This window comes from Haliotis asinina, chromosome 8, assembly GCF_037392515.1.
Source record: "Haliotis asinina isolate JCU_RB_2024 chromosome 8, JCU_Hal_asi_v2, whole genome shotgun sequence".
Lineage (NCBI taxonomy): Eukaryota > Metazoa > Mollusca > Gastropoda > Lepetellida > Haliotidae > Haliotis > Haliotis asinina.
Genome location: NC_090287.1, coordinates 14,267,472 through 14,389,367, shown reverse-complemented (window position 1 = coordinate 14,389,367; position 121,896 = coordinate 14,267,472). Strand labels below are relative to the sequence as shown.

Sequence of the window (121,896 nt, the reverse complement as noted above, 5' to 3'; positions counted from 1 at the left end):
TCATTTTGTCATAAACCATGCGATTCCGAGTTATCTCCCTTTATATCTCTCCAGGAAACATTATTTTCAAAACAGTTTGCGTCTCACTCTGCCGAACATGGAATGTTGTTGTTTGAAGATTGAGATTTGAGATTTTCAGGGTAATATATTGTATTCACCTCGCACTTTGGAGGAGTAATCAGATCCATGGTTGTTTTCTCAACCCTCCAATGTCAATCAGGCAAAGAAAAACACAGAATATGTTTAAAGATGATGTTTATGGAGAGTGGCACCCCATACATTACAATACACTGACATACACATGAATACACTGACATATCACAGGTAAAGGCCCTCAGGGGTCCCCTCATTCTTCCTGTATAAAACATTCTCCTTGGCTTTCTTAAAGTCCTCTGCAGTCACCTTCATTCTTCTCTCTCTCAGAGCCAGCAAGCCACCCTCAGTGCAGATAGCCTGAAAGAAGAAATGGTAAGTTAACTATCAACTGCAGGAAAATGATTACTGTTTAATATGGGGACAACAGAAATGGGCTTGACACGCTGTGCGAATGTTTGGGATCGCACAAATGTGTAAGTGCTCAGAAAGTGACTGGATCAATGTGTTTTAGGTTGCAGGAACCTACATTCCAACTACATCACTGTATACAGTAAATACTGAGAGGATGGGCCCCTGGACCATGACTTAAAGGCAACAATTATGCTATTGTTGGATGATGACACATTATCAGCCTGAAAAGCTAGACTCTAATATCCATGATGTCAGTTTGGCTCCTCAAATGCACCTGAAGTATTCTTAATTCTAAATGGGGTAAAAACAAGAATGAAATGACTGTTGCTCTGTGACTACAGGTTCAGCACTTGGCATGTACTTACACATTAATTTGTTAACTTATATTGGCAATGTTTATGTTTATGCTAAATGAGCTGTTATAATTACCTTGATATCAGCCCCAGACAGGTCATCTTTAGCCATGACATAGTCATCTATGTTGACATCACCAGCCAGAGTCATGCGGCTGGTGTGGATAGTGAAAATCCTCCTCTTTGTCTTCTCATCGGGAAGTGGGAACTCAATCTTGCGATCAATACGACCAGGACGAATCAGAGCTGGATCCAGAGTCTCGATACGATTTGTAGCCATGACTACCTGTTAATACAGTCAGAGAAACATGGAGATTCAGCTAATATATGCTATTATTTTAGTGTTCCCCTAGGCACATTTAGGAGTGAGCAGCGTCCTGCCCTTTTCGCCTCAATCAAAGTCCTCGAAAAGGGCAGGGCACTGCGCACTCCTAAATGTGCACACTCCTCATATTGATACCTTAAAATACAAATTGAGAAGAGTGAAAAATCAACTTTAGAACTGAAATTATAAGACGATTTGACTTCATATACATTTTGCTATTTTTTCATTGATCCTCACCACCATGCCCTTTTAGATTAAGAAGTGCCCTTTTCCATGAATTTACCCTTCTGAACCCTATGAGGGAACACTAAGCATACTTGGTTAAACATTCAGAAGAAACTGGTTTATTGGGTTACTGGATATTTTCATATTATACTGTATCATCAATTTCATCAAGTTAATAGCTGTCCGAAAGAGTTTTTACCATCTTGTTTTGGATTATGAGAGAATCTACACAAGGCATCGTGTTTAACGTAATAATAAACACCTTGGGATCCAAATCAGCAAATATGCATGGAAACTAAGCAGCCCTCAAAGATCTGTATAATTTAAAGTAAACTTGTTCCTCATGTCAATGACCAAATGTCAACCAATATTTAACAATTAGTTTTCACGTACCTTCACATCTCCCCTTGAGTCAAAACCATCAAGTTGATTTAGCAGCTCCAGCATGGTTCTCTGGATTTCCCTCTCACCACCAGAGTTGGAGTCATACCTGGAACAGTTCCACCACAAGATACAAGTTGAAGTAATTCTCAGACTTGCATTACCACCTTCACCTGGGTAATCAAGTCAGCAAGTTGTATTGAAATTAATCCAATGCCTTATACACACAATCTAAAATGCTTGGTTTTCCAATGTAATTGCAAAAGGTGAAAGATAAAAACAGGCATAAAAACAAATAATGTCAAACATACCTTTTCGTTCCAATAGCGTCAATCTCATCAATAAATACTATAGATGGGGCATGTTCTTCTGCCACCCTGAAGAGTTCTCGAACAAGTTTTGGTCCATCTCCCTGGAACAATGACCGTGAACAAACATTAGTGTTGTACTAGATGCTTCTCCTGGCTGCTGATTGGACAGAGTGACAACCTAAGCATGACATTTTCTTAATACAAACTGACGCCACAAGGCTATCAATCTCACAGTATTTAGCTGACGGGCAACTTCACTTACCAAGTATTTCTGTATAAGTTCAGATCCAACAACTCGCAGGAAAGTAGCAGAAGTCTGATTGGCGACAGCTTTGGCTAGCAAAGTTTTACCTGAATAAATGTACAAACACACCAAATTGAAACCTCCATTATGAGTTTCACTTTTGCTTCTTGTCCAACATCACTCTACACATAAGTCTTACATGGAGACTGTGCTTCACAGCCTTTGCTCATGTTTAAATAAGCTCAAGACTGATCAATATTATCAGCTGTAAGTGGCAGAATGATCATACATGTTTTGAATGATTTCAATTTGTTTTGCTGGGATTGCTAAACGACCAAACCTAGAAACCCTTGAAAAAGGAGATGTCAAAAACAATTATACATGTCGATTAACAATCACCTCCTCAATTTGAAAAATGTAAATGTGTCAGCTCAATGTTAAAGAAGTATCAGTAGTTTAAAACATGTCACTTTCACATCTGGACAATTATCCTGTTGACAATTTTGTAACTTAGGTAACTAAGTTAGACGTAAACGCATACATTAATTTAAAAGACCGACCTGTCCCTGGTGGGCCATACAAAATGACTCCCTTTGGAGGTTTGATTCCCATCTCTTCATAATATTCAGGATGGGTTAAGGGCAGTTCAACTGACTCCTGAAATACAAGAGAAACATATTTATCAAGATCACTTGAAATAAAAAGGCTCTTGCCATTGATATATTTATAGAATAATCATATTCTTCTTTGGAAATTGAATAATGAGGTAAAGAATACCTTGATTTCTTGTATCTGGTTATCAAGCCCACCAATATCAGCATATGTTTCTTGAGGCGCTTTCTCCAGCTTCATGACAGTCACCATGGGGTCTGTGTCATCTGACAACACACCGACCACAGCATGCACCTGGCAAGACACATAAATGGTATTAATTGTAACCTCACTACTTTCCACATTCAACACAAGGCTGCTTAGGTTAATGTCAGTGTAACATGTATTGCACAAGAATCTCATAACATCATCACTAGGAGATGAACTTGCTTATTGCTTAACTTCACACATATATTCATAAGAATATGGTTAACATTTTCTCAAAAGAGAAACTTCAACATATTCAAACTAAAACATTGTATGAGTAAGAGAGTGAGTTTAGTTTTACACAGCAATCAGCAATATTCCAGTTATATGGTGGCAGTCTGTAAATGATTAAGCCTGGACCAGAAAATCCAGTGATTAACAGCATGAGCATTGATCTATACAACTGGGATTGGATGGCATGTGCTGGCGAGCCCGAAAACCCGATCCTGTTAGTCGCCCCTTAGGACAAGCATGGGTTACTGAAGATGAATTCTAACTTCATGTGCCAATTATACTATGACAGTACATGACATCAAGAGGAATGTTAACTACATATGTTCTCAGACAATAGCACACAGTATTAGACAAACACAATAATTTCAATCATTGTCAATATTCACATACAATGACAAAGTAGTCCTGTCATCTAGAATCTCCAGTGAAAATTGACCTTGGCATTTCTTATCACCTGATCTTATTGTGCAATATTCTTATCAAGCATTTGGACTGAATCATATATAACTTGAGATAAACAATTAGTAGAGGGCTTTAAGTTGACTGTTACTATTTCTGGATCTCAAATGAAGAAAATGGATTCCTGTTAAGACTAGTGTTTACCTTATGATTGAGTAAGACTGAACAGCCTGGTTCTAGCTGATCTTTGTCAACAAAAGAGAGGATGCTGACGTAATGCTCACTGCCAACCGATGTGGATACAATGGCATGGTTGTCATCAATGATCTCTTCCAGGTTGCCAACGGACATAGGAGAACCACGCAACTCATCAACCTTTGTTCTCTCCTCCTGCATCCATGATTGGTGGAAACAAATATTAGCACGGCACTTTTCATAACTGTGCTTCCTACTAATTCTGACAACACAGAAAAAATTACACTGCCTGTTACCTATATCCCTAGTTCAAACCAGTACCTAGTATAAAATTCCATCAAAACTATTAAATTTTAGCAAAAGAAAACACTCTCCCAAAAATACAGCTGTAAGAAGTATTGAAAAAGATGGATAAGTGAGTGAGTTTAAGTTTTAAGCTGCACCCACAATATTCTAGCTATATGGCAATGATATGTAAACAATCAAGTCTGGACCAAACAAGCCAATGATCAAGAACACAAGCATTGTTCTGTGCAAGTCAGAAAGCCTAACCACCTGACCCCGTTAATTGTCCCTTACAACAAGTATGGGTTACTAAAGACCACTTCTAATCCCGGATGTTCAGGGTCATAAGCATAAGTTTTATTATGCTTCTAGACCCAAACAGTTTTAGGCAAAGATAGTTAATGCAAAACTACTGAGTGAGTAAGAATGATTTTATGCAGCTTTTAGCAATATTTCAACAACAACATGGCAGTGGACACCAGAAATGGACTTCAGATACTGTGGCCAAAATACTGTATAAACTAAAGTAATACCTTTGGGGAAATACTGAACCGCTATTGTTGCATAAGTTACCTCATGTTTCTCCTCTTGTGGTTTCAGTCTCTCCTGGTTCTTGATGAATTCTTCTTCCATCAGTAAGTAGTCTTTGATTCGTTCTAGTTTCAGTAACTTTAGTCGGCATCTTGTGTGTGGGGTTACTAAAATATACATTGATGGACTGTGAGTTAGCTATTGTAAATATCATGAATAATCTGATAGAAATGTTAAAAAATGGAGCAAGCGAAGACTCTTAAAGAAACTTTACAGGTGTTTACAAGAAGAAAGTGTAAAACCAGTGTTGTTGGAGCAAATCTATTATTACTAACACGACTGCAGAAACTCTCCAAATCAACATAACATGCACAAACATTCGTCTTACAAAACAGTCATCTGTATCCAAACTTTATCAAATGAGTCTGGACCAGACAAACCAGTGCTTGAACCTACGAACAATTCATCATACTGACAAGCTACAATGCAATCAACTAATCCCATTTGATTTTAGGTGCGTCTTACAGCCCAGTAATAGCTAATATAGAAGAAAATTCCCCAATGAAAATGTGAACGTGGATTACACACAAACCTTGTGGAAGTTTGGTTGCGGCATCTGGTCCCTTCGCTTTCCTCTTCTTCTTGCCTACACGAGTTGGGACAGGAGGTTCATACTTCCTTTTCTTATCCTGAAAAACACAAATACATGTACTCCACAAATCCAACCAACCAAAAAATTTCTGTTTCTTTATTAAGGTACTCATTTCCAACAGAAGTTCAATAACATACCCAAGAGATGGTAATAAGAGTCACCAATGACATTTGCAACAACTACAAGTCTTTCATCCTACTTGAATATATAATCTTATTCTTAATGTACTTGTTCTTCCTTTTGCATTACAAATGCTTCAAGATAAAACAGATAATTAATATTTGCATTTTTTCCTTGATCATCATCAGCATGTTAATGATAGCTTCTTTTGCTAGTGATGGATCTGACCAATATTTGCCTTTTACATGATATTTTCCACGGTTGTGTGTGCAAAAATCAATAGTTAAGGCAGCATACCTTATCGTCAGATTTATCACCACCTTGTCCACCACTTCCACCAGACTGTTTCTGACCCTGCAATACAATACATCACACATACAGACATTGCATAAAAAACATGAACGAGTGAACATCATGTGCAAATGAAGGGACTGGTATAAATTATGACTGCAGTGTTCACGAATGGTGTTTCAAAGTAACAGGACATTGGGTCCTGTAAATTTTAGATGTCTGTCTGACACACTGAAAATTCACAGCACCCACAGAATAAAATTAAACACACATTTCCAGTTTAATATTTATCATAATTGGCATTGGAATTAGTAACGTTATATAATGACAAACATTGTAAACATAAATTTATAAACATTGAACAAGTGTCACATGCCACAATTAACAACTTCAGACAAAGTTATTGTGATATATTCAGTCAGACGCTGGGGCCTGCAGGTTGGGGACTTCTGTCTGACCGTTGGCAAATCTGCCGGATTTGTCAGAGGGTCAGACACTATTCGTGAACACTGGACTGTATGAACTAGTGTAAATTATGAATGAATGAACTTGATAAGATTAGGAATATATTACCTTGTGTAAATTACCATTATTATTTTTATTGGGAGTACTGCACTTTCCTTGGCACATTACATGAAAACCTGGCTACATGCTTCGCTATGCCATTACCACGTTATTAATGCTATGATGACATTATGTATCAATTCTGTATGTGTCAATAAATAACATAAAAACTTTCCAAAATTTTGTTTTTTGTTTCTGATCTGCCCATATGACTAGGAACAAGGCCGTTTTGGCTTTTTGTCATGTCCCATTTGACTTTCATATCGGCCCTTTTGTCTTTCGGCCCATTTGACTAGTTTCCAGACAAACAAATCGTGTGAGTATTTTACTACTTTATCTGTGCTAATGTTCACAGTACTGCATTAATTACAATAACAGGGCGATTTGTTAATGCTAAGATCATACGCGAGTTAACATGGTTAACTTAAAAATTCAGTCTGTATGATATCTCAAAATGAATACGATCTAAACGGTAACCTAGGGTAATATCCACAATCACCATGTTACTAATTTGTGGGTTTTGCAAATAATTCACACGTGGCAAAAGGGCCGTGAATAGGGTGCGAGCTCTAGTACTGGTCATTTTGAAATCCCTTGACTTTCGGTTGTTAAAACTGGCCACGAAAATAGGAAACGAATTTCATTGTGATTCAGCAAATAATGCATACAAGGATCTGGTAATCGTATGTAAAGGAACATAGAATAAATATCCCTGGTGTGTATGCAGTCAATTTAGGTAAGCTATTTCATACGTCATTCGTGCGAATAAATCTTCACATTCAAAAGCTACTGAAAATCAAAACAAATTTTGTCAAAGATGCCTCTCCATGTCTCACCATTTTCACAGGATACGAGTGAATGCGCAGACGCTAGCGAGCGCCACCTAACGAAATGAACCAAGCTGGGACAACTCCTACATGTTAAGCGACAGTCACTTGGAAGTTTTTTTGGTTGGCAATACGTTAAACGAACTGCAGCTGTAAATCATACAGCATTTATACGGCTGCGAGTTGCATAAAACCCGAAATCCGCAAGGTCTCACACTATTGGGTTTTTTCTTGTTTTTGTTTTTTTTTTGTTTGAAGACCTTAAGTTCCGAAGTATAATTACCAAAATGTATGGTTCAATCTTAGACCCACCGTAATAATTCTGGGTATTGATGAAAGTGGCGTGAAATCTTAATCACTCAATGTTTGGCCGGTCAAATGGAAAAATCGTGTATCTAATTCAGAGGCTTGTGATTCATTAAGGAAATCACATCAGCAAGTATTTTAAGATATACTATTCGTTATGCCATGTGAAAGTAAATCATTACAGTTTGTCAAAGTGTGCATGTTTCACAATTTATTATTATTCATTGTCCATTAACTTCAAAATACAACGGTTGTATTTTGTAATATGCCTGGACGCAGTGACTTCGTTATTTTCAGATGATGAAGAAAAATATGTTTTGCGATGTGAATAAAATGCTGAAAAACCGATTAAGCGGGAATAAATATATTACCACCCGCACCTAACTTACTCAAAAGCTGAATCAGTCAGTCATGTAACCCATCCTGTTTGTCGCCTCTAAAAAAAACACAGGCATAGGTTGCTCTAGACCAATTCTACCCTGGGTCTTCTTTGGTGATCTTCTGTCGGGCCTGCGTATAGAAGAATATTATCAGAAACTAAAATCGTCCGTAAGATCGTACTGTACGCCAATCACTTAAAAACACTGAGTACCAAGGAAACTTTTTTGTTGAACGTAGTGCAGCTACATGATGAGCCAATGAAACTGGTTCGTGTTCATTTAAAATTGTCCTTAGTCTGTTGCAGGAACAAAACATGTGAAAATCCTAATGCATGTTTTCTTTATTTATTGAAAAATATTTTTATACGATTTTGAAAGTGTTTTGGATTGTTTTAAAAACCCATTCTTCACATTGTGTGAATAATTTTACGTAAAATGGATAAGCGTCCTGTGATATGACATGGGCCTTGGGGTAGCCTAGTGGTGAAAGAGTTCGCTCGTCTCGCCGAAGTCTCTGCATGGTTCGATTCCCCAGATGGGTACAATGTTTGAAGTTAATTTCTTGTGTCTCCAGCCGTAATATCGATAAAGCGGCGTAAAACGAAACTCGAAAATTTAAAGAACAGGTTGCCTATATGGTTTACTAACCATGTGGAGATAATGTTAATTAAGCGAGTGTATGGACCACATACTGATACTGCTGAAGTGTATTAATTATGTACGTATGTGCTCATTAAACATGTATTCAGATCATATAATGGCTCTGCAGAAGACTCTTCAACCGAAATTGAAGGCTCAAGTAACTGTCAGAATCTGGGAATAATCCAGCAGTACTTCGCAGACTTATGGAGAATGACTTGCCATATTCTCTGCTAATCTGCTGGCCAATCACGGATGTTATCTGGCGAATTTTCGGTATACGGCGTACACGTCGTTCCCTTTGAACATCAAGTATGCTGTTGAAGAAAAGCCGTAGCAACACCTGCGGTGTGAGGAAGGGCATAATGTGTGCCACTCCTGGGCCATGGCACAGAAGAAACGGAGCTGCCACGAGGTCGAGGATCGAATCTCTGTGGGCAACGCCTGTTTTCATGGGGCTCTCTGACATGCGCTCATCCCACTCAAAAACATAACTGAACCACCCTGAAACTTGGCAAAGCATATGCTCTCCATGACCGGTTTGGGCGAAATGCCCCCACAAGACCTCTCTGGATATCCCGACGTCTGCCCATATGGAAAATTGTATCTGGACAAATCTGGCTAAATCTATTGATAAACGCCCCAGTCCTCCACCATTACAGAAGGTAACGAACATTCGACACTACCCTTGACGATTTTCTTGGTGACGTTGTGTAAGTATAGGTCGTATGGAAGGACGACGTGGCTTATTCAGCAATGACAGTTAGCGTTTCCTGACAGTGTTTCAGCAATGACAGTTAGCATTTCCTGACAGTGATTGAGACGACACGCTAAGTCCAGAAATGGCCCCAGTGAAGTTCGCTGCAGTTTGGAACTTGTGCCGGAGATGGGTTTTAACTGTATCCATCTGCATGTAGTGACTTAGCTTCGTTCTTGTTGGCGATCACCAACTTCATTACTGTTCTGATTAGGTCTCATCAGTGCTGAAGTAGTAGCCCAATGGCAACCAACCTGATGATGAGATATTCACCCATGATTTCCTGTTTCCATTTGTTGATAGTACACTTTTTTAAATGCATAATGACTTTGGTAAAAGCCAAAGAGGTTTGACTGTATTATAGCCAAGTCTGTTGGTTTAACTGAAGCAGGAAGTGTCTATGGCATCTTTCACATCCAGCTAAATCCTGGATATATTGTACACAGTGTGTGGTGTTAAACCAGCTCACTCATTCCACAAACATCCATATTGTGAAAAGTTGTATTGAATTTGATGCACCACAAAATGCAGACAAGACAAACATACTGCATCAGTCATTTTATTTCATTCTGCCAGCTGCGGAATTGAAGCCTATCACCAATGAAACAACAAAATCTGAGTTTACAATGTTTATCACCCGGGCTTAATAACATGAGACCTGCGCAAAATTACAGTGGTGCGACAGTATGCAATATGTCATCAAAATACATGTCATAAGTGGATCAGATGAGAATTACTCAAAAGGAAATGCTGTAAAAAACATAACAAAGGAATAAGAAAGTAATATTCTTTATGGATAACAACTTCTTTATTACACATGATGTGACATTTTGGTATGGATCCTTATCCTTATACCATCCTTATACCATTGTCAAGCAAAAGGATAAGGCTCCATCCCGAAATGACACATCATACAGTATGGAGTAAAGAAGTTGTTATCCATAAAGAATCTTACTTTCTTATTACTCATCAACTTTTAATAACGCCAATCAAACAAATAACTAAGGAATGTTGTAATTGAAAACATGGGTCAACAAATGGCAACGTGTGAAATATACACTTCTTCCAGTGGTCCCTTGCATGTAAAAATTCATTGCACAAGGCAATCTCAGGGCTATAACTATCTTAAGCCTATGAATGGGAGAATGGGAGTTAGAATTAGAGTTAGTAGCGCTATCATCGCTTTGTGAAAGTGAGCCCTGGACCACGAAATAAGTTGCTGACACACTAATGACTTATTTAGAGCTGTGACGATATATCATAGTATTGATAACCTTGATACTTTATCAGATGATATCGATACTTACTTTCGTATCGCGATACATATCGCTGGCCGTAATTTTGTTCATTTTCACTTGAAACTGATGGTTATGTCACAATTTACACTGTTACTGTTACTTGATATATAAATATACATCCTTAAAGAAAATAACTAAAGACAGCACATTGTGATGTACACGAAAGATATCGCAATACATATCATCACACCTCTGGTATCATATGGTTCTGTACATCGAATAAAGCTGCAATATTAGTGATTGATTGATGCCTGTTGCTGCAATGGTGAATGAAGGCAGCATCCCACAAAATACACAATCTGTGGGGTATTTGCAGCTCTTACTGAATCTGTCATTAATATATACTATTCAAAAGAACTGAAAGAACACCAGATTCTTTCATGTAACTATGACAGACATGACAGATTAACAGTGTTTGCCCTGACACAGAAAACCTGCATACTTGACTGACAAATTATCTCAAATACCCAGAGAACTTAAAAGCCTGCGTCATTGTTGATGCATTGTTGACTCCCAGGGAGTCATGATGACTCCTAAATTTTCGTGTCTAGGAGAAACATTGGATCAACCACAGTAGTATGAAAGAACTGTGTATACGAACATCAATTTGAGTAGTATAGTACTTTAAACTGATGAAATGATCCATGTGATGATCCGTGATATGATGGAGTAATGATCCACAAAACAAGAAGCATGGCACTCGATTGAATGGCTCCCTGGGTAGACTGCTAACTGTTGTCAGCATCAGCCTCACTGTCTTTACTTGATGTTTTCGAGTCATTTGAATATTTACTAAACATGCCTTTGTAAGCAGCTTTCAGTTCCTTGTCTTGGTTTTGAAGTTCTTTTTTGCACAGTGTTGTGTACTTCTTTACAGAAGGTTCTGAAAACACATAAACAGGGTTGTAGGTTTGGTTATTAACAAGAATTAGGCTGGTTATATTTAAATTTAAAAGATTTCACATTATTACATCTCAAGTTTATATTTTCAGCATTAATAACATGAACATATGGATGCATGCATTGTTTGGGTTAAACCTGAAGGTGAATGTATAGGATTACAAAGGATGTGTATCTTCTTGCAACAGGAATTTATCTCACATTTTCAGTAACATGTATATATTTAACAACATACATGGTAATATTAAAAAAGCTTAAATGATGACTTTTCTCTTCATAAGTATTATCATAAGTGAACAACAACTCCCATTTTGTTGAAACCTGAAAGCATTTTGCTGACAAAGCTAGAAAACACAAATGGGTAAAGCAGGATTCGAACTTACAGTCATAGTTTCCTATCATGTCCAATGGACCCATCCCTGCACAGCATGTTGCAGATTCTCAAAATGAGACATCCATTTGTTCTTATAAAGCCAAGATAAATGTAGATATGTTTATAATACTAATGTCACTAGATGCTGTTCATTAACACATACCACAGAATATAGTGAGGATACCCCAAAAAGTGAGGTCAAACAAGCATGTATAACATTGTCATCCAATAACTTAAACCATCACATGTACCTTCACTGGCTTGGCTGAAGACATCTAATGCTTTCTCGTATCTTTTCAAGTGGTACAATGCTTGTCCTTTTCTGTACACAGCCTTGACATTGCCTGTTTGGATAGCAAGTACGCTATCACAGTACTCAATAACTTTCTGATAGTTGGGTTCCCCCTGCTGCAGGAGACAGGCTGCAAATAGATCAATTTCAGTAATGTCTGTTTTCCAAATAGCAAATTGTAAAATGATTTGTCAATGTTCTTTATTCAAGGGTTAGAAACTGTTGAACAAATTATGTGAAAACATCCATGACTGGCCTGAAACATATGTAAACCGATAAAGGCTTCACTTACAGAAAATCTCGAAAGAAACTGGTTGGAAGTTGCATGAACATGAATACATGACACATTTTATGGACAACAACATATTTTTATTCTTTACATGAAGTTTCGGAGTTAATTCTCGCTCCCTCATCAAATAAGAGCTGAGCCAGTGCAGAGTTGATAATAATAATAATTCATTTATATAGCACCTAGCATCAATCTGAGTAGTTGCTCACTGGACACTGTTATCAGGATAATAATTATTACCCCAGATAACCCAAGCTGGCATATGACTTATCCCACCAGGTACCCACTTTCTGCTGGATGAACAAAGGCAATATTGAACAAACTCACTTGCCTCAGTGAGACCACACACATCACATCCTTTTGGGGCAGCACTGAAGTCCTAGAAACTCTTGGGAGTCAAACTGCCCATGGACTCTCAGAGCTCAATATTGCTTAAATGAAACTGATTTGGGACCTGTGCTCTACGCACAGGACCACACACCACCGTAATATGTCAACATGTTCTGTCCACATATATTAACTGTGTGCACCGACTCAGCATTCAGTAACACTTTTAATATAACCATCAAGATGGTGTTTGTGTTCAGTCTGGCATTTCATGAGTCCATTTCAGGGATTTGATACCAATGCTGATCAACTGAAAACCTGCCGGTTAGCATCACTAAAGTCGCGACGTGCAAAAATGACACCAATATTCATTTTAATCAATGTGAAGGAGCAGAATTGGGTTTCACTTGCCTCTGTGGTGTCAGCACTAAGACATTACTTGTCTTGTAGTCCCCTTCATTTCGTCAATTACAGATAGTTTGCATGCATTTGAAAGCAAGATAAGGAACGTGTTCTACTTCTTAAAAACCTTCAATGTGAAAATACCTGCTAAGTTGTTATAGCAATCTGACTGTAGATTTCCAACTTCAAAAATCATCTCTTGAGGTATTGGGTGAGTTTCATCTTCATCCTGACCCGTGAACATCGCTGCTAATGATTCTTTACCTTGACCGATTCCCTTCAGATGCAACAAAGCTCTGTGGTATTTTCCAATGGCCAGTCTGTAGTTTTTATCTTTATAAGCGTCATTTCCCTCGGATTTATAAAGTCTTGCTTTAGATAGTTTAACAGTGTCTGGAATTTTGTCACCGTCATCCTCCATTACGACTCTTAGATATCAGATACACAAAGTGGATCGAATGTTTACATCGAATCCTTCAGCTTCTTGAAGCATGGATACTAAAGACTATTTTCCAATCAGTGGTATTATTTACTACGGATGCATTATAAATGGAGGGATCTTTATAGCTCTAGATTCCCATTTAGACTGTTTAAAAGTAAACATAAAACAAGCAGATATTTCTTTTGATTGCATTAAGTATTAGTTTACGGGATGTTTTATGATTTTTGATGGGGCACAAACGTTATATGTTATCAGTATTGTTAAACGTATATAGGACTATTTCGTTTTTGGTTGCTGTTATAAATTATAACTAAATACAATGTAATAAACCTATCATGTATTTTTCACGTTTCATCTGTGGTATTAGGGTTATGGCATTTTAGAGGGCATATATGAATCTTATTTCAAATCCTATTTTCACGACATCTGTCAACTATTGGTCTTGTTCTTCACATGGTCCAAGATGGCCGAGGCAATGAGAGCGACTGTTGGTTCCTTGTTGAAAGGAATTGACAGGTATTTGTTGCCCTTAACGTTTATGTACAAGTAATTTTCACATACTGTGACCACAAAATATGTTTATCGGCTTTGGTTATTGGTCTCAGTACTGAAGCTGTATAATTGATGTTTGCCGGCACCACCACCAGATGTTAAAACCGACTCGACATAACCATAAGGTCTTGATGATCACGACATTCATGAGTCCCATAGTACTACTTATACTTTTTTCATTTGCAGATCAAAAAGCGGTGACAGCGATATCATGTATAATATCTACACCACCTATTTCCTTTTCAGGTATAACCCTGAAAATCTTGCAACACTAGAGAGATATGTGGATATGCAGGCAAGAGAAAACACATATGACGTGGAGGCCAATCTGGCTGTGCTAAAACTGTAAGTTTGATAAATGCCATGTTTTTGCCAGAACACATTTCCTGCCTGTGTAATACCATGGTTATATGATGGCAAAATGGATATTTTGCCTTTTTCATAAGTATCCTAATGGGATGACACTAGTCCAGCATATAACTAGACGACTTCGCACTATAAAAAGGTGTGCTCGACGTCTAGCCGGCGAGTGAATTTTCTTTGACACACTGTGCGCTGTACAGATATGTACAGCGGTTTAAGGCAAAAATCCAGCCTATCGACTAGAACAGGTGCACGGATTGCTAAAACAAACACTCATTTTCAAAACGGCATACTTACCTCCACTATCATCCATTCACTTTATTTTATATCAGCCCTGATACATAACCACCCCTATTTTACACCACTTTACAGACATTTTGATTGGTTAACCAAAAAGTGGAATCGCACTAAAACGGTTAGCAATAAATTGACTATGGTTGCGGGGAAACGAACTTAAGGCAATTTTTCATTGTTTTGTAGACATTTCTGGATCCCATATATCATCGCACCATTCACTGAACTCTTAAAATTACATTGATTACTCTAAAACGAAATGAATCACTGTAAGTAATTATAATTCTACACCATTATTATGCAGTGTGCATGTAGTATACATAATGGGTTTTATGAGATGACAGTTTTCACTTTCATGCACTTTGTAAAGTTGACATATTTCCAAATTAGGATTTCTTCACTGATTCATTCAAATGTTTCATTTCCTCTACATTCTACATGTCTACACCATACAATATCCTATCCTTCAGTAATAAAGTGGCGCCATTACGCAAGTTACATGACGCCGAAAGAAGGCATATTCAACAAATCGGTGAATGTATTTCCAAGATAAGAAAAACTGTATGACACACGCTCTTGGGATTGTATTTCGTCAAGAATAATTTGATAGTGTTTCATATGCGGTCACATTCACTTCAAATCCCTCTCCCAGAAGTTAACAGGGGAGGCCCAACAATTGACTTAACTAAACTAACACAACATAAAACGTTTATAATTACGCTTCAGTAAATACAAGTCGGAGGTGGTTAAGCGGGGACATGGTACATGGAAGATGTCTCCTAAAGACCACACCTACAGTTTCACGAAACGACGTAAACATCATACGTTCACATCCACACATATAGCTCTATAAACATAACATCAAGTACCGAGAATTATTTGAGTACTAATTACGCATAACATTCTTAGATTCATATCCATACATATAACTATATAAACATAATAACTAATTATACGCATCACTGTTTGATGGAGGAAGGGTCATATATTTACACTTAACTTGGGCCTAGCTTATCGCCAGAGGGGAGGGACATTATAGACGTTAGGGCAATACGTCCACCAAATAAAGTCGACTGAAATAATACGGCTCTTCCCCATACAACAGACAGAAGTCTTCCTAAAATGTCGCATATTAGAAAGCTTGGCAGTTGTCGAATAACTTTCCGAAAATATGTGTCAAACGTGTAAATGGCACACATTGTAATACGTTACCAATAACACGCGTGTGTACAGTCACCAATAACACGCATGTGTACCTTACGTATTAGAAATGGGTGAATGAGTGATAGAGTTCAGTTTTACTCCACGGTGTTCAGCGATATTCCAGGACTATCGAGACGGGCGACACCAGAAATGGACTTCACAAATTGGGATTCGAACCCCGATTTTCACCACCGACTTAATCCCTTGGCTTCAAACATTATAGGAACTTCAGTCTTTATCAAGGTAGTAGCATGAGACATGTGACGCCATGGCAATGTCGTGTCTGAAAAAAATACCTTTCCCATTTGGATAATAAGAACACTATGCACACCTATCCAACACCAAAAACATCTAGAAATGACATTGTAGGTCTCATGACATCTCGGAACCTGAAATGTACCGTCCACAAACAATGATACACACCACTAGCGGTTCGTTTCCCCTCCCGCCTACTGCAGAGCGTCATAGTCCGTTTTCATGGATTCCGTTTTTTAAGCAACCTCTCATTTACATATCCACAATGGCCGGCAGTCAAGGGGGTTATATATGTTTCAAGACTTGTCAGAAATAAAATGAGTGTATTTTGTTGGAGGTAAGTATCCCGCTTTTACGACAAATGTTTGTTTTAGCAAAACCTGCAAAAGATCAGTTGATAGGTTGAGTTTTCAGTTTTGATTTAGCCTTAAACCGTTCCGCTCAAATTTCTTGCGGAAATGTGCGTCAAAGAAAATGCACTCGCCGTATAAACTCGATGTAGGCCTTGGCTGGAATACGAGTTTATTCATATGAACTAGGGATGACACATGTGACAATAGTCACCTGCAGCCCCTAGATGTTGAATTATCCAGTCATTCAAGGGTTATTTACATTAGACAACTGGTCAACCACCTTGTTACTTCCATAGGGCCTCTAATTGTTTCTCATGGTTATAATGCCACCCTGGATATAATGTCATACTTTCTCTGGGGCAAACGGTAGTGTGTAGCCTATGTATATTTTTGTTTTTGTGCAAACAAGTCGTAGTGAATTGGAAATTGTGGTTTTGTGGCAAAATTACAGACTTTGTTACTGGACACTATCTGTCATCATATGAAAGTTTAAGTTTGGTTAGGGTAAGGGTTAGGATACGATTTAGGGTTTGCTTTTAGAGTTAGGGTGATTTGACACAAGGTATCTGGTATTCTGTAATTGTGCCATTTTTGTTAGCATACCTCACCCCAAAATGCATCTTTATCTTGTTTTCTGGATTGCTGTCCTTGTTTGCAGGTACCAGTTTAACCCAGGCTACTACCAGACTGAGATGACAGCTTTGATCCTCCTGAAAGCTCTCACCAACCTCCCCCACACAGACTTCATGTTGTGCAAGTGTCTCATTGATACAGCCAGAGTATCCTTTGCTTCCAACAAACTCCCTTGAAGATACGGGTTAGAACTGATCTTGAGTAACCCATGCTTGTTGTAAGAGATGATGAACAGGATTGGGTGGGCAGAGTCACTGACTTAGTTGACACATGTTATTGTATCCCAGTTGTGTAGATTGATGCTCATCCTGTAGATCACTGGATTGTCTGGTGCAGATTCAATTGTTTACATGTTGCCACCTATGTAAGCTGGAATATTGTTTGAAAAATCAATAGAACATTCTTGAATGTCTAAGAGATAGCTAAGATTTTTTGGCAGTACTTCTAATAGGCTATGCAAAGTTTCCTCCATTAGAAATATATGTTCATTTCAGTGAACAGCGATCAGTTGTAAATTAAACACTTTAGTTAAAGGTTGTTCTGATGTTTTATGGTGCCTGATAGTAGTGATCACAAAGATCTAAATTTTATGAGATAGTAAAATACATCAGTTGTCAAAATGTCCAACAACATTGAATTAGTTACAGTTACTATGGTCATGGCTTTGGGGAACAGTGAATATGACAATATGTAATACTGGTCACCTTCGATGTGGCGTATGAACTTTTGTGATATATGAAATTTTCACCAATGATTAAGTCCTATTATATCTATCTGATCCTATAACTGGTCCACAGCTATCAGCAGCAGACAGCACGATCATACACACACTTTTCAGCGATGCTGGCAGTGATGCACTATTATGGTTAATATTTCCTTAGCACTGTCAGCTCGAAGAAGAACCAATCAGCAGAATTGTTCAGCTTGCATTCTTGTTGGAGACTTGTCAATTCAGAGATTTCTGGGTAAGAGTAAAGGATCAAGATTTTGTTGTATTCCTGCCATGAAATACGGTTACTGAAATTAAGAAATCAAGGCTAGAAATTTGTCTTTATGAACATGTGATCGGCTAATACACCTTAATTCAGAGAGATTACGTTTAGTAAAATGATATATGTGGAATCAGATTTCTCCATGCTGTATACAGTTCAGGTAGATTTTCGTGCTCATATGTACCATCAACGAATTGTTTCACAATGTGATTAACCATGTCTGTCTTTCACATGGAAATGAAGATGGTACTGGTATAAGTGATTGTGACTAAATTCTTGTCATGGCCTAGATAAACAATATTTTCTTTTTCTGATTGTAGGAGAATCTGAGAACAGATCCAGATATCATTGCTGGTATTGTGGGGTTTGGAGACTGTATTAGAAAATGTAAGTGAATCATTGTCATACGTAAGTTTTTGTCACACAAAATATAGGTCTCTCCATCTGTTCTCTTGGTATGCTGCATCAATCATAACACAGGCAATCTTGCACATGTAATGAAACATTCTTTCTGAATGAACTGAACTTTCAGGACAAAAGGGTAGGTGTAAACCCCTCCTCTGGATCTGCCTCTGTATGAGAGGTAATGTATAGTGCAAGCAGTGGTATTTTTAATTTTTTTCAGAAGGTGTATCTGGTGTCTTTTGCTGTAGTATTGCTACGATATTGGTAAATGTAGCATGTGACCATACATGCTCAGTTTTCCAGGTGATGAGATCCTGTACTGTTCCCTTGAGTGTGATGGTTGTCCTCAACCCTTGTTGATGAATCAGTGTATATTTCAGATGTGTGCCATGTGTTGAGTGCCACGTACCAGACCATCCCCCACTCACTGCTTCAGGAGCTGCTAGGAGGAATCTCAGGTCAGTATCATAAGCTCATAACATGTGTCAAACCGGGTATCTAATATGACAATGTTGTCTGTAAATCACCCACAGTCATGTGACATTGGGTCTCTTTCTTATAATTTGTGTATCTTATATCTACCTCTCCCAGTGGCAGAAGGTGATTGTGCAGCCTAATGGTTAAAGTGTCCACTTGGGTAGCCAAATAGTTAAAGCATCTGCCCACCACACCAAAGACCTGGGTTTCATTCCTCTCCTGGATATAATGTGTTAAGCCTATTTCTGGTGTTCCCCTGCTGTGATATCCCTGGAATATTGTTATAAATGCCATAAAACCGTGCTCACTCGAGGTGGCAGCTGGTGACCATGTTTTCATTGGTGCCACAATGTGCGGTCAAAGATGTCTTTGATAGATAGGTTTGATGATCATGGATCCATTTAGGAGATAAACATCATGTGTTGGCCAATTTCCGGGTGTTATTGAGTATTTGAAGCACGGGAATATTTCATTTGAAATATAATGAAATATTCCCGTGCTTCAAATACTCAATAACACCCGGAAATTGGCCAACACATGATGTTTATCGACATTGTAAACACAAAAGTAAACCAAAGGCTTTTAGTGTCTGCACTCGTTTACATCGAATACGGATACAGCAGTGAAGTGTCATCAGCTGGCCGTTTCAGCTGGTTCCCATGGTAGCATCTGGAGTTGCTCATTTGTGACGTCATTCTAACTTTACGTCACAATATGATTTGAATGACGTCACCACTGTTGATGACACAACAAAACAATTGTTTACGTGTCAATACGCGGTGAATAGTCTTTCAGTTTCCGGGAATCTAATACCATTTAATCATGTTTTTCAACCAATCAGATTACAGAACACAGTAACTTTTGGTTTACAATAGTATTTACTCTCTGATGGTTTGTCAACACCAAGACTTGTGCTTGTTTTTGTGTGCTTGTTTTTGTGGGTTTAACCACATTAGTAACTGAAATGTTTCACCTTGTTTCTTCAAATATCGATCCGTGAAGGTCCCGGGTAGAATAGGCCTTCAGCAACCCATGCTTACCATAAAAGGCGACTATGCTTGTCGTAAGAGGTGACTAACGGGATCGGGTGGTCAGGCTCGCTGACTTGGTTGACACGTCATCGGTTCCCAATTACGCAGATCGATGCTTATGTTGTTGATCACTGGATTGTCTGGTCCAGACCCGATTATTTACAGACCGCCGCCATATAGCTGGAATATTGCTGAGTGTGGCGTAAAACTAAGGCTCACTCACTTCAAATATCATGCTAATATGCAGTCTTAGATGGAGTAGTTAACCCAATTCTTTTTACCTATTTTCTTAAGTCCCCTTATTTCTCTTGAAGTCAGAATATTTCTACAAGTTAACAAGGTGACTAATTATGGCAGATGTTGCTTATAAGGGAAGTCATGTTTTACATAACATCAAAAGAGACGTTTCTGACAAGACATGTACTACTCAAAATAAGTTTCTTTCATTTTATTACTGATAATCAATGACATGACATGCTAACATAATAAATGTGAAAGAATCAGTTCTCTAAAATCTTTTGAGCAGCATACTTGGTGATCTATGTAATTGGCAGTTAATTTGGTCTGCAACAAATCAACCTGGGGCCTGCATTTTAATGAATAATGGCCTACACATCTGAGATTTTTTAATGTTCTTATATTTGTGACAAATTCACGGTATTTTTTCATTTCATTTTTCATTCCAGAATTTGAAGTGAATCAGTGGATCACCAAGTACGGCTGGGTGCCACAGGATGGGAATGTTATATTTATCATGAATCAAGATGACAGCATCAAGACCAAGAACATCACAGAGAAAATCACCTTTGACAGTAAGCATGTATAGGAGATACTTTGATTTTGGAACACTTAATAAATATTGTCCTTAGAAGACCATGTTTGAAATGATCTTCTGGGACCCATGCTTGTCGTTAGAGGCGACTAAGGGGATTGGGTGGTCAAACTCGTCAAACTCGCTGACATATATCGCTGTACCCCAGTTGTGTTGATTGATGCTGATACTGTTGATCATTAGATTGCCTGGTCCAAACTGGATTATTAACAGACAGCCCCAATAGAGTTGGAATGATGCTGAGTGCGGTATGAAACTAAACTCGTTTGCTTGTCTGGTCCAGACTGCATTTGGTTGAATTGACCAAAACATGATTAGCTCCTTTTACTTCTTGTTGCAGGTGTTGCTGCCATCATGGCCAGTGCTTTATGATGCATCTTCAGCTGATTCTGCCATCTCATTTATACCTGTACACATTCTGTATTTACCAAACATAATAAAATACTTGAAGGTAGTTTAAAAATTTCATTTATCCATTGAATGAATTCACAGTTTGAAGCTGCCATTTCATCACCTCATTTGAAGGTTTCAGGTGTTTAACTATTAAGCTTATTTGCATCCTGTGTGTGTAGTTATACAATACCCACATTTGTTCAAGATGTTTGATATTCATCTCTGTATTGTCCTCCATAGCTCTTAGAGCATAGACATAACCATGAGTTTTAAGGAGAGCAGTTATATTGGAAAGACTTCTCAGGAGAGCATATATATCGGAAAGACCCTGAGCAAACAGCACTTTCCTCTCTTTTCTTGAGGCCAGCAAACCTGTGACTGAAGCATCTATAATTCAAGCAGCACTGACATGTTTGTCACAACAAATCACAAACACCCATTTCAACAAAGTCTTCATTAATGCTTTGAGCAAACAGATAACATGTAAGTAAAGATCTTTTAACATCACATATAAAACACAGCAGATCTGATTCTCTTGTCAATGGTCACAATACACACTATACACTGGGGACCTGTCATGGCATTTTTCCCAAAAGGAAGAGTTCTGCTGAACTTGAATCAATGGAAAAACATTAGAAGACAAAACAATCTAATAAAAATCTTGTTTATCACCCACCATCTGTAGCAATTATAGCTGCCTTCTGCATTTATTATTCCTGCACATGTTACTTCTGCATACACTTTTTACTTGCAGCAAGTAATATAATGTATGAAACATTTGTCAGTCAAATCTTGCTGTTTATAGTTCCTGAGTTACACGTCCATCAACCTAAGTTAAATCCTGACATCACTGTATACTGCATGGTTCCTCAGTAGCAAGTTGCTACTTTGCAGTTGAAGTAACAATTTATCCATTCTGCAGGAGAATGAGATCAGCTTTCAATCCCTTCTGGAGTGACTGCTGCCTTTAGTGGTGAACATCCTCCATCTGACTCTTGATAGCATCAGGAATCATCCAGTGTTTTCAACATATCAAAAAGTTTCTTCTGATTTACTTCATCTAAGCCTTTCATTACCTCCATGCTAAACGTATTATCTGAAATGGTATCAATGAAATGAAATCAATCCACAATACTATTAAAGGTAAAGTCATTCAAAATGTAATCCTCTACAGTGAGAGAAACGTCTATCAATAGATAAAGAGAAAAAAACACATTGCTAATCAAGAAGGCCAACTTGTGCTTTAAAGAACAAAAATCTCCACATTTCACAAGTCCTAACAGCTACATCAACAAATTAAACATTTATTTTCGCAGCAGGCTGAAAATGCCAAAGCATATTCAGGGCCCTTATTCTTGAAATGTTCGTAGCACCATGAATTCATAACTTCGATTGTACCCATTGTTGCGAATAGGCCTAAGAAGTTCATAGGGCTAGGAACGTTCGAGAATAGCAAACCTGAAAATCAAAGCATGATAAACAATGAGTTTGAACGAAGGCTGCTTTGGAACAGTGCATTTTTTAAATTAAGTCCTGTCAGCTAAATACAGAGAGCAAGGTTGCAGGTCTTGAAAGCTTACTATGTTCGTGAAACCTGTGAGAACAAGTACTGTGCTGACAAGCTACAACTCATAATCAGAGATTAAGACCTAACCAAGTAAGAGATGAATCTCTGCAGCAGCACTTCATACTGACTTACATGTTATTAGTTTATCTGCATGCTATGACAATATGTCAACTTAGACATACTTGTACATGGACTGCTGACTGACATACTGGTCAACAATGAAAACATGTAAAATAACATGTTTACCTTTCCCCATTAAGAATTCAGCACAGACAGCTTTCTCACAAAACACCGCTGTTTGTGCCTGGTCTGAGTTCCAACCACTCTTCAGAATGAAATGGTAGGCAGGCCACCATGACTTGCGCTCCTGCCAGCAGTCTTGCACCACAGAGATGTTTAATGCTAGCTTGCTGGAAGACATGAAATTCAGTGAAAGAGTGAGTTTAGTTCTACACCACTTTTAGCAACATTCCAGGAATATCACGATGGTGGACACATGAAATGGGCTTCACACATTGTACCTATGTGGGGAATCAAACCTGGCTCTTCGGTGTGAAGAGCGAACACTTTAACCACTTAGGTCATCCACCAACCATATGAAGATCCATAAGTTGCTTACCAAACATGGGCTGCAATAATCTCTAATTTTTTAACACAGATTGACCTGAACTAACCTATCACATATCTGTTCATTGGTAAGCATTAGAACTTATAAGAATGACTTTTGTCTAATTTTCAACAATCAATCAGAACAAATCTCACACTCCAACTAATAATCATGTTCTAAAATGATAAAGGGATGCAACTCTTATTGGGGACTTTGTTTTCTTATAACAAAGGAAATGCTTCCAGCAATCATTTACATATGCTGAGAGCACCTGGGCATATGGGAGATAAATATCAAAAGTAACCAGGTACATGTTTTATATTTACACACAAACTACAGTATTTGTCTCACTTAAACACAGGAATACATAGTAACACACAAATTAATAATGTACCGCATGAACTGTAAACTAAAATGCATGATACAGCAGCACATATTACAACAAACTATTTTAAATTTAAAAAGTTGTTACCTTGAATATATATGTTGCAAGTATTTCCTAAATTTCTTCCATGACGTCAAATTGTGTTGCCAGTTACAGTAGTCCAGCAGGTTGAACAGCAGCAACCCAACTGAGTGACAATCTGAGGGATTGCATGTACATTTATTGATCTTTGTTTCGTTTGAAACTATGAGTGACAGTCGTCCTGGAAAAGATTGGTCTAAACCCTAACACAAACAATTTTCTCACTAGCATTCAGCTCAACATTGATGAAGCTACTCAGATACTCACATAAATGGAATATATTGTAGTATGTCGTTACTAAAACAACTGAGGTGCATTGTCTCATTAAACAATGGAGTAATACAGGTGGAAAAAGGAATAAACTCCAAGGATCAATTTAAAGAAACCCTCAGAAAGTTTGCTCACTGACAACAAAAGGCAGGATGACATTTTACTATAACATTAGTATCAACAGGAACCATTTTCCAGGTGTTTTCATCATGCAATCACAATCACTTTATTAGTTTTCTTTCACTATATTTACTAGTTTTACATATTCTGCATACAAATATGTAAGACATACCATTTAAAAGGTAACACAACTTCAAGATGAGAGGATTTGATGGGTCCCTCTTAGCAAGCCCCTGAAACAAAAAAGATTGAACAATGAAGTGTCAATGGAACAATGATAGGTGCAATCTTCAATGAGAGATAAGCAACTCTCACATAACTCTATAAGGATTTTTATATTTATACACTACACCATCACATTTTGAGAAACTCTATATACTGAATTAACTTCACATTTTAATGATTATGAATAAACATAAATTGGGATGAAAATAATTGTATATGGAACAAAAGGAATCATAGCTTTAGCCTTACACTCAAGACTCTGTCACCTTACTTGATATATGTGCAATTGGACATAATATTATTTCTAAAATTATTACTCTTATATTGTGACATGTGTGTATACATGCTTGCATGTGTTTGAGTACATCCAACTACATCCTTCTACCATACTGACACTGAGCTGATCATTACTCCATCCTCGGAATGCTGAGTGCCAGGCAGAGTACAAATATCATCTTGTGATGTTAATTTGGCACAACATGAGCAGAGGATCAAACTGTTCCTCTCACCTGGCAGATGCTCAATCCACAACACTGGTTCTCCCATTACCTTAAGGCACTTTATCTCAGTCCACAACACTGGTTCTCCCCTTACCATAAGGCACTTTATCTCAATCCACAACACTGGTTCTACCCTTACCTTAAGGCACTTTATCTCAATCCACAACACTGGTTCTCCCCTTACCTTAAGGCACTTTATCTCAATCCACAACACTGGTTCTCCCCTTACCTTAAGGCACTTTATCTCAATCCACAACACTGGTTCTCCCCTTACCTTAAGGCACTTTATCTTGTCTTCATCTGGAGCACCATGTTGGACATAGAAGTCATAGATGTATCGGTGAGAGTTGGGGTTGTCTGGTTTCTGGTCCCGATATCTGGTCAGTACCTTCAGGGCTGCATCTTTCCCCTCAACCTCCTCCTTCATCTGTAAGGTACAGCAACACAAACACTAGTCATATACTGGTATGTACTTGAGTTTATTCTAACAATATAATGGCAGGGGACATTAGGAATAGGCTTCACATGTTGTGCCCATATGGGGAATCAGGGTGCCATTGTACAAAACATCCTTTGTGCTAAGACTACCTTAAGCCTACTTAAGGATTGGGAGTTACAGTCACCTCAGCGCTAAGATCGCTTTATACCCCAACACCTGGTTCCTCTGTGTGATGGGCAATTACTTTAAAAACTGGGTTACCCCAACCCCAAGGCCAGCTGAAACATTTGGAGGTGGCTGCTTTAAATAAGAAGGCTTTGAAATGTCTTGCATTTCAATGATTCATTCCATTAAATATTTCAGTGCCAAGGAACCTGATACCTTCATTTTATAAAATCTGCTTACATTCCATTTAAGACATGTTCTGCTGATACCTGTACAAGTTTGACGATGAACGTATCCCAAACACCTGGCTGGTCACACAAATCATCCATCAGCTTGATGGCCTTGTTGGCATGGTGGACTATCCTCATCTCATCATAGTTAGCTTGGGATGATGACTGCCACGTAACTGCACATTAAGTTAAGAGTTACTTGATGCTGTTTAAAAAAGCTGTGTGCATGTCTACAAGAATGATAGGGCTATATGATATGCTGGTATTAGTCTATCAATGTACATCTAGTGCTTGCCCACAAGGATAATATGCTGCAATTTAACATGTACAACCTACTTGGATATACCCGTTGATAAGACAGTTTTGGAGATTAGAGTATACACTTTCTGTCATCCAAGTACATCTTTCCAAACTCGAGGTATCTAATTTTTGCTGCCATGAAAATAGATAAAAATGTCCTTAGCAGTACTAATACTTTGTATCCACTTGGCCATATCTTGATGCTCCAAGTTTGTTCCTGCTAAGTTCATGGCACATGGCAGGGGAAGGCACACCCATACACATGACAACGTCTGGAGCAGTTGCTTGAAGCAGAGACCATATATTATATGGTCTCTGCTTGAAGCTAGTTGTTACAAAAAGTTGCTTTAATAGTCTCTCACATTGTGATGTGTCTGTAATTGACCCGGCAGCTGGAAAATCTGAGGGAGACAACTGCTTACTTTGAGATGCACTAGATCTCTCATGAAACATGGGCCATGATCATATTTTCAATTTAAAACTTGTATCTTCAACATAATATCTATAATAAAGTTTTATGACTTTTTAAAACTTTCTTGAAAATGTGTGTACAATTTCATGTTTCAAGAATGTAATTTTCTTTATATTTCATACTTACCCTGACTCATGTTGCTTATCTCCTCTTCCCCGGCGAAGGCAGTGGAACACCTGAAATCCCTTGAAGTTACCTTCTAAAAGAAGCGGACGTAAAATACACTCACCCACGTATAGCCTCCCCTTGCCCACACTACTGGTCATGTGACCTGCCATGCTCTTTACTCTCTCGTTGTACATTGCCCGACACGAGAATAAAGTAATTCAGCGTGCCTGTGCGGCGCGACTGGGAGGACTATTGTCACGAGTCAGGATAAGTATAAAATATCAATTTTATTCAGAAAATTACATATTTTACCTTATCCTGACTCATGCTTATTGCTTACAGAATCCAATGGAAACGGCGGTGGGTCTGCTCAAGCTGGATTCTGCTGGCTGTCAAAATTACTTATATTCAACCAAAGGCTTCGTTGACTGGAATGTGGTGATATCGAAAGTAACTAGCATCCTGCTAGTTTCTGATGCAACTAAATGTCAAGATATTGTAATCAAGACTAGTTATGACCCCTCTTCATGTACAAGTATCTTCATTATGAGTACAGGATCCTAATCACTCATGCTAGTCTGTTTAAGACGTGCGCATGGGCTTTCCACAATTATACTCCGCAGAGTGTCTGGCTTTCATAAGTCACTTGATAAACCGGGTGAGTGAACTCAGTGCCTTCGAGGAACTGTTAGTTGCTGAGCAACGACAAGAGACCCAAACTGATGAATGCCAGAGACATCCTCTGTGGCTATGTCTCGTAGATAATGGTTGCCAAACACCATGTTTGACTTCCAAAAGCAGCCCTCCATTATAGTTGATAGCGAGCAATTCCCATGTAGTGCTAGTGTAGAGGCAAAGGCTCTGACATAATGTGGGTTGGAGGCTCACGGAGGATCCAATCATGCTGCTTTATTGGCTCTCAATATAACAGCTATGATCTACACTGAGATAGTGTCGCGGGATTCTTTCGCGGTATGTGGAATTGTCTATCCAGTTGACCTGGCAGTTGATTTTCCGCAATAAAATCCCTTCGTAGACCCCGATGAGCTGTCTGCAGATGATTTGCATCAAAGATCATTCGGTTGGAGTCTAGAGCATGAATTTGTGACATGCGTGCAGCTGTTGCTAAGGTAAGCTAAAAACAGCGTCTTCTGAATTAGCAGTTCCAATGAGATCCGATTAAGCGATTCTTACGCATCACTTGTGAGATGTTGAAGTACAATGTTTAGATCCCATGCTGTTGATCTTCAAACTTGAAGGACTGTAGGAAGGCAAATAGCTCAGGTACTTCAGTCAGCTTGTTTCCGTTTCCATGGTGACAACTGAACTGAGTGCTGTTAAGTGTAGATAATGTAGAGCCTTTCAGACCTCTGGAAAGTCGTAAGTGACATAAATATTCTGCTATCTGCAGATACATTACCTTCAGCTGTCTCAGTAGTCATGAGGTCCAAGTATTGAAGACAAGGCTGGTATGTGGAACTATGTGTCCGGTTGACCTGACAGCTGTCTGATTTTCTCAATGACTCTTTGTGGAAGCGCTGGAGGGGGAAATGCGAATGCGTTTTGTCCTACCCACGAGATGCCGAGAGAGTCTAATGCCCAAGTTAACGGATCTGGAACTGGTGACAAAAAGGTTGCTGACTGTTAATTGAACCTTGTTGCAAATAAGTCCATTTGCAGTGATCTGGACCTCCAGCTGATTAGTTAAAACGTGTCTTGATTCAGCATATACTCTGTTGGTGATCGACAAAGAGGGCGAGATAAGGCGTCTGCCATATGCAGGATGTTGCAGGCTCCTGGTATGCGAGCTACTTTTATTTGGAAATTCAGACTGTCGGCCACGTCAAAGAGATGTGTCTGCCTAAAGAGGGTTGTAGAATGCAGGCTCTAATATGTAAATTCCTGCGCAAACATTGACTGCCGAGTTTACTATAGCAGGTATGATCTCAAGATGTCCAGCATCGTAAACAGCGTCAGTCAGGACATGAAACCATGACTCAGGAACCGCTGTCATAGACGTAGTAGTAGGCATCTTCGTCTGGTCCTATCCTGAGGTGACGTGAGCAGACCGAGTAGACATTATCACTGACATTGTGATAACACTGACAGTAGAACTTGTTCTAATCACTGGCTTGAACTTCAACCCACCGATCCTGGGACAGCGATGTATCTTAACGTAGTGATGAATCAAATTCCGAGGAGTTAGATTTTCAAGACATTCGAGCTGAGTTAGCAGCCTGATAGTGAAGTTCAACTGTAGACTGAGTTGACTGCTCCCATGATGAGCTTGTACACCATGAAGATGCGTCATTCTTCATCTTCAGATCATCAATGAAGAACAAGTTGACATGTCAAGGAAGTCTATTTATAGCTGGCTGGCTGTCCAATCTGAAACTGCCATTCATTGCTGCAAGCCTCCTGATAGGCAATGTTGAGTCTGCTGTAGAAGATCTCTATGCCGTCTGAACAATCAAATGATGCTGTAGACTGCTAATCTATTGTGTAAACGACATCTTTCCATCATTAAATGACTGTAGGTCAAATGTAGATGACTTCCTAACACTGGAAAAATAACATCACATTCTGCGCAGGGCGTTGTCTCTCGAGGACCAATCAGATTGTAGATGTAATGTCACTGGCTTTCTTTACAATCAGATTGTAGATGTAATGTCACTGGCTTTCTTTACAAGGCGTTGTCTCTCGGGGACCAATCAGATTGTAGAGTGATGTCACCGGTGTAGCAGATAACTGATCATCATGAAATCTTGTTCAAATGGTGATACCCTTGCTAGCATTAAGGCTTGTCCGCAACCATGCTGTTTGGTGAGCACGAGTCTAGATGAGTAAAGTGCGTGAAAAAACTTCCGCCGCTTGAAGCTGATGTCTGCCAGGTAGATGTGTCCATCATCTCTTGTGATCGGAGGTGTAGTTTGCCGTGGTATGTTGCAGTCATCTCGAATAATCTTCGTGACATATTCGTCATTGAGAATTCCCACTTCTTCCAGTCGAATTGAAGACATTCACCCACTGGAGACGGTTGTACGGGAACGGCTGAGGGTGGAAAACTCCAGTCGTTTCGACCCTGATCTTCAATGTTTACCTCCTGGACTCTCCAGTATTAAACTTCTTATTTCTCATTCTGTGGACTCTGGAGAACTTGGTCTTGTTAGTGAACGCTGACTTGTCTGCTTGAGCACCGTTGTCAAGGTGTCGATGGACATGATCATCATAACTTCTCTAAAGTCTTGGGCAATCATCCTTGCTACCTCTTCAATCTTGTCGAGGTAGTACATTCAGCCCCGCAGTAGTTGAGATGAGGTGTTCGGAAGTAACTGCTGATCCTTCTTTTGAGTGAGAAAAGTTGACAGGAACATTCCCTCTTCCTTGTTGACAGGATTGCTGAACTTGAGATGAGAGTCTAAATCGAGCCCGACCGAATGTCATCTATCTTGTAAGATCGTTGCAGGGACTGCTGACGATCTTGTATGCCCTGTCTACATCTGGTGCTCTGATGGAGGGCTCCACATGGTGAAGAGGGAAGTGACGAGTGTTGAAAGGTAGATATCGTAGAAATTGTAGATATTGGAACTATCGCCGGAAACGTTAACGCATGTCTTCCTTCTTCATTCTATAAGTGTTGGGTTAGTTGGATGGTGAGACTATGTCCCGACCATTCATGATCCACGATATGACTTCTGAGTCCGAAAAGAGGGTTTCTTCCAGAGATGATGATCGGTAGTATCTGTCTTCATCCTTCCATGAGTGCAACACATTCGATGGATGCCGATGATCCTTCTTATGTGAGTCCAGGTCTGAAGGGGACGATGACTGCTGATGGCGCCTTCGACGAGCTGGAGAGACTGATGAAGATCTTCTTCACTGATGAGTAGACCTGTGAGCACACTCACCCATGTGACCGTGTGGGCTGCGACGGAATGATAAGGACGATGGTGACGATCCTCCTGAGCATGTGCATGCATACACCTCCTCTTCATCCTCTGGAGTGAGTGAAGATCTAATTGAGTGCTTACACGGCGCAGCAGTTGATGCAGTTGAAGATTGTAGTCTTTGTTCTTCTTCAACATGACTTCCACACTCATGTTGCATGAAGGCGTCTGCGTTGAATGACTGCGTTGAGTGCAGTCACGGCTGACTCGTAGAGGTGTCTGCTGTGACGACTGAGGCTGCTGCTGAAGTCTGCATTGTCGGACGACTCGGACAATGCAGTCATAGTCGATCTAGGAGCAGCAGTCGACGTAGTTGAAGATTGTAGTCTTCGTTCTTCTTCAACTTGACCTTCCAAGCTCATGTTGCATCAATGGTGGCTCATCATAGATATGTTGTTCCTGTAGAGAGAAGATCTCGTCACCACAGGACTTCTTCGTTGAAGAATGTTGATTCTGTGCAGATGACTTCGTCTCCGACAACAATGGTGATCTGGACTTCTTAGGCTGTGATGGGCCTGTTCCAGGTGAAGTACTCTTCTGTGGTCTAGGGGACGACTCGCTGGATGCAAGGTATAACCCTGGGGACAAGCCTGACTGATAACTGGAACAAAATTCAGCAGTTAATGAAAAAAAAACGGTTACCAAAAGCTAAATCACCCAATTAGACATGACTAATGGAAGTCGACATTGCCTGTCCCTCGCATGCCTGTGAAAAGAACAAATTTATGCAACAGATTCTGAAACAGATACATTTCTGTAAAATTCACAGCAAATAGTGGAAGAACATAAGTTCTTACACGCTGGAGAAACTAAAAGCGGGTCAACCGCTGACAGTGGTAATTTACACTGTAAACACGATTTCATCAACTGAGACAAAGTCAACACACAATAATTACGAATAAACAAATTGTGATACATATACATAAACCAAAAACTGCATATGACATAAATATAGTTAAAGGACCGAAATAATTGAAAAACTTATCGCCGTAGTGGAGACTCCAGGTAACTCAAGCTGCCCTGGTCGGGCGATAAGGAGAGAGTGAAGAGCATGACAGGTCTCATGACCGGTTGCGCCGGAAAGGGGAGGCTATATGTGGGTAAGTGTAATTTACGTCTGCTTCTTTTAGAAGGGAGCTCCATGGGATTTCAGGTGTTCCACTGCCATCGCCAGGGAAGAGGAGAAAAGCAATAAGCATGAGTCAAGATAAGGAAAAATTATATGTTACTTATCTTTGATATCTAGAAATATCTCGACATAGATGATAATTGTAACCACCTTCTGTATCTTTCCCTTGAATGTCATGTTTGAGTTTCAGCCACTCAATGTAATATACCAGCCCCTTGTAGGCCTTGTAGACAAAGGGAGGGTGAGATGAAAGGTTCACTGTTTTTTCAAAGCCACGTCTTTTAACCTAAACAAAGACATGTAGGATACATACCATAGGTAGAATCAATGGTAGGAGTATGATAAGTACATGTAGTAGATTCCATTTCTGGATCATCTTTTGTAGAACTTACCTTGCATGCCCACAAATGTACCAAACCATTTAGTACTACATTTTGTACAAATAGATGCATTACTGCCTAAAAATGAATTAGTTCAAAAACCATAAAAAGAAACCATCTGCAGTGAGCCCAAAACTGAGATGGATTAATGATCCTTGCACATTTTGCTACAGTTTGAAAATCCATGGAACTCTTTAATCTAGACCAAAAGGAACACCTGACTTCTTAATTTCAGAGTGTTTCATATTCCCTGTGTGTTTCTTGACAGAAAAATCCGATGATTGACATCATGAGTCAAGATCCGCAATGTCACCTCTTGACTTTTAATCACAGGATTCCAAGTTAGTTATCACTTTTGGCAAGCAATAGGGTTATGGCGACAAGTTAATGCTTGCCCTGATTTGTTAATTTCAGAATCCAGTAAGGATAATAAAGAGTTTCCTGTGGGAGCACAAGATTAATGACATGATAACTTAATCATGTTAAATCACAGGCCATCATGATAAGAATGTAGACTAGAAACCTTGAGTCTGGAGGTAGTTGAAGCATCTGATATTCTCCCTTGCTGTAACAGGTACATCACATACTCAAGTATCAAATCCTCGGCATGCAAGTCCTTAAAATGTTTCAACTGCCTGAAACAAATATTGTACATCTATTATCAAGGATGTCATTGAAATTGTTAGTAGGGATAAACATATCAACTTTTACTGAATACAGCACTATAAATATGTATAAATATTTATTATGCATATTCTGTAAAATCTGCATAGCCTATGCAATGGTATGCTTAAAATATTAATGAAAGGTGGAACACATACACAATTTATGGGATATTCATTTACATATCCGGTGCCTGAATTGAAGTGACAATATTTTAACTGCCTTAGTAACATTTAAAAATAAGATGTTTTTTTCTCATTGGTCCCTATCTCAAAATCCACCATGAGAAGAAATTTGAAATATGGTCAGCTCTATTCGAACCTGAACAACTGTGCTATGAAAACATCATTTTCTTTAGAGTTGCTGTACATAACTTCCATTCCTGCCTGGAACAAAAGAAAATCTCTCTGACTGAATGTGTTGAGAAAGGCTTGTGTGAGATTGCTCTCAGGAGCATCACGTACAGCTATAGCTGTATGATTGTAGCATGTAAATGATTAAGTATTAACCAGATAATCCTCTGACCTGTATAAGCAAAGATCCACATTATCTGGTGAGTAAGTGAGTATGGTTTTACACTGCCTCTAGCAATATTCCAGCAATATTCCAGCCATATCATTTTTAGATACCAGAAATGGGCTTCACACATTGTACCCATGTGGGGAAATGAACCTGGGTTTTCAGCTTGATGAGAGGACACTTTAACCATTAGGCTACCCCACTAACCCCCATTCTTTAGTTACAAATAAACTTTGAAATAACATCAACAAAGTCAACAAGCCTGAGAACCATGACTTTGACTCTGCCACCTTATGACAGTGTATGAAAAAAGCCAAAAACCCAGGCAGGCATCAGGGCTGTTAGCTTCAAAATGTTACCAACCCAAAGTGTATTTAACCAGACCAGACAATCCAAAGAATATTTCTGGAATATGTTTTCTAAAATTTTGACCAGACCACTGGGCTGGCTGTCTTTAAATTGAGACTGTATGTCAGAAGTCTAGCCTGTGTCAGGTGGTTGGACAGACCCATTTCATACACTGCTTATGACCTGCATAGGCTCTGAGGAACAGGTTCTAATCCAGAAGAATCCCCATCAGTCTTTTACATATTTACCTGTTGCTGAACATTACGGTACAAATGACACCTATGAGGATCATAACGAAGGGAAATGAAAGTGAGAGATATTATACAGTTGAACAAATTCTCGGTTGAGACAAATTCTTAGTTGTGTTGAACTCACCTCTCTGTCCCTTCTAATTTTCATATATTTATTGTTATTTCTATGGTGACAGATGTGTCAAACACTCAGATAAGCAGATTTTTTCATTTCCTTGGTGTCAAAGGGTTCACCACAAGAAGATTTGACTGTATGTATGTGTATGTAAAGTGCCAACAACACTGAAAGAAATCTGGTACAACACAAAGTCAAACACAATATTACCACTGGCATGGATCCCACAAACAAGGGTATAATTTAGTAATGTTTGTACTCAACGCTCGTGTCAAACTGTTGTTATCATGTAATGTATCTGTATAATGTGCGGTGGGGGTGAATATGTGAATAAAAACATCACATACAGCAAAGGTGAGTGTGGAACTTTGTGAAATACACAGCTACAGCTCATACACTTGGATTCTAACAATTCTTCCTCCTCTCTCCTTGATATGAAGAAAGTTCCAAGAAGCAGAACCCATAAACTCATTGGGATGAAAGTTATGTACACATTTATCCTAAAACATATTCAAATTTTTAAAAGGTTGTAGAAGACACCTGGGACAAGCATGCACCTTCCAAATGGTCTGGGAAGTTCCTTTAGGTTCATAAGCCAGGGCTTGCAGTATTTTCACAGCTCCAAGCCAGTTATGGGTCAGGAAACACTCATGCAGCAGTTTGAAGAATTGAGGGACAATATACGTGTGTCCTTTGGCTTTAGCTTGGTAGTCTAATCCAGATGCTACAACATACAGGAACAAGGTATACAAGTGCTCCTGAAAAAAAAAAACATCAATGTGACGGTTGCAGAAAATGTTAATTGCAAGAATAATGAGAGTTGAGAAAATTGCTATAAAGTAACTGTATCAAAGAAAGAATCAATTCGACTGATTACTTATTCTGTGACAGTAGAGGTACAGATCACCATATGCATTATATATTAATAGTGTTGTCTTTACTAAGCTGTCAGTCTTTGAAACGGAGTCAGAAGTACTGATTCCTGCTCAGGTTCTCTTGTCTTTTGCTCCCGGGGTAGAATAGGCCTTCAGCAACCCATGCTTGCCATAAAAGGCGACTCAGCTTGTCGTAAGAGGTGACTAACGGGATCGGGTGGTCAGGCTTGCTGACTTGGTTGACACATGTCATCGGTTCCCAGTTGCGCAGATTGATGCTCATGTTGTTGATCACTGGATTGTCTGGTCCAGACTCGATTATTTACAGACCGCCGCCATATAGCTGGAATATTGCTGAGTGCGGCGTAAAACTGAACTCACTCACTCACTCTTGTCTTTTGCTTTGTGAAGATGAAATCTGTTTCTAAAAATACTCCATGATTATTCTCACTTGTCATCTTGAAATCTTCACTCAACTGAAAAAACCATTGCTTGACAGACTCTTCATTTACTTCTTCATCCAGTGCTATGTAGCGATTATGAGTGCTCTTTGTTATCAGCACCAACAGTTCCTCCTGTGTATGACATACTCAAGATATACACAGAGAAAAGAAGTTAGACAAAATAATATTGTGTTTGACAGGACACTTTTTGCAGTGAAGACCGAGTTCACCATTTGATAAAAATATTCCAAGATATATCACCTATCAAAAGTTTAAACTCACTAGCATAAATGTAGCCACTTACCTCGGTCAACTGTTCTGAACTAGACTTTGCAAAATATTCCTTACTGTTTAAAGGAACTGTTTACACATGAACTGATGTATTTAAAACAAACTCATAACACTGAAAAGATTATTGTCATGAGTACCATAAATGATGAAACTCAGTGAAAATTGGTGAATTCTTGACAAAATTTACACCAATATGCAGCTGTTCCCATGCACGATATCTGCATATGCCTTTCAGCAATTTGATGCATAAAATGTATTCACAAATTTCATTTGCTTCAGTTATGTAGCGGGTTTCCTCTCGTTAATGGAGAAATTCTTCTAACTTTTTGACTGGTACTTTATATTCATGATTCCTTCACTTTGGATTGTTCAGTAAGTACTGTGAAACTACACACTAAAGTTAATATTATGGAATAATGATCAGAGAATTGCACGTTATTGACATTTGGTGAAGTCTACTTCATATGGTTTCTGCCTCTGATCCCCTTCATAACAGAATGTGACACCCGTACTGCTAAACAACACAAATTCTCTCCTCATCTGTATTCTCACTAAAACTGTTTGGTGATGATTTTAACACAGATCAATGAGCAGATGTGACTGATACTGAAGAAGTAATACAGCAATCTAAAGGGGAGACAATTTCTTATTTTATGAGCGCGTTGGTGTGTATTACCAGAAAACACATTATAAGTATTACATGATCTGTAGCATCGCCAGAGAGTAAAATGTAATGTAATGTTTCTGATTCTCAGAGGCTCACTTCTTGTATTTTTTCGACATTCATTACAGCCAGTATACTTGCTAAACGAATGTAAATAAATTCAACGAAATGAACTTGTGCTTCTGATTAATTCACATTGTCAAACGTTGGTCCCGCGAACGACAAAACTATTTTGTACATTCGTGACTAGTACAGACGTACCAAACGTAACAATGAATCTGACATGTCGTCGTCGTCATCATCATCCATGACGCCACCTAAACGCTGGGTAAACAGTTAAATGCAAGCAGACAGCACTTCCTCCACGTGGAAGAAATGTACTACTATACTAACAACATATATTATGGTGCACAATAATTAGAAATTTCATTTAAAAACCACTCAACCAACAGTCTTATATTGGACAGAAAATACTTACTTGTTTACTGCTTATATATTTAATGGTTTCCGATATAGGACAAATCGATTTCTTTGCGCACATATGCATTAGATTGTAATTCTAATGCTAACTTATGCGATTAGTTTTGTTTCTACCAGTACTATACATATCGTGTCTCCAGCCACACAAGATCGTTTTGTTCGTACGAGTGACACCTCATCGTTTAGAAACACTCGGGGGTATATTGGCATCCTTATTTTCAGTAAGTATATGTTTTATTGCTTAATTAACTCAGACAACCTGATGATTTATTACTCATACAGAAGTGATCAGATACGACTGAGGAAGTAATCATGAATAACACCGAAGGCGCAGAGAAGTCAACAAGTCACTGCCATATGGATCACCGGCATCGAATCAGTCTTACTCTTATGGTGTTTCAGAACTTTTAAATAGGACAAGGCAATTCCAAAATTAATCAACTCTTATCTACTGTTTTACTGTTCGATATTTGCTGACATATATGCAACATGGCTTTTTGTTGACCATTTCAAATCCTTTGATTTGAGCATGAATTTTGAAATAGCAGGAGAAACGGAGATAATTTCGTTTCTTATGATTTGTTCATTTTTTTTTTTTAATTATTTAAAAATTACTCACATACCTCTCAACAATGTCGCTTTACATTCCCACAAAGATACCAATTAGAATCAGCAACCCCAAAGCATTTTCAACTTACCACACTACAATCATTGAAAAAATCATATGTTCAGCAAATTTTAGAATTTGAAAACATCCTCCAGCAAATATGAATAACTGTATTATCAATATATCAAGATAAGAATAGTATATATCACATGTATCCAACATGTACAACCTATTTCATTCCATTCACTGGTTCAGAAGAATATTTATCAGTAATGTTTTGAACATTATCATGATTATACAGCTATAGATTTAAAGGCACGATTCAGTAAGTTACAAAGCACTGCTGACGACTTAAAGTTTTGTTTCCACTTTGCCATATGGTACCGTACGTATCATATTGTTTGGAGTGGAACACCATGGGTACCCTTTTTTTTCCACCTAAATGAACATGTGCTCATAGGTTATACTTGACATAATGAGTTTTTATGTTTTCTTCACAATGCAAAGACACTACGATGAGCTCTTACACTGGAAATATCACGTGGACAATAAAGAGCTGAAGAACTCAATTTAATGTCTGTTTGCTGGAAAATCAATGAATGAAATGGCAAATAAATGTACATGTGAAAACAACAAATTGTCATAAATGGCTTGAAAGTTATTCATTTGTCACAACAAATTGTCACTATAATTTCTGACACAAACATGAAAAGTTTAACTAACGGAAATGTAGAGGCATAACTGAACTGAATTCCGTGGTTGCTGCTTTCACATCAAAGTAACCATTAATATCCTACAGTAGAATTTATTCTGTATTGTTTGATTTCCAGGAATTTTTCAACATGAAGATTCTTTTCCTTGCTTTGGCATTTCTTGCTGCAACAGCAAATGCGCACATGAATGAGCAAAGGTTTGCGCCAGGCGTGCCCCCACCACAGCAGCAATACCATCAACAGCAACCTCCCCAGCAACAGCAACAGTATCAGCAGCAACCTCCCCAGCAACAGCAACAGCAGTATCAACAGCCACCACAACAACAGTATCAACAGCAGCAGCCACCACAGCAACAACAATATCAGCAGCAGCCACCACAGCAACAACAATATCAGCAGCAGCCACCACAGCAGCAACAGCAGCAAGTTAATCAGATGAATCAGCAACAGGTGCCCCCTCCACAGGAAGGTGCACAGCCTGTCCATGGTGGACATGGTCATGGCCATGGGGACACAATGAAGTTCAGCTCAGACATCCATAATGCTGAGTAAGCCATATTTTCTTACTTTGTTTACAGTAAGTACATGAGGTGAAATTACACAAAAACAGGTAAACAGTATATTTCTTTAAATAAATGGTCAAAATGATTAATTTCACAGGCAGTACAATTAACCTTGATTTGTGGTATGTACATACTGGGTGACCATTAAATGGTAACAAGTAAAACATGCATACTTTCTCTTATTGCGTTTATGTTAAAGGCACTATATCACACCACACTTTTTCGAAACTAAATAATTCATCTCTCTCAATGATGCTAACTACCAACCCTCAGGGAAGCCATATAATATATTACATAAAAGAATTACGCTTCTAGATTTCAGTATTTAGTTAAAAAGTTGGAATGAATTAATGCAATGTTACATTAAATCTACTCTCACACCCTCTCTCGGCTGAACATTATTTCAAGGGAACCCCATAGAGTTATGCCCCTTTTTAGAGGTCTTTATGACTATCCTATGCACAACTCGTGAGTGAAACCAGTTTGGCAAACACCAACAACACTGAGTCTGACAGTCTTTAATGTATGGAGCAATTGTATCGCAAGTGTTCTGTATTTTGAAGCTTTTTGCCTTGAAGTTTCAGTTATTGATTTCAGCAAAGTAGTAAGGACTGGTATGTCTTTATTGGATGAACAGGAAACTAAAGTTAATGCATATGCCCCAATAATATAGTAGAGGCCAAAATGTTGTGGAAAATATGTGGGCATTGTGCCTTTAAGGATAAAAGTGATGGAACATTTCCTGTGATACTGTTAATTGTTTTTTTCGCAAAATATAAAAGAAGATTGGATTCATCGTATAATTTTTTTTTCACATTGACAGGCCCCCCTAAGTAATTGAAGGAATTACTGCAAATTTGAAGGAATTGCATCTCAAATGTAAACAAACGCAGCCCACTCGCGAAACAATCTGTCACTGCAGAAGAGTGTTTACATCTGAACCTCCAGGGGCATGACTTGTGACACTCTTCTGCAGTGAGTCTTTTCCTAAAAAAATAAGCTAAAGCCCCAACAACACCTCATACCTAAACACATGCAACAAAGGTGGTCAAAGATGGATAAGTATAAAAATGTAATAGTAGGAACTAAAAACAAAACTCACCGAGACGAGTGCTTCTTCTAACGACGCCATGTTTTGCTGCGCGAGTTTCTGCTCGTGACCGACAAATCACGGATGTGAGCCAAAAAATGTCCGAAGACGGCCGAGTGTGTTTCAAGTATTACCGATATTGTTTCCGATATGGCCGATGTGTTTCAGTTATTACCGCTAAATTGCCGATATGGCTGAAATTGTTTCGCGAGTGGGCTGCGTTTGTTTACATTTGAGATGCAATTCCTTCAAATTTGCTGTAATTCCTTCAATTACTTAGGAGGGCCTGATTGAACTTTTTTCACATTTAACAAAAGAAAAGAGCAAACACTATTATTTGAAACTACAGAATGTCATACCAACATCACTGGATGACAGATCATTTATCACTGTAGAGATATTTTAATCTGGCTCATGCATGCTTGTCATTAATAATATCCATTATGAAGGAAAATGGGTTGAACATAGTTTATGGCTGTTCTGTTGTTCAGAGTTATGTGTCCATGGCAACATCTGGATATTTACTGATTGGAGACTAACATGTTGCAATCTTGTCATCTGGTCACATCTGCTCATTTGGATTTGCTGATATTGTTAGGTATTGGCAATACTCATAAATCTCTATTTAGATGTGTTTTATTTGCTTTGTTGCTTTTAATTTTCATCTTACTGCCAGATAGGTTGTGTTACTGAAACATAGGCAGATCCAGGGAGTTTCAAAGGTTGGGGTTCAAATCTCCTATGTTTGATGTTTGAATGAAAGTCTGTATGAGGAGGCATGGGCGCACAAACTGAATCAATCTGTCTCGCAGTCTCTGAATCACAATTTTTATTCTTGTGCATAGCTTTCTGTGCAGTCTTAGCTATTTAAATGAAATAAGTCTAGATCTCATCAGGTTCAGTCTACCTTCTCTCAGGGTCTCTTTTTTTTTATTTAAAATAAATTGTTCGTTTCCATCAAAATCATATATTTTCAGAGACTAAGCATTAGTCCAACAGACTACTCTTTGCAAGTATGTATTGTGTTGTTATGCTGTAGGGTTTTCATGAGAAGAATGTTTGTGTGATTTTACTTTAGTAGCAGGAAATTCAAAATAATGCTTAAGGTCTGAAGTATTTTGATGCAAGTAAGAGTGACCTCTTCAACATAAACAGCAGTGTTTCTGTTGATCACACCTGATGTTACTACACTGGATATTTTCAACTGTGTGAGAGGCCTATTTCTGGTGTCATGATATTGCTGGAATATTGCTTCAAGCAGTGTAAAGCCTCACTTACTCACACATATATTTTCAGTATGTGATAAAGATATTGCTGTGTTCTGATGCTGTTTCTCAGTAGAGAGGATTTGCCCTTGCTGCCTTTGTTCTAGTTAAGTAGTAGATTTGTTTTTGTCTACAATTTAAGAGACAACAACAAAACCAACTGTTATGTATATGTTACATTCAGTTTGTGAAGTCAATCATTTTTTATGAAATGACTAACAGGGTCAGCCATTTGGCATCATTTTGTGTATCAACAATCGATATAATTCAGACATTTCATAAGATTTCATATCATCAATATGTGGTGTACAAGGGTTTGTGAATCGTGGCTGCTCTGGCCACATCAAGTGCCAACAGGTATAAATGCTTCAAAGCCAAGCTGAAGTGCAACAGTTGCTGCCACAATATGTTTAACTGTTAGTGACAATTATAGATGTTGAAACTGTGATCCACTTTTGTAGATTCAGTTATGAAGTGATATTTCATGAAACGACTGAATCATATTTATTGTTTTTACACAAAATGGTGCTAAATGGCTGACCGTGTAAGTGATTTTATCAAATGACTGAAATTTTTTATCATTTCATGAAATGACTGATTTCACAAACTGACTGTAACATAGAGACTTTGGAAACAAGGAGTAAAACCTAGAGTTTTGTGAAATATTTTGTCAACCAATTTTTGTGACATTTCTTTGCCATGTCTTTTGGGAATTAAATGGGAAAAATGACCCCAGTAACCTATCACAGGTGTGAGAGCAGCTGAACACTAGTTGGTTAACAAATGGTTAAAACATCAGACTTTTCTGACCTTTCTGTGAACATTGTTGGGTTATTGATCACTTTCTCCACCTCAGCATAGGTATATTAAGTCTTGTATTTGATGCATGGCACTGGCGTAAGATTATTTCATGTATAGGTTGACAAGTTGTCCATTTTTGGAAATATGAGGTGAATGAATGGTTTCAGTTTTCCTTGGCATCCCAGATGGGCATATTCCAACATAATGATAATTGATTCTGGGCCAGCTTTCCAGTTGTCAGCTGTATACTCAGTGAGCCACACCGTAAGGGCATGATGACATAGTTGGCAAGGTTACGCATACCCTTGCACAATCACAAATGTTATGTTGATCATGTTAATGATATAATAGTTGGACTGAAATGGGATTATTTTCTTGAGACAGGTTACTGAAACAGTATTTCACTTATAACTGTTAAAAAAGAAGATGTTCTTTTGTTTATTTTTCCAATTTTGTATTGTATTATACAAGAGTAAAACTACTTCTTGATTAAGGAAAGTGTCAACTTAAAATGAATACAAATTAAAAAAAATAACACTTTTCCTAATCAAACTGATGAAGTCCATGACATGCTCACAGGCTACTACTTGGCCCCAAGTCAGCAACCAAAAGGTTTCTGATAATATTCCCAACCAGGGTTGTTAACGGGTTAGAGGCCATTCATAATTCTTGGCAATGGGAATGACGATGACTTTTATGGAGACGCATGTACATTGTGAATGATGCAGGGCTAAAATATATGTACGAAGTAAGTAACAACCCTGCATGTTGTGTACTAAATCACCGCCCACCGCCCTCACCCTCCAATGATTTTTAAGCATAATCTTTAAATATTTTTTATGTACAAAAAATCATGATCCCTCTTTTCACCCCCTCCCCCCTTCTGCACCCCCTTTTGCACCGCCTTTCTCCTCCCTCCATCCCTCCTCCCCCTGCTCTCTTCTCCCCTCCATACATGTGTACTAAACTGAATTCTGCTCCCTACCTCTCCAGAACAAAATGAGTAAATGAGTGACACACCTACCTCTTTTAAAATCATCATCACACCCTAACCATAGATTATGAACAGCCCCTTAAATCTTATCATTCATATTTTAGCTTAAAGGATGTGTATTTCACAAATGAGAAGACCAACACTTCACAATGTGGTTGTGTCAGTATATATTCTATCATAAAACAAATGCACTACTGGTGTTTTTCATCAGTTTCATCGGCCTTGTTAAACTGCAGGTTAGAATAGTTTATTGCCAAACCCATGCTTAATGTAGGAGTTGACTTTTTCGGTTGTATGTAATTTAATCCCATTCAGTTAGACTTATGCCAGTAATTGATTGGTCTAATCCATACTCATTTACAGACTGATTTCTAATAGCAGCACATTTTCTCAGTTACGTTAAACAACCATTATTTCTATTAGTGATTGGTCCTTCTTTGCAGGCATGTCATGGAACATCTTGAGAATGTTATTGAAGCCAAACCCAAAGAACAGATGACAGAAGAAGAACTTGAGTTCCATTACTTTAAGATGCATGACTACGATAACAATAACAAGTTGGATGGAGTAGAGATCGGCAAGGCCCTTACACACTACCATGCAGGTATGTTTTACATATAGATTTAGGTCTTACATATTGGTTTGTGTTCAGGAAGCTCCATCAGCAAGATAGTTTATTTAGTACTGAGACATGTTGACAAGAAGTTAAACTCCAGACAAATTTACAGTATGTGTTAATATGTGGACAGTATTGATATTCTGGGAAGGATGTGAATTTCAGATTCACAAAAGGCTATGTTGACATTCTTGATGTCAACATCTTTAATTGCAACATTATTGCTCAGATAGGCTTTGCTTTCCCATGAACTCTGCTTTTGTTTGAACAAAAGCTTTCATGCAGTAGGACGATTTATAACCTTCCTGGAGAGCCTTTGGTGGAACCATTGTGGCTTGAATACCAGCTATCATCAGTTAATAAAATGAGAACTGTGTCATGGAAATATGTTTGTGCTTGTATATTTTTGCTTGCATGGAAGTTACAGTGAAGCTGAAATATTCAAGTTCACCCTGTCTTTACTAACCTAAGCTTCAAAGTGCCACTTTCTTAGTGTGAAAGCAAGAATATACACAGTTGACAAGAGTCCTTGGGTAATATCATAGTTAGACACCAAGTGAATGTTTGGCTGTTGGAGCTTCTATGGCACATCCAAAGTATTATCCTCTTTGCTAAATAAACATTCACTATGCATTTTAAGTGTAGTATGTAGCCATACATTAATAATGTATGTTGGTGAGAACTGATAGAATCTTTTCAGAGTTGTCTCCCTTGTACTGTTTAAAAATACATTTTAATGTAAACAAACAGCTGTGAAGATTGTGTCAGTGCTTCTATTTACATGTATATATGTGTGCATGGGCTGTATTTCATTGATTTGTTTTACTAGCTAGTGTCTTTAACACATGTTGTTACTGTATCTTCATCAGACTGCATGTTTGTTAGAAGTGTGTGTTTATTTGTGGCAAACTTGTTAGAGGCAAATAACTTACAATCCCAATGTGGTAAATGGTTCATGTATATATTGCCTGTTGAACATGGTGATGGGAGTGTTCTTACTGAATCTGTTGTGTTGTGATGGTGTATTGTACAGTGTATTAGAAACTTTCAAATAATTTTCAATTTTATTGAACTTGCGATAAGATAAAACAATGACATTGATTGTTAAATTCATGGCCATATATGAAAGTGAAAAATAAAAAACCCAAAGATTTCATCCTAGCTTAGATACAGTAGCCAAGTGATTTGTGCATTTGCCTACACATCAGAACAGCTGGGTTTGAATTAAGTTGTTGGTCATATGTATGAAACCTTATGTAAGTATCCACATGTGTGATATCGCTAGAAATCTAAGACTATTATGTCTAAACTCATTCAAACTTTAAGTACTTTGACTTCAGGTGACGTGTGTAAACTCATTATGCTTATATTCAATACGGAAGAAGAAAGACTTCCTCTTAAGTGATTGAAGTTGTTGTAAAATCTCCAGAAAGCTCGGATATTACCAGCAAGTTATTCATATATCAGTTAAGAGATTATTTTTCTGAAATGTGTTTTCTGCTATTTTGTAATGTTTGGTAGTTTTGTTTATTACATTTAACGGTTGTTGTAGAAATTCATTCAGAGTTGAGAGTGTCTGCTCATCACATCTATCACTTTGTGAGGGACTCCAGGTTAGAATATGCCGACCGCAACCTTACTTTTGAAATGCAAATCAGTGGTTTGAGTGGTCAGTGACTTCATGGAATGGGTGCAGTTAAACCCAGACAGCATGGAACTTTATTCATGATATCAGTCACTGGATTGTCGGATCCTAGTTATTTCGAGGACAGGTTTATGTATGGAATATATGCTGCATGCAACATTAGACCACCAGACATTAGCAAGATGAAATACACAAATGATAATATCTAACAGGAGATTGTCTCCACATCATGATGGAGCAAACAATTTGTTCCAGGGGATTCTAGTTTGGGTTGTAAGCGATTTATGCTAGACGCATTGATCACATGGTCAGGATTGGTGACTTGATAGCATGTCATGATGCCCCAACATGGGGCATTGTTGCTCATAGTGTCTATTAGTGGATTCTCAGGTCCAGATGTGGGTCCAGGATTTAGTTGGAGTGCACCATGAAACAGCAAACAGGAGGGATGGATCTTCTGACTTATGTTTAATCAGGGTTTGTCAGAAGTCCTGTGCTCCATTTCAGATCAGAAACAAAAGAGAGGTTCATCTTATTTTGGGAAACAATCAATCAATGAAGGTAGTTGGCAGAGTATGCAAATATCTGGTCTGATTGTGATGAAGACTTACTTCTAAAATTTGGATCGCTATCAGCATGTTCAGGATTTCTGTATTGTACAAACTTTTGCATCACATGTACATATATCCTTTTTTTCTGAATGAACGTGCATGTTAGCTCCCTTCATCAGTTGGCTTGTATCAGCTACAATATTGTCTTTATAATACAAATTGTGTATTTGTGGCATGCTAAAGATACAAGAGGATCTGTCTGTACTAAACATGCTAAAAGACAAGGATAAATTTTGTCATTGAAATAACCATTTTAAGAAGAAATCGTTTTTATTCTGAATGGATTATAACTTTCAGTTTTTGTATATTTTTTTGTTTCATCAAACTGCACATGAGAAGTAAAGTCAATTAATTGGACTGTACAAGGTCCTATTCACTGCATTGGCATAACTGTATCAGACAATTTTGGTGAAATTTCAACCTCATGTTCAGAACCTAAGTAGGTAAACAATGGTAAAGTGCAAATGCAGGTCATAACAAGAACCTATTTCAGGCAAATTTCAAACATTTTTTGTATTTCTTTTGAGCTTACTTTTATTTGTGACAATTTTCAAAATATTGCTGGAAAATAGGGTAATAATATACACAGGTTAAAACATAATTCCAGTACATATTGTTTCATTGTTTTGAAATAAACTGGTCCATTTGTAATACTACACACAAACTAACATTATCTAAAAATAGATGCAATTTTATCTGCATCTTTTCTGTGAAAAAATCATCAGTAGAAAATGTCATTGGTATTGTTTGTTATGAAACATTCACCAACCTCTGAATGATAGTGAATCATTGACTGATTCACTGTGAGGTGTCTCCATGTTGCTTTGTATCAGTAACCTCCCTTGGTGCATCATCACTCTTCAATGTGAGGCCCATGTGACAGAAGATTTGGGAATATTTCTATGTGATTCCTTTAGTAATACAGGGTGATGGGGTAGTCAAGTGGTTAAGCCCATTTCTAGTGTCCCCATCGTGATATTGCTGGAATATTGGTAAAAGCAGGATAAAAGTAAAACTCGCTCACATTAGAGATACAGGACCTTAATGATTGTGAATGTTATTGTTTTTGTGCTTTAAGATTTAGAGCAAAGTCTTATTAAAGTTGAAGTTTGATATCATCACAATCATGAGTGAGGCTTGGCTGATAATTTAAATCCTGATCCCCTCTTTCAATGGGGGTATTCTCAGAAGAAAAGTACCCCAGTACCTAGTACTTGCCATGAGAATCATTGGATGATACAAGGGTGGCTACAATATCTGGAACTAACACTGTTGTGTAGTGGCTGTAGTGTCTGCCCAGAGAGTTGTAGGTTTATGGATAATGATAGACATTACAAGATGGTATATCCCTGCTGGATCTCTGCATTGATGGATTAAAAACAAGGATAGTTTGGCATGTTGTCAGAACTCTGAGGTAGAGGCAGGGTATATTGGTGAGCTAGTGCTATAAAGCCAGCATAAATCTGGACTTCTACAAGCAGCCTCACACAAAAAGAAGTGATCACAAGTCAAGATTTCATATATTAGGGACTGTGCTTCTTTTGTAAGGTACAGAGTCTAGCACTATTGTTAAACCTCCTTTTTGAGGAAGATTCTGTGCCAGATTGAGTTAGATCATTGGCTTTGCATGCTGATTATTAGCCCTTTTCTGACAGCTTGTCACGAATCCTGAATGTGACTCGACCTGCAAAAGCACTAGAATCTTTACTTAACTGAGATGGTATAACTCCAAATATGACCTCTCTCACCAGAAGTAGCTGGGTTGGTTTTAAACAGTGTAGGAAATACACCAAAAAACCAGTTGGACATCAGGGCTTGTAACTTCAAAATTTATTAAACCAAAATTTTACAAGATCATCTGTCCATCAGAAATCTAGCCCATCTCAGGCGTTCGGACGAGTCTTATTTCATACACTGCAATAAAACATTATTACCTCACTAACTGACTGGGATATATTGAATGATCATGCTCAATGTCATACAGCACCTCCAAATAGAAATATAATTTTAAGAACAAATAGTATTGACCTAATGAAATCATATTAATGTCATTTCAAGGTATCAATACTTTTTATCAAACATAGAGATACCATTTATAAGAATATATTTGACTTTAATCAGTGAGACATCTTTTTTCAAGCATCATAAAATATGTTGAAAAGTTAGTTTCTGAACTAACCATGAACATCTGGAACAAATGAGTCATCAAAATGAGTTTATGAAACATAGAGAGACCATTCATAAGAATATATTTGACTTTAATCAGTGAGACATCTTTTTTCAAGCATCATAAAATATGTTGAAAAGTTAGTTTCTGAACTAACCATGAACATCTGGAACAAATGAGTCATCAAAATTAGAAGTTTGAAAATAAATCACACAGATCCTGAAGAAAAGATCTTATTACAAGTTTGAGCTCGAGAGATGGGACGTGAAAAAAAATGAAAAACTGTTTTGCATTGGACAAAATGCTTACAATATACAGTGGTTCTATGTGTAATTGATACAGAACTGCAGTTTGAAGTAGCTAACACTTTTTCATTCCCTGTTTTATATTTCTGTGGTTGTCCACAGTATTTTGGCAGAAAAAGAGGACTGTTACCTGTGATTGTCTGAAGATTAAGGCTTCATGTACAATGATGTACAGATGAGATACAGTGATTTAGCATGACTTATTTGACATACTTTCATGACAGATTAATTTTTTATATGTATTAATCGATTGCTTAATGCTAATCAATATATGTATAAGAGCTATATGGCAGTGATAATTTTCTGAATATTTTTTAGTTAATTACAGTGGAAAGTATGCTTTATTGAAATTATATTCATACTGTGGACATCAAAATATCAAGTAACAATTCAAGCCATTCTAAATTCACCTTGAGCATTTAATATCATTAAAGGAAAACATGACATGTATCATTAATTATAACAAACCTAACTTCATAACCTACCTACTGTGCTAATTATTTGTCAGTGTACGCTGTGTAAGATGTTTTTATTTATTTTAAGGAAGCTAACAGTTTAAACAGAAAGATAGACTCAGTGTCTTGGCCGGTAGTACCATCACTGTGACGCTGTTGAAAATGAAAGCAACAGAGGTTGTCAATAGGTCGTCAATATCTAGTCAGTAGCCTAGGGCCATACGGATCTTAAGCATACTAGCTGTAACTAATGACAGTGTCACTTTCAATTTAGGGAACTGTTTGAAGGCTACAGACACTGTGATATTGAGGTTTTAATACCTGTAGGTATTTTCAGATATTCAAGGCTTAACTATATAAATGTGTGTCTGCAGTTTGTCTCAACGTCAGATAATATTTGACAGGCACTGTTGTTTGTGACTGATTTTCAAAAGGAATGTCAGTTTGTATCTTGGCATGAGGTGATAGCGCCACCTAGATTTCAAGTTCATGGAAATATGTTTTATCAAACTATTGTAATCATCTTGCTATTTTATTACTTACACAACGTGAACTTAGAATTCATAAATATTTCTGTTATTTGTTCTTCATGTTTAGAAAATATAATATTGGAACATTTTTTCTAAACCATGAGACTTATTAATTGTTTGATTTGTTGAAAATAATGTTAAGTTTGAAAGTAACAGTTTTGTGTATTGCTATTAAGTATAATCATGATAGTTAGGGCTAGATTGCATTAATAAATCTTATACAGTTAGCAATAAGTAAAACCAGTCCTACTGCTGATCTCAAGGAAGACGTGCAAGCATGTGTCATAGCATTGTTCATTCAGTAGCTCAGATTAAATACGTGTAGCATTACAATAATCCTTTACATTGTGTGCTCACAGAGATTCAGCTCACATTGTTATTGCCAGCATTGTCTGCAGTTTGTTTATCACCAAAAGAAACATTCTGACTTGGCTGTGTTGTATGCCATGGTGGAGTAGGTTCAGAGCTTTGTGCATGTCCTGTGAAGATGTGGGTCTCATATCTCCTGCACTGAACCATTGTTGTCTACAGCCTGTGCCTGATAGTATGTAATCTGTTTGACTCTATCCTGTAATTTCTTACCATGTTTACTGTAAATTATTCTCTGAAAATATGGAAGTAAGTTAGCCAAACTTACTTGACTGGTGGTAAAGTTTCTAATCTATTGGATGAGATCCTGCAGTTGATTTCAGTACATCATACACTTGCTAACGTATTAGAATATGGACTTAAAATGAGTCAAATATACTTGATCTAAAGTAAAGTTAGTAGGCTCTGGCTTTGTGCTAGCAGCTATGGTCATAGAATGTACTTACATATCACCATGAAATGGAGTAAATAATATTGCCAAGTAAAATTTAAGAGAAAAATAAATATGAAAATGTATTCTTCCCCCTTTTTTCCCAATTGACAACATAATCAAGTACCAGCAATCAAAACAAAAGAAACATCAAGTGTGTAAGATGTAATAGGAATATTACATGATGTTTTTGTTCAGCACTTATCCCCAACCAAATCCTGTGTCAGGGATGTTTGTTTAGCTCTAATTGAAATGATCCGTTAATTTCCTTCCTCTTGATCCCGTCTCTGACAGTGATAATAGCCTCTCCTGGAGCCCGTGCTCCTCAGGGACCATTGGCCACGCCCCACTAGTTAGACAACCAGGTTACTAAATTTTAATTACTGTCGCTGTGAAATCTGGTTTTGTTGCCAGTGGAGCATAATGTCCCATGAGCTGAGAGTCGTGCACTTGTTCCGCTCCACAAAGTCATATGTGGAAGTGAAGAGGATTATTTGATGCAAATGTTAACTTTCAATTTATCAAAATAATCTGAAATTTGTGAAGTACTTTCATGATTGATTTGATTGATTTCTGTTTAGTGTTTGACGTGATGGTAGACTGTAGATTGTCATTATTGGCTGGTAATGTCACATTGATGAAAATGGTATGAAAAACAATATATTGCATTTTCATTTAACAAATCAACATCTATGTATTTGTTGAACAGAGGTACTGTTATCGTGGTTAGACGTATATATCAAAGATTTTTAAGGATTCGAATCAGGGCACATGGCAGGGGAATCTGGTAATACACATTATGTTGGTGCAAGTTAGGATATGAAGAAAAGGTGTTTAATTTACATTCTATCCAATAGTGTAACAGTTATATATAAAGAATGCTTCCTTTATGTTGGTGCTTGTATCAGAGAAACAACACCTTTTCAAAGCCTGACAAAACAAGATGCTGAATATGTACATACGGTGTGGGGATTGACTTAGTTGATTTTGTCCCTGGATCCTTGTTCAAATCCAAGCTTTACCCTGATTATTATTCTTGGGTCACATAAATCTGAGGGGTTAAATCACATCTCACGTCTGATTTTACTTCCTCATTAAACATATATTTTTATAGCTGAAAAAATACTTCAAGTGGCCTAGTGGTTACAGTTTTCGATCATTGCGCTAAAGACCAAGGTTCAAATCCCCACATGGATACACTGTGTTAAGCCCATTTCTGGTGTCCCTTGCCATGATTTTGCTGGAATATTGGTGTAGCTCACTCACAATGCCTCAGAGAGTTAAAACTGCATTGCCTTAGTGAAAGGTTAAGGACAATTTACATGACCATGGGATTTGGCATTGCCTGGCATCTATTTTCCTTCCATGTAATATATTTTGGGTGATGCTCTTTTCATGAGTACATGAGTTTTTGAGGCCAAGATATTGAAACGGGACTGACTTGAAAACGTCTGGTTGGATTGTCATACTACATGTAGGGCTTGTATACTTCATGAAATAACATCTTATATTACCTATGAGGGGTTCATATTTTTCATATGATGCCCTAGAGCAAAATATCATTTGTCATGGTGATGTGACATCATGAGCAATGCTATGACGTCACATTTCTTCTGTGACATTGTGTTCTACCTGCAGCAACAATAGGTAACCAGTCTTTATTTTTACCACATTCGTGCCTAAATGTCAGCATATCCCTCGTCCTTGCTCAGGAAATACCAGCATTTCAGGACCTGGTAATAGCCTCCTGATGCATGGGCACCTGCAAGTAGTACTAAGTACTCAGTCTGTTTTCTTGACTGCTTTCTTTTCATTTACTCTAAATGTCCTGAAGTTTATATGATTAGGTTTAAGTTTTCAAAGTTTTGCAACCATGAATAAAGCAAACAATTCTGAGAGATTTGTTAAGACATGTAGGTTTCTTGTGAACAAGACGATCTCATCTTGAACTTTTCATACTTCATGTCCACTTTCATACTGTTAGAATTTTGAACCTATTCTACTCTGATGTTTGGTGAGTCACCTACTATCAGCATAATTAGTTTTGACCTTTTAAACTAACTTTTTGAAATATCGACCACTGCAGTATCAGACATAGATGGCAACACAATCAGTAGAACGCAGATGTCTCCATACATAAATGCTTTTTATCTCAAGAACCTTTATTGAACTTTGAAAGACATGAGTTTTACAGATTTTGAAGCCTTGTTAAGCAGGCAGTGTCCAAGTTTTAACAACAGCGCGGAAATGGGCTCGGAAATAGCCTGAGCGTCTTTTTGTGAGGCGATTAAAGCATGTCGGAGTGTTGAAGGTGTATGGACACAAGAGCATCCTTTTGAGGCTCTCTGAGCGCCTGAGTACGGCTGGGTGTAAAAGCCCCTGGCTTTCCAGTCCCTTAGCCCAGCCGAGTGACAGAAAAGGTAATTGAATTATTGCGCCAAATGGAAGAGAGCTCGGAGGAGGGAGGGATGCATGGCCACAAACTCTTCGCCCAGGGCGCATGTTATATCAGGCTCTGGGAGCTGGTTTAGGGGCTGAGGGTCTCAACCACAAATGGGAGACAAATCCCCAAGAATGACTGATGTCATGTAGATATGATGTTAGTAGGGTTTATGATGTGTTGGTAGAACTGGAGTTCTCAATCAGATGTATATGAATGATATGTAAGGGGCAGTTGTTGAAATGATTTGATGTAGACGTGAGAGTAGACAGAGAATTTACTACTATTACTACACAAGTAGTTTCTACTATATGTTAACAGCTTTACTGCTTGGATAAACTATGTTCAGATAAGCAACCTTGTGATACACATGTTCAGTTGTAAGTAGGTGCTAGGGACATGTTGGAAGTGTTTGGGAGGATTGTTGATGCATAATTTGATCACCAGGTACACAAGGACTTTGCATGTACACAATAGTAGTAGATGACAGTACCTTGGGATCAGAAAGGGCCAGGAAACTGAATTATAGGAAAATATGTGGTTATGCAACATATAGCACTGCTTTGGACGACGTTTCCTAGTGAATATGGAAAGAGTTTTGTCGCTTGTATTTGCAAAGAAAGCCTGTCATGGCTAAGTTATAATTGATGAAAATTGGTGAAAAAGATATTTTGCCTTAAAAAGTAAATTGTTGCAAGGTGATTTTTGTACAAGAAATATTTACATGTATCTGAAAAAATATCAGGTCTCCTTACAAAATGGTATGCCTCATAAAGAATATCAAATACTTTGTGTTTTGCACTGAGTGAGGTATTTCTAAACCACAGCAACAACCAGTAAATGTATATTTTATGACCAAATCAGCATTTCAAACACTTTAAATATTGATTATATTTTTCTGAATTTTTTATCTTTTGATATATAAAATCAAGATGAACAGAATATCTGGTCGTTTAATTATAGGTTGTCGCATTGTCGCCAAGTGGGAGTGTTGCATTGTCGTTCTTTACCTTGGTAACAGTGTATGCCTATGTTTTGTGTGGAGGATTGTGTCTTTGTGCAACTTTGCATGTGTCAAGTCTTGTCTTGTGTGATGTCCTATGTCTCAAACTTCAGTGACAGTCTTGAAGACTCCACTGTATGTTCTGTATGTCATATCATTCTATTTTTCAGTTTCTTTCTCTTTGAATCACTTTCAACAGAGTTTCATATTTCTCATTTCTGATAAGAAGCCTTCTTTCTCAACTTTCAGAACATAATGCTAAGTCTGGCCCAATCAAGGTTTTATCTGATGAAGAGTTAGCCGCTGTTATTGACCATGGTTTACAACCAGATCTTAATGATGATGGTTACATAGAATTCTTTGAAATTAAACATGCTATTATAATGGGTAAAGCGTATTAGTGGTACATGTTTAGGATGCAGTAGTATATTTAATTGTGTTAATTATGACCAGTGTGACAATTTATGGTATAATATATGGAAGGTATGGTTGTTACGGATGAATGGGTGTTTCTTATGTGTTAGATGATATTTGTGAGTTTCTGCTAATAAACATATATTTACAAATACTAGTATTGTTTTCATATCATTCGGTTTGTAACTATTGTAATTGACAAAGAAACACCACAAAGTTGTACTTGGCGTTCTTACAGAATGTCACAGGCATTTTACAGCTTCAGTAACACAGAGTTCATATTAACGATGTGTCTTAGTGTGGCTGAATAGCATACATTAATTATTTTGGTGACCAAACTGGTTGTTGCCTTTAAAATTTCACCACAATTCAGGTTCAAATGGTGTAACTTTGTGAGATGCAATACTATGGATATCACAAACACTTAACTCCAGGTCAATGTAGATACCAATGTCTTTGTGTTTCTTTCTGTTTACTTCCCCTTAAAGCATGTTATAGCACCATGTCAAATTTCTGTGCTGTTACTATTTACAAAAGGAGATTGGGTAGCTGAGTGGTTTACTTGTCATGTCCAAGACCTGGATTCTAGTCTCCACATTGGTTCAGTGTAGGAAGCTCATTGCTCATGTCCGCTGGCATGATATTGCTGGAATATTGCTAAAAGTGGCATAAAACTGAACTCACTCACTTTTTTAAAATTGTTATTGTTAATAGAAACTGACATTATATGTTTAATGTATGGTGCATGTGGATTACATGACCCGTTAACACGTCCTGCAAGTTGTGAGGTTAGTGCAAGTGGGTAATATCAGCTGGTTTCTGGTGGTGGTGAAATAAATATTAGATAGATACTCTGTTTTGACCAGATTCAATCCTAAATCATAAGCTTTCATTCCTAATCCTATCTCAAATTGATCTTTGTAGTTTTAGTATTGTCATTATGTATTTTGTTCTAGCACTATTGTGCTAATCATACTTTCAAAGTACATAGTATGTTTATTTTAGCTATATACTTATAATGTTGGCATTTTGTATGAGCAACGGAGGTGGATCCAGGATTTGAAAAGAGAGGGATTTCCTTTTTGTCCACTTGTAACCCAAATTGTTATTAACATCCGAGCATGACAGACAATGACAAAATGTCATCAAGTCTATAAAGAAATGGAATGTCCATCTCTTTTCCCTGAGTGGGATCCTCCACGTTTGCAACTACACTGGCAACAATTCTTGTTTCAGCATTTTGACTGATAAGTTTCATGAGGATTCTAGATGCAGTAAGCATGTGCATGCTGGCAGCTGCCAAGTGGTTTTACTTTCTTAGTCCTTTCTGTTTGGAAGCTTCGTGCTATGCCATCTGTGCATCAAAGAATGCTTTTGGGATCAACCCTAACTGTGGTTACTGTATCCACCCATTGTTTTGTGTGTTACCAGTTGTTGTATGTGTCACTGTTAAGTGCTGATGGATCGTCCAGTTCCATGTATGTTGTTAGGTAGACCATGTTAGATCATATCAAATAGTGATGACAAAACTTTATGGATGATCTATGTGCTTGAAAACAGTGTCAGAAGCCATCCAAAATGTTGCTCTTGTGAATATAAAAAGTTGATCATCCATAAAGCTTTGTCATCTTTATACCAACAACTTCTAGAAAGACACTCAAATCTGGAAACACAGGTCCAACTATTTGATATTCTGTGAGAAGTTGCCATTTTTGCTAGCTATGAATATTTGTTTTCTAAACTTTTTTGACTTCAGGATAGATAATTCTCTTCTTTGAAAGCAGCTAAACAGTTCTTTTTCTCTTCTTCACCATATTTCTTCAGGATATCACGCTGATAATTTTATCGGGGGTTAAAACCCAAGGCAAAAATTACTCTTTAAGTAATTTAGTGAACACATTATTTTTACTGAAATCCCAGGGCATCAGATGGCTGGACCTTGGTAATGAAAATACATGAGAGGATACAGTAACACCACATAGGAAGAAACTCATATGCTATCTTGATCTGACTGAAAATACTTCATCATAATGGCTCTTTTCTGAAGGATAGAGAAAGAATGTGGTAAAATATTGGTCAATCAAAATGAAGTCAGATCATGATAATGATAGATCGGACATTCATGTTTTTAAAATGTTTATAGATTTTATTGTAATATCCATGGATAGATATTTAAGGTCTTTTGTCTATTTGACAAAGGCTTCCTTGAAAATAGTAATGGAATTGTTGAAAGCTCCGATTCTGATTCCAATTTTAAGTTATCGGATTGAGATTAAAGATGAAGAGTAGATGACTCTCGTTTAAAGTTTGAACGAGGAGTTGTGGCCAGTGAAGCTCCACCTGACAGCATTTTATTGGTTTCTTTCAGAACAAAGCAGCAAGGACAGCTCAGCACCTCCACCAGAAGTGAAAATCTTCTCTGATGATGAAATTTCCAATATCGTTGATGTTGTTCTGAAAGAAAATGATATGAATGGGGATGGGTACATTGAGTATGCTGAATTTAAACGTGCCCAGGATAAGGAAAAGCAGAAGGCCCCACCCACACAACCTCCACAGCAATAATCAACAGTTGGACAATCATCTTTGTTACAAATACTGTTTGAGTTCGACACAGTTTCTTGGAAAGATTCTTCAAATATAATTTATACAATGTTATTTGGTTATTTCAATTCAAAAGCTGTAACAGCATCTGAAAGTAGTTTTGATTTATGTGGAAGGATTTCAACAGACCAGACTTGTATGGATATTTTTGTGTATTGTTTGTGTGTTGTACTTGATTGTTGGGAGATTTGGCAGATTGTGGAGATTATATTTGCTAGAGATTATTTATTACTCACCTGTTGAAGATATCACTGTTCAATAATTTTACAAAGTTATTGCACATTGTGACGCTTATGACGTCAAAATGTGTCACAGTTATGACGTCACAATTCTAAAACCTCTGTCACAATAGTATTAGACCTTGCTTGACTCGTGGAAAGCTGAGTGTCACCACACTCATTGAATTCTAAGGAAATAAGTAATTTGCTCAATATTATTTTGCTAATGTTGGGGGAGTAATAAATAAAATACGAAACTATGTCCCTTGTAACACCATATCTATGAAACTCGTGAATGGTTTCGGTATCGAACTCGCTTTCACTTCTTAGATACCAAACTATTCACTGGTATTACACGGGACATAGTTTAGTATTCTCTGTGTATGACACCTAATGCCAAACTAATGAATATTGACTTTGAAAGATTGTTCGATTGGTAAGGAAAGTCATCCTGGAATAATGCTGGCAAAGAGAAATTCCCTGGAACTGATGACATGTAAAAATCAGTAAAATATTTTTGATAAATGAATCAAGTTAGGACACAGTAGTTCCTTATTTTCATCAAGCATGTATTACTTGAAATACATTAGTCATTCTTGAGGTATGGTTGTTTTTAAGAAGTTGTGGAATTCTTTCAGTAAGGAAGTATCTGACATATTTTCTCCTGTGGTTTTGGGAAATTCTCTACATGTGGGAAAAAAATGTTGCGTGTAATATGCTCTATTTTGTGCCCTGTTCATATTTTATGTAGTAATGGTCTTGATTACTTTAATATTTGAATAAGTATTACTTTCAAAATTGTCTTTTTATAATAAATTGTGTCTGATGGTGATTATTGTAAATGAACACCTGGTGTCATCACCGATTGTATATTATCCTCTCATGAAAACTTTCGCCACTATTGTGCATAGTGGAATCCTAGTGGAATCAGTTTTGGCATTTAATTGTAATGGATTGTTGTTCTCTGGTATTGAGTCTTTGTATGTACTATCACTGTGGTATCAGCCATTCATGGAATTGTTGCCATATTTGTTATTCACCATTTCAATGTTTGATCAAGAAAATCCTGATAATTCCAATGCTGTCATTTGGATTGCATCCATGGTATCTTCCAAAGTTAACTTGTCTTAAGTAGTTGAAATGCTTCCTAAATCATCAGTATGTATGAGAGGTCCAGTCATTTAAGGTGCAGCAATGTGGAGTTGCATATATGGGGCATACCAGAAACCCCTAATTCTGGGTTTGCATCCAGGTTAGCCCAGTTATGGTTCTAGGTTTCAGCACATTGGTTAATGTCTATGAACATCATCAGTACAGGCTTTTCTCCTGTATTAGACTGGCATGCCATGAGCCTGAATACTGTTCAAAGTGACAGTAAACCCAACTCGCGAACTTTTTTTTTTCAAAGATGTGAATATGATACTTGAGATTACTTTTCTAATAAAATACAGATGACACTCTTTAAGTTGTCCAAGGTCAAGGTTTTCTAACAAGGTCAGGTACTGTGTGTTTTTTGTATGACCTTGATGAAAGATTTGTGCATATTGTCTACCAGGACACTTAGATACTTTCCATTGTTGTTTATTAATGTTTGGGCATACAAATTTATGCATGTGTTAATTTGGGTTAGTGTGTTGTTTATCAGAAGGTTTAAATGTTTTGCATGCATATTATTTTCTGAAGTTTGAGTCCTTGAGTAAATGAGCTTTTGAGATTTGTTGATGAATTTGAATGACTGAGATTGATCCTTTGTAAATGATAGAGAATAACCAACAAAGGAAGGATGAATAAATCGAGAAAGCCTGTAGTGTTGTACAGCATTCTTCAGAAACATACACATTTCCAGACAGTGTCAGGGATGAATTGATTATAAGCTTCAGTATTAAATTCATATTTCTCATGTTCAAATTTCAAGGTCATGTCATAGTTTGCCAATATTCTCATACTGATGGTAAATTGTGTCATGGATCTTTATATATTTGAATCAAACATTTTTATGTGTTAAGCTTTGATCTTTTAGTCGGAAGTTCTTGTTTCCTTCATGTTCATCATGTCAAGTCCACTTTTCTCCACTGTAACAGAAATATTTGTGTGTGCACCTTCTTTAACCCAGGGTCACATATGGCTCAGTGATGCTAAGCACAGCTAAATGCTATGCTTGGTTGGATGCTCTTCAAGGACCTGTTGGTTATGCATTCAAAGTCTTCTTGAAGGCCTGTGTAGTGTAAGGGACTGAGTCTGCTGTGCTTATTAGGTTGGTATTCATAAATAAGTCACAGTTGGGAATTGCAAAGTTCAAGTTGATATTTTTTAAAATAGAATTAAACCGAAGACACTATATCATAAAGAAGTCACATACTGGATTAGCAGTGTGCCATTGTAGTGATACCTTTTAAAATATCATTAAATCCAAGACACTGTCTCATTAAGAAGTCACATGCTCGATTAACAGGGTTTTTGTGTGCTCATTCTGTTTAAAATAGAACTAAATTCAAGACACTAACTCCTTAAGTGTGGGACACCCTGTGTATCTGATTGTCATTCTTCCTTTGTTTGTGTTCTCTGTATACTTCTGGTGATTCCACCAGGATGCGCACTGTCAAGAAGGTGCTACAGATCTCCATGGTTTTGTGGGTAGTGGGCTTGTTGTCATGTAGTTGCACCTCATAAGAAAACTGGTCTTCCTAGGGCATAAACTGTAGGTTCTGGCAGAGAATAAGTGAAAAAAGGTTGCTAAATGGATCTAGTGGTCAGACAGCACGACTCATTTGATGTTATGTCATCTTAACTGATGATGTAGATCTAAGAGAATGTCAGTGGATTGCAAGTCTGCTGTCATGACAACTGGGTTGTTGCAGACAGCAGAATGAAACACCAAACACAATACATTCAGAGATGACCCTCACGTTGTTATCCTGATTCTCATTATCAAGTTTATTTGCTATGTTATGATATCTGTCATATGGATATTTGAAATGAAACAGATTTGTGAAAATGGAAACATTCTCGGCTGAAATTGCATTTTATCTTATATCAAGATGTTGTGAAACAGTTAAATGTATCTGATATATTTATGTGATATCATTATGATTTTATACAGGAAGATAGCATGCAATGAGTATGACATAAGAAGAACATTAAGATCACTGCACTTTAGTTCTATGTTTGACATGCAATTGACAGTTCACCTGTAATAAATGGATAATTCATGAATGCATTGTGACAGTTTACCTGTAGTGAATGGATAATTCATGATTCACATTGATTTGCTGAATGAACACTGTTTGGAATGGTTTGTTGTGTGGGCCAGGTGTTGGAAGTTTTGTGATGTAATTTTTCGCAAATGTGGAGACAGTGTGCATGAGTGCCAGACTTTGAAATGTTGATTGTATGTGCCTTTCACTGTTGATATCGTCACAGTTGTTGTTAGATTCTGATACTGCTCTCTTGTTATGTTTATGTGTGTCTTTACACAGCTGTTTTAGATGCTTTTACTTCCTTCATGGTAGCATTTGTGGAAGATCTCAACTCTTGTCCATCAAAGAGGACATTTCATAAATGTTTCACTGTGAAGAGTTAATCCTATTGTAAGTGTTAGTAAACTATTTATACTATTGAAGGGAATTAATTTAGCAATGCCAATAGCATTGTTGAGTAGCAATAAAACCTTAATGTGGGTCAGGTATTCAAAGGTCAGAAGTGTGGTAACATTAGTTGTAACAGGAAACATGGTCAATGTGTGGTTTTAAGGTTGTTGAAAAAGAAAATGAAGTAAAAACAATATATTGATTTGATTCATGAAGCCCCTCCGTACTTTACTAAGTTTCAAACCTTTCCATTGTCCCCAACACAGTGACACAGATAAATTGTTTGTAATAAGCTCATATGCATTATTTACCAACACAGATACTAACAATACAGTTATGGAAGCATATAGTTATTTATTACCTTATAGCAGCTAATTCATATGAATAGGGAAAAGGTTTTGCTGCTTGTATTATTTATGATACATGAATGATCTTTCCATGACAGATGTCCCTACTGCATCATGGTAATAACTATGGTATGAATGAGTAACATGTAGTGCAGTATATGTTAGATGCCTCTGTAGTGGATTCTGTGCACATTGAACTTACATAGACAGGAGGGCAACAATCAAAAATGTAATCAAAAGTGTACAGATCTGGTAGTTGTAGTGTAATGTCCAGTAGTAGCAGCATCCAGGTTAGGTCATATATATATTTGTTGCTTTGTCATACTTTGATATACCATAGAAGCAGGCATCAAATTTCTCGGACCCATTTTGAACTTACAGTATCCCAGGAAAAGGCGGTCAGGCAATATTTTGTTCTTTTGTTTATTGTGAAAGAATGTAAATCAAACAATCCAGAACCAAAGCTGTTTGAAGTAAGGAGAGTTTGGGGTAGCTGTGAAGTAGTCCAATGGTTTCAGTATAGGTTCCACATGCTGAAGATGCAGGTTTGATTCGTGGCATCGGTAGATCGGAGTCCATTTCTGGTGTCTCCATGTTTTGATATGTCTAGAGTATTAAGGTATTATCAGCTTAAAAGTCTGTGCCCACGTTAAGTCGTTGATGGGTTTATATATGACAGAAGTATGACATTTGCATGCAGTTTGGATAACCTGATTGTGATTTTGATAGTTTCTTTTTAGCACAAAGTTACAATCCTACCATAAAGACCAAGAGACCTTGTCTGCCCCAAACTCTACAAACATGCACACATAAATAGCAGTAGTATATCATTGCTTTGTTTTGAATACATGTAATGAAGCTTCACATGATCGATATCATTGCCACAAATTTAGAAATGAAGTATTTGGAATCCAGACTCATTTGTACATGATTGTCACTGCTGGTTTGTGTTAATGGCCAAAGGAATATTCGTTTTCACGTGAAATGAGGCTGGTTGTTTACTGGCAATGAATGTCTTCCTTTATTGAGCCTATATTCACTTTTAGAATGATACAGCCAGTTCATATGGTGTGTACTATGTTGTTCCGTATTCTGCACATGTCAAACAGAGACATCCATATATTTATGTAATCTTCATTATGAATATTTTATCATACGTATCTGATATTCCAAAACATTATTTTTTTGTAATCATTTAGTAAGGTACCCATTATTTGAGTTTATGGGGTTATGGTCTTATTATTTTGAAAAGAATAATTTGGTGCAAAAGTGAAATGTATTTTTCAAGTTTTACTCCAAAGTAGATTTTCTACTGTACATTTTGGGTTTTCTGAATTAAAAAACAACAAACAGCAAATTCATTGTTTTACTGCTTGTACAGACACAACTTACATGTTTCATGGTATATATGCTGGGAACTGTTCTTGGATGTTAAAGGGTTAAGAATCATGTATATTTGGGGGCATATTGTTGTGAAATTGCATGCTCAGTCTTTACAACAGTGAATTGAAATTTACTTGTCATGTCAGCAATATTTCGGCCATTTTCAGAATATATACTTCAAGCATATATGATACATACTTTAAGATAATAAAACATGTCAACAAATTACAGTAAATCCACTGGGATATGACAAACAAATTTGAAACTAACCTTTAATTTTTGGATTATATCACTTATCAATACCATACAATATAAACACAGGCTATAGATCACAACTCCTGACAGTAGATCACAATACTAGGGTCCTTTGCAACGGAAAGTATCACTGAAAATATCCTAACTTTGTTTTTTTACAGATACATGTATTATGAATGTTATGTCTCATTCAAAGTCAAGTCAACAGTCAGTTTGGTGCCAAAGTCAGTCTACTGATATCAGTCAAAATGTACATGTCAGTGGACCTAATAACATTCCATTTTTGAATACTTAATATTGTCAATGATTGTAAATAATCATATATATCTATATTTAATTCTTGCTACCAGTGAGGCTCTCATGGGAAGGCTTTAGTCATGTCATTTGTTTTATGTTGTTTTATTTGTTCTTGTAAGAATAGGTACTATTATTATGTACGTGGAGGTATTTTACCCCAGCTGGTGTCTTTTGTAAACACAACTGAAGATACTATACATATAAGGTTAAAGTTTTTTGACATGATTAAGTTACTTTATATGCATTTTCATCATCAGTTAGTACGAGGATTGTTTGTCTTTGAGATTGGGTTTCACTATAACATGCTTTGCATCTCAGACTTTTAGAAATCTATTTTTAAAAGTTACAATTGTCATATTTGGTGATTAAAATGTTGACTCAACATCTAGTCATGTTATCATTATCAAAATGTTATTTTTAACCGCCTTGGAATGAAATGGAAGCTCATTTGTGAACTCATGGACATGATGCTATGGGGTAGGGGTACTGGGTATTTTAAATCATCATGAACCTTTATGCCACAAACTCTGAATATTGTACAGTGAGGAAGAAATGTATTCAGGAGATTCCCCGGTGCATTTTTCAGCTTTGTTATCCATCCTCATCATCGGTGTGGTAGCCTGACTGGTTAAGCTTCCACCTGTCATTCTGAAGACCAGGGTTTGATTCTCTGCCTGGGCACAATGTCTGAAGCACATTCTGGTGTATTCCATAGTGACATTGCTGGAATATTTCTAAAAGTAACATAAAACCATATTCACTAGCCTTACCATCCAACAAAGTGTGAATTATGATAAATTTGTTGTTTAGCCTAAAACACTTCAGAATTGATGCAGTGAGGTGGTTATGTACCCATTCTTGGTCGAGTGTTCTCGTTAATGCAGAAACCAGCATTTTTCATGCCATAATGATGAAAACACACAAAGTATAAATATTTTGCATGCATGTTTTGGACGGATAGATTCTCATCTACGTAATTTTAAAAAGCACCTTAAGACAGAAACACATGAAAAACACCCAAGTAATTTTGAAATGATTCAGGATAGTAATAAAAATTTCACATCAAAAAGATCTGGACTACATATTTATAATTTTGTTTCTGCACTCACTTACAAATCTTACTGTGAACACTGTGAGTGTTATGTGACATTTTACCCAACATTTCTAAAACAAGTTCCCATGATTATGATGACACATTTTTACCAAAGGTTTTGTTGTGTCTTTTATAGGGCTGTGCATTGCCATAATTTGCATAATGAATACATCTTCATAGGCAGGTTTCTACTGCTGATGCAATAAACTACAGTTACAACAAACTACAAGCCATCAACAAATTTTGTTTGGCATAACCATTTTTTGGTTTGTGCATTTTGACTAAAATATAAAGGTAGTGAAAAATCAATTCTTTATTACATCATCTGTTAATTATTGATGTGTTCATGTGTTACTGTCTTTTTTGCAGTATATTGCTATTGCTATGCAATGATATCTTTGCCATATTGATGGAACCACTCTTGTAGTTCAGAGGCCTTGTGGACAATACTTATACTTACTCAAGGGATGTAACGCTGAAAAATAGCTGTGTTATATTTGCTGTAGTTTTCCTCTGTGATTAGCTGAGATAAGGATTAATTCACTCGTCAATATTGATGAAAACCAAAAATATACAACTGTTAGAGATCATGTCGGACTACAGATGATAGTTGAAATGGGAGAAAACAAGTGTCTTCATTTTCAATAGCTGTATAGTCTTGCCTGGCAGTTTCAAAATGATTTTTGTGTCAATTCCAGGAAGTCCTATATAATACTGAGAATATCCTTCTAAACAGTGTTTATCCTTTCACTTCCCTTAACATTTCACTACAGCAACCATGAAGGAATATCTTAGCTGGATTTTAATACATACCCAAGGCAAATTTCCCTGAAAGATATCCAGCCTCTTGTTTTCAATGGTCTGTTCTAAATGTTGGATGGCATTTGTTCAGTGTTTAGTTTTCGCTTGTGTACTATCTGTCATCCATTGTATCAGTGATGAACCAATTTCTCACTAGTTCTAAAGAAATGTCATGGAAAGTAACTTTACTGTATTTCTTACGTATTTTTCAGAGGATGAAACGGAGACTGTCGGTAAACGGAAAATTACTGATGATGAAATTGCAAGGATTGTGGATTCTGTCTTGGATGATGATGACTTGGACAAGGATGGTTATGTAGAGTATGTGGAGTTTGTTACTGTCCAGAGGAGAGCCAAGCATGAAGCTGAACTAAATGCTCCATCTGGAAATGTACAGCAGCAAGTCCATGTGCCACAGGACCAATCCAAGCAGGAAGTTGTTGACCAACAGCAACAGCAACAGCAACAGCATCTGCAGAATGAGCAGCAGTTTCAGGCACAGCTGACTCAAGATCAGCATCTGTCACAGCCACAACACGCACAGCAACAAGAAGGGTCAGTGGAGCAGCAGCAACAGCAGCAGCAACAACAAGCTTTGCTTGAACAACAGCAGCAGCAACAGCAGCAGCAACAACAAGCTTTGCTTGAACAACAGCAGCAGCAGCTTGGTTCTAGGGAGCAGCAACAGCAGCAGCAACAACCAGGTTCACTTGAACAACAACAGCAGCAAGCAGGTACAGCTGGGCAACAGCAGCAGCAACAAGGTTCAGTGGATCAACAGCAACAACAACAGCAACATCAACAGCAGCAGCAAGAATATGTTTCATTGGATCAGCAGCATCAACAGCAGCAAATTCCTTTAGAACAAGTCCGTGTGCAACCAGTGCAAACTCACAGGGGTGAAAATATACCAACTCAAAATCAAGCTCCTTAGACTGTCACAAATATTACTTTTGACTCGTTGGATAACCCATCAGTTACAAGGGTTGACTAAGGAGTAGTCGGCCTCACCTAGAAAATGATACAAATACATATTATCTGTCAACCTCAAGCAAATTGATTTGGTATTGTTCCAGTCTCATGATCCCCAGTTTGTTTGACTCATGATCCCCAGTTTGTTTGACTCATGATCCCCAGTTTGTACCCCTCCAAAATACAAAATCTAATTTAATGCATCATAGACTTCAGGAGACAAAATATGCAAGAAGCATTTTTTATGTTTGAGATAATTGCTATAATCAAACTTTGATATTTTTAAGTGCATAAAAAATTCAGTTTGGAATGAAAATACTGCTTGTTTAAGTGACTCCCCTGTTCATGTTTGTTGAAAGAGCTTGTTTTGGAGACACAGCCCACCCACCCCTTTCAGCTGATGTAATCTTAAATAAATACATAACTTTTTTCACTTATTCATGCATGATGCCAGGGGTTCAAACTGAATACTGAATGGCCACACAAATGTCACCTCTCCATATATCATAAACTGTGCCAGCTTGAATATCTGGACACAACGTTTTTGAAAGATTTAAATGGGGGTGTTCTTAAAAAATCCAATAAACCCTGTGTAAATCTAAATCAAGCAATCCACATGCCTGACTGTTGATTATGGCGGGAAATCATCCAATACTATAGTGAACACAATTTATATGATATCTGAGTGCATACCATTCTGCAAAAGGTACCACACAAGAGATCATTTATAATTTTCTGCAATATTTCTTAGAAATATTCCACCCCAATGTGTTGTGATGACTATTATCTCATTAGCCACATTACCCATTTGTGAAATTTTGTGTATTACTTTGCAAATCATTTCTTGAAAATGATATGGAAGCTTTTCAAACATTAGCCATAGAGAATATAGTCAGACTGGCTACTTTTTGACCAACCCTCGTACACACCTTTAATCTTGTTATTGAGGGAATATATACGTTTAGATTAGCCCCAAGTATTCCTGATGCACACATCCCGTGTAAGCCTTATGTCATTCCTTTCATGAAGAACATATTTGCTTTAATTTTTACAAGTCACTTTGAAAATGTTAATTTTGGTGTAAATACTATCATTTTATATAATGGAAACTGAGGTGTTCAAATGAGGGGAACTTCATAACATGATTCCTATACAGAAAGTATGCATAATATTTACTATTTATATGCTGTTTTCCATGATGTGTTTTTGAAAGTTCATTATTTTTTATGCTTTTTCAGGAAGTTTAGACTTATTATATGTTTCTTTCATAACCGTCCAAACACTCAATACTCAATTATACATATATACGTTTTTGTCAAAAAGCTATGGTTGACCTTGACATTTCATAATTTGATTGACTATGTTTCAATCACTGTATTGCAAGATCCATAAAGCATGTCATCTTAATGATGCTGTAATAAAGAGACCCGTGAAGGTCCCGGGGTAGAATAGGCCTTCAGCAACCCATGCTTGCCATAAAAGACGACTCAGCTTGTCGTAAGAGGCGACTAACGGGATCGGGTGGTCAGGCTCGCTGACTTGGTTGACGCATGTCATCGGTTCCCAATTGCGCAGATCGATGCTCATGTTGTTGATCACTGGATTGTCTGGTCCAGACTCGATTATTTACAGACCGCCGCCATATAGCTGGAATATTGCTGAGTGCGGCGTAAAACTAAACTCACTCACTCACTGTAATAAAGAGACATACTAAATAATGATAACCAGTAACAGTATACACTGTGATCCACTGAAGGAATCAGTGTTAGTCTGGCTGGTGTAGCCACCAAATATCATTGATACATAATGACAAACTTAATGGATGAACAAATCTTTATTCAGGTGAAGCGATGTTTCAATACAGATTCTTGTATCGTAATCATGATCAACTGGTAACTGAGTGACAGAATCAGTGAACTTGGAATTTGTGAACAATGCAGTGGAATAATCAAACGTATCCAACACATGTGCATCAATACATCAGATCAATGCAACTTCATGTATTTGGCAGTGTTATTGTTCAGTCCTTGTTATTTCAGCTACTCTGACTGAAAGTCACCATAGGTGGATTTTGCAGGGCTGAACAGGGGTGTGCAGTCCCACTACAGTCCTGAAAGTTTATTAAATGATCATTCAAACGCCTGTGAAAATTAGCTGTGCACCCTTCCTTTCTCAAAAAGCTGAGTCCACCCTTGTCAAGATCATCTTGTCAGGTCCTGTTTCTTCCTTATCTGTAGTGAGTCATCCTATGGAGGTTAACCGCTGTGACCTTACACTTTGAAACATTTGGACCACTGAACTTCACAAACAAATTCCAGCACAGTAGCATATAAAGCCAAGTATTGTATATGGTTACATGTTCATAGCATAATAATATACATTTAATACAGTTCATTTAATACAGTTCATACAGTGTTGCTGTACTGATGGACACAGTGTAATGTTTGCTTTAAAGAACAAGCTGACATGTGTTGATGGCAAGTTATAGTCTCATGGGTAGAATGCAGTATTATTACGGGTGTGCATATACGTAGTCCTGTTGTAATGCTTTTCTAGTACAGATGGAGAAAACATTCACTGATCACTAGCAATTCAGGTAAGAGGTAGCGAAAGTATAAACGTATAAAAAAACTTATATCGCCGTGCCATTACCTTACTATAGAGGTAATGGTTATCTGATGAATTTATGGTACTTTCCAGGTCCAAAACATGGAAAAAGAAAAAGAAACCTTGACAAATTCCCCATAATGATGACACCCCGCTTGGTAATGAAAATGATCAAATCCACTAAAATGGCAACTACAGTAAAATATAGAAATACATTCGCTGAGAACACCATGTCTTTGTGTTAATACTTGGTGTGAATTTCTGTTTATCAGATTTTGAACATATATCCAACATGATTGAAATAAAAAATTAACATTTTCAATCAAAATGAATCATTGTTATAGTCAAATGTTTTTTTTAATTTCATAAACCAGGACTATGGAATAATCAAGCTTTATTGTTATTATAATGATGTGTTAAAGATGTGTCGCCATCTTTAGCAGGATAGAGGAATGGGAATCGTCAAGGTTGTCTTACTTTTTAATGCAATATTTACATTGTATGCAGCAGCAGCCATCACCGATGGCAAAGTAACTTTTGTCAAATTAAAGGCAATACATATGTAGTTACTGACATTGTATGTTTGGTATTGTGAATACTGTACAGTGTCTTTCATTATATGTCTGTCCAGTTGTCCATTGACAATTACATCATGCCACTTGCAATGTCCTTGTCATGTGTGTTATGTCAATAATGTCAGTATCAAACTCATATTATTTCTGTCTTAAAATAGAAAATATATTCATTGCTAATGTTTCTGCTTCAAAAATGAAGCATTTGACTTCTAGAATGCCAATCAAACAAATGTTTGTGCCTAAAAAATGTCATAATGCTCATGATTATATGAACTAGTCACATCAAAACACGCAATGTCATGAATTTTACTCTTTTAGATTTGTATATTTTACACGAGAACACAAATGTTGGATCATATTCTGATCTGCTGTATTTCACATTGGTCCTGTGCTAGTATTCATTCCTTTTTATATAGTGTTGTTCATAAAATAATAATAAATGCTAGTATTGTAATTTAATACATACAACTGTATTCAGTGTTTCTGCTGTAGAGCAATATAAAGTGCAATTGACCAGTAGTAGTAGTAGGTTTTCTTATTAAGCAAATGAACAAAATTCATGACTGATGATGTGTCTGTGTAAATTTGAGAATTGGTTAAGCATCACCCCCTCTTGTGTTGCCAAAACGTCAGTGTATATTTTCATAATATCTCAAGTGACATTGATCTCATTTTGATCTATGTCTGATGAATATGTAGAATAAGAATATTGTATGTTCCTCCAAAGGGCATGCTTGTCGTAAAAGGCGATTAAGAGGATCAGGTCTGTCTTGCTGACTTGATAAACACATGCCATCATATGCCAATTGCATTGATTGATGCTCTTGCTGTCGCTCACTGGATTGTGTGGCCCAAACGTAAATGTTTATAGACCACCATCACAGAGCTGGAATATTGTTGAGTGCTGCTTACAATTCATCTGAGAAACATATGGTATGGAAACATAAGTTAGTGGTGCATTATTCTATATCCAGATGTATGTAAAATATAGTGTAGTTGTAAGTATGCCAAAGATGTTCATTTTGTATGCCTTTCTTCATTTAATTTCCATCATTGCCAGCAGTTGGGGGCAATTCAAAGAAGAATAGTGACTTTTGATAGACATGATGACCAGAATCCACGGTGTCTACTAAGAAATAGCATTTTTTTCATCAATGACTTATCCAATACATTATTAATGTGTACGATATATACATGTGTGTTTGTTACATTTGGTCTTTGTCTAAGAAAAAAGTGCTAATCCAAAACTTACAACTCATGAATACATTCATGCCAGTGACACAGGACGACTGTAATCAAATTGATGCTGCATATTATTTGAAGAGGTCGAAATTGTACCTTTAGTACGTCTTTTGCTTTTTGTGAAAAAAATTGTTTTATGTTGATTCTTGTTTCATTGTTATCATCTTCTATTTTGCATTTGTGCTTGTTCTTTGATTGAAGTATTCAGGGTTTTACATACTGAAAGTGCCATGTGGACTTGCGAATATGAACAAACTTTATGGACAACAAATTATTTTGTTATGTGAGTTACACGGTTTAATACATACTCTTGAACGGTTGTCAAGTAGGAATTGCTATTCAAGGTTTTACTTTAAAACTAGAAAACGACATGAGTGTTTAACTGAAGCAAGAATTATTGAAGCTTGTTTTTCTTTCAGCTGAGAACAGGTTGTCATACAGGAATGTTTAGCGCACTTTGTTTCCAATGTGCAGCTTTACCACTTGCAGATAGAACTCATGGAAACGTTGCCAAAGATGTGAAGTGAAGTTCTTCTCTTTCGTTTGGTGTTAGTGTCAACGGAGACTCGATCAAATTATATAGCTGACTGACCCGTTTTCTTTCCGGAACATATGTGAGAAATCTTTAAAACATTTTTCTAAATGTAACATTGTTGAAATGTTCACGCGTGTCATAAACCGCTTTATTGTGCGAGGTCTCTATGGATGATATGGATGATTCTTGTATGGGTATTCTGGTATGACCGTGGTGTAAAGGTTACATGGAACTCCATCCACTGTTGTGGTTTAGTGTATTGTGTACAGCAGTCGTACTCACATGTTTTATCTAAAAGGTGAGGCGAGGGTAAAATTGATTTATCTGTGAGTTTCAGATTATTGCACTAAACCTACGACACATGTCTGTCTCAGGTTATATTTGTTTCGAAACATGATCTTTCTTGTATCTCCTTAATGTCGATTGCTGGCGGCCAAACAAGTAATATCGTAAAACAAGCCACGCAGCTGAGAATCGAACCCCCAACCTTCCGCTCACCGATCACAGGATGTGTCTGCTAGACCAAAGTGCGAAACGTTAACAGTGTTTGTTTTCAGTTATAGTTTTCAGAGCACATGCCGAGATATAACACCAATACGGTTCCTTGTCTTCACTTGATACTGCCGAATTATACCCGCATGTATTCTCATTTTTTGACCATTTGTCTTGCCACGGATGAAAAGTTCCAGACTTAAATAAAAGTGTTATAATAAGCCAATTTCGATTGTTCGCCGAAAGATATTCCAATGTGCGGAAAATAAAGTAGAGGCAGTTATGTGACAGAAAATAAGTGTCATCCCAGCACTACTCGACACTCTCGTTACTGTGCCATTTTAGTAACTTGTGGTTTGGTATTTAACAGTGGATATAGATTCGGGAAATGAGTATCATATGTTGTCTTGAATATGTATGGTACTGGCGATCCTGTAATGATACGTTTTTGTGTAGTGTATAATTGTTTAGGATTCAATGTATGAAAGTGGGCAGTGTTTGAGTATCATGATGTTAATATACATATATTCACTATAAATGCCACTGGCATTTTTTACATATGCATATGTGTTATTGGCCTATGGGTTTTCATTGTAACGAGTGAACATTCCATGGGTGCAATTTATTGCTCATGCATTGTCAGAGAAAATAAAGATATTTTATGATTGTATTTTGTGAACATTTGTGATACTTACAAACCATGATAGATAACAAATCTCCCAAGGACATTAAGTAGAATGCATAAACAATCAAGATTAATGGATGTCAAGTACATTGTTGTGAATTGCACGACGTTTCGGGATGTATGCTTGCTCCTTCACCAGAAACGTCGTGTTATTCACAATAACATGCATTAGCATTGTTTTTGTTAATGATCGATAACATATATAGAGAGAACCGCAATACACGCTATGGCATTGAGAATTAACCAGTGCCATCTTCATGGTTTACAGATGCACAGAGTAATACTGATTAGGCTGCACCTGTCTGGTAACATTAAGAACGTGAACACGTTGCCGCCAAAGTACAGTAAATTACATAAAAAATGTAAAAGTATGTTAAATGCTGCATATAGCGAAATTGTTGCTTTGCAATCACGGCGACATTGAGACCGTGTCTTTTCAAAGACCTCCTGTATGCAGGGTAAGAATGAATCAATCAGTTTGTTTTCAAAATTGACTTTCAGCCTGCACGCCGTCTGCAGTACAGCTGCATTCAGTCAACTGTGTGCCATTTGCATGTAAGTTACGTTTTCATTGTGTTACCGGTACAATTATGTGAGGAAACAATGAATGGATTGTCTACGTAACCTTTAACAATATATTCATGTACCTGGAGCTTTCCGTGCAAAGGTCACAAACAATAACTACCTATTCTACCATGACTTCAATAAATACTGGATTGTGATTGGTTAATCAAAGTCATCCAGAGGTATATAATCACGTTATATGCCTCTGATTTTCCAACACGTTAAGTATTTGTTTAAAATCTGAATAACACGGTAATGGTAGAATGGAGATAAAATTATAATAGCTCTAAATTTTGTATTTAAAGCTATTATAATTTCGTTATATACCTCTGATTTCTTATGTTTATCTCCTAAATGCCCAGTAGTAAGACGAAGACCCCTTCCGTGGTCAAGTGCATAGCGCTTTTGACCAGAGTGCACATACGCACACACACATTCCACGCAACCGATCCTCCCCAGCACCATCAACGCCCGCCCGCACGAACACAGCGCTAGGCAAGTTCAGTGATCTTGTACTTGCCGCTAAACCTCACCTTTCACGGGGCACTTGGATGATATAGTGCTCGGTATCGGAATTTTAAATGAAATATAGCTGTTAATAAGGATTGTAAAGGTCATCTTTACGTCTTTTAGTTACTGTTGTAAACTCAGATTTCGCTTGCATGTCTCTATTGCATCCTCAGTTGCCTGTGAAGATCTGGGGTAGAATAGATCTTCAGCAACCCATGCTTGCCACAAATGACGACTACGCTTGTTGTAAGAGGCGACTATTGGGATCGGATGGTCAGGCTCGCTGACTTGCTTGACACATGTCATCGGTTCCCAGTAGCGCTGATCGATACTCATGCCATTGATCACTGGATTATCTGATCCAGCCTCGATTATTTACAAACCGCCGTCATATAGCTTGAATATTGCTGAGTGCGGTGCAAAACTACATGCACTCACTACACCCTCAGTCCCACATCTTCGTTGCAAGATGGATTCAAATTTCCGGCAACATTTTGTGATGTGGACTCTCAGATGGCACCAACGTTCTGATATATTACTTTCACGAGAGAATCACAACGAAAGGAAAAAGGAAATCAGTAGTAGGTTTCCTCATTTTATTGAGAAAGTGGTCATTTGAAAACTAGAACCGTACTGGTCGTCTACAATGTAGAAACTATGTGAACATTGAAAGACTTGAACATATAACATAATGAGACGGGATGCACGACATGTATTTACGGAGACAGGAACACCGACTAGCATGGAGAACATCTTGTGGGTATATACATGGAAACATCAGCCCTATCTGTCATAGAGGCTTTAGTGTGAAGAACAAGCGCCACGCTGGCGGTTATTTTTAAGCAGAATAGGTATATTGTAATATATTAAGTTGAATATACATGTATTCAAATAAAGTGGTTTTCTCGTATAATTGTGTATTCTGGTCATTTGTTTTCTGAAAAGGAAATGGACTTCAATATGTAATATCTTGTTCATGCAGGTGAAATATTTTAATCGTAGTATAAGTGTCAGAGGTACTAAAAAGGGATAGTTACGCAAAAAGATGCGTTTGGATCTTTATCCGTAAAAGGGTGTTCAGAACATTTCTATGTACAATCATCAATATGTCGTTCATATATTACGAAATAAACTATTTAATCACAATGCAAACAGATAAATATAAATAACAAATAAATAGTATACTTATAATTTAGCAATATCCATGTGTACATATGGTTGGTGAATAGCACTCCGGTTTGAAGAGGAGATATGTAGCATTTCAACATGTACGTATTTCTGTAAATACTGAGTGGTATATTTGACATGAAATGTCAGTGACTGAATTACAGATACATCTTCAATATACAAAACTAATGGCTCATCCCACAATAACGTGTAATGGGTCAGTTCAAAGTGAGTTGTCAAGACTTTCATTAACATTTCAGCTACATATTGAGAGAGAGGGGCCAACAGGTCCAAAATCGGGAACGTTCCTCGATCTTGGTGTTACCAACCAGCAAAGAGGTGGTGAAGACATGCCAAAGATCACTTCTATGAGTTTGGGATTCGAACGCTAATAAGTGGTATTGGACGTTTAATGCTATCGAGCACTTGAAGTTCTGCCCCCTGAATAATTTAACTGACTGACAGAATGGGGTCCAAATATTGCAACAGTGTTGGGAATCGAACTCGGGCCTTTTGCATGGCAGGTTGCACCACTGAATTTACTTTTTGGATTGAAAAAAATATATTTACATTTTGAAATTTGACAGCTTGATGAAATGGAGACGAGGTATGCCAGTTGTGAGTGTTCAGATATAACATTTTACTTGCTTTCTTTGGACCTTATGAATCGCATAATTGTTTGAAGTATGGAGGAAGTAAGAATATGGAATATGTCATCATCGCTTAAGTCGCTGGACAGAGAGAGATGGAGAACATTTTAGGACTAGGTATAGTGTTATCATGCGCTCATTCACAACGCTGCACTATTAACAACTGGCGGATACAGTAGAAGGGTCTTGCATTGGTATCGGAACACGGTCAATATAAAGGTCACGGTTTGACTTTTACACATGGAACAACATAGTATAATACTTGTTCGAGAACCCGACATATTGTGTCTCTATTTCTTCGTAAAAACATTCCCTGGACCCATTCGCTGTTATCACATATTTACCCTACTCAAATGCCTTGACGTTAGAAACAGCCGTCCAATTATGTTAGATTGAACGGCAGAAATTGCTACGTCCGTGGTACAATAGATTGGGATGGTGACGCTATATCTGAGCCGAAGCTTCGTTGACGTATGGTTCCAGGGGTATTGATCAGAACAGAACAAGGTACTGATACCCTGTTGTATCGAGGATGAATATATTGATACTTTTTACGAAATCCTCTCCCAAACGAAAGCGTCATGGTGTGCATTACATTCTGAATGATTATGTCTGGAAGATTGTATCGGTTGTTGTGGGACAAGGGTATACCCAAACAGCACTATCCAAGACTGGACTGTATTTGGCACGTGGTACACAAACACCAACGTTAGTTATGATTGTCTGTGGGAATTCAAGATGGCCGCTAACTAGACTTGGGCTTGGTACTGTAGCACAGAGTTAGACAGGGCACCCGGATGTGTGTTGTTCATGCGCAGAGCTGTCAGACTTTTGTTGTACCAATCCTCTTCTGGGTTTTCCTGAAACAAGAAGTGGACGTCATGAACATACATCTTCACATACGATGTTATTGTACCCGTACCAAATATATTCTTCTCTTCATGACCAATATTGAGTTTCTATTCACACACCATTATATACAACGGAAGACAACACTATCAAGGAGAACTACAGCCACATGGAAACGTCAAGTGTTCTTTAACTTGTTTTGAGTATTTTTCCTAAAATTAATTCACAACATTAATTCAGCAACAAAGAAAGCAACTGTATACATCGATATGAAGAGGGTTTTTTTTCAATATGTAACATTAATCTGAATTCTTTACATAGAGCTGTGGCAAAAGTACACACACACACACACACACACACAGACACACATGCGCACACACTCGCACGCACACACACACACACACGTGCACTCCGATCATCAAGGATCAACCGCGAGGAGGTGTTTCTCAGAGGGACGCATCGTACATGAAATACTTGAAAACCACTGGTCCATTTGAATGGGAGAATCTGTACACGGGTAGTCGATGAAGTCTTTGGTGCTTACCATCTGGCTGACGAGGTTGTAGTCCGAGGCCATGGGGAACTGCTGCACCTGTCGTGGCATAGTCATGGATGCCATGTTGGAACTTGGCATAGATCCCATCGAGGAGAACTGCGCCATTGCTGGCGAGTAGCCGGAGTTCATCTGAGGGTAGCGAGTCATGGTGTTCATGTTCACATTGGCGGGGCTGGGATAGGCGTAGGGCCGGCTGTTGGTGGGGTAGATGTTCCGCATCATGCCGTTGCATGTGGGTATGACTGGAGACAGTGACTTGGCTAGCTGTTTTTCCTGTTTGCGGTATTTAGCACGCCGGTTCTGGAACCACACCTGAAAAGCAAGTAGCGTTTTAATGGAGAACATTGACAGGTCCAGCACATCTGCTGTACACCATTTAAACCAATATCCCGTTGAAAGTAAACTCAAAGTGGATGATTCATAGCAATGTGATATTTAATGTACCTCAATAAAGTCACAAGAATATTTCCCATCACTCCCATATTGTGTCATTGGTCATATAAATAGAAGTCTTAATTTTGGAGGACATGCTCTCGATGCGAAGCAGCAAATGAAAGAAGACAACCAAAGACACAAAATATGGGTGTGTGCGTTACTCCAACAACGAAACCTGACCGTAATTCACGACTAAGATCTAAACTGATGAAAGTGAATAATGGCTAACTTCGGAGCCTGATAACTGTTGTTGGTGGTATTAGGGCCTATATCGTCGCAAGGTCTAAGAGTGAGTGAGTTTAGGTTTAAGCCGCACTCGGCAATTCCCGCTGTATAGCGGCGGTCTGTAAATAATAGTGAATCGAGTCTGGACCAGACAATACAGTGATCAACAGCATGAGTATCGATCTGCGTAAGCGGGAACCGATGACATGTGACAAGCAAGTCAGCAAGCCTGACCAACCGATCCCGTTAATCGCTTGTAATGACACGCATAGTCGCCTTTTATGGGCTGCTGAAGGCCTATTCTACTCGAACCTTTACGCGTCTATCGTCGCAAAGAGACACGTTGGTGAATGAATTAGAGCACACAAACTCTTAACCTTTGACTTTAGATACCAGTCTGCAAACCATGCCTGTGGTAAGAGGTGAGTAACGGGATCGGGTGATCAGGCTCACTGACCTGGTTAATACATGTCATTGTATCATATGCGCGTACCCTGATCGGTACGCATGATTGCAATCAATGGATGGTCCAGTCCAGATTGTTTTTCATGCAGACACATTGCTGGGATCTAGCAGCAATGACAGTCCCAAACAACTGACAGTACAAGACAAACTCCAAGAAAGCAAATGAGAACACTAATGGTGTTGAAATGACCATATGCATCGCAGTGTAGTTGATATAATTTCAAGTGACATCCTCTGAATATTTCACGTGTCATAATAATTATGTCTATATTTCGCAGGAAAACATCACTGAGCCTTCAAAGCTCTGCGAATATGGCTGTTGCAAAAAGTGTGACTGTCGTGTTTTGATGTCTAGTGGATGTAAAGACAAAATCAATATGAGCAGCCGTAAGATGAATCGCCTTTTATATTAAACACCAACAACATCAAATCTATGATCTGTTAATGGACACAGCAATCAAGAAAAATGTATTTCGTTTGGGGGAATTTAGAATGCTCCTCACACACCCATCGTGGCGATGCTGATGAACAGACCACGTGTTTTGACCAGCGGCAAGTATCTTGGGGCGGCTACACTCTGACGGCAAACAATTCACGCTTCTGGTCAGAAGTCCAAAGGGCTAACGCCGTGCTCCAAACACCACAAACAGCAGCAGAAGTGTTGCTAATACGACTTGGAGCGGCTATGATTCAGGCTTGGGATGTCAGAGGGGGGTCCATTGATTCCACAAGCTAGCAGTTTCAGACAACTTGGTTAAAGTCCTCGGTATTGATTTGCATTATTGTGGAGTTGCCGCTACTCCACGCGAGACTGCCCCGGTCAGAAGGGTGGGTTAGTTCGCTCCTTGGGTCAGAGGACGTAGCGTGATCTGTGAACAGACACAGCCCTCCTCGGGAAGCTCGCCGTCTACGAATAATGGACTATTGCATGAGAGATTCCTCTCGCCTCATCCACGCCATTTCGTGGAAGTCGCCTCTTTTCAGCTCTTTGGAAATCTTGAAATGTCTTAGTAATCAAATTATGTTCGAAATTGATGTTTCCTAGTCATTTGGGTGTCTATTCAGCTTTTCAATTAACGTCCTTTGTAAATAGCTCTATTATGAGCGATAACTATGACCAATGTACACCTGCCCACAAGCCGGTCGATAGACCTCGGGACACGCTCCACGTGTGAGCACGTGCCAAATATTAACTGCCGTACAGACGTGCGGTTCATACCGGTTGTAATTTATTTGATATTAATTAATCTAAGCAGATGTTTATGGTCCTACTTTCACATTCCTATACACTGATCGATATGTGGCCATTAAGTAAACAGCGAGGCCATTTGAGCCATTCCCCGCCAAAACAGCAATCCATCTCGACTTCAAGAGGCAAGCAGACGATAGTTGTGGATCTCGAGCAGACGGCTTGGGACTTGGCCCGCGTGCAGAGGAGATGTTGAAGGCAGGGGCGCAACCAGGTCTCGCGTGTTGTGTCATCGGAGAATTGGACACACAGTCGCCCGAAGACAGAAATTTGCAAGCTTTATGAAGCACAACACTCGCATTGAATTAGAAGTACCATGGCGAGGGGTGGTGGCTCATCGCGGTGGAAGCTGAAGTCATAATGTATTCCTCTCATCGCCTTCGCCGTCTCCTGAGAACCTCGGGCGTAATGAAAATTGACAAAGTCGCTAATGGAAAAGTCTTTGAAGATCGTGGCACTGCTTCGACGTTCTGTGTGCAAAATTCCCCCTCCATCGACCAGAGTCGTACGAGAAGAGCAAGTGTTCGTCATTTGCGAAATCCAATTTCTACTTCCCCCAAAGCATCAGGATTGCCAAATACTATCACATAGAGGCGATGCCAACTTCGTTAGAATCTAAATGCTCACAAACTCATTTAAACATTTTGCAATTGACTGCACCTACCGCGCTTGTTATGGAATTAATTTTGGCGAATTGTTAGGGTCGGATCGGTGTAAATTGTTTTAGTCTCGTGTGGTAGACGACATAAAAGATAAATAAGATTTATCATGGATACGGGGACTATTGATCCTTCGACCCCACAGCCGAAAAATGATGCTGATTTATATTATATTCGTCTCGTTTGATGATGGCAAATCTGCCCCCCGACACTATAGGTTAGCAGTCACATGTAGGAAGCCAGACAAGCGCTTATATACCTTGTTCACAGCCAGATGGCTATCTATGCTGTATTTGTGGCGACTGATTTGGGAAAATCATTACGGATTTATTTTGGGAAAATCATTGTGGGTTCTCACAGATGTACTAGATCAACCTCTATCAAGAAAGGGAATAAAATAAGATAATTTCATAAAATGGACACAACTAATATTATTTAGCGTTAAGATTCAAGAGTCATCTTCCGTTGTACACTGCGTTTAACCTGTCTAACCACGCCCATACAAAACGACACTCGGCGACGATACCACTTTCTGTCGGTCATGTATAATTTATAACTGGCTGTTAGGGAGTAATCTGCTATCGGAACTGCACCCGTAGTCATGTGAAAGGAATCGTATAATATTCTGTTGTAAATCATCATTTTGAAACAAGTATACAAACAATGATGATATACATAGAAAGAGCACCAAAATGTGATTAAATGTACTTTTAATGTTTTATTCCAAAAACATGTGTATGTAGGTTATTTTAACTCTTAAAAAGTTTATTTCCTAAAACTAAAACCACACCAATTTTGTATTCCACAAACAACTTCAACAATGTCTCCGTTGTCTTTTTAAATAAAACAAACAATCACACTTATTTCCAATGAGAAAAAAAAGAATTTTTTTCCTAGGAGGTTAGTTTTCGACATTTCTTGTTAAATGCAGGAGATGAAATAAGACATAATTGTGGACTTTCCATTAAACCGAAAATTGTTTGACGTTTCGTGCTCGTTTTTTACATGAAACATCGCGCACAAGAATTCCGTTTTTATAACAAAGAAACATTAAAGTATTAACTCTCGGTGTGCTTAAAGATATCGAAGAATATGTCAGGAAGAAATCGAATTTGATTCTTTCAGAAACTAAATCCTCAAACGATTCTGAATTTAAGTTCAATTTGTAGCGTGTTTTATAACGCTATTCTTTCACTTCATATGACGTGTTGGTAATGATTTCGTCGATGCTTTTTGGTCCAGCTTGAATTAAAAAAAGACATCGAAAAATACGTTTCGATCGATAAACTCCAAAAAACAACTTGCTCATTTCTTTCGCATTTCGACCAAGGACTTGCTCAGGGCGCTCAGGAACTCACAATTTTCCAGGGGGCAAAAAAATGTTACGCGTCAATTTTGAATAAGTTTAAAGTAATAGGGTCGTCGGGAGAAATTCCGGTATGCAGGAAGCGATACTGCGCTGGTTTTAAACCCTGAATTTAAATTCAAAATTGAATTTTAAAGTACTAACAGTTTGCTTTAAATTACAGAGTCGTGAGTTAAGTAGTTGGGTTTATTTATTTCGATTTATTGTACACTGTACTAGCGAAGTTTTAACTAGTTTCGGGCATGGTAAAAATATAAATATAAAATTTCGTTTCTAAATTTGGTTCGTTTCCGTTTTCGTTATGTTTCAGAGGAGCCACTTGTTAAGTTGTTGAAACTGTTTATTATCTAAGTGAATGTTCCATGAATATAGACTAATTGCCGCAAGACCACAGGCTTGAAAATATAGTTCCAGAACATAAAAGAATTAATGTGGTTGTTTAAACGGATGTTTGAACGACTAAAAAATCTAACGTGACTAATAATATACAGACAACATAATGACAATACTCCTACACAAACAGATTTGCATTTATCAAAGCTCAGGAATACTCAAAACTGCTTTCTAAAGTATTTTACTTTTTACCTCAAATCTTTCGATTTTTCAGAGTTGATTGTTTTATGCAATATATTCTTCATCCGAAATCCTGGTGTATCATAAAATCTATTGTCATATGATTGTACAATATATTTGCCAGTATTGAAGTTTTGGCAGTACAGGATTACTCATACAGGTTATGCCATATAAGTATTTTTTTGTAACAAAACCACTCAAAACCCAATATTTTCTAAAACCGAGTAGAACACATTTATACGTTACAGCATAACTTTGAGTTGCAGTAATTTCAGAAGCATTTCTTTGAAAGTAAAGACAATATATTTCAACTGAAGAAGGCATAACATTACAATCTTTCAATTTCTAGACACATTCTCATAATGAATTGGAGTAGGTGAAATGGATTCACGTCGCTTTTACAAACTTTTTTATGGTGGGACTCGTAACTTAAGAGGAATTGAACCCAGACTACGGCGCGACTAGCTAATGCTTTCTCCACTAGCCTATACGTTACGTGTTTTGAATATCTTCAAGACTATCGACAGCCTACGGTTGTTTTATACACCTAAAATTATTTCAGTCTGAAAAATGACAACCTACACATCTAAAAGAAAAAACCCGAAAACGCTACTAAGATTGAACATATTCATCGATTTCTGAGAACAAAAGTATTGTTTGCTTAGTGTTATGAAATAATCGAATTACATTAAATTTGCTTAACAAGAAAAACAAACTGAAAATGCGCTTATCAGATTAGCCTAATTTATAAAATACGAAAACATCAGTTCCAAATCATGGGAAACCAAATATCGGTATTAGTGACCTCTCCATCACACAAACAGTTCAATTCTGAAAATTCTCTTATTAGATTGTCTTCATTTAACATCATGCGCACCAGGGACTACAGTATTTGTGAAGTTTGAGGATAACAAATGAAATTTTTCGACAGTTGTTCTACGGGGTTCATTTTCGAGTGTCGGACATGCTAAAACCACGACATCCACCCATAAGCTAGAGAACTATTAAAGGCCATCTGTAACCCGAAACCAGTAGTCCTCTCAGGACTAAAAGTGTCAAAAACCCGTCATGCAAAACAATCGAAATTGTTCGAGCGCTTTTTTTCATGAACAAATATGGCCAGAGGCCATCTCCTTGCATCTCCAACTTCACACACTTTTTACCAATCATCTCAGCAGTAATTACACCTTGTTGTTATCGTTAATCTTTTTCTCTAAGTTTACCAGGACAACAGACGGATGCTCAGCAAGAAGGAGAGCCCGTGAATTCCCACCAGGTTCGCCCTTTCATCCAAGGACACCGAAGGACCTCAATGGCTTGCACTCGGATCCGGCAAGAAACAGCCAACCCACGATGACTTTTAATTGACGATAACGAGTCTCCCCAAACACCTCTCACTATTAACTACACTGGTCCCAGTGCTACTTTAATTCCTTATCCACCCTACCGTGGAAAGTGATTAAAAGGGGTTCCTCAAGAAATCAGTCTCTGGTGTTAATCGCTGGGCTGGTAGATAATAGGCGCAAATAGTGTAGTCGCAAATATGGCGCCTGAACACCATGGCATATGCCATGTGTCCGAAGCTTAATTAATTTGTAGCAATGGGGCGATATTTGTTTACAGTTGTGTGTCTTGTTAACGGTTCATTTTCTTCGTTCAAGTGACTGGACATTTCTTTGATCTTGTCGGCGTTTAAATTCTCATTAAGGACAAGACTTTTGCACTTGACCATGTATATAGCGTCTTGACCCTTTCTAATGCGTCATTAAATTATCATGCCACTTTAATAACCGTTATATTTCTCTGTTCGAAGGCCGTTTGCATTGCATGTAGTTTAATGTACTATTTCTCCTAAAAATATGAAGTGATCATTTACTAAAGAGCATGACAGCAATCGTTACAGTCTTAAAATGCTACAAACGGATTTTCAGTTGAATATTGACTTGCTGACATGTCACCGTAAACATTAACTAAAGTTAAACAAGTAAGTATACTTCATTTAAAAACCTTGAATTACCGTAGTCTCTAACTGAAATGATTTTCAACTACCGACACTTCACAATTTCAAATATATAGCGATCTACATTTCAAACAGTAAAACAATTAATAATATATTTTTTGCATCTCAAGCTAATATACAATGGTTCATGGCGATGCAAAGAAAGTTCTGCAATGGTTTCTTTCATATTTTTGTTAAATGTTTGATTAAAAACTTCCATCTCAGTTTTGAATTTCCTGCTTCATGTCTCATAAAATTACCATAGTTTATCACTATCAGAATGTAATTCATACTGATATTTAATCTATATATTTAAGACATAGTTTCATCCTTACCATTAACTGGCCTCGATAAATAATAGAATAATCCTGAGTATTGTCTTCTCTCCTCTACGGTAAATGTTACACAGAGCTTTCAGTTTAAACATCAATTCAACCATTTCGTCAGATTTCTTAGATGCGATGATTAGGAACATTAGAAGTAAATAACAATATGAAAAAGTGAAACAAATACTAACCGATCCACCTTATACCATAAGACCCTAAACCTTAAGTTATTTTGGACAAATAGCATATTTTTTCGAACTGAGCAAATACTGATTTGTTGGATTTTTTTCCTCTGACAACTACATAGTTTCATCTGCCGAAACTATTTGCATGCAATAGATGTGAAGAGTTTTAACATTTTCATTCAGTGAACCAAACATTGAACAAGAAAACCGGGATTGATTCCACAAGCAGACAACGGTCAAGTCCGGTCAAAGAGACCAAAGACAGCGGTCTGTCACCTTGGCACCATTAATGGAGCCGACAGACTGTCCACCTTGGCGGTTCAGTCGGATGTTAGGCCTCCCTTGTAATTAGTAGCTCGATGTGTAGGGACCATACTTAAAGCGGCACACCTTACAGCTATTCTGCACCAGCCTGGAAGATGTGTTTAAGACAATGGCTCTCACACATGACTTCTCTCCTCCTTACCATCTCCCCATCTGCCGTACAGTTAGGCTTGCAACGCCCGGCAGGGGGTACCGCGAGGGGATACGCTATGAAACGGGACTCTCTTCATCGGCTCTAATTGATGGGGATGCCTCTTGGAGAAATGTGATAGACGGCAGGGATGATGCCTTCCCTTCTGTCATGACTTTTATCTCAGATATAATGTGTCAATTTTTGCATTTGGAAGCGTCAGCGTTGAAATACTGGAAGAATTCGAACCATTTATAGCAATTCTTTAAAGGTAAATTTTAAAAATAATCGTTGTATACACTGTAGATTATGATATACTGAAAAGAAAACAGTACTTTTGCATTTCTGTTCTAGATTGTACAAGGAAACAAGTTTGGTTTATAAGATCGTTATAGTTTAAGAACGTTTCAAATCTATTACAAATTTCAAGGATAAGAACTTCCTTCATATTATACGTTATCCATTTTGTCGTTATTGCACTTCCCAACTTTTAAAATGCTACTCAAAGAAGTTTAAAAATTATTTGACAAAAGTGATATGCTTCTCAAGTATTAAACACGTAAATGATAACACAAAACGTTACATCGTACATATAGTTCAAGCGTTATAGTGTCTTCAGTTTTATGGACATGTTGAATCTCAATTATATATTTGTACGTTATCTGTTTTAAGAAGATCTGTGTAAATAAACATGTTAACATAAGATGTTTTAGCAACTGCCTCGATGCGGCATGATCACAACGACCATCACTCATTGCCTTACAAATCAAATGATGATCTACTGATGTTTTTTAATCTAACAACGTGTTCAAATTTATTGACAATCTCGTAACCAATCGCTTCTACAGTAAAACAGCGCGAGCAGTCAAAGCCTTGAACAGTAATCGAATTTATAACCCAAAGTCGGAAGAATATCTTAAATTAAGTGGGGTCAGTACAACTACCGCTACCCATAGCGTTTGGACAAGAGAAAGAGAGGGGGGATTCTATAGTCTAATTTTATTACTAGAAGTCAAACTCCGCTTCTGTCTGCTTCTAGGATCAAGGACTGAAACTGCGGAATAAAAAATACAGATTTGTAAATAAGATTTTCGAAAAGTCGCGGCATCTGTCACCATCAATATTCCTCCGAAGACCCCATTAGAGCGATTATAGCATCACCATGCCAAAACAGCGCAAAAACTTTTGACATTTCAAATCCTCAGACTTGGCTAACACGACGAAGTTTCAAATTCTCCGACCACTTTTAATGGCACCTGTCGCTAACTATATACCTCTTTTTCAAATCTCATGAAACTGTACACCGCGGAAGCACCAGGTGTATCTCGTTTCTCCAATGTGGGATGGATTTTGTAATAGACTTAAGCAAAAGACTGAGGATTACGATCCTGATCTGCCGCGTCTGAGCGAAAATAGTCCATCACGGTGTGTCCTTGTTCCACTGAGACAAAAACAAATTAATTACACATTTTGACTTCTTTGACGAAATTTTACTTTAATGGTGACGTTAAGAGTTGAAAAAGATGACGATTTTTTTACGAGCACAAAACTTCAGTAGGCATTTTTGTAACAGTGTTATTTAACAGTGTTGCTTGTTTACGCTGTTCTAAAACATATATACTTACATATTCTGTTCTTTAATGAACACTATGATTGATGCATATTTTATGTATTTAAAATTATTGTTATTGTCTCGATTTTAAGATCGATTTATGCACAAAAAACTTCAAAACAAAATACACCAAAGAAAAAAACCCCAAAACAAAACAAAACAAAGCACCCCCCCAAAAAAAACAAAACAAAAAACCCCAACAACAACAAAAACAAAACAAAAAAAACAAACAAAAAACAAAACAAAACAAAAACAAAAAACCCCAACAATAACACCCCCCAAAAAACAAAAACAAAAAACAAACAAACAAAACAAAACAAAAACAAACAAAAAACCTCAAAACCCCCCAAAAAACAAAACAAAAAAAAGACATTGGCTATTCCTAAATGTAGCAATGCCATCTAAAATTACTTATATCTGATTACATGTACTCCATACTCCATACCATTGCCGCTTCTGTCTTGTTACGCCACCCACAATATCATGGAGAACGACCCTCTCAGTTGCTTGTAGAATGACATTCAGAGTTGTATATAGAAAGACGCTCTAGTAGAATACCGAAAAATACCCATAACAGTATACAGAAGGACACTCGTGGAAACACGTAGAACGCCACTCATAGTATCACATAGAACGACATTCCATTCGTGGAAGAGCGTAGAACGACAATTGTAGTAGCACACCAACACACCAAATCACACAAATCATGAGTCAGTTATTCACGTCCTTATCTCCTGTTTCAAAACAGCTAATGTTAGCATACATTCGCTACTGCATCACCGTGAATGCACTTTTAAACCACCACGCTCCACGCAACACTCAGCTGTGTGAAAATGAAAATCATTTCTTTTTGTGTATTACTATTAGCTGGAAGTTATACCCCATTTCTGAGAATGTTCAGAATTTCAAGGAATTAAAACTGTACATTTGAAAAAAAAACCATGCTCATAACGTGGTCATCAGGAATTACGGGTCTATATCTGAAAATATATGGTTCGTTGTAATAAACGCACCATCAGTGGAATACGTGAATATATTATGTTTCACGTCTAAAAAATAAAAAGATCTGTAGCATGTGCTTTGTGGGGCTCTACATAAAATTTCCGAAAGTACATGTATTTCGTTCTTGTAGTCAAATAGAAACAACCCGAAATGAAACCCCCATTTGTCGTACTGGACACCTCAACCAGAGAAGAAAAAAAACTCAAATGCATTACAAGAAGGAGCAAGATTGGCACGGAATCTCAAGTTTAATTCCTGCAATCCGTATTAACCTTTCAAGAAAATGGCGTCGGATTTAGGTTTAGGAAATGGGGATTACGGTACCGTATCAGGTACCCAACACAACGAAGGACAGATATGGGCCGAGAAAGTATCGGAATCCACTACAATAGAATAAACCCTCGTTAAGAGAAACCCCCCAAGGTAGAACTAGGTGGGTAGCTGGTAATAAAAACAGTGCAACGTACCAGAAGAGGTCGTTGATGATTACATTATTGTTAATATACGAGGCTTAAGTGCCATTAATGACTGCCATCGAAAACTCAGGATACATTACTGGTGTTTAATATAGAGGAATATTAAGAAGCCGCTTCGGGCAATTCACTGAAATAAATCCGGGTTTGTGGAGAAAGCAGGATGGTGATGATACACAGAAAGTCTTTTGGTACGGCGCTGCCGAGTCGGAGTGACTTGGTACTGCACTTGCGGTTAACATGGATGATCCTGCAAATGTGTCCCAGTCTTTGGACTAAGTTCTTTGGGATTAAGTACTAACTATTTATTTATACACACATCCTATGAAAATAGGTTCGCCTTATTTTCCGGACATGAATCCAGTTACTGGTGAATTGAATAACGTTTTCTAAATGACTTGATTTAAATGTGACATTTGATACGGTGTCACAAAGGTGTAAAGTAAAAAAAATCTTAGAAGATTACGGGACACACAAAAAAACCCCAGAAAAACAACAACAAAACCAAAAGGAACAAGCCAAAACACAAGCACGCACGCACGCACGCACGCACGCACGCACGAGTGTTCGCACAGAACATAATGGACAGAATTGCACAGAACATAATGTTTAAGAAATTATTCATTACCATCCTGTTGCCGAAGTTTACATCAACATTGTTTGATGAATTTACAATATTATCATTGAAGAATGTTACATAATTATTTTTGACAATTTTTCCATAAACATGTTTGACGAATGTTAAATATATGTTATGTTTGACAAATTGTACATAGGCATCATATTGGATGAATGTTACACATAGTCTCTCATGGGCGATTTTTCCAATATCATTCTTCTAAAACAATTAACATAGATATTTTGTTTGACAAAAGATTTAGTTTTCACGTGTCTAATATAATTATTATATTTATTTGTTTCTTCTCGTGTGTTCATAAATGAAAGTAAAATGTCGCCACTACATACAGTATGACGTCTCAGTGATAGGCTAAGTGCACGAAATCTATGTCTGAATAATGCACAAGAACATTCGATATTTATTGGTGTATGTGTAATGTCTCAACGCCATGCCGTATTTACAGTAATATGTGGGATAGTGAGAACAAGCCGCATACATGAACATGCACAAACATTCTGCATATATATATATTTAATAAGAAGGCAATGCTGTCACTATTCTGTTAGTGCGTCTGTTTCGTTTAATACACATGCTGTTACGGGCGTTGTTTTTGTGTTTTATGTCGCCATGAATTTCAACTCTTGGTAACGCTTCCAAAAATAGTTATATGGTAAACATGAGGAAGCCAACCCCCAAACTCGCTAATGACTACCCGGCACTTATTAAGAATGAACTTAGTCCAATGCTGATCACTTATTTGATTTGTGCATTATGTTCCTGAGTTTTTATTTCGCATCCTTCCCCGAACACCTACTGTGATCTATATTAGTTTTTGATCAAGAAATTCTCGGTGTAGAGGAAAACTATGGATTTTAATTCAGAACACTATGTTTGTGAAAATGACACGTTTTTCTCGCTTCCGTACAGAGCATCACTCTGTAGTCTAACGTAAAGGCCTGTACCCAAAATGTTGCTTTCACTAAATTATATTGTCTGGGTATTTACAAAACGCCGCCATACAGCTCTAATATAGCCGACTTCGTAGTTATAAACAAACAAACAAACAGTACTGATAGACCCACATTCTGAACAAAACAAGTACAACATCGTCCAGTATGTTTAGGGTAATTGGTCTACTTATTCCAGCTACTTTTCAAAACACTTCGTTATCATATTTTAGTGACAGCCTGCTTTTAATACAGATGCTGTAGCGTAACTGTGTGACTTTACTTTGTTGTGGGTTAACCGTATTTCAGTATATATACTTGGTGTCTTCGAGGAACGTTGTCTTAGTTCTTCATCTCTTTTGTGAAATCCGTAAGCATGAATCACTGGTAAGCACTAATCCCCTATTCAAATCCACGATCGTTAAAGGACGCAGGAAACATAACACCGTGAGTTCTGATACCCCGTTTACTGTTTCGGAGCTCAACCAGTTTAATAAAACTTTCAGTTCAATAGCAGCAAGCCGCTTTCAACTGAAATTGTAAAATGTATCAAGCAATGGTTGATCATGTGAAGCATATTTAAAGATAAGGTATTCACATAATAATACGCAAAATATTTGTACGCTTACCTGAATTCTTGCCTCATTTAGTTTGGTGATTCTCGCCAGTTCTTCTCGGCAATATATATCAGGGTAGTGACTTTTGGAGAAGGCCGTTTCAAGCTCCCTTAGCTGCTCCTGGGTGAAGGTCGTTCGGTGACGTCGTCTCGCTGGAGTTGGGCACGTGGCTGCAGATGGGTTATGCCCCCCTGATGGCCCTGACCCCGTGGATGACGAGGAGAGAGGCGAGATGCCGGGCGAGCTGCTTTCTGGTTTGAGCTTCTTGAAGGCACCCTCCTGCCCTGAAAGCGAATAATGGCCTGCGTTCATTGGCAATGGTTTGCTGATAGGTATACGGATAGCGGCTAAACCATACGAATTCACTCACTTACATATGACTAATATTGACGTCAATGTTGTGGGGGATTCTTAATCGCGATCATAACATTCACACTAAACGAAAACATTCTAGTGATATCTGCAGTTTTTGTCACGGTTTTCACAGAAGTGGAAACAGAAGACTCGGGATGGATTCCCCTGTTGTGACTTGTACTTTTACCAAGTTTGGTGTGGTTAGGTGAACAGCTGATTTGTATTTGCATGTGTTTGTGACGGTTGTCACCCGTGGATCAGGGCACTTGGTGCTATCACTGACATTAATTCAGAAATACGTACACAATTATGATACAGTCGGAATTTACGATGAACACTACTTTCAGTAAATATTTTAAAGATTTATTCAAATGGTTTGATCGATTATAGAAAATCACATTCAAACAAATCCTGCCAAATGGTTAAAGACATTGGACATGAAGTAATGTATAACAATAAATAGATTACTGTCTTGAAAACCAAACCATCCACCACTACTGGAAAAGAGAACTGTCGGTTCTGTACTACTGACGAATAACGAATAACATATCTAAATATAGCAGTGCTGACTAGCCTCGAGGTTAGAATTCAGTGAGACTCACTTGACGTTAGCCTCAAAGAACTAAAGTTTGACGCAGAACGCTGCTTCATACAGATCTAATATAAAGCTTTTCTACTTACGTGTGTCTTTGTTTCCGAATACTTGTTATGATGCTATAACAAACGATTGGATTTTTAAGTTGCCATAACGCATTGAGATATCGTACATATACTCCTGGAAACGAAAAAGGGAACACATGAAAGTACATCTGTTCCTTTATTCCTTTGCAGCTTTCGCCACAAAGTATGCATTGCACTGTAGTTGAAATTATGGCAATAAATATAGGAATACTTGTACTTTCATGTTTTCCCTTATTCGTTTTCATGAGTATATAGCAGAATAACGCCAAATCAAGACTTCCTGCGTGTAAATCCACTTCAGTTGAAGAGAAAGGTATTTATCATAGTACATGCACGTATGTTCCTGTGTATATGTATGTACATGTGTGTATATGAGTGAATGGATGCATGTAATTGTACTATACACGTTGTAGACTAGAAATAAAAATGGAAATAAAAAACAACAAACATTAGAAACGAAATCCATTTCACTATGTGTAGTGAAACAGTAAGTACCACAGGGCGAAGAGCTATTTTAGTTACTGGAGCTGCTCCTCCAACCCTACTTTATACAACGGAATCTGTCTAAACAGGATTTGCATATTGATAAAGATCCGCTACAGACAACGTAATCTAATTATATACAGCGTACTACACTACATCACAAGTTCAACTTAACCAGGTTTTGTTCTCGAAACATTTGTGAAAAGGCTACGTGGTAGACTACCATATTCTGTTTTCCGTGCGAGACATCAAGTGATTTGGCATCTCGTAAACATTTGTGTCGAGCTGATCAACATCCTGAAGAAATCCATTCGGTGATCGTGTCTCCCAAGTCACGTACGCACTGACATCTTACAAATACAGTTCTCAACGCCAAGGAAATCACGGAAAGTTCATACTTTGAAATGCCGTTAGAACATTGCTGGAGCCCTCATTCACCCATAGAAAGAACAAGTAATACATGAAATACACGCCTGCTTTGTCTCAAATATGTTTACTGTAACCTGACCAAATAGTTGTGTTCTATTTCATGAACTTCAACAATTATTTAGAAAATCTGTCAGAATATGTCTATATGTATGCATTAGTTACACGTACCAAAGAATATTGCCGTCGAAACCTGCCCAGAATGTTCATATTAATTTAAAAATGTGTTTAACAAATGTCAAAAAGGTGTACTATATACCATTGTGGAAATTATAGAATAACGCGTAGGTTTTAAGTCACATGTATATGATACCAAGCATTTGGATCCAGCCTGTGTACTCTTCACGCATAGATAGGTATTAACGATAAAATATCACGATCTTTATATCAGCTGACGTGCTGTGATCAAGTCAGGTCTCCGTTACTTCATGACAAACACTTATTTCATCATTATAATCCTTCATAAAACAAAACAAAAAAATAAAATAACATATCTGTTGATGTATTTATGATATATACTGATAAAATGAACAATATATACCGACTAAACGCTTGTAGTAAATTATACATTTTTTCTTAATTTAAACTTTAAAAGTATTCAAATATGGTTGAATTTGCAAGTTTATGAAATAGCTTGTAGATCTGAATATTATTCACAATGAATTGTTCACATAGTTAAATTCATTTCGATAATTTATATCGTCATATTGCTAACTGTTTTCCGCATAAAAGTTATCAATATAATTGAATCGGTCAAATATCAAAAACAGATCCTTTTCAGCCATAATCATTATCACAATTTTCCGTTTTTATAGTTATTCTAGAGCGGTAGTGCTTTTGGGCTCATTAATCATGTTCACAATTCTTAACAATTACTGACAACGTGGTATAGACAAAATTCATGGAAGTAAAGTATCTATGAACTAGAAATATCATAAATGAGGATGGGATGAAAATATATGCAGTGGGACCTAAAAATATTTGGACTTGAATTACCCACGTTTACTTTAGATAAACGTATGTACAAATGAACTTCCAAAGTAATTTGAAACATGATACATCTCGCTTTAATACAAGGTTTTCTGTCAACGTGCCCTCAGTTGTCTGAGCACAGATCCCCGACCCCCGAGCTCTGACCTCGACCCCCAAGCTTCCTACCCGACGCTACAGTATCGAGTTGTCCCCAGTGACAGATGGGGACAGGACCTTGTTACTGATCGAACATCACGGACACATAGCGCTAAATGACCACAACAAAGGCCAAATACTGAATACCCGTAATCAAATCTGTCTCATTTGTCGCCCGCGATATTTGTGACAGTTTTCATGTGCTTACGACTAATTACTGTCCACGGTCCAGCCAAGAGAGATTTATGTGTGGCCTCTCATGGAATATTCGGAAACATGTCAGGATTAGTACATATATAGTTACTCATGTGCTTTGATGTATTTCTATTTAATAACATTCATATCAATAAAGACAGGGTTGACTCTGTTTTGTCCTTTCGCCTTCGCAATGTTTCCTACAGGAACTGGTAACGCCGTGATAGCATTAACATTTGTATGTTTCCCTGCAAATCCTTGAAATCCTTATAATAATCTAACCTACAACGTCTTTGCATCTTTATCTATACTGATATTTTGGAACCATTCGATATCATCGGACTCGTATAATGGACTCATCTATCAGCAAGAATATTTGTTACAACGGAGAAGTCTTTTTCGCTTTATTATCATTTCTAGTTGTCGGGTAATATATTACATTATGATCTTATTATTCGAAAATGGATCGGTAACATGCTGACAAAAAGTTCAAAAACATATAAACATTGATGGCATAATATTCATGTTTTACATGAACTTCCAACATGAATAACGTAATGATATTATATTTGAAAAGCAGCTTCGATTTAACTCCCAACCACTATTGAAATCTAAGGCTTAAATAATAATGAAATCGGGGAACCACAAAGTTTGAAAAATCCGTTCTCGGGAAGTTGTGATATTGTATGGAACAATTTATTTTTTTTCTTTATAAAATTCTCTGATCATCAATATGCCTTTGATCAGTAAAATATGTTTCCATTTTTTTCATTTATTTTAAAATGAAACATTATTTTAGTCCATATCGTATCCGAATTTAACAGACAAGGTACCGAAGGCTGTGTTAACAATTCACACATTTTCCGTAACTGATATCTTGAACAATATTTGAACTCCAAATGTTTGTTGTTGTGCCGTTTCTGTCGATTTTCTGCCGAGCAAAGATATAATTTCATACGAAACATAATGGAAATATATGTGAGCAAAATTTCTTTGATTAAATGTAATTAGTCTTAGCTTTACATTTAAGCTCTACGTTAAATTCTAATGCATAAAATACACAGTGTGTTTGACTTGAAGGAAAGAAGGAATAATTATGAAAACAAAAACAATATTTGAATTTGTAATGTTTACAGACATGTCAGTATCGAAGAAATGTTTGTTTCTAAACTCCAAAGTATTTCACCCGAATACGTAATACACACGTTTGTATTATATGTGCTAAACGTTTGCGCAGTGAATATTTAAATTCAACTCCATTTGGATATGAAAACAGAATAGCATACACAAGAGTATTCTTTTCCGTTTTAAGCTAAACTGTAAAGACTTATTCCTGATTTATTGCTAATTTTTTGTTCCATGTATTTGGTTTGCATTAAGGTGAAAGTACAATATAGAAATCAATGCATAATATGATATGAAGAAATAGATTACACCTTGTATCATTTGTACTGACAATGGTGCAAACATGTGCCGTGGCTGTTTCTTGTGATAATAACTTTAAGCAAGAATAATTCTGATAATATAGGGCAACACACCAGGAATAGTTCAACACCTTAGATTTAATAATATATAAGGCGACACGTTATATCATTGCCGTAATATTGTCACGCAGTCACACACTGACGTGCAAACAGATGCATCTTACATAATTTCTTAGACAATATCCAGCACTCGAAAATCTCAGCAAAGAGCACTTGAAACTAACTAGTTTTACTTGTCAACACTTCAGAAACATACAACAATACAAAAGTGATAGAGTCATTTCCGCTAACATCACTCTCTCGACGTGTGTCACACCCCTAGGGGTCCCCCCTCCCCTCCCATCCCCACCCACACACTCCTTATCCCCTCTCAGCTTACACGAACGCGTGCGAACCTTGAGCAGCACGCGCAACCGTTTTGTTTGTTAGCTTGCGGTAAAGAGGCCTTCCCACCGACGGGCGACTTTACACGACTGTCGCACTCCCAACATCATTGTTAATTAGAAAGGGCGTGATAATACCTGGATGACTGGTAGTGGAATTTACAAGGAGGATTTTATGTATTTTCGTATCGTTGTGTCACTGACATGTATACATGCCGTGATAAACAATCACATCTGGAATGTATGCTTGGGTCATTTAGTGCGCCAGATGAAAACAGTTGATGAAAGGTTTCCATTGTGTCCGAGTACGTTTGGAATTTTCTTCTTTTAACACCACTGAATATCTGAGAATTTATGATCCAAACAGATAATATCTTATTAAGGTTCTGACTTATTTGAAATTGTCTGTCCATTTTCATACGGTTCTTGATATTCATGTACACCAGCCATACTCGTCCGATAAAGTGCTCAACATTATGTTAAGTTTAAGACATTGATAAAGCAGAAACAGTGGAAGACGTGTCTTTGGAGAACACAATAGTGAGATCTTTAAGTGGTAGTTTGAATTATACATAAAGGAAGAGGTTTCAAAAAGATTTCATCTAGTTTGTTCTTTCAGTTGCTTAAAATGTGTCTCGACTGTGTACCAAAACATCGTCTGTAAGAATAAAACACCGAAATTCATGTCAACACTGTTCATATTAAGGACGCAACATCTTCTGTTGTTGCCATCTTGATGATGATAATAAAAAGTAATAATTAAAAACGAAAACAATTAAAGTTACTGACATCTTCATAAATATTTATTGAATACTTTAGGACACTAAATATGTAAACATGTACGAACAGATTTAACAGATTTACAGCAACTTATTACAAGAAATATAACTCAGTGTGAACTTCAGAAAGAAATATATCTTCATATACGCTCTAAAGGAAATAAACGGAAATTTGCAACTAAACGAAAATATTTGTTCTATTGGAACCGAAATATGCGTCAAATGGTGTGTTATTTTCCAATTATTTCTATGTGGTGGATGTCAAAAATATATAAATGCTTCTCCATAAGGTATAATTTTGAATACATTTGAATGCTCTTATAAATAAGACAGCTTTTCTTAAAATAAATGTAAACAATGATCGTGTTCATCATAAAATTTCCTAACGAGACTATAAGATGCGGACTACATGAAATGTAATCAACGAGCCCCGCGGAATCAGCATGTTGTTTTATGACATATACAGACCTATAACACACAATCAGTAGTGATTATAAAATAGTATTTCAGTCATGCTGCATGAGAACTATCGAGCAGTGTTAGGCCTTCGGACGATGTAATTGACGCCATCAATACAAACGCCCTGGACTTGATTGTTTTATGAAGTTCAGGGAACAAAATAAACACTTGACATGTTATCAGTCAGTACAACGGTTCCAAATATCATGGCCTATTCACGTGTAAATGAATACAACTGAAAATGAAAGCGACAATACCAAATGCAACATTTAAACATATTTAAACATTACAGCATGACGCTTTAAATCCGACAGTGTGTGTATGCCAAACATCAACATACCTAGTTCCCGTATGTCGTTTCTCGGATAAATAGAGTTCAGGTCATCAAAGCGAAATATAACGGTTAATTTCCACGCAGTTTTCACAGTCTCTGCACGGCAGCTGTTTTGCATCCAAATGTTAAAACCAATTCCTAATGTGTCGCGAAACATTTCATAAAAAATACTCAACGATTTACGATGAAACTTGAAATTGAAACTAATACAATGACATTTCAAAGCTGTCGACAACTCGAATCGAATAATGGTATAAATTTAGAGAATTTTGCAAGAGAAAAAATAAATTTGAATATTACCTCGTATAGAAATATGTCCGTATTCGGAAGACAGAAATTATTGGTTCGCCTTCTTCCACAAGTTGCACGTAAAAATACCAGAGGAGATAGAAATTGTGTGTGATTTTCATCAATAATTAAATATCACTTTGAAATTGTATCGTCACTAGTGTAAAATGAAATTACTTAAACAAGTATATTATGTTACATTCATTAAGCGTTTCTCCGAAGCCAGGTATTTGATAACATTCAATCTATTCGATTAGGTCGGACGCTCACAATAGCTAAGCCAATTATTAAAATCCGATTTTCATCGCGCCCAGCTGTAATTTTTTGTTTGAGAAATTAACACGGATAGAGCAACAAAAGTGATTTGTTTATTGTGGGACCTACCTGTGGGGTCGGGGAGAGACCGGGGAGTGGTTACTGCAGCGGCGGCGTCCATAGAGTACAGACTGGTGAAATCGTCACACTTTCTCTTGTCGCGGTCGTCCGAGGTAGGGACTCTTTGCTCTTCTGTTAAGGCCGACATTTTCCTCCGATATTTCAGACCTGTTCAGCTGAAGGGGGGATCTGTGAAAAAATTAAACTGACTAATGTAATTTACTTTCACGTACATTTATACCGCCTCTTGTCGTGCGCCGAAATGCCGCACGCTCACAACCAATCAGAATTCAACAATAGTGCCAATGATTCGTCGCACGCGACCATGAGCCGTTCTCGCTTTTGATTGGTTGGTTTTAGGCTCCTATGGTTTGCTAACAATGTGGGCGGTACCGCGGTGTTCGGTTGTGAATCTGGAATTCCCAAAGCTCCTTTTCTGTGCGAGATGTAACCGTAGAATCAATAAAGGAATGTTAGGGCCGTAAATGGACCTTAATTACAGCCTGAAAATTGGGTCCCGTGATATTACCAACTGTCACAACACGAGAAAAAAGATTCGCATAGCCTTGGGCCTGCTCTGTATTAAAAGCTAAAAAGTTAAGAGCTCAAATTCAGACCCCGTTCTCGGATGTAACTTACTAAAGAAAAGCTTATCTTTCCATAAAAAGAGGGAGATGATATGCATGCAAAATATTTCATAAAATGGACATGTAAGACTGGAGTCTCGATGCTCAGACACCAATATCCCTTTGTAAATACAAGAACGACAACGTTAATTTTGATTCTCGTATGTGACCAACATTGCTGAATTGCAAACACACTAAAGATTTCTACTCAGCAAAAGTAGATAAAACTAAAAACAAAAGGGAAACAAATCGTTAAAGGGCAAGATAATATTCTCATTTGTTATTCTTGTACTTTAAGGTGCAGCTTTGGCCAGACCATGACATGTAAATGTTTTATAATCAGTTAACATTTTGACAGATGAAGCTTGTGATCATGCATATATAGTCATCAAATCAATGTTCTATTGACCGCTTAAAGGAAACACCAAAAACAAGCATGTTATAAGACAAACATTACTCTAGAACAAACAAATTACCAACTATATTTTTAGAATATAGCGTATGTTAAAATTAATTAATCAGAAACTGGTCTGCAAATCAGGTCGACTATTACAATGTACTTTTGTGACATTCCTGCCCCTACTGTAAACCAAATGTTTAGAATTAATTCCACGTGTCAGCAGTGTTTAGCTGATACATGAATATCACTATGAATCGTAATATTGAAGAATTGATGGATCCATTCACACTGACACCCATCATGATTCTCTATCATTCTCGTGTCTCGTATCTTGGACGAAGTCGTTGCCGCGATGACTGACAGAATCTCGAAGTAACGCTGGCAACATCAACTGTGTAGCTAGGAAAGATCGCAGTTATTAACATGGTGATAGTATGCGGGCTAATGTCTACATTGATCCAACTCAAGGCGTGTTTGTGTTTGCTTTCGAGCCACTCAATAAGGAACGTCACCACCCCGTGCGTTGTGTGACCGCTTACAACAGCACTGGGCATGGGTTTAATGAGATATTATTGCTTATGAAACTAATCTATTCTGAGAACAATTCTTACGTAAATACGTAGTTATTTTATGAAGCAGACCTTTACAGATCCTTGTGTCCATGATTCGAAGTTCCCAAAAGTTTAAATATTATTTTTTGCAGAACTTCTGCAAGTTCAGAGCAGCATATCTCTTTGTCGAATTTAAAAATGACGTAACACAAATGTATTTTCCGCATCCATAATGAGGGTTTTTCAAATATATTTCATAACTTTGTATGAGTGCATCAAATAATATTCATGCTTAAGACTGTACACGTTAATAGCATTGTGCTCCCGTTCCTGAGTGGAAGCATATTCAATTATCAAGTTCCTGGCATTAGAGGTAAATAGTGCCGTAAAATTACTTTGTTAGTGCCCGGCATTGTGTCAAACATAGTCACGATCATTTTGCCCAATAACAACTTCTGATTAACTGCTAGTACAGCAGCGACCCCACAACAGACGATTTAACTAAATACCACAACTGGAGATGATTTTAAACTTTTAAGATTATTAGGACTATCGATGTTACTACTACTACTACTACTACTACTACTACTACTACTACTACTACATATGTCAACAACGGTTAGTACAATTTGAAGTAAAATTGGTAGTATATTTTGAACTAAACCAATACAAGCGTTTGTTTAAAGTAATACAGTTTTCTGCTGACATAAATGTTTTGCCTTTCACTGATTATGGATTCTGTTACGGCAGATATGTAGTACTTCCAACTCCCTAAAACTACCTTTTTGAAACTATCCGAGTAAAGGTTTCGTAAGATCCCTCCCTGCCTTCTTATACCTTGATAATAATTTTCGAAAGCAGCGCGTAAAGAAGACTTATCGGAATGAAAAAGAGACGCGGAAAAATCCTTTTCACAGTCATGGAACATCTCTGTTGACATCAACAAGTCGACTACAGGGAGAAATTTGCAAATGACTACCTTGAACCAAGTTTAGAGAAACATTGAAGGACCTCTCACGTGTGCTCACCTTGTATTAAAAAATCAAATATTCTTATACTTTCCACTTTATATAATCGAATTTGAAACTCTATTTAATAGAATTGCCAATAATTTAAAATACTTATTTTAAATTTCCTTTCGATATCATCAGGAAAACTATATAGAACGGCAGGAAGGAAGTAATAGCTCCATTTGACCTCGATAAGACAACAGTAATGTTATTTCAAGGTTACAATCAAACTCACTCCAAATTACCGTCTCCCATAGAATGTAACACAAATGAAAATCGCTAGAACTTTTTCCAAATTTTCTATCCAGGCATACAACGACCGTTGTTTGTTTGGGGGCAACTAAAACCTCACAGATACACAACATCGAAAGAGGTTTAAAGGATAACTGTCAACAAATCTCACTATCAGGGCCAAATTACCCTCTCGATATCGCCCTGCTAAACTGCGACACGCGACTTGTATTTGCAGCACGCGTCGAGCTGATAGAATCTGCACTGGACCGAATAGGATTGATTACCTAGATGTACAGGCTGTGTTGAGAGCAGATATTACCGACACGTGATAGTTTGTCGACAGCACTGTTTGATTTGATGTTAAGGATTTCATAAGGATTTCTATTATTAAACCACTGATATGATTTTGTAAAATTCCTTGAACAGCTATGACACGACTGTGAAATTGTTCAGACGCTTTTGAAGAATTACTAGTATGGAGCGGAAGTTTTTGACATAATAAGATGATACTGAAATGTTTGTTTCAGGATGGGTGAGTGAAAAGGATCGAATTTTACGGTTTCGTAATTTACAATGACACATCATGAATTAGTGTAAGGAATGTGTTGCCGTTTGAATCAAGGACGTTGATTTAGAAGGAGACTGTTTTTTTAAATCAAATATACAATTTTAATAAATCGTTAAGGCTGTATTTAGGTACCTTTAAGATATCTAAATGGTGGCGTTCTTCCTTAATGTCTCCTCATCGGGGAAATAATTGGGACATAGAAATGTCCGAAAGACGGTAACCTTCAAGCCAAACCTTCATAATATTCCATCGTCAAATACACAAATATATATTTTTTTATATATTCCCACAATACAAAACATTGGTCCTTAAATTTGCATTTCATAATTATATTCAGTCGATATTTTGTCATACACACTCTTGGCAAATAAAGAAACATGATAGCATTTGATAAGAAGGAATGTGTTTCTGTAGCACTGACTGACCAAATTACAACCTGAGAGACCCACGTTATGAACTCACTGATGTCATGAGTGAAGTTTTAAGTTTCTTTATAGTCACAGAAGTGACGCCGCAGCAGCGCCACGTGGAATGCGCACCACCAACGTGATTAAACAGCATCTACATGAACAGATATACAGACATATCTCGCTATTTGTGATGTAAGAGACGACGCACTACTCAGACTCCGTTTCACAAAGCTCTCAAAGTTACGAGATCTTAGCCTTACGAGAGCTTTGTGAAACGGGGCTCTGCATCATAAGGTTTAAACGTGCAAATACAGGATGTCCGATATTTGACTATGGGTGTCCCAAGTACGCTTTTCTTTGATTGTCTACATCTTCCCGAAGTACTCGTCTGTGGTGCTAGTGCAGCAGTCTTTTGCTTCCGTGAAATTTAACTGTGGCATCAGTTCAGCAGTCAGCTTACATCCAAGGGAGTGACGTGTGGTAGCAGTCTCTTGTACCCTAGGTACAATGCAGCAATCTACCTATGCCCAAGAGATTCGTCTATAGTATCAGTTCAGCAGTCAGCTTACATCCAAGGGAGTGACGTGTGGTAGCAGTCTCTTGTACCCTAGGTACAATGCAGCAATCTACCTATGCCCAAGAGACTCGTCTCTAGCATCAGTTCAGCAACCAACTTACGCCAATGGAATTTACCTATGGTATTGGTGTTGTCTGCTTGAGACCGAGGGATTCACGTATGGTATCACTGCAGAGTGTATTTACATATGGTTTGAGTACAGTCAGCTTGTGTTCAGTGGATTCAACAGGAATTGGTCGCCTCAACGCTGTAATCCCCCCACCCACACCCCTGGCTTTACACTAATTACTGGTTATATCAACAACTCTAGTTATATCCTTTGATGTTTTTGTTATCTCATCTCCTCAATTATGTTGTTGTTATTGTTAATCTCCTCAGCTATAGCTCATGTACCTGTATACAAACTGTTACACCTTGTCCTCCCATATGCTTGAAAACGGTGTAAGAATCCATACCGAAACGTCGCCATTGTGAAAATAAACAAGTTGATCATCCTTAAAACTTGTTCCTTCACCAGCTCAGCAACTTCTAAAAAGTCCCTAAAACAGTTCAACAGGAACCGTTTGATTTATTATCGTACTCTTCCTGCTGATTGGCAGTTACGTGAATCCACCCCTTTGAGCGATACATCTTAGCAAACAGTTGAAGCATTTGGCCTCATCTCAAACAAGGAAGTAAACGTCAATTGCGTCATTTAACAAAGGGAATCTTTTACGGTCTTCTGCGAATTCAAGGATGATGACCATGTTTCACCATCAGTAACAACGGTAGTGGGCAATACTTTCACATATTCAGATCAAAGGAACTACCAAGGAACACGCCAAAGTAAGCTCCGTCCAGGTGTTCTGCTGCTTTCGAACAACGCGCACGTGCACATGTGAGAAAGGGCAGTGGCCACAGATGCAGATCATGGATTGTACTTCCCTTACTCTAATCAGGCATTGCAATCTAACTTTTTCAGGAAACTCATATAATTCGTTCAGTCATTGCCAAGGGAACAAGATGAAGACTTCTTCCGAAGGGCAGGAATAGCACACCTGGAGCCTCGCGGTACATAGTTTACCAAATCTAGAGTCTTATATTTGATATCTATGAACGAGTCAGTTTTGCACGACTGTATATTTCAGAACAAGAAGCGTTCCGATTTCCACAGGAATGAAATTCTGCGTCTACACTTGGATATGCAAAAACTCTTTGGTTGCAATCCATCCATACTCAAGGCACAATGACATCAACTAAAGAATGACTGTCCAACTTTTACAGTCTTTGTCGGAATATCAAGCCATACAACGTCAGTGCAAAAAGAATAACCAATCCTGACTATCCTCCGAAACAAATTCCATTTGGTGTAAAGGGAAATTAGTTGTGAAAATTACGTAAGTGGATCACTAAAAATCAGTGATGACACCAGGTGTTCACGAAGAAACCATTCACATCGTCGATTCTGGACCAGACAATCAAGTGTCAACAGCATGATCACCGATCTAAGCAAATGGGATACGATGACATGTGTCAAAGAGTAAGCGGACCTGACTACTTGATCCCGTTAGTCGCCCCTTACGACAAATACGGGTGACTGAAAATCAATCCTAACATGGATCTTCACGGGTCATTAATGCATAGATCGAAATATGAACGGCTGAGCAGTCTCACTTATCTCCTTAATTTCAAGTTCAGGTGGGACGGTAATTGGTCATTTCATCGTCGTTTAACGATATTAAAACAAAACCTAGAAGAAATTCTGATTCATATGCATAACGAAACAAATCAAGTTGGGGGTGCGCAATGTAGGGGTGATTTCTTCTTGCTTAAGTTTTTCAACGATGTTATCATGTAGGAATTCCAGCATTTCACATACCGCTCTCTCGGTTAGTTTCAAATCTGCTTTCATTTGTTACAAACTGTCCTAAGTGAGTGAGTGAGTGAGTGAGTGAGTGAGTGAGTGAGTGAGTGAGTGAGTGAGTGAGTGAGTGAGTGAGTGAGTGAGTGAGTGAGTGAGTGAGTGAGTGAGTGAGTGAGTGAGTGAGTGAGTGAGTGAGTGAGTGAGTGAGTGAGTGAGTGAGTGAGTGAGTGAGTGAGTGAGTGAGTGAGTGAGTGAGTGAGTGAGTGTGATTTCATGCCGCTATTAGCAACATTCCCGCAACACGACGGCGGAGAACACTGGTCAGCGATGGGCTTCACACATTGTATCCATGTGGGGATTCTTTGGCGTGAGATCGCTTTAACCACTAAGCTACCCCTCAACAAATTGTCCTGAATCTCAGAAGATAGATAAATATGTATATCATTGTTCACCACATTCATTTCCTTTAGTTTGTCATGTGGAATAGTGGTGTTCAACGTTGTCAAATTAAATATTTTGGCAGAACTGAACACGGCCCGTTTCTGAATTTTTGAGATTCCACATGGTATTGAGTAAGTCTGTCTCTAATGCGTTTCGTGAAGTCCTTCCTGGAAAGTATCAAGATTATTGTTAATTCTTGAGTCAGGGATGTGGTGGTACATTTGCTGGACCCAGGAATATTTCCCTCTATGTATGGATTTTTATGTAGTTACAGTACATTAACTCACTCACTCACACACTCACTCACTCACTCACTCACTGTGGTCAGTTACCGTTAAAGGTAGATCATGCTTCAAGCTTCGGATTCCTTTTCCAGACATGGTTTTAAACTATGCATAGTTGCTTGCAATGCAATAACATGTCTTAATAAGACAGGTCTACTACAGGTGAAAAGTTGACTTGCCCTTTCGTGTGCTTGTTATATGTGTCCACGTTCCATGTTTAATGTTTTCTCAGCACATTGTCTCGCTGTTTATTCATAAACACACGGAAGTAATACTGCCGGATTCGCACAATATTATAGTATAAATGTGCATGCACATTATGAGGTTTGCACAACGCTCATATTAAGTGCTGGAATTGCCGATTCACTCGAGTCTACTCCCCCTTTAAACTTCTATTTGCGGTCGTTTTCTTCAATGGAATATTCACGTGAAATTTGTGCAGATTATCAGGTTTAATTGCATCAGATTATAAAACGATATGGCCGAAGCTATCTGAATTCCACGGAGCTTTTTACTAATTTATTTGGTTATTCTTACCACACGGACGTAACAATGTTCCCCTACAGACTATTAACACTATTCAATACGTTTTTTTCTCAAAATAACGTTCTCTTTAAACTCCCACCATGTTTCTATGTAATCGTATCAGATATCAATAAAAACAAACAAAGGTCTAATATTTGTCTAAGTTGTCGCTATCGTGGTCCTATTAGCGCGTATGACAGATGGGGTTCTGTAAGGCGACGACAGATGGGTGTAGCCCCTTCTGAAATAACCTTACATTACCGTCAAAACTCCACAGAATAGGCGGGGCATTGTTTTGTAAGGAGACTCGGCTATTAGGCAACGGATCTCAAATGACAGAGTTGTCGGCCTTGCTTCACAATGTATCGAGTGTTTGAACAGCAATTGACGACAATTTGTGGACAGGTTTTACCCGGAATAGATGGACTCCCGCTGACGCCATCTTGATCACGTGACCAGTCGAGTTCTCGCCTCCGCACAGGGTTGTTGGTGTGGAAATATCAAGACCTAATAAGAACGTAACCGTCTTTTGTCAGATGTTAAGAAAAGTCAGTTTGGAGCTAAACGGTTAATTGTTGTCACCCTCTGTCAAAGACTCTCCAGTCACGCAACGCCACTATGGGTGTTATGTACACTACAAATGCACAGCTGCGAAAGTATCACTTCATGGAAGGCTTGAAATAAAAGTTTTCTTAAATTAGCTTCAAGATGTACCTCCAAGGTTTAAGGTAAAAAGCGCAAAAGGATGCCTTTGACCGAAGATATCAGGACAATCCTTTCTGTTTCAATAGGACCAGTTTTGTAATTATGTGCAAACTGTTTGCTTGTTTAAGAAGCAATTAGTGGAGCACAGCCCAGAAATAGGCCTAGGGGAATACGTCTTAATTATAAACAGTTGTAAAATTATGTTCGTTATGAAGCCGAATAAGTTAGCCATTGTGTTGTATTTCAGATGACAAATTTCATGTTTATACATATTCTGTGCCGTTATCAAATATACCTGAAGTTGTCCTTGTGTATACAGCGGTGAGTATTTTTTTATCGAAAAATATTTGAAATATATGAGCAAATTACATCGTTAGTGTGATTCGACGATACACAGAGCTTTTCCATTCGATCCCCTTCGCGAGTAGATTGTAAACGTTCAGTGACGTAAATCCTTTGAGTAGCCTTCATTCAGGTCAGGTCGAAGGAGACTATCAGAATACATTTAGAGGTTCAAGTAAGACCTGTTTTTTTATATTTTCTTTCTTTTTACTTATATATACATGCATACGATCTACTTTGAGGTTTACTTTTGAGCTATATCAGGTAAATCGCATCTAATGTGTATGTTCAACCGATTGAATGCAATGACAAATAACGTCACTCAAAACTTCAACCAAACGAGTACAGTGAGCCACATTGCAACTGGCAGGCAATGAATTAATGGATCAATGAGCACATGGTTTCAGGAAGCCGCCCGCATCGCCCGTCGGTTGATGCACGTGCAATATCGTTGCTGTAGCTGCTAGCAGCATTTTATCTACTTAGAATATGAAATGTTTCCCAGCGGACTGTTGTATTCTTCCTAAGCGGTGAAATGTGAATAGACTATTTCCCCCAAAGCTATTTATTCTAACTAAGCGGTAGAATCTGATAACTATTTCATTCAGGTCTATGTATTAGCTACATAGGCATAAGGTAAAAAAGATTCCTCAACACTGTAAAGTTAGAAGATGAAGAACATTTCCCCCAAGTCTATGTAAATTAACTTGGGAATATGTGATTTAAGACTTTGCAATAAAACGTACAGGAAAAAAACAGAAAAAAATATTTTCCTGAAGGATATGAATTCTAAATTGATGACAATTAATATATTTCATTCCCTGTTACGTTTTTAAAATTTAATAGCAGACCCTGAAGAATGTTTCTCTCACCGCTATGTATTTATGTACTTAGCGGAAGAACAAGATATTTTCATCAGATTAATATGTAATCAGACTTAATGGAAGACACTGATATAGTGTTAACGTTATGTATTCAAACTCTTTGGTAGATGTGGAAGAAAACGCCCATCAAGGTTACTCATTCCAAGTGGTAGAAAGTGAAGGATAACCGAACAGGACTACGTATTTTCAAATCAACCCGGAGAATATTACCCTCAAGACTGCAGTTCTTACTTGAAGCTGAAGGCAATCTGAGATATTCGGCCACAGAACTAAGGGGCCCGCTAGTCACATTCTAGCGAAGGGAGCTGGTATTTTATGTAGTAGGCCTACATCTCTGTGGAAGAACAATTTGTTGCCCATAACATATTGTATCAGGACTTTCAGCGATTAGGTTCTTGTAGAAATGAGGCAAAGATATTTTTTAATTTGTCTGCGATCATTTTGCCTTTTAAACGTTCAGGTATCTATATGGGATGGTTGTTTATATTTTAAAGCGACATTAGATTTTCGTCTCAGCACTTGGACAACAATGCGCGTTGTGTATACAGCATAATTATCAATGCGGTGCCATAATGTGTCGCACCCTGGTACATGTATAGTGAAATGCCGCATGTACGGAAATCAAGAGCGTCTATGTGCATTCTGTATGTAAGAGTTTCTACACTTATCATGCACACAAGAACGCTACATGCATCGTACCTATAACATCCTTCACACATATCTAAAGATCACATACATTCTACATACATCTACGAGCATCGTATATACGGTAGCTTACCGTATACGGTATCTACAACGTCTGCATTGTGCATGTGTAACCATCAACATTCACAGTATATGCAAAACACTTACATCCGACGTATATGCATGAAGATTTATTTATGATATATGAAGTAATGGCTACATCAGACGTAAATATAAGAACGTCTTCACGCTGTGCCATAATGTATTGCAGGTCAGTACAGAGAAGCCCCGCAAGTGAGGAAGGTACAAAAAGTCTCAATAACAGTATATACAAGAACGTTTATATATCGTATATGCAAGAACATCTATATACACCATATATGTACAATACTTTGCACATGTCGCATATGTAAGAACGTTTACATAGTATTACATATCGTATATACAAGAAAGTTTACCTACATATAGCATTTGCAAGAACAATTCAATACAACCTATATGCAAGAAAGTTTCCATACAGATTGTATATGCAAGAAAGTTTCCATACAGATTGTATATGCAAGATAGTTTCCATACAGATTGTATATGCGAGAAAGTTTCCATACAGATTGTATATGCAAGAAAGTTTCCACACAGACTGTATATGCAAGAAAGTTTTCGTACATACAGATTGTATATGCAAGAACACTTGCATACATGGTATATGAAAATAGTTTACATACATATAACAATTGTAAGAAGGTTTACTTACATATAACATATGCAAGAAAGCTGACGTACATACAGTATATGCAAGAATACTTCCGTAGGAGGTATATGCAAGAAGGTTTACATACATTTAGTATATGCAAGAAAGTTCATATACAACATATATACAAGAAATTAATGCACGTGCAATAATAATTAATTAATGATGTTTATCGACATTGTAAACAAAAAAGTAAACCAAAGGGGTTTTACTGTCTGCACTCGTTTACATCGAGTATGAGTACAGCAGTAAAGTGTCATCAGCTGGCCGCTTCAGCTGGTTCCCATGGTAACGTCTGGAGTTGCTCATTTGTGACGTCATTCTAACTTTACGTCACAATATGATTTGAATGACGTGACCACTGTTGATGACACAACAAAACAATTGTTTACGTGTAAATACGCAGTGAATAGTCTTCCAGTTTCCGGGAATCTAATACCATTTGATCATGTTTTTCAACCAATCAGATTACAGAACACAGTGACTTTTGGTTTACAATTACATATAACATATGCAAGAAAGCTGACGTACATACAGTATATGCAAGAATACTTCCGTAGGAGGTATATGCAAGAACGTTTACATACATTTAGTATATGCAAGAAAGTTCATGTACAACATATATACAAAAAAGTTTACATAATATAGTATTTGCAAGAACGTTTACATACATCGTATACACAAGAAGGTTTACATACACATAGTATATACACAAGTAAGTTTACATACATCGTATATGCAAGAAAGTTTACATACACCGTGTATGTAGAAATGTTTATCGCGTATACAAGAACGTTTATATAAAATATAATTACCGAGATGAGTTCATATATAAAATTGCATATGCAAAAATGTCTGAATATAATGTAAATGTAAGACGGTCAGTCCATCTCAACTATGCTTCACGGTGACTGCGACTCCAGTGTGAAGAAACACCACATCATCAGGGGACAGATGAGAACATGTAACAAATAAAGGCTTCTAATTAATAACATGATTTGTCAATTCATATTTACATGCTCTTATGTTGGTGGGCAAATTTAACAAACTTTTTTTTACACTGAAAATGTAAATATGGTTGGTTAAAACAATAAGGCTATGATTATCATACATGCGTGTGGACAGGACTCACGGCTTCATACTGAAACAAACACAAATTTGGTAATGGTGGAATTCCTTTGCATATGCGGTAAAATGAAGTAACCGTTTACACAAGCTGGCTAGGTGTACGTAACTATTGTAAAGGTTATGTATACATTATTTTAAAGTTTATCCATGACATGGTGACTATTACCATTGTGATGCTAACATCCCATTGTTCACTTTTTCCAAGATTAAATTTCGAGGGCCTGAAATACATTTCTCGTCTTTGTATGTGTATTATTTGCTTTAAAAACTGATTCTCATCACAACTGATGCTTTTTTTTTCTTGCTATGTGCGATGAGGATGTTGATTTTTTGTTTAGGTATTACATGATGTAAATGGAAAAACAGTTGTAACAGATTTTTACCGTTGCACTTTCATAATTTTACATTTTACGGCAAACATTCACCTTATATTTCTGAGACCACCTAGCAACAAAGGCCACAGAATATAAACCAGTAATCCTAATATCTATATGTGTCCATTTAAAGACATATGTGCCAAACATACAGAAATTTAGATTTCGATAACCTATCATAAAATTTCAAAGACTAAAGCAGTTTTGTGCAATGGAGTTAAACGATATAATGGATACTGCAAATAATGACTGAATTCTGATGGAGTTTCAAATCTTTTAAATATCGAACATGAGTTTAAAAAGGTGAATTTAATCGCGTTCATTATAGTTCTGGTTATATACATGAAATAACTCAAAAGTTTATCTCTTGTGTTAAATTCTAAAAATACGTTATCCTGATCTGACATTGTGAAGATATACATCAGAATTAGTGAGCGTTCAGTACTCAATCAGCAATCTGAATAGAAAAAAGTACATCAGGTCGCACTGAACTGCATTTTTGTCTGTAATAAGAAGCATATAATTATGTTAAAATGCATTTTGGTAAGTATTTTTACCTCTTTTTTTATTGGGTCTTGAGACTTCAGATGGTGCTATGAAGTATGGAACGATGTTTCAGAATATGGTCAAATTGCTGTTTATGCATGCATTTGAATCAAAGCTAAACGTTCAGATTGGATTCTTCTTATATTTTTTTCTACTTAAAAAACTGTTGGCATTTAAAGCATCACGTGTTTGTGACAGACGGAGGTATCACCACGTGCAACTTGCACACACGCGTCACGCACGCGCCCTGACAATGGCTGGAACCTGGCAGAAACTGCAAACAATAGGCAGTCAATTCTTCCACTTTCACGATTTCCTTGTCCGCCTCACTACCCTCCAACTCCTTTTATTTACCATTACATGATATGGAAACAAGATTATCAGGCAGAGAAAGACTTTTAACAAGCTTTGGCTCATTACAGGCCGGGGTTGGTTGAGTCATTTGCGAACGTTGCGATTCCAGTTGGTCATCGCCCTTCCAATCAGGCCGACGAGAGAGGTTGCGTAAAGAACTGAATCCGCCCGCCTTTCATCCCCAATTACCGCCCCTGATTCTGTATTTACATCAAAATAAAACCGATAATTGAAAACCCCTCTCGATTCTCGAATCGCCAAAGCGAAAAATTGCCGGTCAGGCCGATTGACCGTGAATAATAAACACTATCGATTTGTTAAGGGGGCGGTAGAGGTCGGGAAAGCATTCGCTGAAGAAATTGAATCCCGCTAGGGGGCCTGGGCCACGACTTTTCTTACCTCCTTCTTCAAAGAGGTTGAACTTTGGGTCTCCTTAGACTGAAGAGTGATGAATATGGTTTCACAGAAAGTCCTCGGATTTCACGCTCGTGAGGGTACCTCCACGTCCATCCTACAAAGTGTTATTGTATGACGTTCTAGAAATGAACTGTTTTGGGATTTACCTAGCTCACACGTGTCAATCAAATACAAATCTCTCAGTCAAAAAGCGTGGATGGACGGACTTCTGTCGGTTAGCAATTAAACCCATATTTTGCCTGTTAAAAAGAGAAGTATTTACTTTTTTACAATAAAACATTGATGAGATAATAAACACAGTTATTTAGCAGGATGGTGAAGCGACAATGCCTAAACATATTTCTAAATGTTATTTCGGAATGTGAAACCTTCTGTCTGATTTGTGAGAATATGTTGTAAAAGGTGTATGGGTAACAAAAAGTACTGGGTTTACCTCCCTTCCCTTCCCTTGTGTGTTTTCTTCGCTCTCTATGTTCCCAATAGACTTCAGGCCCTAATGTTCCTCGGAAACGATTGTCACTTAATTCTTCATTTGATAAGTAAAGTAAGCATTAAAGATTGGACGGATTGATATTTTGTATCTTACAGGATGTTATGGGAATATTGTCTGAGAAAATGGTAAATATATCAATATATTGTTTGAACTTCATATGCAAATGAAAAATCGTTCTTAAAACAAAATGTTAAAGTAAGTTAGTGTGTGTGTGTGTGTGTGTGTGTGTGTGTGTGTGTGTGTGTGTGTGTGTGTGTGTGTGTATGTGTGTCTGCTTGTGCGTGTGCGTGCGTGCGGGTATGTGTATGTACGTAAATCGAAACTGCATGTAGTTCAAGCACATTCGATCGTGATCACCGACCAACTGGTTAATGTCTTTTACAGCTATTGCTCCTTCAGTGAAAATATGTTTCAGGATATCTCAAGAAAAGTGACAACCTTAAGCCTACACAAGTAACTGTACATGTTAACTGGGAAATGCCCATACACCTCTTAGTTTAAAAGAAACAATGACACACAATTGCAAGTGGTAAAATAACGAAAAACCCAGAGAATTGTACCGACTCGTATTTGTCACTGGCGCATAAAACTGGTGTCCTTCACGTGTCTCAGCCTTAGAGCTTTATCATTGTTGTGACGTAAATAGCTAACCTTAGCCATATGAAATCTTTTTCATTGTATACATTTTGTTTGTTTTTACTACAAAATATTCCATTCTAGCTAACCCCTGCATACCCTACAATCTTAAACCAGTGACAACTGGTTATAGTAAGTCACACATGCAAGGACCATTCATTATATCAAATTGGCGTTAAACTTACTTCACTTGTTTACTGAATCGTTCTAAGCGTGTGTAACAAAAATCTCATCATCATGTTAACCTTTAAGCTACATCTTTATGGCCAACTGATACACTGTATTTGTTACTATTATATACATAACGTGGACATAAATTACCCTTAGCGTAACGTGACATCCAAGAGTAAGTGCCTAAAGAAACCGCAATGATGTTATCGTAACAACTTCTGATAACTACTTAAGCCTATTTGTTCTGCAGGCTGAAAAGGTAGATAAATATTTCACAAAATAAGAAAAGAGAGTAATGTAAACTTTATCTTCTTCATTTGTCTTGATTTTTCAAGAGGGGGCTTGTCAATCAGTGGGAAGTGATTGGGTTAGATGTAAAACTGTTAAATAATTTGCTATGTGATCCAAACTACATTCATCTGTATTATGCTACGCCATTATTCCTTCATTGCTATATATGATAGAAAGATAAATATCGTTAGCAAAATAGAATCACAGCAGCGAAACGAAGTAAGAGCACTATAGTAGATTAGCACCTGTAGAAAGTTGATTACTTAAAGCGCATACATACCGTACAAAATCCACATTGTTCTAATAATGGCCATAAGAGGAAAGTTTTAGTTTTTGAAGTTTTATCATTAAAGAAAAGCCAAAAAATAAAGTCATAATAAAACGTTAAATGTTTCGCCAGAGGCCTGTGCCCTTCTCTAACTATGCGTTTACGCCGAAAGGAAAATAGTACTTAAGAGTTAAAGAAAGTTTGGTAGTTGATACAGCTCCCCTTGTCGGTTAATACTAGTAATTGGACGACTGATCGAGAGGTAACGTCGTTTTCGGTCGTTGGGACAATCCTGAGCAGCAGATGAGGAAGGAAATTGCCAGGATAATAAGGTTGATGGGTGGATTGAAGAAAAAGACGCCCATGGGCAGAAATCAGAGAAGGGAGGGCGCCGATGAAGATAATCGACATATCTTGAAGGTGGAGTAATTGGCAACATTTGTCCTCCGTATTAGCGAAATCACGGGCAGGGAATGAATTTTCTTGCCGAGATTAGCCATGTCATACGAAAAAATTTGTTCAATTTCCTAAATATTGGTTACCAAAGGCAGAAAATTGCTGCGCTGATAGAAGTGGTTGGAAATGGTATGGGTAATTATTGGCACCAAATACAATCTTCATCTTGTTCAGCTACTTGTTCTTGTTGAGTCTGTGGCGGGATGGGCCGGGTTGTTCCGCAATACGACATGATGAGACACTCGTACAACAGAGGACTCCCACGTCGCGCCAGACTTATGAATAGTCGTAAGGAATCAAGTATCCTCTCGTTAATGCAGATTGTATTGGAATATTCATAACTGTTGTTTGAAAGAGTAATGGGCCAATAATCCCTCATGATGAGAGCATATGCAAATGTAGCAACGAAGCACTCGTTGAAGGAATGTCTTGTGTTCTCTTTTAGAATGCTGATGAATTCATAATTACGCAATGAATCAGCCAGAACCCACGTTACCATATATTAAACAGACGGAATATGAAACGGCCAAGGAAGAAGGACAGTTTATGGGATAGACTGCCACGCACACTGGTGGAATCGTTCCCCAGTTGAAGCACGTATCATGACAATATACCAATGTGAGGATGGAACCCAGCTCTTCTGCGCGACGGATGAACGCTTCAGTCATTAGGCTACCCAGCCACCCCTGTGCACGAGAAAGAAGTGAAAGATCTTCAGGAAAAATGCAACTGAGTTTTTATCTTGAAGTTAACCTTTATAACTATGTTATAACTTTATACCATGCAACGCGAAATAACTAAAGAGCTATCACTGTTTGTTTTTGTCCCGAATTTAAGGCAGATTTGAATACACAGTACCATTTACAAGGTGTTGCAGTATAAGACGTTATATGTAGGATCACACTTTGTCAGGAAGTACAGATTGTAGTAATTTTGTCTCACTCCGTCTTCTTGTGTTCTTGACGGGAAATGTTTCTTTTTGGACACTATATGATGCCATGCAGGTATTTGTGTACATAATCTGGTGGATGTACTTAATTTGTAAACGCTGGGTGCAATCTGTGAAACTCATATCGGGTTTCAGCCGCCGTGATACCGTTGGATTATTGATAAAAGCAGCGTATAACCCAACTCCGCACTCACTCACTCACTCACTCACTCACTCACTCACCCACCCACCCACTCACTCACTCACTCACTCACTCACTCAGCAGTAAACACGCTATCGTGCAACGAGATAGTGTGATCCGGAGTGGGACACTTGCTGATTGTCGTCATATGTCTTGTATGTTGCTCACATTTCGCATGCTGTTTGAGTTTGTTGTTAAGGACATAATAACCCCTCTTGGCAAACACCTGATATCAACACTGATTGATCACCGTTAACTGTGTTGATAATTATGTCATTTAAGTCCATAAGAATGCCTTTCACATGGAAGCGTACAACAGCCTGTATCTTATGTGTTGTATATTAATGCTTTAATTGAGCAAAACCTTTGTTTTACATATATACAGAAACAATAAAAAATATTTACAAAGTTTAGTTCAGAATATTAAGTGCAGATACTACAATTCTGAACAAATAAACATATTTATAAAATTTAGTTGAGAACATTAAGTCCAGATACTACAATTCTGAACAAAGAAACTTTTTAATAAAGCCTAGAAAAACAGGTGAAACGTAGCAGGAAAAAAATATTTTATACAAAATTTTGAGATTACATGATTGGAATCAGTTTTCCTTCAGAAAGCAGGACATTGCATCTGAGAGCAGAGCATCTAACTTAAAAACATTCCAATGGGAGCATACCCCCGGACCCACCTCGATCCTCGGCCTCAAACAAGGATGGTACCTCCACTATTAAGAAAAGTCAACTACGGCCCTGTTATAACACCCTTGTTATTTTTGACAATGTTTGATATAATGCTTGTGTAAAATGTCTTGATGTTCCTTCGTGTTACAGACACTGTAATTAATTACGTATAAAGAAATGAGTGGATGTATGTTTGTATGTGACAGAAAGGAAACTGGTTGGTGTGTTCCTTGTACTTTAATAAAAGTAAGTTCATCTACTTTTCTGTGTTGAAGATTTAAGTTGCGATTCTGCTTTAGTTTGTAGAAGTTGGTAATTGTAGAAATAGGTTGATGTACCTTCGTGTGTAGACACTGACATGTACTGCTGCCCGTGAAACAGCATAAAGATCGTGAACCAACCATAGAACCCACAACAACACATGTGGTTCAAAACAACAAGCATGTCCTGTGAATGACCAGTTATTGTTTTTGTTAAACTGGTGGACTAATATTATCTGTGTTCATAGTTTTCCCAAACAGATTATATATGTTTGCTCCCAAAGCAAAACAAGCGAAACAAAGCAAAGCAAAAGAGAAAGTGACGCAAAGTGACGCAAATTCAGTTTGTAATAATTCTATTCGTAATTATAAATTTAATATCGGTGGAACATCATGTGAATATTTCTGGGTTGTTAATGGAATATTGCCAGAACATTTTTTGAATGCAACAAAAACCTAAATGCAGTATTTCCCCTCGTTTGCCCATACCAGTAACATAACTTCCAAATGACTCGTCCTCTTATAATTGTATAATGGTGAATTGTACAAGGCACATACTGAAAGCGCTAACACACAGTGTGGTTATCATTACCCCGGATAACCCAGTTGCCTGTTGGGCACTAGAGGGTTAACAGTCACTAGACTTATCCCACCGGGTATATATTTCCTGCTGGATGAACAGAGACAAGTTTGGACAAACCCGCTTGCCTAATGTGAGGCCATATGTACCAAGCGTGCTTCGTTATGGGGCAGGACTGAAATCCTAGAAACAGCTAGGAGTCAAGCATAGTCACCCACTGAAGGACTGTCCGTGCCCAACGTTGCTAAACTTCGACTGACTGTGATTTAATATAATGTCCACGATCATATAGCATGCTACCTATTAACTGCACGAAACTCAGCGGAGCAAGATCAACATAAAACTTTTGCACAGTGACAGTTAACGGTCGACGCTCAATGGTCATCGGACTGTAAATATAGATGACACCTTAGGTACACAGGACACATTGCTGTGATGCTACTACTACTACTACTACTACTACTACTACTACTACTACTACTACTACTACTACTACTACTACTACTACTACTACTACTACTACTACTACTGCTAAGCTCCATGAAATATCATGTACAACGAAAACGCTAATCCCTCTATGGATCTGGGTGCATGAGAGTCATATCTAATACTACCGGGTACCCATTCACTGCTGAGGGAAGACAGGGATAGTTCGAACAGCCCCTGCTTTAGGATGCACCACCTGTAACATGTGCTCTAGTCTGGGGTAGGAACGAAGCGCTAGAATTTCACACTGTCACACGTTTTAACATATGAGGATGGCGAAATTTACTTGTTTTTAGTATGGCGCTGTCTTCGTCATCACCTGATGTAAATACTGATGTTAGACGTTTAACTATTTATGTGTTACGAGTAATTTCTATGTTATCGAGTATTTGGGGGATCATAGATCATAGCATCATAGATCATAGCATCTGAGCACCTCACAAGTATACATCTCGCGAGAGTCGATGAAAGTCGGATTTATAATGGATAATAGCTACCGAAACAGTCAAATGCATTATGTGCATCATCGGTTGTATCGCTGTTTCACTTGTAACAAAACCTAGTTTTAAAATAAACCCATGCACGTACTATTAGTAAATCAACGAAACAGTCCTTCGTAAGAATTCATATTCAGTTGTACCATGGTGTACGGATGATTGCTACAGAAATTCAAGACAACTTTCGACCTGGCAGTTAAACACGTGAATGTTCATACCCCTTGTAGTATAGAAGAATATCAGCGTTACCGAGATTGTGTCAAAGGCACTTGGTCCATTGACTGAAACACATATTCAGAGCATGAACTGCACACGTACCGCGTCATACTCAACCTCAGAAGCATATCCACTTGAAATGAATTCTCCAGTCGAACGAGAAGGGCGTCATACTCTACCTCAGGCACATATACAGTTGAAATGGATTCTCCCAAGCAAGAGAAAGGCGTCATACTCTACCTCAGTAGCACATGCACTTGAAATGGATTCAGCCATCGCAAGAGAAAGGCGTCATACTCTACCTCAGTCACATGTCCACTTGAAATAGATTCTCCCAAGAAAGAGAAAGGCGTCATACACTACTTCCTTAAAATATCCACTTGAAATGGATTCAGCCATCGCAAGAGAAAGGCGTCATACTCTACCTCAGTCACATGTCCACTTGAAATGGATTCTCCCAAGAAAGAGAAAGGCGTCATACACTACTTCCTTAAAATATCCACTTGAAATGGATTCTGCCATCGCAAGAGAAAGGCGTCATACTCTACCTCAGTAGCACATGCACTTGAAATGGATTCAGCCATCGCAAGAGAAAGGCGTCATACTCTACCTCAGTCACATGTCCACTTGAAATGGATTCTCCCAAGCAAGAGAAAGGCGCCATACACTACTTCAGTAATAAATCCACTTGAAACGGATTCTCCCAAGCAAGAGAAAGGCGTCATACACTACTTCCTTAAAATATCCACTTGAAATGGATTCTGCCATCGCAAGAGAAAGGCGTCATACTCTACCTCAGTAGCACATGCACTTGAAATGGATTCAGCCATCGCAAGAGAAAGGCGTCATACTCTACCTCAGTCACATGTCCACTTGAAACGGATTCTCCCAAGCAAGAGAAAGGCGTCATACTCTAACCCAGTCACATATCCACTTGAAATGGATTCTGCCATCACAAGAGAAAGACATCGTTTATCCAGCAATATACTTGTTGAGGTGAAACAGAACTAAACGTCAGTGTCATGAGTACTGAGCGAGCGAGTGAGTGAGTGAGTAACAGTGTTTCTCTTATCGTGCGTCACTACATGCTAATAGACATTGGTGACAATTTGTCTTCAGCAGCCCATGCTTGTTGACTGGTGACAATTTGTCTTCAGCAACCCATGCTTGTTGACTGGTGACAATTTGTCTTCAGCAGCCCATGCTTGTTGACTGGTGACAATTTGTCTTCAGCAACCCATGCTTGTTGACTGGTGACAATTTGTCTTCAGCAGCCCATGCTTGTTGACTGGTGACAATTTGTCTTCAGCAGCCCATGCTTGCTGACTGGTGAGAATTTGCCTTCAGCAACCCATGCTTGTTGACTGGTGAGAATTTGCCTCCAGCAACCCATGCTTTTTGACTGGTGATAATTTGTGTAGATTAATGCACTTGCTGTCAGTCACTGGACTGTCTGATCCAGATTCGATTATTAAAAACTGCCGCCATTATTTATTAATTTCTATCATCTATGTATATGTTACATATTGCTCGGTGTGAAACAACTAACAAACAAATACTGAATGTTAACATTTATTTAATGCTCTAACGCATGTCGGCCCTGTTCACTATTTTGGTGAAATCAACGAAAACAAAGCATGTGTAGATCCATAAAAAGAGCAAAACCTGAATTCGAAACTATGATCACACAATACTGCTCCGCCCAAGGGACGCAACTCCAGTTGTCGAATATCAGCTCGTTGTCACCATTATCGCGTATTTGGATGATGTTCAGCTGCTCAGCTGAATATAATACCCAAGGAGAAGAATCTGTCATTTGATCATTTGTGTTTATGTTAAGAGTGTATCGATGTACACTGAATTACACTGCAGTTCAGATGGCGATCACACTATGATCAAAAATAAAATATCATGGGGACGGTCTTCATGAGGAAGTCCCTTAACGGCAGTCGCCCTAGAATCTATTGGGTCATTTCGCGGTCGCCTCTTGACTGTTGAAGCGAAACCATTGTAGTACCATACGCAAAATCACCTTTACGATTTTAGGTTGGCTTGGAATTCATTTAACCATTGGTTATTTGGGAAGTAGTTGTGGGAAATTGTCAACAGAAACCTTTATTGTGACACGCGATGTAGGTAATTTTTACTAATGTAGTCCTCCTATTTGCATGAAGAATCATCGGCAAACCAAAAGAAGGATAGGATAGCTGAGACCTGACTGACATCTGTGACTTCTGTATGCTATGGTCAGGCAAGCGGGGGTTGTCTAAGCTGTCCAAATGTGTTGTTTGCTGACCATAACATGATCCACTGATCATGTGTTCGAATCATATGTGTTCATGAGAATGAACGGTCTGTGAATACATATAGTGCTAGGACTGTTCAGGGACTGCTTCACGGAAGAAGACCTGTTTGCATTTCAGAGTAGTACGTTCAACGTTTGACTTCACATGAAAATGATCAGGTCTGTTCGTTTTTTTTTGTACTTGAATCCAAAACGTCCTAAACATCAGTACTGATTCATTACTCAAAGATTAATCACAATCTAAAAAATACGCAAGGAGTTACTTAATTGTTTGCCATCTGTGAAATCAAACAAGCCCAGTAATGGCAAATAATACATGGTCAACATTAGAAACAGCAATTCCATACGGCAAACTAAAGGATAAACTTCATTTCTCATTTCATGAGCCAGTTGTCAATAAACATGATGCCCAAAGATGGAGTTACATCTATAATTTGAAAGGTTTGGGGCAGTCGTTAACAAAATGAGAGATAATGTCACCTAACGTTAACTGGGAAACATCGTATTCATTTCCTTTATACCCGACAGATGTATAGGCGATTTCCTTTTCTAAAGGATATGTTCCTTTGTGCATGTTTCTGAAACTGTCAGAATCTAATCAAAACAGAGGAATTTACCCCAAACGTTTACTTGAGCTTCACGTGTAGCTTCTCAACTTTGATATAATACAAAATTCCATTTACTCGTTGTCGAGTAACAACGTATTAGGTAACAGTGAAACTGTCTCAGTTGTTTCACAACTGATATTAAACATTACAATGATATCAAACATTGACTCAGATTAACATAAACTATCAGTAAGGTTGTATCAGTTGTTTCACAATGATATCAAACATTTATTCAGATTAACATAAACTATCAGTAAGGTTGTATCAGAAGAAGGATGACTTAGTGTGATGATTTCCAGGAATGTATTCATACTCTGTTATTAATATTCTGTTTTTCACGCGTTTTCCAAAATAGAGAAAGAGTGTTATCTGTCGTTGGTGATTTGCGTTTACTTGTACTCAGTCGAGTCTCATCATTTCCAAACGCGTCTGGCTGAAATACTGCCGACCTGTGTTCATTAAGTTATAACTCACTCGTCATAAACTCAGCAGAATGTATCCTGAGTCGCCTACACAATACAAGAGTCAAGACCCTTCCACATCTGTAGGATCTGTCTGCATAAACACCACTATACTATTCCTGCTACATTAATAAAGTGTAAATATTGCAACTGAGAACGAATAACCTTCACATGCAGTGGATGATAAAGAAATAAACAATATAGTACCTCTTCCTATATGTGTTAACACAAGAAACCTTTTCAGTGTCACTATAACACATTATTGTTGGCACGTACGTCCAAAAGTGGGATTTCTTTTCTGGATTCATCATGTAAATGTTAAAAGGCATTCAAATTATTATTATCTTCTTGTCGTTTCAAGGACTTTAATGTGTACGTTTCCATGACAATTTAGATGTACATGTAGCTCACATAGGTCATGGCTTAGACAAGAGAAGCATAACGATACACCAAGAAGAGATTATTTCCTCAATGTCAGCCCAGTTGTGTTTAGGATGAATAATACTTTATAGTAGCATCTACTATTGATCTCGACTAACTGTATAATGACTTGTAAGACATGTACAGATTCTAATACACTGACCCAAAAAAGAAACGCATAGCTGAAATCTCATTTTTAAAGTAGATTTTTTCGGAAAATATGGAATGGAATGACAATTAATGTAAATATTAAGTGTTTTTATAGTCAATACAACCAAAACAGACAAACAAACACAACCTCTGGTGATTATTCGCCACACCACAGCACCTTGAAAACGCTTTGTATAATCTGCACGTGGGAAAATCTGAAAGCATTATGCACGTGCAAATGCAGGATCTCAATCTTGATTATGATGGCTATAAAAGGGGACAGGTCCTGTTGCGATTCATTCTTCGAATTTCTTTCTATGCGACGCGAAAAATGCCAAGGTTAAATGAAGAAAACAGAAATAGAGCCATTGGACGTCTGGAAGCTGGGGAAAGTCAGTCATCAGTTGCCAGACGTCTGAATGTGAGGCAGAGCACGATGTCCCGTCTCTGGCAACGATACACGCAACACAACTCGACAAGAGACCGTCCAAGGAGTGGGAGACCAAGGGTGACAACTCCAGCACAAGACCGCTACATCCGGGTGCTTCATCTGCGTAATCGGGCCGTCACTGGTACGTATACCGCTGATCACGTTCCTGGGCTGCGTAGAGTCTCTCCACAAACCATCAGGAATCGCCTAAGAGAGCATGGAATTCGACCTATGCGACCTCATGCAGGACCTGTTCTGCATCCCCATCACCGTCGTGCACGTCTTCAGTGGTGCAGGAACGTTCGGGCATGGAACCTCTTGAATTGGAGGAGGATCTGGTTCAGCGATGAGTCACGTTTTCTGCTGTACAGACATGATGGAAGGATGCGTGTTTACAGACGTCGAAATGAGAGATATGCTCGACAGTGCGTTCGTGAGGTCAACAGACACGGTGATGGAGGTGTAATGATGTGGGGAGGCATATCTATGAACGGCAGGACACAGTTGGTGCATGTGCAAGGGAATCTCAATGCTGTACGCTACCGGGATGAAATTCTGAACCGTCATGTTGTTCCTACAATTGACGCTAGAAGGGAAATTTTCCAGCACGACAATGCAAGACCGCACACAGCACGCATTACCAGGGATTTCCTTGCCAACAACAACATTACAGTTCTTCCATGGCCCTCAAAATCGCCGGATTTGAACCCAATTGAACATTTATGGGACCAATTGGGTAAACGGTTACGACGTCGACAGCCGCAGCCACAGACACGTCTACAGTTGGTGAATGCGTTGCGAGATGAGTGGAGAAGAATCCCACAAAGGCGGATACGACGTCTTATACAGTCAATGCCCAGGCGATGCAGAGCAGTGATTGATGCCCGTGGTGGTCACACCAGATACTGACTTTCTCACTATGCCATGGAAAATAGAGACGCTTAATACCACTGTCAATGATTGTATCTGTCTTGACACACATTTGTTAATACCCGTGTGAATTATCATTGCTCAAGTTCCATTACTTTTTGTGCAATTTAAGTTAATAAATCATCTC

At 37.8% G+C, this 121,896-nt stretch overlaps 6 protein-coding genes across 6 annotated transcripts; 2 read left to right on the top strand and 4 right to left on the bottom strand.

Annotated features, from left to right (window-relative positions):
• Positions 1 to 238: 238 nt before the first annotated feature.
• Positions 239 to 7,387, bottom strand: LOC137295389 (26S proteasome regulatory subunit 4). The gene is made up of 12 exons (XM_067826726.1): positions 7,312 to 7,387; positions 5,918 to 5,974; positions 5,441 to 5,537; positions 4,891 to 5,015; positions 4,042 to 4,227; positions 3,124 to 3,252; positions 2,907 to 3,003; positions 2,365 to 2,453; positions 2,103 to 2,203; positions 1,804 to 1,900; positions 937 to 1,146; positions 239 to 453 (listed from the first exon to the last, which is right to left on the bottom strand). The coding sequence occupies exons 1-12, from the start codon at positions 7,312 to 7,314 to the stop codon at positions 319 to 321; spliced, it is 1,326 nt and encodes a 441-aa protein (XP_067682827.1). The 5' UTR covers positions 7,315 to 7,387; the 3' UTR covers positions 239 to 318.
• Positions 7,388 to 9,927: 2,540 nt separating this feature from the next.
• On the bottom strand, positions 9,928 to 13,772 carry LOC137294042 (tetratricopeptide repeat protein 9C-like). The gene is made up of 3 exons (XM_067824968.1): positions 13,410 to 13,772; positions 12,207 to 12,377; positions 9,928 to 11,565 (listed from the first exon to the last, which is right to left on the bottom strand). The coding sequence occupies exons 1-3, from the start codon at positions 13,684 to 13,686 to the stop codon at positions 11,411 to 11,413; spliced, it is 603 nt and encodes a 200-aa protein (XP_067681069.1). The 5' UTR covers positions 13,687 to 13,772; the 3' UTR covers positions 9,928 to 11,410.
• Positions 13,773 to 14,132: 360 nt separating this feature from the next.
• On the top strand, positions 14,133 to 21,561 carry LOC137293550 (eukaryotic translation initiation factor 3 subunit K-like). Its single transcript, XM_067824176.1, has 8 exons — positions 14,133 to 14,223; positions 14,506 to 14,604; positions 17,386 to 17,506; positions 18,251 to 18,325; positions 18,673 to 18,739; positions 19,138 to 19,215; positions 20,952 to 21,077; positions 21,438 to 21,561. Exons 1-8 carry the CDS (start codon positions 14,171 to 14,173, stop codon positions 21,467 to 21,469), a joined length of 651 nt encoding a protein of 216 aa, XP_067680277.1. The 5' UTR covers positions 14,133 to 14,170; the 3' UTR covers positions 21,470 to 21,561.
• A 368-nt stretch (positions 21,562 to 21,929) lies between these two features.
• LOC137293549 (TATA box-binding protein-associated factor RNA polymerase I subunit A-like) lies at positions 21,930 to 36,980 on the bottom strand. Its single transcript, XM_067824175.1, has 12 exons — positions 36,846 to 36,980; positions 35,638 to 35,761; positions 34,869 to 35,035; positions 33,400 to 33,464; positions 32,939 to 33,050; positions 32,186 to 32,321; positions 26,119 to 26,255; positions 25,520 to 25,672; positions 24,693 to 24,753; positions 24,137 to 24,248; positions 23,304 to 23,467; positions 21,930 to 22,586 (listed from the first exon to the last, which is right to left on the bottom strand). Exons 1-12 carry the CDS (start codon positions 36,891 to 36,893, stop codon positions 22,495 to 22,497), a joined length of 1,371 nt encoding a protein of 456 aa, XP_067680276.1. The 5' UTR covers positions 36,894 to 36,980; the 3' UTR covers positions 21,930 to 22,494.
• A 220-nt stretch (positions 36,981 to 37,200) lies between these two features.
• On the top strand, positions 37,201 to 71,754 carry LOC137293548 (GATA zinc finger domain-containing protein 10-like). The gene is made up of 4 exons (XM_067824174.1): positions 37,201 to 37,285; positions 38,502 to 38,932; positions 43,541 to 43,701; positions 64,880 to 71,754. Exons 2-4 carry the CDS (start codon positions 38,514 to 38,516, stop codon positions 65,599 to 65,601), a joined length of 1,302 nt encoding a protein of 433 aa, XP_067680275.1. The 5' UTR covers positions 37,201 to 37,285; positions 38,502 to 38,513; the 3' UTR covers positions 65,602 to 71,754.
• A 3,661-nt stretch (positions 71,755 to 75,415) lies between these two features.
• On the bottom strand, positions 75,416 to 96,794 carry LOC137295012 (homeobox protein unc-42-like). The gene is made up of 4 exons (XM_067826262.1): positions 96,656 to 96,794; positions 89,290 to 89,579; positions 76,060 to 76,383; positions 75,416 to 75,526 (listed from the first exon to the last, which is right to left on the bottom strand). Exons 1-4 carry the CDS (start codon positions 96,792 to 96,794, stop codon positions 75,416 to 75,418), a joined length of 864 nt encoding a protein of 287 aa, XP_067682363.1.
• Positions 96,795 to 121,896: the final 25,102 nt, after the last annotated feature.

What these genes read in the sequence shown, in the direction of transcription:
- LOC137295389 (XM_067826726.1), bottom strand. An exon ending in CGCAACCAAACTTCCACAAG is followed by an intron (nt 5,016 to 5,440) that starts GTTTGTGTGTAA and finishes TGTATATTTTAG; the next exon opens with TAACCCCACACACAAGATGC. An exon ending in GTATGGCCCACCAGGGACAG is followed by an intron (nt 2,454 to 2,906) that starts GTCGGTCTTTTA and finishes ACATTTATTCAG; the next exon opens with GTAAAACTTTGCTAGCCAAA.
- LOC137294042 (XM_067824968.1), bottom strand. Translation starts at nt 13,686, where the DNA reads ATGGAGGATGACGGTGACAAAATTCCAGACACTGTTAAACTATCTAAA. An exon ending in TTGCTATAACAACTTAGCAG is followed by an intron (nt 12,378 to 13,409) that starts GTATTTTCACAT and finishes ATCTATTTGCAG; the next exon opens with CCTGTCTCCTGCAGCAGGGG. An exon ending in CTTCAGCCAAGCCAGTGAAG is followed by an intron (nt 11,566 to 12,206) that starts GTACATGTGATG and finishes ATGTGTTTTCAG; the next exon opens with AACCTTCTGTAAAGAAGTAC.
- LOC137293550 (XM_067824176.1), top strand. Translation starts at nt 14,171, where the DNA reads ATGGCCGAGGCAATGAGAGCGACTGTTGGTTCCTTGTTGAAAGGAATT. An exon ending in GTCTCATTGATACAGCCAGA is followed by an intron (nt 17,507 to 18,250) that starts GTATCCTTTGCT and finishes TAGCACTGTCAG; the next exon opens with CTCGAAGAAGAACCAATCAG. An exon ending in AGAGAAAATCACCTTTGACA is followed by an intron (nt 21,078 to 21,437) that starts GTAAGCATGTAT and finishes TTCTTGTTGCAG; the next exon opens with GTGTTGCTGCCATCATGGCC.
- LOC137293549 (XM_067824175.1), bottom strand. Translation starts at nt 36,893, where the DNA reads ATGGATGATGATGACGACGACGACATGTCAGATTCATTGTTACGTTTG. An exon ending in TTCATAGCACAGTTGTTCAG is followed by an intron (nt 33,051 to 33,399) that starts GTTCGAATAGAG and finishes TATTTGTTTCAG; the next exon opens with GCAGTTGAAACATTTTAAGG. An exon ending in ACAAGATAAAGTGCCTTAAG is followed by an intron (nt 24,754 to 25,519) that starts GTAAGGGGAGAA and finishes TTTTTGTTTCAG; the next exon opens with GGGCTTGCTAAGAGGGACCC.
- LOC137293548 (XM_067824174.1), top strand. Translation starts at nt 38,514, where the DNA reads ATGAAGATTCTTTTCCTTGCTTTGGCATTTCTTGCTGCAACAGCAAAT. An exon ending in TCAGACATCCATAATGCTGA is followed by an intron (nt 38,933 to 43,540) that starts GTAAGCCATATT and finishes CCTTCTTTGCAG; the next exon opens with GCATGTCATGGAACATCTTG. An exon ending in CCTTACACACTACCATGCAG is followed by an intron (nt 43,702 to 64,879) that starts GTATGTTTTACA and finishes CGTATTTTTCAG; the next exon opens with AGGATGAAACGGAGACTGTC.
- LOC137295012 (XM_067826262.1), bottom strand. Translation starts at nt 96,794, where the DNA reads ATGTCGGCCTTAACAGAAGAGCAAAGAGTCCCTACCTCGGACGACCGC. An exon ending in TAAATGAGGCAAGAATTCAG is followed by an intron (nt 76,384 to 89,289) that starts GTAAGCGTACAA and finishes CTTGCTTTTCAG; the next exon opens with GTGTGGTTCCAGAACCGGCG. An exon ending in ACAACCTCGTCAGCCAGATG is followed by an intron (nt 75,527 to 76,059) that starts GTAAGCACCAAA and finishes TTCTTGTTTCAG; the next exon opens with GAAAACCCAGAAGAGGATTG.